The following is a 144,179-nucleotide window of genomic DNA, read 5'->3' as shown; positions in this document are numbered from 1 at the left end:
GGTCTAGTCTTTTAACTGCAATACTAAATATTTTCAAGAAAAGCTAGGTTTTGAAATCCACTGAGTATTAGTCCTGTATTTTCTGTGGCTCTTCTGAAGAATGGATGGAATCAGCCTAGCATCATTTTTCCTCCCCTCCTTCCTTTCAAAATAATTATTTTGTTCAGGTATCCACTCTACTCCCATGACTGTAACCCCATCTTCATCTCCAGAAGTGATCCTTGTCTAGTCTAAACAAACTGTGGTACTCCCGCTTTCCTTGATGATCAATGGATTTCAAGCTTGAGCCAATCTGCTCTGGAAATTCTCCTGGTAATCGTCACTGGTCCGGGGGTGGGCTCGGTAAGTAAGGCACTCTAATAAGACTGAAGAGAAGAGCACATCCTACAGTTAGGGAGATAGATTATCTCTCTCCCACTAGAACAAAGCAGCACCTTGCCCATCTTATGACCATAAAGAGAGCCGAGCTGAGAACACCACTGACAAAGAGGAAGGAGGAGTCCAAGGACAGCGTGGAAACAGCCAAATCCCTCATCACTGAAGCCTGATCACATACCTCTTTCTGGGAGATAACTTTCCTTTCTACTTAGCTCAATTTGAGCCATACTTTCTTTATAGCCAAATGCATCCTGGTAACACAGAGAGCCACTCACTTGGAGTGATTTCAGGGGCAGTGAACGGCGGACCGCACTCATGTACCTCACCCACCTTCTGCTATGGCACCTGAAGTTCCTGTAACTACAGTCACTCCTGGAATGATGCTGATTGTCACCTTTGTCAAAGTAACACCTTATCTGAGGGGGATATTTAAGCGCATCAGGTTCACAGCCTAGTTCATGTTAACCTGGCTCTGCCTGGACCCCACCTCCCTTATTCTCCAACCTCACTGCACCCTTTCTCTCCCTCACCCCTACACCCCTGCCATACTGCTCTCTCTCAGGTCTTCCAATTTATCATGTTGTCTTCTATCTCAAGCCCTTTGCTGCTACCGTTCCCTCCCTACACACACACACACATATGCACACATACACACAGGCACACACATACACACAGGCACACACACACACGCGCACACACACAACCTTGGTTGCTCTCAGGGAAATCTTGGTTTCTTTAGGGGAACCTTCTCTGGTCTCTCTCCTGTAGATTGGGTCTCCCTGCGAACCAATACCTGGGCAACATTGTAGCAGAGACTGTGAGTCGTTTCTCTATGTCTGATCTTGCCTTCCTAAAAGCAGAACTCCAGATTTTTAGCAGAGCACACAGCTGACCAAAATAAAGACGACATATCCTGCCTCCTTTTCACCTAGGGGTGCCCACAGGTTCAAATGTTATAGCAGATGCTGGTGACACCTGGTCCATGTCTCTTCAGTAGTCACTAGTCCAGTCCATTCCAACCTCACCTTACTGTAAGCACTGGATACTCACTGCCTTGAGGGCATGAGTCTGGGGCTGGAAATACTAGGGAGTTACAAAGCCAGGAGCAGCTCTCAGTCAAGAAAAGAGTGGTGCAGGAGTATAAATATCTCAGCTTCCTCACCTGGTGGGTGGTGTAACTCTGAAGTATGTTCTATATCATCTCCTAGAGTCCCCCGTGGGATTAGGCCTCCGTGGTCCACAGTGGTGCCCTGTTGTAGAACATGTTCGTTATTAGCATCCTTCCCTTCTTACTTCTCCACGACCCTGACAACGCTTTCTGGGATCACCTCCCAAATAACCACTCATACTTCCGTCTCGAGGCTTGCGTCTAGAGAAACCCAACCTAAGACACAGTAATCTCTCCCCGACGACGGTTTCCCTGATGTTCCCAAACGAAGTGTGGTCACCTGACTTTTCTGAACCCATTTACACTCATTTTGTATCTGCCTTGTGACATTTTTATTGTTCCGCGTTTTATTGTCTCATCTCCTCAGTGAGAATTTAAATTCTTTGAGTTTCAAATTGAAAGCTCAAGTTCTGGCGTCAGACAAATTTCAAATCCCAGGTCTCACACTACACCTCTCTTGTTTCCTCATCAGTAAAATAAAAATAAGAGTGACACTTAACTTCTAGTCTTTTGGGAAGGATTTAGTTAGGTAGTCCACGTGAAGCGTTTAGCAAAATGCCTGACACAAGTTATGACTCAACAAATGTGGACCACTACCACATGATTCGTAGTATTATTAGCATCTGTACGAATCTTGGCATCTCCCACAGCGCATAGTACACCGTCTATTCAATATATAGTAAATACTAACTTGGTATTTGTTAATTAAATAACAAAATGGTGAAATACAGCAGTGCATTTTGCTTTCAAAATAGGCATTGAGACTTGATTTGACCAACGGATTTTTATAGCACACACCACAGAAGCACTGCTAAGCCGTTCAATCCTTAAGATTTCTCACGGAGGTAAATATAGACTACAAGTGATCTTCCATCTGTTCCATGAGCGATATTCAGTTTGTCATTTTCCTGAGAAGTTCGAAGGCACAAAAAAATGGGTTAGGTATTTGTCTTCTCCTTTGATCTGCTCAGGATCTCTTTCAGGGGACAGAGGAGCTCCACTTTGCATTTCCATACGGAGAGTGGATTGGGAGCAAGGAGGAAGCATCATGCATCCTTCTCCCAGCTGTCCTCTGTGTCATGCCAGAGTGCACCTTATAAACCAAACCTGACCAGGGTACTCCTCTGCTAAGATGTCCTCAATAGCTCCCGTATCCTGCTCTAAAATATGGCTTACAAGGCTGTCCATGCCAACCCCTCCAGCCACGTGATCCCAACAGGCTAACTCTAGCCAGGCTAAACTTCTTGTGATTCCTCCGAAGGCTGCTTCCTACTTATACGCCATTGCCCATGCTGACTGCTCTGCCAGGAATGCCCTTTTCTATCCCTGTATTTTTTCTGGGGGTGGGGGGGTGGGGAGGTAGCTAGTAAATATCCATTTACCTTCCAAGACTCAGCTTAACCTCCACCAAGAAGGCTTTCCTACCTCAAGACCTCCCAATCAAGTAAAACTGACCATTTCTTTTTACGCCTTTCCCTCCAAAGCTCTATCTTAGGACTCATGGTGGTGGATGATATATATGACTCATGTCCCACGATACCCAGCTGGTCCATACCAGGAAGAAAGAATTCTTAGTTCCAGGAAAACTCAAATATACTTGCTATTCAAATGATTCCTCTACTGTTCCCATGGGAATCCTCTTCAGACCAGACAGTGCCCACTTTACATGGGCATCCCCAAGTCACTTCCGGCCCTGTGCCCTTACCCAAGTTTATAGCTCCATCAAACCACCCCCTCACCTTCTGGTTGAGAGAAGCAAGACCTCTGCCTCAGTCACCCAAGGGTGGCAGTGGTCGAGCCTCACGTTTACAGGACAAACTCTCTTTTGAATTACTGAGCAAGTTACTTAACATTTCTGTAACTTAGCTTCCTTAACTACAAATAATGAAAGGTCCTACTCCATGGAGTAGTTATGAGGCTAAACGAGGTAACAAATATCGAGCATTTCGAAGCGTACCTGATGCCTAAGTGCTCAATTAAGGTTAGTTCTTATTTGTTTTAATATTCTATTATTATTAAATATTAGCCATATTAGAAGTAGTAGAAAGACTGATCACCTCTCAAATGATAACTTCCCAGGGTTATTATGCTAAAAGTTCCCCGACCTCCACCACGGAGTAAGGATGGAGAGGAATGGAAAGGCAGAAGGTGGATGATTCTACCTTGGACCACACATTTATTTGTTAATATAGGCATCCTATTCCCCCTCCGTCCATGAATCCTATAAACCGTGAGCATCCTGAAGGAAGGGTCTATGTCTTGCTCCTACTTGTGTCTTTAGCATATTAGGTCCAGGGCAGGCGCTCAGTAAATGCTTGCTTTATTTTAGAGGAACACCTAGACCACAACTGTGTCCACCTAGCATTGGCACTGGCTGACAAACTCCAGGATAAATAGTCCTTGGTCACGTATTGATTAGAGGTTATGGGTCAGGCTCTTTCAGGCTACTGTTTTATTCCTACTGCCCCTTTTCACAGAAACATGGAGAATGTTTAAACAACATGTTAAGAACTTAGCTATTGAATAAGAAAGAGATTTGGTATCTGATTATGAGTCTGCAAAATCCCAACTGAACTCTTCCATGACCATCTTCGCTTTTGATGTTGGCGCCTGGAAGACGACCTGGTACAAAGGTACAAGGTAGGTGCTCAGAATAGACGTTTGTTGAATGGATCCATAGCAGATACTATGAACTCTAAAAGAATTGCAAAAAAAAAGAAAAAAAGAAAAAGAAGTCAGGAAAACAGGAGAAATGGGGCTTCCAAAAATGGGTTATTTACAAAGTGATTACACACACCCCAAACCTAGAGAGAAAGGTTACGAACCAGCTGGGGGCTACAGCTCCAGAGCAAATACACGTATTTCCCACCATGAGCCAGATGCCATGGGCAATTTCTGACTCTTAATTCTTTTCTATAACATGTTAATTTATGTCTGTATATTTACTTTTTCTTTCTTGAAGAAAAACTTTAAAGGCACACATAGGACTCTATGAGAAAAAAACAGAGATAACAAAATTCATCTTCCTCTACAGTTGCAAAAATAATGAAATAACTGCAAAACACTCCCTCCATAAAGTACCTTTATGAGCAAATGCAAGCTAACATTTATTATAGAACAAGGCATTTTAAGAGAGGCGGAGAAGTCTTTAAATCAAGGCCAGCACTCTTGCCTCTGGTTCATCCCCTAACAGACAACGTGATACATGATGGATAAGGAGGCAAAGCAGTACACAGGCTCGTTCAGAAGCCACTGGGAGGCTCTGCAGTCATTTCAGGGACCACTATGTTGATAAAAAAAGGAAAGGATAGTAAGAGTGTGAAACAACCCGAACCAGGTAAAGACACGTGGATTTCTTCTCATCGGGCTGGAGGAATTTGGCTTTATTACCCGAACCAGACACATAACTCTACACCAGATTTTGCCTCTACTTTTTCATTCTCTTGTTTCAACTTTCTGTGGTCTGCGGGTAGGGAGGGGAGTGAGGGCTAAGCAGTAGGGAGATTCGGAAGATGAGGCTGGTGAAAGTAGACTTGGTTCTGAAAACAGTGGTGAATCCTTAAAAGCGTGTTAGCAGAAGGGACAGAAGATTGAAGGAAAGAGATATTGAAAGAGATGGATTTGACAGATATGAAGAAAGAGAAATCGGCAGGAGTTGCTCACTGACTGGTTTGGGTTGGAGAAGGAGGAATTATGGGTTTGTACGTTTGAATGAATGGCAGCAATGACAGAGGTATAGAATTCATTTATAGAACTCCTATCTCAGGCTTTATTGTATGTCACTTTGGTTATTTAATAAGCTAATGGCACAGTAAGAAGTCAACCTGAAAGGCAGAGAACTAGACACATTTCCTTCAAGCAGAAAGTAGAGAGCTGGTAAATGAGAAGATAATTTAACTTATAGAGAGAGAGAAAAGAACTTTTTTATCAAAAGAATAAATTACTTGGCAATAGTGTTTACGTTTCAGTATAATTTTTTTAAAACACATTTAATTCGGTGAACCAAAAACATATATGTAACATCCATTTAAAGCCATCATACAGATTTGTTTGTTTTAAACTGGCAGTTTTAGTGTCAAATAGAAATGCTTTTGCCATTGGGAACATTATCTTGAAGACTGTGGTTAATGTCTATAAATTAAAATTTGTGTATAACCTTGCTACTGTTAGAGAGATACAGCCCCTCAGGACATTACTTTTAAATTAGGATATGATTACAGGTCCATTTATCTCATACAACTCCAATCCATGATCATCTTTCCCCATCTCAAATTTTAGCAGGCGTCTTTTGAGGTACCCACCCAGCCACACCCATGTTTTCTGAAAAGGAATCTCCCTGCCATCAAATAAGTGAACACAGCCATGTGAGCGCCATGTGCTTCTACCTCTTGGTCACAGACGACTGGACCAGAGGTAGTCAGATGACCCCTGTGGAGCCAATCAGGTATTTTCTCCTGGTATCGGGAACTTGGGTGAGGACAGACTGGAACATGTGGCTATACTAGGGGACTTGTAAAAAGATGTGGATTTGATGGCCAAAGGAACCATCTGGGGGATAGCTGTGATGGTCTGTGTGCAGATGAAGAAGAAGCTGCCTTTCTATGTCTGAAAGCAAATGTTGAACATAGAAAAGAGACAGAGAACTGATGGTTCCAGAGGAAGACGAAGAATGAAACTGCTTTGTCTCCTGGTGGTTTTCCTGTGTTGCAAGAGACCAAAGTGCATACACTTTCTACGCTTGAATTCTATGAGAAACCCCTGAATCACGGCCCAAACTTGAAAGTTATCCCCAAGGGATGGAACTTTCCAAATAAACAAAGTTTCTGCAACAATGTACCGTAGTTATGCTGAATTCTGAGCGTCGTGTATGGGGGTGTTCAAGTCTTGATAAGCACCTCTCCTTGACTTCAGAAACCTTCCCCATGAGATTTTCTGATGCTCTGCTCCTCTCAACTCCTACTCTTCAGACCACAAATCACTACGTTTGCATATGTTCCATACAGTTAGTTAATGCTTTTATGCCTACTGGTAAGAAGAGCTTCTGTGTGTTAATTATCTTGAATCTTTTTAATAAGTGCAATGATCTAATGAGAAAGGTGCACCATGGGGTGATGCTTTCCTAGGATAAGCAACCCACATTCTGGTGTAAAAATCACTACTCATCTAGTCTGGTTAGTATATCAGCAATGTGAAAATACGATTTGTATCAATTCCCTCTTTCTACTCACTTCTGTGGCTAACATATCACCCTATGGGTATCATTAAACCAACCATAAAGTATAAAGTATCCTCTACTCTCAACTCTTCACACAAACTGCATCTCTCTGGCAACACCCTTTGCGACTTATAGATCTTTGATGAATCACAAAATTGAGTAATGATTGTGGGAGGCTCTTGTCAAAAGATATTTATTACTTCCATCCCTCTCAACCAAACTGACAAAGTCAATCCTTACAACGGTATGAGGTTTCAATGTATGTTTATATCTGTGATTGTGTATTCTTATTCTCATCTAAAATTCTCCAACCAACACCTTGTCCTCCTTGACATCAGAACGGAGGAAAACGTCCTTGAAAAAGATGCTCCCGTTATTTCTGGTCTCCCGGTTTCGACAGCCTGGTGGCTATATAATCTCTAATATTCTGAGATACATAATGCATTAAGCTCTCTGACTGCCAAAGGGGCACGAGAGACAGATGGGATGTGTGATGAGACTGGGGCGGCTGAGACAGAACTTTCTCAAAGCTGGCCTGGGGGGATGGTGAACGTACATCAGCACGCTGTGAGCTCTTCAAAGAATGCCATGAACCAAGAACTGGGGGATCTGGAGAAGAATCCTTAAGCCTGGTAGAGCTGCCCATCCAAAACATCGGGGCCCTGGCAGGCTGAGGGCCAATGCTGCTGAGCCTGTGTTAAGTAGTCTGGAAGGAGGTCCAGAGCCCTGATGAATTACCTGCCTCTCACATTCTCGGCGCCTTCCCCTGAAATATTAAACATTTCGATCATCTGCTTGCATCACTTTCACCGATTTCAATATAACAAGCCCTGTCCCCGTGCGGAACGTCTGGGTCAGACTGGAGCCTGAGTCGCCTGTTTGAATATGGCAGGCATCCTGGCTACCTGGAATCTCAAAGATGTGCTCTGAAAACCAAAGAAGAAAAGAGGGAATGAGAGAGAAGAGAGTGGGCAGATGTGAAGCAAAAGAGGGAAAGGATGAGCAGGAGAAGAGAGATCAGGGAACAGGGGAGAGGGAAATTGGCAGGGTGAACTTAACATATGAAATGGGGAGGAGGAAAGGGTGCAAGTAGGGAAGAAATAGAGAGCAGAGATAAGGAAGGCAGAGAGATGGCAAGAATACAGGAAGAAGGTAAAGTAACTGTTTAAAAAGCGTAATGAAGAAGGGAGGGAGGAAATAGAAGGAAAAAGAGGGAAAGGAGAGACAGCACAAAGAGACGGAAGAAGTAAAGGATCAGTCTATGTAACGCATCACGTCTAGCGTTCTAGATGCTCTCAAAGCTAACTAGAGGAATAGAGGAGGGGGGACGTACCCAAGTCCTTCTGACCTGCACCTGAAGGCTAATCAAAGAGAGACCCTGTAACCCCAGGTAGTTTTGAAAAAGGCAGGAAAAGCCTATGTAATGATACGGTAGTGGGCAAAGCTGAAAGGCTCATCCGTCCTGGTTTCCCCTAAGCGTGCGCCCGTGTTCTCAACCCGAGAACATTATCATTCAGGCTCTTCTTCAGAATGGCTGTGGCTGATGACAGATGCCCGTTACTTACCCTGCTGCGACCGGGGCTTTAAACGTTCTAGCCGTCGCCTAGGCAAAGTCTGAGGAATGGGGAGGGGTCAATTTGGGTTTGCAGAAGACTTCCACAGAGAACGGAAGTGATCCGTTCACCACAGCAGTACCACCTCAAGAACAAGGATTAGTCTACTTATGGCACTGTTTCTCCCTAATCCTGTCATCCAGTACATGAGCTCATTCTTCAGTTCAATTTCTTCCAGTGTTGTAACAATCCATTTCTCCCCTACTGGAATATTTTATGCCAAGGCTTGATCCGAGAAGGGTGGGATCGGTATTGGATTAACTTTTAACTTACTTAGGAAGGAAAAGGTTAGTAATAATACCAAGAACCAAAATGTTCTTCTGGCCAAGATTGCCTGATCAGTGCAAGGCTGTTATTTTTGCTATTTTATTATAGTTATAGCACTTAATTCAGAAAGCAACTTGTCATTTTTTCTCCTTTCCTCAATTTCCCAGGTGAGGATAGCGGGTGATGTCTGTGCCCTACCCAGATTCCCTTCACTGGGCTCGGGCACCATCCCGCAGCTGCTCTGCGTACTGGGTCTTAGCCGCCCCCTTCTCCAAATCTCTAGAGAACAAGCATTGCCCTTGCCCACTGCAGCCACCTCACTTAGAAGACAGTCCTCCTCTCCCCACGTGCTGTCACTCCCAGGTTGCCTGACACGGACGTACAAAAGGCTGGGCCCCTTGCCTCGAGGTAAGCTAACTCTGCAGCACGATACACAATGCAGAGCTCCCTGTGCGATCCAGCTGAGGCTGCACTTACCCTGAAATCGTATTTTTGTCTCGCTTTTTCCTTCATTTCCCTTCTCTCCTGTGCATTCCCTCAATAAACTACTTGCGCTAGATTCTCTATCTCAGGCTCTGCTTCGTAAACTAAAACAGCAGGACTACCACCGACACAATTGCACTCCTGGGGCAGGGGATTCTGGAAACACTCAAGGTCATCATCCTAACGATGCGGACCTGCCACACGATTCGCATGTCTATGAAATGATATCTTATGAACTACTGCTGCCTCAACAGTATTTGAACCAAAATACTTGAGTTGGGGTCTCTGTGCAGACTCACCGAGTTAGGGTTAATATATCTAGAAGCTCATCTGCATACTGTCAGTGAAAAGGTATTTTCAAAGAATACATTCACGAAGTGTTCTTTTGCTCAGTTCCTCGCTTGCTTGGTTTAGAAAATACTGCACTCACATTGCAATAACATCAATGCATCGCCTCCGGGTTGCGTAGGGAAGCGAAGTATCCCAACTACCGAATATAACCCTTGTGGTGATCACAAAATACTTTCTTCAGCATTTTCCCATTTACTGACTACATTTTGTTTCTGCTTCAATGAGAAGCTGTCAAGTACTCTGAGAATTTCACAAATTCACTTTACCCTACTGCCTGCACTTTGCCATAAATTAATTACTACAAGTACATAATATTTATTTCTGCCTAAGGCAGCCTGCACTGGTATGTCTTATTCGCATTCATTCAGGAATATAAAAATAGAGTATAGTTGGCATGAAGAAAAGCATTAATGCCTTCATTCCTCCAATGACGAGGGTTGAAAATAATTTTCCACTTTATTTCTTTGTTGAATTTGTGTCACGGGCACCCACTTCACATCCTCAAGCTGGTTGTACAAGACAAACGCAACTCGGGGGTAATTCAAGCTGTGCTCCCCATTAAACACCCATAAAGTAAAACACTGCAGATGTTTCGTAAGTTTGAAAGCAGTTTCCAGTTCTTTCTACAAGCCAGCAACTCTAGATCATAATGTCGCTGAGAGCAAGACACATGTCCATTTTTTTAACCTGATTCATTTTCTTCATCCCCAACAAAACATTCCATAGTACCTTGCAAACAGCAAGGTATCAACAGGTGCCTGTTAAACGGATGAATGAACTTGAAGCCAAAAGATACAGAGAAAAAGAACCATCCTTTGGTATCTGGACAATAGATTTGGCTGCTGGTACTATGATATCCTCAAAAAATGGTTGGGACTTAACTGGTCTTCAGTTTCTCTGAAGTACTGGGGGGTCGGAAACCTCCCAATCTAAAGTACTATAATGAAATGACTTCACTGATAAACTGAGGAAATTCAATGGTGGAATCAGGTGTTCCTCAGCGAAGTGGTTCCATTTCAAATTCTTTTGTAAAGCACGTTCCCATGGAAATTAACTTGAATGGACAAAATAAAACTGGGTCTTCGGTACAAAATTATGTAAAGCATGTGGCTACACTTGGCCCATTCAAAGTGTGATTCATGGGCGGTGTCAATGGCATCACCTGGGAGGTTATGAGAAATGCAGAATCTGAGGTCCAGCCCCAGATCTACGGATCCTCCGGATCTACATATTCCTGGGTGATGGAATATATTAAAGATTTGGAGGTGCCCTTGTAGGAGGGTTGTCGGCAAGCTGTGCATGCGCCTAGGTTCCCTTTATCACTTTGGGGTGTTCTCACTCCCAGTGCCAGCATCTGCTCTCAGACTACCCGAATTTGTGTCACCTCTGCACACAGAAGCAAGAAATGCCTAAGAATGTACGTTCCTCAAGGGACAGTCCTTAACCAACGACTGACTGTTAGGTGAGATTACAAATAACCCAGATCCCTAATCCCTGATTAGACAGCTCTGTTTTCAGAGCTTCTCTGTGGGATTCAGTCAAAGGAAAACTCCATGGGACTTTACTTGGTATCACATTCCTGTTTGGTCTTCTTCCCTTTACTGGTGCTATTTTCTGACTCCCCTACTTAGCCCCGCATCTCTGGAATAATCCCAAACAAATTGCTTTCTCACAAATTCTCACTTAAGGGTCTGTTTCTGGTGATCACAACCTAAGATACATATCTATCAGTATCATGCTGGGAGACGTTTAATAACGAGTTCTCTGAGGGAAAAAAAAAAAAAGCTATGCGTTCTAGTTTTTGTCAGTTGCCATGGTGTAAATACTCCCGCCACTACAGATTTCAAGCTATAAATGTGAGGTCATGGTATTAGGAAGAGATGCCCACAGTCTGCTCTCATAAGCCAGGATGAGCTGGTTGCAGAGTAATACCACTGCATATATTCACAGCCCTCCTCGCTTGAAACCAATAATCTTTATCAAGGTTGCTTGAAGAGGAACTGTAGCAGAATTATATTACACGACACAAAACAACACTTTCTAAATATCCATCTAAGTATCCTTCTTACAGTAGTAAGAAACTGGAGAGATGCATTATGTAGGAGACTAAGTTCCAACACATCTTTTTCTTCCCTCAGAATTCCTTCTTAATATTGGTTTCAGCTATTTTCATACGTTTACTTGAATTATTTGCATTTGCCATGTAAATAAACATTATGTCTAAACAGCTTACCACTCTAAAAATAAGTAGATAAACAAATAAATAGACAAAGCAATACATAAATATCCATCTATCTGTCTAAAGAACCATGTGCCACGAAAGAGGCTCCAATGCATTGATCCAACAAACATCTATGGAGCAATCGCTACGTGCCCATCACTGTGGCAGGGGCAGAAATAAAACTGAGTAAGACATACGTGATCCCAATCTATGAGAAGTTACAGTTTTACGAGGGAAACAAATAGACAAAAAAAAAAAAAAATCAAGAGTTTCAAACTGTGATTCGATACTATGCATGAACAAAGAAGGAATCAAGATGGAGTACTGAGTGAATTTGGGAAAACTCACTTGAGACAGATTCACCAATAAAGGTCTCTCTGAAGATCTGCCATTTAAGCTGATGTCGAAAGCAGAAAGAGGAACTGTATTTTTTTCTTAAATTAATTAATTAGTTAATTAACTTATGTCTGCATTGGCTCTTCGTTGCTGCGCACGAGCTTTCTCTAGTTGCAGCGAGCGGGGGCTACTCTTCCTTGCAGTGCGCGGGCTTCTCACTGCGGTGGCTTCTCTTGTTGCGGAGCACGGGCTCTAGACGCGTGGGCTACAGTAGTTGTGGCACGTGGGCTCTAGAGCACAGGCTCAGTAGTTGTTGCGCACAGGCTTAGTTGCTCCGCGGCATGTGGGATCTTCCCGGACCAGGGCTCGAACCCGTGTCCCCTGCACTGGCAGGTGGATTCTTAACCACTGCGCCACCAGGGAAGCCCCAGGAACTAGCTTTGAAAGAGGAAGAAGGAAAGCATCCTAAGCAGAGTTACAGCATGGGAAAATGTCTGGAGAAAGGGAAGCGGCTAAAATACTTGAGAAACTGACAAAAAATTGTTATTGGAGATTTTGGGGGAAGGAGATGGAAAATGAGATTGGATGATTAATGTTCATATTAGTCTGAGTCTTATAGGCCGTGGTTATAAGAAAAGGTTTTATTCTAAATACGAAGAACAGCCATCGGAGAGTTCTGAGCAGCGGGGGTGGGCGGTGACCGATCTGAATGATGTTTCAAGGTGATTCTGAATGCGTTCAAAGTATTGACAGGAGTATTGACAGGAAGCTGGGGGACCAGTTAGGAGGCAAGACACGGCCCAGCAGAAAAATGCCTTTGATTCGGCAGTCACAGTACAGATCCGGAGAAGTGGATGGGGTGACAATATATTTTAGAGATGGAGTCGAGAGCATTTGCTAATGGATTGCAAGTGGACATTGAAGAAAAGGAGTCACAAGTGACTCTGAATTGATTAAATACTTGGGGGCACGCAAGTTTTACCTCTTTTTTGTGTGTCTTTTCCTAAAAGAACCAGTTCATTTGGCTGTCTTTGTTGTACCCCCTTTCTCACCCCACCTACACTTTCCAGAATTTTTCTTTTCAACTAAAGATGGCAATAAGTTCTTTTAAAAGTTATATTACTGGGCTTCCCTGGTGGCGCAGTGGTTGGGAGTCCGCCTGCCGATGCAGGGGATGCGGGTTTGTGCCCCGGTCTGGGAAGATCCCACATGCCACAGAGCGGCTGGGCCCGTGAGCCATGGCTGCTGAGCCTGCGCGTCCAGATCCTGTGCTCCGCAACGGGAGAGGCCGCAGCAGTGAGAGGCCCACATACCGCAAAAAAAAAAAAAGTTACATTACTTTAGATTCTCAGTTTCACCCAATTTCCTCCACACATATACCTATTCACTCAATAAAGTCTCACAAACATAGCTGAGCAAAATAAGTAGATACCTAGGGAAAGAGGGATTAATTTGTAAATACTCCGTGTCACAGTTTTATCCCTGTTCTACTTAAAGAGGGATGGATTTGTCCAGGAAAGGTACACCATGCTTCTCGAACATTCACGTGCATCAGATGGGCAGCTGAGGAATGGGCAGGTACACAGAGAGAACATCAGTGCAAATGGGACCCCCCAGGGATGACAAGGAATGTGTGGTCAGCAGGTAACGCGTTGATTAATAGACCTGGAAACTAGCATCTTCACTATCTAAGATCGTGACAGTAACTATCATATTTCTTAATTGCAAATTTAATGCTTCTTCATCCTCCCCAGTATATATGTATTTGTATGTATTTATAATTTGTTATATGTAATTGACATACAAAAACTGATTGTATAAATTAAAAAAAAAATAAACATCTGTTAGCATCATCTAGAAAGTGTGTTAGAACATAGATCGCTAGGCCCAACTCCAAAGTTTCTGATGTAGTAAGTCGGGGGTAGAGCTCAAGAATTTGTGTTTCTAGCAAGTTCCCCGATGATGGTGATACTGATGGTCCAGTGTACCGACTTTGAGAACCACTGAGATACACTAGCAAAGTTGCATTCAGGAGCGCCCGAAATATACAAAGAGGGGCATGGCACCATCAGTGTATTATTTTTAAGATGGTTTAACTCCCGATGCCATTCTTCCTCTAGGTCTTAGGTAGTGAATTCTTCGCTTAGACCATTGACCTGAGTGCCCACCTGCCACTGTGTATAAAATGAGAATTACAGCCCTTCAGAGAAGCAGAGCACTCTGGGCACAGTGGCAACTTCTCATTACAAGAGATGAAAACAGATGAGTTAATCAGGAAGTCCCTTCATCTCCTCGGAGGCTCATCATTCCTATTTCAGGAGCTCAGACAAGAAGTTAATTGGCGGGAAAGATGGGAAATGAACTGGCTGTAACAATGTATTCATGCCAGAGGGGACCTTACGTTAAAAAAGGATGCTCATGTATTATCAGTGAAGACATCTAGGTTGTTCATTCAAGTATTTATATTTTAATACTGTGTTTAGTGAGCCTGCTGGACTTTCCCTTCTAGGTGAGGAAGAACCACAATAAAATCATCCTATGACTGTTCACTAGCTCACAGTTTGTAAGGCCTTTACTGGAATACACACACACACACACACACACACACACACACACACACACACACACTAACCTTAGAGTAATCTGTTTAGATAGTAGTTATTCTCTCCATTTTGCAGATAAAGTGAAGTTCAAAAAGATGAAAGAGTTTTGAGATGTCACACAGCAAGGCGGGAGCTTAACTGAGACTTAAATTCAGGTCTTTGACTCCTCATATAATGATCTGACTCCACGAGAGATTGGAGACTCCATAATTCCATGCCTCCATGAGTTCATGGAAGTGACTTCCGTCTCATGACTCCAAAAGTTGACAGAGAAAAGCCCCAATCCAGAGAGTTGATGTCTACAGAGCCATTAGACTGAACTCATCCTATGAAATACTTTATTGAAGTCTGTACTATGAAGGGCCATTGGGTCTGATTTTCTGCTCACCAGCCTTCTAGGTACATTTTTTCTAACCGACTAAGCCCATTGAAACTTTCAGCCCATTCGCTTTGACTACTGGGTATTGCTCTCTTTTAACAAAATGTCAAATCATGAATAAAGTCCGCAACAAAATTATTAGGTTGAGACCCACAAAACTGCCAAATTTTGACCATTTTTAACCTACAGTTTCACTGATTCAGCCACAAATAACAGCAATTGTATCTACTTTCCATTAAGAATGATGTTCTGGAGAAGAAAATGGCCTTGGGGTCAGAAGCTCTGCTTCAAGTTACATTCTGCACATAGCACTTAGCATCTCTGAGCTTTAGTCTCTGACCTGATGAGCAAGGAGTGATTACAATAATGCCGAGAACATAGCATCTTTGAGAGAATTGTGTAGGATCGCTCCATTCGGCTAAGATTTATTCAACACCTACCTTGTTCCAGGTGCTGTGTTAAGTGCTCAGGATACAGAAGTGAACGAGACAAGATGGAGTCTATGCCCACAAGGGGCACGGTTTAGGGAAAGAAGCAAACGAATAAATCAGCTGCTGGAAACAGAGAAAAGACGGTAGCCAACTCTGTGATCAGGGTAGAGCTTAGAAGACTCAGAGATGCCAAGCCAGAAGATTATCTAGATCACTAGTATCTAAAATCAGCTGGGAAACTTTAAAAAACACTGATGCCCTGATGCCCCTCCTATAATGTGTTCAGATAGGTGGAGAGTGGTGCCCCAGGTTCACTTGTAGGCAAAAAGGTTTTGTAAATTGAAAGGGGTGCACTATCTTGAGACACTAGTATTTTAAATAAAAAAGAGGCAAGAGGACAGGAAATTATGACTTTGTTTCTACTGAAAGTACTTACAGATGAACGCACTGGCTGAACTTAAGGGTGGAAAAGGAAATAAACTTTGGAAACGGACACACTGCCTCCTTTCTCTGTTCAAGGTCAACAATAAGTACTACTCAACCAAAGATACTCAGTTAACAATCATTTCAACTTTCGGAGTTTGTTCTGGGGAGCAAAGAAAGCTACCAACCGTATCTCCCGGGTGGGCGTCAGACAAGGTTTGGTCTGTTGCATCATCACTAGTATTAACAGTTGGATACTCGTACAGCTCTAAGGGAGAAACTCTCAGGGTAAGGTCACAAGGTACAATGCTCTGAGCTAAGAATGTTGCCTGTACAAGTACTTATAGTTGGGAGAGTATATAGGCATCCAGAGGCCACTAAGCTTTCCTTCCTGGTCACTACCTGGGTCCAGGGCAGCCCTGATACTCCCTCAGATTTGCAGGTAGTGACTGGGCCAGTCACAAGGGCAGACCGGGAACTACTAGGCAGAGATCTAGAAGGACCAGACCAGATCTAGAAGCACCAGGATATAAAAAGATGGGTTCTCTCCCTCTCTTGTTTCTCTTCGTCCTTATAGAAATCCCATTAGCTGGGAATAGTGGATGATCCTTTACATTCATTCACCCTTACTCTGGGGGGAAACATTGATTTTCCTTTGAAGAACTAGCTCTCCATAATCATTTCTTCTAATTTGGGTGGAGCTGAGTCCAGGTCCAGCTACAGGGAGACACCCATGATCCCAGGCAGGCCAGTTATCCAATTTTATCCCCTCTGGCCACAGTACTGGTCAGAGAATATTAAAAAATCCATGGTGGTCCCTCTACCCACAATCCTGGGACTACTGCTGGACTAATCGGGAAGGAGATGCCATTGTTCTATTGGGATAACTGGTCAACTATAAACCTGGGACTCCTGGGTGCCTGAGAGAAAAGCAAGATTCAGAGATACAGATAGGGAGATTACCTCTGACGAAGGAATTTGCCTCTTGAGATCCATCTGTACCTAAGGTCAGTTATCTCCGGACCTTCCAGTTACAAGCCAAAATTCTACTTTTCCACTCTAGATTGTCTGATTTGGATTTCAGTTGTCCGTTCCTGAGAGAGTTCAGACTAGAGCATAAAATACTCTATCTTGAAGGACGGCATCAGTCGACTTAGCAGATTCAAGAAGAGGGGCATTTGCCCAGGACTGGAACCATATAGAACAAAGATCAGCAAACTTTTTCTGTAAAGGGCCACATAGTAAATGTTTTTGGCTTTGTGGGCTACAAGCTCTATGGCAACTACTCAGCTCTTCCTCTGTAGTGTGAAAGCAGCCACTGACGGTATGCAAATGAATGGGTGTGGCTGCATTCAATAAAATTTTATTTACAAAAACAGTGGTGGACCAAATTTGCTGATCCCTGATACAGAGGGCTTAACTTATAGAAGGGTAGCTATAGCACAAGTTTCAGATTGGGTGGTCCAGACGGGAACAGAAGATCCATCCTAGGAGTGCATCTTGGCCTCCTCCCACCCCATGGCAGACATCACCAATCAATCACAGGACTGCACTGGGGATGGGGCAATGTGCTGAGACACTGCATCCTCAGAGCAGTGCTATCACTGTGCTCTCTATATCTTACCCCTTTTGAGCTATTTCTCCTTTTATTTATGAAATTTCCAGCTCTAAGTACCTTATAGAAGTATAATCCAAGGAGCAATTACTCATGGAAGAAGAGACAGCAGAAAGAATTGAAATCTTCAAATGAAAACAGAACAAAACACAAAAACAGACATACAAGCAATAAAACACTTGAGGTAACTGGGAGGACCAGCCAATCCTAAGGGGTTGAGAATTCTCTCTCTCTCTCTCTCTCTCTCTCCCCTCCTCCCACCCCATCTCCCTGTCTGCCTTGATCTGTATCTCTATTTCCTGAAAACCTTCATGGTTAGAAGCAGGGTGATGGGGTATGTAAATGAGGACTGGCATTTCAACACTTTTAACACTTTTGTCAAATTACCATATAGGTGGAAATCTGCAATTAGCTTGAAAGAAAAACTGTACCTTTATTTTGGGAAAAATCACTCTGATGTAGCTTTTAATTGTGCAAAGGTGAAGCAAAGAGTGTCAGAATGAAGAAACAGAAGGCAAAGACAATCTAAACTTCTCTGAAATAGACTATAAAAAATTTTATTTCGTTGTGTCAACATTTTCCAGATTATGCTTTCTCTATGGACACATTAGTCTTCTAATCCATGCAGGGTCCCTAAAAATGAGTGCCTATTATTAGACGATAGGTGTGTTCCTGTTTACACAAAAGTCATAGAAAAGGAGGAATGATAGAGGGACTGTGTCAGCAAATTAGCTGGAGGGACTCTACAAGGAACTGGATTAATAATGCCAAAAATCACCGCAACTGCTGTGCTAATGCTGTGTCCTCTTATATCGTGCTGCTGGTGGTGGGCTCTTGGGAGAGAGCCAGCCAAAGCTTTCATTTATTTTCCTGAAGAAAATGGGCATCCAAACCATGAGCCATCCTAGAACAGAGGAGATGTGGGGCCAGACAGGGAGGAGTTCCAGATCTGATCTGGGCTTCAGATGGACAGGGGTAGCGTAAGGGCGTGCTGGTTTGGAAACGTGAGCTACTTACTGCAATATGATGACAGGCTGGAAACTAGCAAGAGGGGTCTTGAATTAGTTTCCTAGGGATGCTGTAACAAAGTACCACAAACTAGGTGGCTTAAAACAACAGAAATGCATTGTTTCACAGCTCTGGAGGCCACAAGTCCATAATCAAGGTGTTGGCAGAGCCATGCTTCCACTAAAAACTGTAGGGAGAATCCTTCCTTGCCTCTCCCTTGCTTTTGGTGTGGCCCTCAGTCCTTGGCCTTCTCTGGCTTACACCTGCATCACTTTCATCTCTGCTTCGGTCTGCATATGGCCTTCTGCCCTCTATGTCTCTCTCTTATAAAGACATCAGTCATGCTGAATTAAGAAGCCCGTATCACTCCCTTATCACCTCAGTTTAACTGATCATATCTATAAAACCCTATATGCAAATAAGGTCCATTGTGAAGTACCGGGGGTTAGGACTTGAACCTTTCTTTTGGGGGACACAATTCAACTTATAACAGACCCACCCAGTAGGTCTTGCAGAGGCAGCATTAGCCCAGGAGCCCTGAGAGCGGCTGCACCTGACAGGCATTTCCAGTTTTTGGGCCCCAATTGCATTCCACTGTTTCAAAGCCTTCACTGCCCTGTATTAGTTATCTCTACGGTGAGTTAAACGAAGAGGCTGTACCCAGGCCCAGGAAGAGTTACAGAAGGAATCCCAACCCTGAGCGGACCCTCCTAAGACAGTAAGATGCAACCAACAGAAGAGGAGAGCAGTGACCTAGAGCCGACAGCTGGGAGGAGGAACCAGCGGGATGAATTTGTGGAATATTCAGGCGTTGTCTGCAGATATCTAGAGACAGCCAAGGACTCACACCTGCTGAAGACAGAGCTTTCTGCATTCAGACATGATGGGGGCTCGCTTTCTAATTCTGGTGTTAAAAGGAGGAGTTTAACTTCCTTCTTCAGCAGAAGCTGATGGAGTCTGGGGTGCTTGGGCTACACTAACGTTCGTTGCTGTCAAAGCGAGCAAACAAACAAGCAAGTGGGAGCTCACAATCTTTCTCCTTCTTCTCCTTTAACTGACAGCATGTTTCTAAGCAGCACAACAGTTAATAGGAAAAAAGGCCTCGAGAATCCAGCGTAGAAAACTAGCCCAGTGCATTGGGGAAGAAGCCAGAAGGATGACGGCCATTCCCGAGGAAGGTAATATGAGCCAGGGGTAAGTGTCAACAAACCCAGGAGGGAGACTCAATTCAATGGTACTTAATGCCATTTTCTAAATGCCTTAATTACTTGGGGCTTTGGTTATTATTTAATGAGCTGGAAACATGAGATAAGACAATATTAACTCATGAGCAATCTGAATAATTCAGTTAACATAACTAGGAAAGATGTTGCCTGGAACCCTGCTGTGATAAATAAAAACAAATCTCTTTGGTAAACATTCCAAGGAAAACTAAACGGCCTTCTGTCCCTCCAAATTGCACTGAAGTAACTCAAAATGTTTACTTTTTAGTCCTACTCTTCCTCGCCCTGACTATAACCTATGAAATAGGAGAATTCAAAGCACAACAAATGAAATGGGCATGTATCTCTGTCTTTGATCAGCCAGAAGTCTCCTCACTACTACAGACATGCACAGAACCCAGTGAAAAAATGTAGATGTAAAGAGCATTGTAGTATGGTTTTTTTCCCCCAATGATTAAGTTAAATTCAACATCTGAGGTGGCCAGACTCTACTTTAAACGCCTGTTACAAGATGAAGGAGATCCAACCCCTGCCCTCAGGAAGCTCACAGTCCACCAAGGCATATGATTTATTTACCACCAGTGTTCCCTGGGCAAAAATATGTAAGTACATAAAGAGCATAGAGATGGCTAATGAGAGAGAGATGAACTGAGGGCATGGATGGGTGATGCTTGCAAAGATGCTTGTTCTCCAGCAACGTCTGCAGTTTGAACAGGAACAGCTGGACAAAGTGGAACTGAAGAGGGTTCCAGGTGGAAGAGTGTGAATGAACAAAGGCACAGAGTAAAACAGTTACCTGTGCAGCTGGAAAGTCGAGTACAAGATGGAGGGGTTGGAATAGTTTGCAAGCAGTCAACGGGACCAAGGGAAATTTTTAAGCAGGGAAATAATTAGAATAATATTTTTAAAAGTTGTTTAACGTTTTTGAAAAGTAGACTGTTCTCTGTGGCTTGTCAGTCAGTTAGCAGGAAACGTTTATGAAGATGAGGCCATAGGATCAAGTCCTTGCCGACTCGTAGCATCCTCAACTCTGTGACTAGAGATAAGGTTCTTCCCTCTCCTAAGTCATTTCCGTAAGGGGCATCCCCTACAGCAGACACTACTGTTTGCAGGTATGTTAGGAGAAGCAGCTGGGTGTCTGAGGGACTTGCAAATGTAGGGAGCATCGAGATGGCCCAGGGAACCTGGAGGCAGCTTTTTATTATTACCAAAAGCCAAATTTTGCAAGCTGAGGATGGAATGGCCATAAGGAAGAGCCAGGAGGTGTTATCATCTTTGCTTTCTGGCTGGTGCCCTGCTGCTTCTCTGACATTTTTCCTAGTTGCATTCAAACAGATTGGAAAGGAAGAAGGAGTGTTTTGGACCCAAGAATGCCAATACCTACATGTCAGGACTCTGTTTCTGAACCTAGGAGAGCATCACTAATTAACTGTGGGACTCTTTCCACTAATCCTCAAGTATTCTTTGATCTGTCCGGGCTGCCGCCAACAAACCATTAGCATTGGCACAGGAAGCAAAGCCTAGGTGCCATCTCTGTTTTGGAACAATCCAGCAGAATGGCTTGTCAACAGTGGCTTTAGGTGGACAAAATCCCAACGGCATGTTGTTAAAGGTGGTGGCATCCATGTTTGATGACGGGCTTTCAAAAGCTGAGGCTAAAAGCCAGCCCTGGCGGAGTCAAGGCAAAAGTTAAAAGGTAAGCGTAGAGACAATGCAAGAACAGATGTCTAAAAGTCAGAGCTCAGAGTCAAAGGAACATGCTGTTCCTTCTGCATGGAATACTCTTCCAGCTTCTCTTCCTTTGGCAAATCTCTATGAATCCTTCAGGTTCCAGCTTAGAAATTGCTTTATCTGCCCTGAGGAGCGGCTGGGCCCGTGAGCCATGGCCGCTGAGCCTGCGCGTCCGGAGCCTGTGCTCCCCAACGGGATAGGCCACAACAGTGAGAGGTCTGCGTACCGCAAAAAAACCAAAACAAAACACGTTCCCTGACTTGTCCAAGGACATCCAAGGAGTAAGGGGCAGACTCAGATTCAATCCCAGATTGGTCTGATCCTATAGCCCACGTAGTCCACTCTGCCCACCCCTAAGGAATCCAACTGCAAGTAGAGCTCCAGACTGGTCAGTTTATGGAGATTATGGGCGTACAGCTACACCCCCAAACTGTAAATGATTTTCGGCAAATTCTAGAAGAAAATCTTTATTTCCCATCTTCCTTAGAGATATTGGGCAAAAGGTGCAGCGTGGGGCTCCTCACAAAGCTCTTTAAAGAGATCTCACTCAGTGGGGAATCACACCTTTTCTCCTCTCCTTTCCTCCATTATGGTGCCTGGAACATGAACGTGATGACTGGAGCTACAATGGTCATCTCGTGACCATGAGGCAACCCTGAAGATGGAAGTCATACTAAGGATGGAGGAGCAGAAAGAGAATAGGCCTGGGTCGATGATAAATGTGAAGCTACCATACAAGCTCTGAACTGCCAACCATGGTCATTTTTTATGTGAGAGCAGGAAAAGAAGCCTGCTTTCTTAGTTAAGCCACTGCTCGTTGAGTTTCTTTCATATACAGCTGAATTTAATCCTAACTAATACAGGCTTCCACTATATTTTTCATTTTTATATTTCCCAGACTCAGAGATAAAGTAGTATGGAGACTCCAATCGTATTTTAAAATTTATAAAGCATAACTGAATCAGGCAATGTGCCCACAAGAATAGCTAAGGAACACCGAAATGACAGCAGAATCCACTACTGCTTCTGGCTCGGGAAAATTGGAAAAATGAAAGGAGAAACAAATATTCATTATTCTGCTTTGGGGTACTCCAAATATTCATCATTCTGCTCCCAAGAGGAAGACTCTCAAAGATTGAAGCTTCTGCAATAAAACTTCCTATTTATCTCCTCGGAGATCATCATACTAGTTTGTCTAATCTTTTTGGATTCTACCAGAGCACAAGAAACAAAAGTAGTCCATTGATCTTCATGTTCTTGCAAGGATATGATACAAGAAGGTCCCAGTGCCAAAGGTGATAGCGACAATAGCATGGACAGCAATGACCACAGCAGTAGAGGGTTCACACCAAGTACTTCCTCTGTGCCAGGCAGCTTTCTAAGTCCCAAACATCTACTGAATTCTCGAAACAACCCCACCATCACTGATCTCTCTTAAAAATCAGGAAACTGACATGGTAAGTTTCTGAATGAGGTATTCATAGGAAAGAATGATTTCAAAGAAATCATGATAGAGCAATTCAATTGAAACCCATCCAATATTTACAATTGTGGAAACAGAACATTATGAGTGCCATCTTTGAGGGCAAAAGAAGGGAAAATATGAGATCAGAAATATGTTTCTCTTTAATAAAGGAACTGACCTTTATTAAAGGAAGTTGTGAAGCCAGTCTCTAGAATGTTAAAGTACTTTGTTTATTCTGGTTTTAAATCCCTTCCCTGTGCTGACAGAAAAGCCACAAAATCCTAACTTGTAACCTGGTGAACACAAAGAGCTTTGGTTGGCTGACAAAACAGCTAAGGCAGAAAAAGCTCAACAAAGTTTTCCATCCTAAATAAAAGAGGTCGTCAGTGGTATCTGTCTGCCCTTCAACGCACAGATGTAATTACTCCTAAATCATTTTAGAATAGAACCTGTTTAAACGCACCTACATGCACCATGCTGTTTAGACATCAAAGTCTATAAAATACATCTTAGATAACTGTAGCAAATTGTAAAAAGTGGCCAGTTTAGGATAGAATGATAGTATATAAGTTGTATCTTGTGTTAATTACTTCTGATATAAATGAATTTATAGTAAGCTTACATGTAAAAATCATATTTCTTTAACATCTAGAACTAAACTCCCTTTTTCTCGAGTATTATTCAAACTTCAGAACAGTTGCGTGAAGGGGGTCAAAAGGCACAAACTCCCACCTATAAAATAAATAAGTCTTAGAGGTGTAATGTACAGCATGGTGACTAGAGTTAATAATACTCGGTTACATATTTGTTTATAAGTTGCTCAGAGAGTACATCTTGAAGGTTCTCATCCTACACAGACAAAATAATGTATAACTATGTCTGGTGACCTCGCTAACTAGACTGATTGTGACCATTTGACAGCAATATACAGATATCAAATCACTGTGTTATGTACCTAAAACAAATATAATATTTTACGTCAAATATACCTCAATAAAAATTTTAAATGAAATAAATAAATAGAGATCACAATTCAGCTAGCTCTTAGTATTACATAACCTTTGAAGGTGTCTGTCCATCTCACAGTCTGTCCTTTCTTCTCTAAGAATTGTCTCTTCCATCACCACTACCCACCAAGAAGTTCCCAGGGCCAACAATGGCGCCTTTGTATCTCTAATGAGGAAACCTAATTGGACCAGCAGTACACACCTAACCCAAGCTGGGCCAATCAGACTGCGTCCCCAGAGAACTTGAAGTGAAGCACACAGAAGCCAGGATTGGGAGCTAAGTCACAACAATGGAGGTGTTCCAGAGAGACACCTGCCCACCTTGGGGTATTGAGATCCCAGAAGCTGCTCAGAGACCTGCCCTTACTGAGCAGTAATCTGTCCACTGAACTCCACTGCTTACCTAAACCAGTAGATCACAGCTTTCTCTCACTTTCATCCAGTCAATTCTTTAATAAGTATTGAAAGATGAATAAGAGCTACCCAGACAGTGACAAGTTGGAGTCAGAGTTTGAAGATCCTCACATGCCACTAAAGTGGACTTTCTCCTGGAGAGAACAGCAGGCCAAGGAAATGTTGTGTTTCTTTGTGTTTATAGGGTGTTATAGCTCTTAAATGAGCAAACTAGTAAAGGGCTAATGCCAAAGAGGAGCAAGATAAAAAAAAAATCTACAGAAGCAGTCGAAGATTCATAAAAAAGGTCAAAATATTTCCCCCAAACTATTTGGGAGACCAAGCTGCGTGAAGCATGGTCTCCACTGACAGGGCCCATGACGTGTGCACTCTGTCGGGGTGGTTGTGCTGACCACGTGCCTTTCCAGATCCCTCTCCACTGTCTCCCACCATGCTCTGTGCCCCAAGATGTCTTGGTAACCATTCTTTCCCATCTCCCCTTCAGACCTAGCCTACGTCTAGGCTGGAGTAGTACCTAATGTCTCTTGGTTTCCCTACACCCTGGCCAACCCTTTGTAAATAGTCCTGTTCTAAAATTCTCTTCAAGCTACACAATGTGTGTGCCATCTGATTCTTGCAATTACCCTGATCGAAACAGAGTCCCTCTAAAACCTTGGATGTGAAGACCTAGATATGAGAAATAAGCTCGCGTTATAGCTCCCTACTCGGGAAACAGCCCGATGTATAATGTCCTTCTGAAGGGTTATCGGGGGGAGTTCTAGGTTACTACAGTCATAAATACACATGTTAACAGCCACAGGGAATCAACGGTTTCCTCAAGAAAACTCCCCTATGGCAAGCTTTTCCTCCACCAAAAGGAAAAGGGAGAAGCATCACTTGAGTAGTAAGAAACAGCAAAAAGCCACAGGCAAATTCCAAGAAGGAGAAGCAGGCAGACTTGCCCAGCTCACGCCCAGAAGTCAGGGCCAGTCAGCAGATGATCTGAACTCACTTTAAGAACCAGCCACAATTGCTCGGGCAGCCGCTAGGGCAGAGAACGGAAAATAGGGGGAAGCGAACTTGACTCAAACAGACTCTTTCGAACACGGCTTGAGACAGGCTTACCACAAACTCCTCCCAACATTACGCGTTGGAGTTACCCCATTCCATGTACACATTAGAGAATCCTTGATACCTCTGCTAAAATAGGTAGCATCTTCACTGAAGCCTGACTGAGTCTTTAATTTTATTCATTTCTTCATCCATCCATCCATCCACTCAACGAACAGAGCCAGAGCATCTACGAAGTACAGGACATGGGGTTATGAATGGGATATACAAAAAAAAAAAAAAACCCCACAGAAAACAAGAGGCAGTCCCCAATTACAACTGTGTAGGGCACACAGGCAGACAGACAGATAAGTGAACAAGTTAATGATTCCAGGACACTGTGATGAGTGCAGAGATAATGAAATACAGGAGTTGAGGGGAGCACAGAAGAAGCAGACACGACCCAAATTCTGAGGGTCCTTGGGAAGGGTTAGGAAAGCTTCACGGAAGAGGTGACAACTGAGCTGAATTTCAATGCTGAATGTGATTTAAAAGGTAAAAGTCCATCCAAGCATATGGTATGGATCACAGGCATCTTTAAATATAAACTTCCAAAAGAGCACAGAGGTTTTTTTTCTTTTTTTCCTCACATCTTTCGAGGAAACTCAGTGCCTTAAGTAGTACCCGGGGCTAAAGGACCCACATCCTCTTTCCAACAGTAGCTTGGTTGCTAGGCAACCACTGCTGAGCTAAATCCAGCCTTGTTCTCAATTAATTTGGCGGAGATACTATGTGTTTTCAATTCATGCCCTTGGAGCTTCATTTTACAAAGAAGAGGAAATAGCTCTGGGCCTTTCGATGTGGTTGAATTGTGAATGTCCTAACTTCTCTTCAGTCATAGTTCAACCTCAGTACAGATTCAAAGAAGTCACACTGATCACTGTGAGGAAGTACATGTATAAACATTTTGAAACAAACCTTATCGAGATACAGTTGGTAGAAGCTATTACACTTTGTGAACTCTCTTGGGAAATAGAGAGGTGATTACGACAGATTTTGAATATCTTGTAAAAACAAGGAGATCGTGCCAGTATACAAAAATTTGTTTTGTTTTGTTTTTTGTTTTTGTCTCCCGTTGCGGAGCACAGGCTCCGGACGCGCAGGCTCAGCGGCCATGGCTCACGGGCCCAGCAGCTCCGCGGCACGTGGGATCCTCCCGGCCCGGGGCACAAACCCGCGTCCCCTGCATCAGCAGGCGGACTCTCAACCACTGCGCCACCAGGGAAGCCCCCAGAAAGGTATTTTGTAATTATATATATATCCAACTTCAACTGCCTGTGGCTATGTACCCAACACTGTGTCAGGTGTGAAGAGATGAAACAGCAATGTATTTCAGAGGCTTCATCCCTGAGAAATATTAATGATGATAAAAATGACGAAAAATGATTTTCGTCCACAACGAAAAATGATTTTTTTTTTTCAGGTTTGACTCCCAGCAAAATGTGATCTTTCATGAAAGGAGTTTTCAAAGATCCCAATTCAAAATAAGATAAGACAAAAATTATATACCAAGCACTGTCAAGGTATGGAAAACCAGACTTAGTTACATAAATGTATAAATAATAATTAAAATTGATTACATTAGTTAATACAAATAAAAAAATAATTAATAAGTTAATACAAATGATTGCTATCCTAGCTCACTAGTTTATCATGTATGACTTACTGTGTATAGATGTCTACAGAGTACACAGTATAGAATGTAGGTCCAGTGCTGTAGACAAGTTTCATTAAATTTTGGTTAAGAAATCCCTCCACTCTTTATAGAGTCCCCAAACTGGATAACCCCACCTGACTACTAGATGCAAAGTGCTGGCACACACAGAAGGGAGGAAAATAACATTTTAGAATTCATACCCTTGCAGCTTCATTTTACAAAGAAAATGTAGAATGGTTCATACAGGAAAGTGGTTAAATGAAAGATGATACATGCAGACTATGAAATGTGTGCATCATTATGTGGAAAGAGGCAGACTTCTATGTTCCTTCAAAAAAATTTCTTTTACTCTTTATCCAATTTTTAAAGGCTACTTTCTATTTCCATTTATTACAAAGTATTAGCTACATTCTCCATGTTGTATAATACATCCTTGAGCCTCTCTTACACCCAGCAGTTTGTACCTCTCACCCAATCAAATACCGGAACTGAGTGGTCATGCTAAGCCAAGATCATGTCCATTGATTCCAACACTGCAGTGGGGGCGGGGTAGGGAGATTTCAGGTGAGTTTTCCTTGGCCAAACCCCAAGTGTGTCCAGAACATAATTCCCTCCCCAAAGGACCTTGGACCTGAGAGGTTATCACCCAAATTTGTGAGTTAGGTACCTAAACTAGAGGGTCCTGTGGCTTTGCAAACTAGAAAGGGAGTGTTACTATCAGTCTGTTTTCTATAGAGAAAAAAAACTAAGGAGATCCTAATGGTCCTAATGAGGACCAGAATCTTGCCAAGTTTAAAGCCAATGCATGCGTGGAAACCTAATTTCTACTTAATAGCACAAATGATTAAATTAGACCTTTTGACACTGCTTCTTAAGAACAAATGATAGCTGGGTACTTTGTTTTATCAGTCTTCTATTTTATGATTCTAGCCTTGAATGAATGTGATCCAGAGGGATTCTTTGAGCTGTCTTTCAAACCTTGAGAGAACCATAGAAAGTTTTCTTCCTATTCTGGCAATGCTGTGGAGGACATTTACTGCATTTATTTACTTATTATTTTGTGGTTTGCAGGCCTCTCACTGTTGCGGCCTCTCCCGTTGCGGAGCACAGGCTCTGGACGCGCAGGCTCAGCGGCCACGGCTCACGGGCCCAGCCGCTCCACGGCATGTGGGATCTTCCCGGACCGGGGCACGAACCCGCGTCCCCTGCATCAGCAGGCGGACTCTCAACCACTGTGCCACCAGTGAAGCCCTACTGCATTTATTGATAAACTTCTTCTCCAACTGGTGGGGTTATTCTTGGCAATTGCTAAAGGATTACATTAGATTTGCTGCTAGTAATTTCACTATAGTAACTAATACAACTTCTCACTCCTCCCCAAAGAAATATGTTACCTTACCTTTCAGTTCAAGGGAATGTTGGTGAATATCCATCACCATAAATGAGATAAAGAGTAATTTGTCAGATTAAATCCCTGAGCTAAAAATTAAACATTGAGAACACTGTATGTATTTTATATGATTCTCCATCCTGAAATGAATGGAGAGGCACACATTTAGATTCCAAAATGGGAATCAGAGCTGAGGAAAGGAATGGATATGGCTTGACAGGGAGGATATTGAAGGAAGGTGGTGAGGACATCAAACGGGATTTTTCAAAGGAAACTAGAAAATGAGGAGGATTTTTAGAAAGTGGAGTGGCCTTCATAAGATCCGGAGAAAATACAGGGTAGATCCCATCCCCTCTCTGCCCAAGGCTCTTCACTTGGGAGGAGAGGAATGTGCAGGGGAGGCACAAGGCCTCTCACGTCACGTCAAGTAGAAGCTCAGAAGACATGATGATGATGCCAAAGCCCTACTTGATTTGGATGTGCCCTCCCCACCTCTAGTCCCTGTCCCCCTTGCTTACTCCAACAAGCCACTGTGGCCTCCTTGCTCTCTCTTGAACTTTCTGGGCATGCCCCTGCCTCAGCACAGTTGTATCTGCTGTTCCCTCTGCCTGGAATAATTCCTCCACCCCCCAGCTAATAGCCTGGCTGACCTCCCACCTCCTTCCAGCCTTTCCTTCGAGGTCCCTGCCTTGGTGACAGTTCACCAAACCACCCTGTTTATAACAGCAGACCGTGCCCTTCTACCTGGCCACCTGCCTTGCAAGCTCTTTCTCCCCCAGCACTGATTACTTTCTAACACATCACATGTTTTACTCTTTTATTCTGGCTACCCCCCAACGCCTCCTGAATATAAGCTCCACAGAGCGGCGAGTGTTGTGTGTTTGGGTCACTGTTGTGCCCCAAACTGTCACCGGCACATCACTGAATGAATTAAAGAAAGAAAACAAAAGTCCAGGGCTGGCAAAGAAAACAAGGAAAAACAGCACGTTCAAACCCACTATTGAGAATGATGACACAGAGACAAGCAGCAGTGACACATCAGATGATGACGATGTGTGAAGGATTTCCTAACAGCTTTAGAAATTGTAGTGTGATACATCTCTCATACAGTTTGGGGTGAATTGTAAAAATGAAGAACTATAATTTATGTAGTAAAATACCCCATTAGAAGATGATTTTCGGGGGAAATTCAATATGAAGAAAACCAAGAATGTTGTGTTGGGCTGTGTTGAACATTATTTCTTTGTTAAATGAATGTTGTAGAAATGAGGACTTTGTTTGATCCAACATTGACTTTCTTCATCACTGCAGCATTTCTCTGACTGGCAATGTGACGATGTAACAAATGAGATTTTCTCATTTAATAATAAAAAAATTGCGTAATGTTTTGCAAAGCTTCTGTCTTAAAATGTCCAGGTCTTAAGAAAAAAGGCAGCTTACACTGTTTTGCTTGCAGAGTCATATCTTTTTCGTACAGTGGAAATCCTCAAGTCCACTTTGTGCGGCTCCCCCCTCCCGCCCTGCAAAACAGGACAATGTAGCATGTTGGCTAAAACCGGAGCAAAGTGCACTAAAACATTAATTTCCTGAACTTTCCAGTCAAGAAGAGCAACACGCAACTGACAAGAGGTCTTAAAAGAATCTGGAAGAAAAAAAAATTATCATAGAACCTAAGAATATTATCTAAAACCAAAAACAGGAGTTCCTGCAGTGACAGGGCCCACAGAATGCACAGGACCAGGAACGGAAACAGCACCACACCAGACCCCTTGGCATGGCCCTTCAGAACACCAGTGTTGAAGGAGATTTTTAAATAATTGGAGGGGTCAAATGGCTTGGCGGTAGGTAGACACCACATTTCAGGAAAACTAGCCTCACGGTGGCACACTGAGGTTGTCTACTGAGACAGGGATCTCAGTGACCTGGTCCAGCATTCTGGGTGGTGTCGGGGGCGGTGCCAAGGGGTACGTGGGGTGAACTGAGCTGGGTCACTCCTGAGCAGTGGTCCACACAGCCTGCGCTCAAGAGAACAATGCATCCACTGGCTCTCATGTTGACACAGTTGGGCCCCTCACAAGATCCCACGTTTAGTGCCAAGTGTTCTGCACACAAGTGGAGGTTCTGGACTCAAGGTCTGATCATACGTAAGTGACACAAGGAATGAGAAAGCACTCATAATATTTACAAATAAAAACAATCTCACCACAAAATCTAGGTTTCTGGGTAGTACTGACACACATGAAGATCTGACAACATCAAGCTCATCCTCTTGGAACAACTGGCTACAGCTTAACAGTAGATACCTCTTTCAGGTCAAGCACGCAGACTGGCCACACTCTCCATCCTTCCCTATTACCCTCAAACTCTGAGGTCAATTGTCCATTGCCATTTATCATTGAATGGGCTCTTTTTCATTGGAAAATAAACCTTTCCCTTTAAGCTGACTGGCATCACCCACATCCATCACCAGCCTGACTCTTGTAGGCACCTGAGTTGCTAGTCTGCTTTAGGGAGCTGTAGCACGGCATCTCGATACTACCAAGTCAAGCTACCACCTCAATGTTTTATCATGAAGGTGATTTTGTTCAAAGGGAGTCCATGGCATGGGCCAGGGATGGAAACTCCCTCCTTAACTAACCCATCAATTATTCTGGACCTCAGTTTCCTTCTATAAGAAGGATCTTGTGATATTAACTTGCTAAGTAACATAGTAGTACATTGTAGTAAGACTACCCGTCTATTTTCTACTGGGAAAGAAATATGGCTGAGAACAGAATATTTCCATTATTAAAACCAAAGTTCTATTTCATGGCTTTTTCCTCATTTGACCCAACTCAAACATGCAACCCCCATTTCGTGCAACAGTATTTCATTGTATTCCTGGCTTGTCCTTCCTCTATTTTCTCAATTCAGAGAATAAGAAGGGGAAAGAGACAGTAATTTACAGTTCAGTATCTTAGAGAGTTTCAAGATTGTAGACTCAATTCTTCCATCTTAGTAAAGGGACCTTTCACAAACTCAGTAGAGGGTGTCTCTGAAAATTAAGGAGAAAAAGATCAATAACCTGCTGTTATCGGTAACAGCTGCGACAATTTATCAAAAATTTGATTTAGGCATGTTTCACTTGGCCCTGACTAAAAGTGGAGATTCTCTGAAACTCACCTGTAAAATTAGGACATCCCTAATTGTGGGGCGGGGTTTAACTCAGCCCACCTCACGTGCTATTTCAGGCAAAGGGATAAAACCTTCAGGCAGATGCAAAACCTAGAAGAATGAAACTCTATGGCTGCTCAGTGAACTCTGCAAGGTCCAGTCCGCTGGAGAGGATGTGCAGCTAAGGGAGTGAGGTGGTACAGATGAAGAGTTATGGCGGGGATTTTGCAGAACGCTTCGGGGAGATGGTAAATGATATTACACCGGATGTGTTCACAGTCCGGAAATATACTCAGATTTTTTGGACTAAGCCTTTCCTGTCTTGTGACATTCATAAATGTCAGTAACAGCAGCCACCTTTTGCTCAATAGCCAGGACTGCCTCTCGCTGCGTTAGGTGCTTGATATCCACCTTCTCTGATCTTCACAACTACTTGCAAAAGGCATATTCACCCACCACTGACTCAAACTTCCATTCATTCTACATGTTTTTTGAATTCCAGCTTCAAGCCTGGGCCACTGTGCTGAGCCCTGGGGATGCAGTTGTAAACAAAACACTCAAGGTCCCTATGTTCATGAAGCTTATAGTCTGAGGAAGAGTAGACAATGACTAGTTGGACAAAAAATTATGAGAAATCAGTAAGCATTCTAAAGAGAATTAAGACAGGGAGATAGGGAGATATAACAGTGTTGGGTGATTACTATACGAACGTGGTCGTGAACTGTAATTAATCCTATGACAATACAATACGAGGGGACTATAAAGAAATATATAATGAGTCAACTTAATTGAGACTGTGGGGAGAGTGTCAAAAAAGACCAGTGTAAGTAAGTGGCATTCAAGCTGAGACTTGAAGGATCAGTGGGTGAGTTAGGCAGAGTGTAGGTAGGATGGGAGGTGAGAGGTTGGGCTGTAAGCAACAGGAACAGAACAGGCAAATGCCATGAGGGGCAAAGACCTCAGCCTGTTGGAAGCACTAAAATAAGGCCATAGCAGAGACAGTGAGTCAGGGAGTGGGGGGAGGGGAGGTGGAAAGGAAACTTACACAAGGCAAACCCTCATGGAGGCCAGTGCCATGCCCAAGGAAACAGGTTCATAAAGGTTAAAGAACAGAGTCAAGGATCCCAAATGTGGTGATAAAGACTGGATTAGAATTCAGGACTATCAAACTATGGAGTTCATCATGCTTTTTCTGCTATACATGCTATGTCTTTTTGTACTAAGAGACAGGGAGCACGTGCACACGCGCACACACACACACACACACATCTTCCTCCTGAACCAAGACTAGCAGCTTAGAAGCATATCCCTGTGGTTTGGCTGGATGCGTGCATTTTTTGCTAAAGATGACCTGGTATCGTCCAGCCCATTTCGTCCCACATTAGAGGTCATACCAACATCTGCCCGTCTCAGTGGGGACCCAGGACTGACCATCCAAGTCAAAACTGTGCTGGAAGCACTTAATACCTAAACTTTCAAGGCCACTGGCAAGTCAGAGGACAAAGGAATAAACAGAGTCATTATACTTCACTCTTGTAAATCATCTGAGGGCCTTCATCATTTTTGTCGAGTTATTTTAATTGCTCTCATTTGCAGCAGCAAATCAGGTGCAGCACTGTTCTCTGTTCAGATGGGTGCCAGGAAGAAACTAAACGAGCAAAAAATGAAAACCCCTTTCCAAACAAAAGCCCAAACTCTGCAAATGAAGTTGATTTGTAAACCTTGTCAAGGTAGTTTGGAAGGCAAATGTATTCAGGGCATCGTGGGGTTTTTAATCAAGGTCTTGAAAAATTGTTCAATTAACACATGCATCTGACACCAGTAGAAGAATTCCTTGCACAGAACTCTCAAGAGCAGGACCTCACAGCTGTATGGTCTCCGTCTGAAAACTCAGGACAAAAAATGGACGTTTCCTATAGCCAAGCTATTGGAAGTTTGTTCAATTAAGCCTTCTGTAATGCAGGCTAAGTAAAATGATGATTAGGGAAGTAATTTTGGGAACACAGGCAACTGACACACTTCTCTGCCTTTATCTAGGTAATGTGTTTCTGTTTTCTCCCGACCAGTTTGGGTTGTTCTGACTAATTTACTGCTTAATGACCTAACCACAGGAAGGTAAACAGGGAAAGAAAGATTTGATTCAATTCAACAAACTTTTAATGAGTGCTTACTCTGTACCAGCTATAGAGTAAGGCTCTGGAGACAGTCTACAATCAGTGATGGAGAAACAAAGAGCCCAGGAGGCACGGTCGCGCTGAAAACTGTTTCAGACCCCCAAGGTCATTCGCAAGGACTCACACAGGCATTTAGGCAGCTCTGGGGAGCACACATGTTGGATTTCCCAAAGCAGTTCCAATTTCAAGCATTTTGCGCTGTTGTCCGGAGACCATCAAAATATTTCCCAACATTTGAAAATCCAACCTAGACTCTGTCTTACCCGGAGACACCCGGTTAAATTAGTCCTTTATGTGACCATGTGACCTGAGTTTAGATTTTCAAACTACTTTTTGTCAACTATTTTTTGTCGATTTTGTATATGTTGTGTAAATTATCATCTGTGTTGGCCCTTTCACTGAGAATGTTATTTCTGCAAATTAAATGCACCTAGCAATGGAGTAGTGAGTTTACACCCAACTGTCTCAAGCCTTGAGGGTGGAATTTTTCCGATAAAGCAGATCATCGAGGTATGAGACTGGAATGAAGTCAACCTGATAGTAATAATCAAGAAGTCCCGCGTGCTCACAAGAGGCCCACCTAAGAGGGCTAATACCTACAGAGACACTCTCTTAAGTAGACTTAGCACATGTGTCGAGAACAGGCCTAGATTCAGCAGGGTTGAAGGTTAGGAAAGATGGTGAATCGGGAACCAGAATATAGTACAAATCCCCAAACAGCTCTCAGAACTAAGCTTTAACGCAGCCTTCCCAAACTATTTAAGTAGAGCTGTATGGTGTTGCCATTTCTGTAGGGTAAAAGTGGTCAAATGTTGGCAACTTCATGTGGTTCAAATTAATAATGTTTAGGCCAACCCTAGATCTAGGAACTGCCCCTCAATAAATAAAAATGAGAAGGGGTGGTGAGGCAGGAGGAGCTTTTGATCAAACATTTTAGGCAAATCCTTGTAAATTAAGCACCCGCATTAGCACATTAAAGTCCCCGAGAGGCTCTGGAGTAAACAAACCTGTTAACTCCACTTCCCAAATGGCTTGGATTTTGGAACTCTTATTTCCCCCACAGGAAACCCTGGAAACATTTTGGGAAATACTGCCTTCCAGTATCCAAACATGTCATAAATAAGAACAGTCGTAGGTGACACGTCACTAGGGAATGACAGAGTGTTTGTGTGTTGAAAAAGGTGGCTTTGGGGTCCCCAGTTGTTTCAGTACAACACCTGCAGATATAGTTCCCAAGACAATCAGAGGAACTATGCCTGGATTGAAAATGAGTTGTCTTCATGAGCAAGATATTTTGAAAAACATAAAATCCACCCTCATAGATGTGAGATGACAATTTGAGAGCAATAAATCCCCTCATTTTTCAGCTAAAAAATCCCTCAATTCTTATCCACACATATTCCCAAGTAAACAGACTGCAGTGAGTAGGGGTGACAATTTTCTTTCCTCATATTCACAATATTGACTTCCTGAATTATTACTTTTGGGTACCACTGATAGGATTTGCAAATGATTTGGTTCCCTAAAATCTTAATCAAACGGTGTTCAACAAAGTGGAAACTTTAACAGTGTAGAAAGCTTGTGCATCAGGCACTTGGATAAAAAGAAACAAAATGAAATCTGCTATTATTAAAACAATAGCCACTACTTTGGAGAGACTGCACTAGGGGCAGGACAGGAATAAAGACGCAGATGTAGAGAATGGACTTGAGGACACCGGGAGGGGGAAGGGTAAGCTGGGAGTGAGAGAGTCGCACTGACATATACACACTACCAAATGCAAAATAGATAGCTAGTGGGAAGCAGCCGCATAGCACAGGGAGGTCAACTCAGTGCTTCATGACCACCTAGAGGGGTGGGATAGGGAGGGTGGGAGGGAGACGCAAGAGGGAGGGGATATGGGGATATATGTATACATATAGCTGATTCACTTTGTTATACAGCAGAAACTAACACACCATTGTAAAGCAATTACACTCCAATAAAGATGTTAAAAAAAGAAAAAGATTGGTTCAATACACTCCCAAGTAACACAGACTTAATTCTAAAAGGGTTCTGTCGTTCAATAATTGGATATGTTACTGAACTATTGTTAGACTTGATTTTCCTCATCTGTAAAATAAGGAGGGATTTCCTAAATACTTCCAGACTGCTCTACTGAATCCCCGCTGAACTCTTTCTTTCCATCATACTTTTTGCATTCTCTATTTTCTATCCCATTTATTTATATGCCTATATTATCCCTTCTTCTAGGCCTTTAGTACAAAAAGGAGCAAGAACTAACTCTGATTCATCTTGGTTTTCCATATGCCGCCTAATGATGGTTACAGGTGCAGTTCTAGAAACAGACTACCTCAGATGGAGTCTTGATTCTGTCCCCTACTGGCTGTGTGACGCTGGGCAATTGTTTAAACTTTGTACCTGAGTTTCCTCCAACATCATGTTGGGATTATGATCATACCATGATATGTTTTGTTTAATCCATGCTCTGCACTTTGAACAGTGAGTGACACGTGCTCACCCCTCAATAAATGTTAACTCTTGGGACTTCCCTGGTGGCCCAGCAGTTGAGAAGCCGCCTTCCAATGTACGGGACGTGGGTTCGATCCCTGGTCAGGGAACTAAGATCCCACATGTCGCGGGGCTACTGGACCTGCATGCCACAACTAAAGAGCCCGTGTGCCGCAACTAGAGAGAACCCTGCGCACGCCACAAAAAGAGATCCCACGTGCTGCAACTAAGACCCAATGAAGCCAAAAATAATAATAAAATAAAATAAATAAAATAAATGTTAACTCTTTCCTACTCTTGTTAGTTCCTTGGCAACTATCTGTTGATTCAGTGAATGTCTGGGTAATAATAGCGGGCTAATATTCCTTCCTTATCGTGAAAAATTTTTTTCTACTTTTAATAACTCTTTGAATGCCTCCTCAACTCCCTCTGAGTAGCAAAAACGTATTGCTTTAATCTTACCAGCCTCCAAAGGAATGGTGAAATTTCAGTCTATCTTCTTACATCCCAACTTCCTTTGAAATATTGTAGTTTCCTTCCTATCACTTGAGAATAAGACTTCTTCACATTTTGCTGTAAGATCTTTGAGGAAAGATGCAATTTTACGAATATAACCCTGAATCACATTGAGGCTAAAAGTTGGGGAAGTAATTACTGTGAATTAATGGAGCTTGCATTCCCATTATCTGTGTAGTATACTAGCTGGGAGCTTCTGTAGATACAGTGTATGCATGAGAGAAGGTGAGCCCGGCCAAGGTAATCCCGCCCACTGGCTCCATCCCAGGCCGGCCTTGCCTAGATTTTGTACAGCATTTTAACCCCTATAATTCTCTCTTTCATTGACACTTCACAGTGGATTAGAGATAAAACTCAATATTTGTTCTACCGCTCTTAATCCAGTAGCCCCTAATCACATGTAGTTTCTGAGCAGCTGAAGCATGGCTTGTCCAAAACAAAACTAGTTCCAAGTGTAAGATATACACCAGTTTCCTAAGACAAGGCTATAAAAAGCAAAATACCTCATTAATCATTTTTCTACTGACTGTAAGTTGTAATGATAGAATATGTTGGGTGCACTGGGTGAAATACAGTATTAAAATTAATTTCAACTGTGTTTTGCTTTTTTGTAGCCACTAGAAAATTTAAAGCTGTATAAGTAACTCAAGCATATGGCTTGTTTCCTATTTTTATTGGACGGCACTGATCCAGTGCATAACCTAGATCCAGAATACTCCCTGGAATAGTCCCTGTCCTCAATTCCTCCTATGCGTTCTCTCACTCTAGAAAGACGTTCGGTGAGGAATTATTATTCTTATTTTAGATTTAATAAAATTGGGACTTTCTGGAGACTAAAAAAACCCACAAAAAGCGATGAGAACATTGAATTTTACATTTGTCTGACTCCAGATTCAGGTTCTCTTGGTTGCACGAGACTCCAATTTGGTGGCAAACTGCCCCAATAATAAATAACACTAAATCCTTGTCTCTGGTTGGATATTCCAGAGGCAGACGCTGAGATGGAATTTGGGGTATGGTTCGTTTATTAGAATCAGCATCTGAGGAAGAAAGGGGAAGGAAGGGAGACTGAGCAGAGGGACAAGTCAAGCCATGATGAAGACCCAAGAAAGCCCCCAGCAACCTGGCAGGAAGCTCTAGTCTTAATGACACCGGTCACAGTGACCTCTCCTTACACCAAAATAGGCCGCAAACCTCCGACTTGCTCGGCCGCTGCCTGTGCGCTGTTCTGGAAAGGACACGAACTAGGGTTGGGGGGCTTTCTGCCCCGAGACAGACCCTGACAGAGCTAAAAGCTGGTCTGTCTGCTGACCACAATCCCCGCCGCTGTATATCCCATAAAGCTTTGAGGGATCTGGATGGCGCATCCTTTACTGAGAAAGATATTTCGTAATTATCTTTGTTAGTTTTAATTCCTCTTTTCTTCTTCTATACAACTCAAGGAGAAATGCTTCTCCTCCTGACACCCTGCACACACAGAAACAGTGGATTTCGGGCTCAGAGACTTGGCAGGCAATGGAATCTAGTTATAGCTTCATAACATTACTTGTTTTTAATTGCGTTTGTTTTTCATTTGTTTTTATAGTTGTATTCTACTTATAAAAATGTATATTGGTTTTCTGTGTGTGATTATATAAAATTTTTTTTCTAAAAACTTATTTTTAAAAAGAAGCAATTAATTCAAACGTGCCACGTGAGCCTGTTTAATTTAATGCAAATTAGAAGCCTCACTAGCCTGAGACAGAAAAGGACCAAATTTGAACAGACAGAGCTCACTCTTCGTAGGGGAAATCAAGAGGATGGGCAGTCATTCCAGCTCAAGACATGTGCATTACCAGTGAGGTGTGGGAGCAGAGAAAAGCACAGAGCAAACTACTGACACAATTGTTCACAATTTGTTCTGGAATTGGACCATGTCAGAATCAACGTTGCTACTACAAGATTACACATTCGTGTCAGTTTCCTCTCTTAAGTCTTGGGCCTGTTACCAAAGTCTGTTATTTCACACGGCACTGCTGTTATGTGGGGTCCTTGCTCTTCCAGCCTGATGCCCTATGGGCATATCCAAAGAACTTCTCGACTAACTGAGATCAAAACTTAGTAGAACTTACATCCCAATATGAAAAGATTGATAAGACATTTCATTATCGCAGCGCTGGGGATCGGGCCTCTACCTCTTACTCTGACACGTATGAAAAAATACAAAAGAAACTGGTAAAGGTTATGCCTTCTAGGGAGAATGTTGAACCTGGGAGAAACTAGGGGAAGTGGCTGAGAGAAAAAACATATTTCAATACTCCTCTCTTGGGCTTCCCTGGTGGTGCAGTGGTTGAGAGTCTGCCTGCCGATGCAGGGGACGCAGGTTCGTGCCCCGGTCCGGGAGGATCCCACATGCCGCAGAGCAGCTGGGCCCGTGAGCCATGGCCGCTGAGCCTGCACGTCCGTAGCCTGTGCTCCGTGGCGGGAGAGGCCACAACAGTGAGAGGCCCGCGTACCGCAAAAAAAAAATAATAATAATAAATAAATAAATAAAAATAATGTATATATGTATAACTATTATTTTGCTGTACACCTGAAACTAACACAACATTGTAAATCAACTATATTTCAATAAAAATTTAAAAAAAACCTGAGACATGTATTCCCTTTGGTTTCAGCCCAAGCTTAATTACAAAATATAATGGAGGAACCACTACTTCAGAAGCTTTTGTCATTAAAACACATCACCTTAATAAGTATGACTATGAGGTCTTCTTCTCATGTGAGGAGCAAATAAAACTCTCAGATAATGATGATGCAGGTCTGTCCATTCTGCTCTACTAATATGCTTCTACATTCTTCTGAAATAATTACTAAGCATTGCCACAATTATGTTTCATTATCCCCTATTAGCATAATGTAGATGGTCAACTAAAATTCAATGGAGACTAATCATATAAACTGAAAAAAAACAAGTAATTAATATATTATGTTCATTGTAAGGATCAACTTAAGTTCTTCTTCACTGGGACTTTTGTTATTATGGCTGTAGGACAAAAGCATTTCCTTTGGGTGTTCCTCAGAGTTGCCCTCTGACCTTTCTGACCACTTTCGCATTATCTCCTTTACTGGCTTCTCCTCTGCTCATCGCAGTAGATGTGGAGATTCATCATGCTTTCATTCTTAGGGCTCTTCTCACTCACCCACGATTCCACAATCCCATAATGTTATCAACTCATCAGAGAATTATTTCAAACCCTGAACTTGCTTCCTCTCTGACATCGCTGCTAAGATCTAATCCCATACTTCTAATCCTTCCTTCCATCCTCACAGAATTCCTTCAGTGTTTTCAAATTTGATCTGTTCTTTTTCCAAACTCCTTGTTTATATCCTTACCCCCATTCTTCATCCATGTTCTCCATCTCAGGGAAAAACACCAACATTAGACCTGCCTGTTCAGCCCTCAACATCTCTTACCTGGACTGTTAGAGAAGTCCTAGCTCCAAAGTATTAAATATTTCCACCCTACCTTGTATTCACCATGTATTGTACTTCCTGAGAGTGCTCTATGTATCAATACAACGGGGAAACATACAGGTGACGCCCTTTCTAAAAAAAACCCGTAAGCGCCACTGGGCACAAGACCAAAATATTACATTTCTCAGCATGGTACTATCCCCTTGCTTATCCCAACTTCAATCCCCACTATATCAACTCACACACCACTACTTTTCAAGCAAATGAATCTACGTGCTAATACCCAGAAAGCCTTTACAGTTGTTCTCTCTTTCGGGACTGCCCTGTCTACTTTCTCTACCTGGTGAACGATGAAGCTTTCCTTCATTCAAGATCAATATTGAAAATCTCTTCATATGTGACACTTTCTACCACCCCCTGATCACTCACCTGACATACTCTCAGATTCATTTTCTGATAACTCCATGAACGTCTACCATAGAAGTTACCATATTACATTTTAATAACTATTATGCTGGTATCTGCCTTTCATCTATAGAGAATATAAGCACTCCAGAGGCAAGATTCAGATTTTAGTGTTTGTTATAGTTTTGCATTCCTGTCCCAGCAAGTGTGTGCATATACTGGGGGCTCCATGGACTGTTTTGCATAAATTTAAAAAAAGGAATGATACAAAAGAATAACAAATTATATGACTGTGGGTCCCAAAGGAAGTGACGGTAACCACTCAGGAAGCTATCTATAGTACACGTGGAAAACTCCTCAGTCTAAAAATACTGCTTTGGCTATTCCATTGTTCTCTTGACCCCGGACCATCCCACCACACAGGGCTCAGGGACAAAGCATCTTAACTCTTAAGATGGGGATTCTGGACATTAGTAGTCCTTCGCAGTACCTGCTTGAGAAATGTGGGCTTACTCAGCTCCCTCCCACTCCTTTTACAAAGCTTTCTTGGCCGTCAAGTTTATGATACTTTCAGAGCTCAAGTATTAATGTTTAACACTCCTCCCCTGGGCTGGGTAATGAGTGCAGCATAGCAATCTCTCTTTGTTACCTCCTGACATTCCTGAATTAGCCAACAACAAAGAGCAGCCATCCATTCTGCGGCTGACGTTTGACTCTGTATTCTCTGTAATGATTACCATTTATCAATGATCAGCTACTGATTACTCCCATCTGGGTCTCCAACTTGAACGAAGGTAAGCTGGATACACACACTTTCACACAGGCTTGGTGCACAGAGACCCAGCCTGAGCTGGGTAAATGAGGTGCCCAGATACAAAGTGAATAGCACCAATCCAAATTATATTAACTTTTAATGAGGCAAGATTAAAACAGCTCCAGGAACTTAGAGTTCTCAGAGAGGAATGAAATTCCAGGCTGATGACGGGCTTCCCTGGTGGCACAGTGGTTGAGAGTCCGCCTGCCGATGCAGGGGACGCGGGTTCGTGCCCCGGTCCGGGAAGATCCCACGTGCCGCGGAGCGGCTGGGCCCGTGAGCCATGGCCGCTGAGCCTGCGCGTCCGGAGCCTGTGCTCCGCAACGGGAGAGGCCACAACAGTGAGAGGCCTGCGTACCGCAAAAAAAAAAAAAAAAATTCCTGGCTGATGAAATACCATTTTGACTAGCTTTGCAGATGGTGGGATTCCGTTTTCTCATAATTTTGCACACTTCTGTGCAGTTGAAATACCTATTAAAATACATACTTCACAGTGACTGTTTGCATCTCGGCACCTCTTTGATGGAGGCCACAGAGCAATGGGATTTGAATCAGAGGGGAAAAGATGCCTCGGGAAACTTCCTAAATCATTAAACTCAGTACTGAGATCAGCTCAGCGCCACCAAAATGAGGTGCAGATTTGGGGAAGATGGAGAACTAACTTCAGGGTTTTAAAAACTTAACCAATTATCATGTTTTTAATAGGAATTCTGGGAAATTTGAACTTGAATCCCCAGTCTGCTACTGTTAAAAAAATGGGAAAAAATGGAGTAGCCAAAATGGCAGAGTAAGAAGACCCTGACCTCACCTCCTCCCACAGGCACAACAAAATCACAACTATTTACAGAGCAACTATTGATAAGAACAACCTGAAGACTAACAGAAAATTTTCCACAACTAAAGCTATAAAGAAGGAACCACAATGAGACAGGTAGGAGTAGCAGTATAGATAAGACGCATGCCTCAGGGTAGGCAACCCACAAATTAGAAGATAATCACAATTGCAGATGTTTTCCCCAAGAAGTGAGGGGTCTGAGTCTCCCATCAGGCTCCCCAGCCTAGGGGTCCTGCACTGGGATGAAGAGCCCCAAGAATGTCTGGTTTGAAGATAGATGCAAAAATTCTCAATGAACTATTATCAAACTGAACTCAACAATCTATTGAAAGGATCATACACCATGTTTAAGTGGAATCTATCCCAGGGATGCAAGGATGGTTCAATATTTGCAAAGCAATAAATGTGATGCAAAACACGAATAAATTAAAGAATAAAATAATATGATCATATTAATAAATGCAGGAAAAGCATTTGACAAAATTCAACATCTACTTATGATAAAAACTCTCAACAAAGTGGTTACTGAAGGAACATACATCAATGTAATGAAAGCCATATATGACAGACCCATAGCTAACATCATATTCAATGGCAAAAAGCTGACAGCATTTCCTCTAAGATCAGGAAGAAGACAAGGATGCCCACGCTCATCACCTTTATTCAACATAGTATTGAAAGTTCCTAGTCACTGCAATCAGACAAGAAAAAAGAAATGATAGGGATTCAAAATAGAAAGGAAGAAGTAAAACTGCCATTGTTTGCAGATGACATGATACTATGTATAGAAAATCCTAAAGACACCACCAAAAATCTATTAGAATTAATAAATGAATTCAGGAAAGTTGAAGGATAAAAAATTAATCCACAGATCTGTTGCATTTCAATACACTAACAACAAACTGTCAGAAAGAGAAATTAAGAAAACAATCCCATTTACAGTGGCACTGAAAAGAATAAAATACCTAGGAAGAAATCTAACCAAGGAGTTAAAAGACTTACATTTGAAAAACTATAAAACACTGATGAAAGAAGCTGAAGACGACACAAACAAATGGAAAGACATGCCATGCTCATGGGTTGGAAAAAAATAATATTGTTAAAATGACCATAGTACCCACAGCAATCTATAGATTCAATGCAATCCCTATCAAAATACCAAAGGCATTTTTCAGAGAACTAGAAAAAATAATTCTAAAATTTGTGTGGCAAGACAAAAGACCCCAGATAGCAAAACGATCTTGAGAAAGAAGAACAAAGCTGGAGGAATAGTGTTTCCTGATTTCAAACTATACTCAAAGCTACAGTAATCAAAACAGTACAGTATTTGCACAAAAATAGACACATATATCAATGGAACAGAATACAGAACCCAGAAATGAACACACATTTACTTATTGTACAGTTAATCTTTGACAAAAGGAGGTAAGAATGTAGAGTGGAGAAAAGACAGCCTCTTCAATAAACAGTGTTGGGAAAACTGGACAGCTACATGCAAATATAACAAACTGGACTACTTTCTCACACCATATACAAAAACATTAATAAACTCAAAGTGGATTAAACACTCAAATGTAAACCTGAAACCACAAAACTCCTAAAAGAAACCATAGGTAGTATGGTCTTTGACATCGGCCTCAGGAATATTTTTTTGCATATATCTCATTAGGTAAGAGAAACAAAAGCAAAACTAAATGAGACTATATCAAACTAAAAACCTTTTGCACAAGGAAGAGACTATCAACAAAATGAAAAGGGCACCTACTGAATAGGAGAAGATACTTGCAAATGGTATATCTGACAATGGGTTAATATCCAAAATATGCAAAGAACTCATACAACTCAACATCAAAAAAAGGGAACAGGGCTTCCCTGGTGGCGCACTGGTTGAGAGTCCGCCTGCTGATACAGGGGACGCGGGTTCGTGCCCCGGTCCAGGAGGACCCCACATGCCGCGGAGTGGCTGGGCCCGTAAGCCATGGCCGCTGAGCCTGCGCGTCCAGAGCCTGTGCTCCGCAACGGGAGAGGCCACGGCGGTGAGAGGCCCGCGTACCGCAAAAAAAAAAAAAAAAAAGTGAACAACCTGATTTAAAAAAATGGATATTTTTACCAAAGAAGACATACAGAGGTTCAACAGATGTATGACAAGATGCTCAACATTGCTAATCATCAGGGAAACGCAAAGCAAAACCACAGTAAGATATCACCTCACATCTGTCGGAACGGCTATTATCAAAACGACGGCAAATGACAAGTGTTGGCAAGGATATGGAGAAAAACAAACACTTGTACACTGTTGGGGGTGACTATAAATTGGTACAGCCACTATGGAAAACAGTATAGAGGTTTCCCCCAAAATCAAAAATAGAACTATCATAAAATCCAGCAATCTCATTTCTGGGTATTTTTTCGAAGAAAACAAAAATGCTAATTTGAAAAGATATACATACCCCTATGTTCACTGCAGCACTACTCACAATAGCCAAGTTATGAAAGAAACTGAAGAACCTAAGTGTCCATCAATAAATCAATGGATAAAGAAGATGTCACACACAGAGAGAGATGGACCTAGAGAGTAATATGCAAAGTAAAATAAGTCAGCAAGAGAAAGACAAACAGACAAATACCATAGGATTTTACCTATATGTAGAATCTAAGAAATAAAAACAAACAAACAAAATAAAACAAAAAAGAGACTCACAGATACAGTGAACAAACAGGTAGTTGCCAGAGGGAAGGAGGTGGGGTGTGAGTGAAATAGGTGAGAGAAATTAAGTACAAACTTCCAGTTACAAAATAAATGAGTCACAGGGATGAAATGTACAGCACGGGGAACACAGTCCTTGTATGGTGATAGATGGTAAGTAGACTTACGGTAGTGATCATTTTGTAATGTATAGAAATATCAAACCATTATGATGTGCACCTGGAACCAACACAGTATTGTGAGTCAATTATACTGCAATTAAAAATAATAAAATAAAAATTCAAAAACTGAAAATAGAAATAAAATTCGTGACTGATAGCACAAATTTATGTCGCAACAGTCAGAATTTAAACCCCAGCTTCGCCACTTAAAAGTCAATGGGTAACACCTACAGTCAATTACTCTATGACAAAGGAGGCAAGAACAGACAATGGAGAAAAGACAGCCTCTTCCATAAGTGGTGTTGGGAAAGGTGGACTGCTACATGTAAATCAATGACATTAGAACACTCCCTCATACCCTATACAAAAATAAACTCAAGATGGTTTAAAGTCCTAAGTATAAGACATGACGCCAGCAGAGAACATAGGAAAAATATTCTTGGGCATAAACTGTAGAAATCTTTTCTTAAATCAGTCTCCCAAGGCAAAAGAACCAAAAGCACAAATAAACCGATGGGACCTAATCAAACTTAAAAGCGTTTGTACAGCAAAGGATACCATTAACAAAATGAAAAGACACCCTGCAGAATGTGAGAAAATATTCTCAAACAAATGTGACAGACAAGGGGTTAATATCCAAAATATATAAACAGCTCATGCGACTCAATATTGAAAAAACAAACAACACAATCAAAATGGGCGGAAGACCTAAAGAGACATTTCTCCAAAGAAGACATACAGATGGTCAACAGGTACATGAAAAGATGCCCAACATTGCTAATTGTTAGAGAAATGCAAATCAAAACCACAATGAGGTATCACCTCACACCTGTCATAATGGCTATCAAGATTAGTGACAGATAAAATGCCACCTTAGAGCAAAACATAACCCATAATATTCAGTAGTAGATCAATCAAGAGTTTGTTGTTTATTCTCAGAGTAGTGGGTTACTAGCCACAAGGCTCTGAGATCATTTATAGCCTAAGAGAGCAAATTTAACTTTCCAAAATAATTGTATGTCACAGTTTCTAACAACAAATACATCTTCCAATAACAAACATGCTTTTAAAAGTCTGTGTATGTCAGCCTTGTGGAGATCGCACAAAACACTGTAATTAAACAGTGAATATTAAAGAGAAAAACAAAGCATGTATAGATTTAAACTTCAGTACGGCTGTTTCACCTCCTAGACAGCCTGTTTATAGTACTTCTCCTTTCCCTCTTGCCAAAAAGGCAAGTTCAGCAGCACCTGAGTATTTCCTTAGTAAGTTTATTCTCAAGTTGTCCTGACAAATACAATTATAATTCTTTAACAAGTCAGTCAAAGAATTGAAACTCTATAACCGTCAGCTTCCCACAAGTCATAGGATGAACTCATTCACACCAAGGCATAACGATATAACTTCACCCAGGCATATCCATCTTTGAAGTGCAAGGGGGAAACGCCTAATCTCATGTTGGAACTTACCACTGGAGGAATTTCTGAGATCATTTGTGAGATAAGGAAATTAGTGTCCACGGAACCTGCCAAGCTACTTTGGTAAATTCCTCCTTGGACCGTTAAGACAGCTCACTGCAACATTCTGCTTTCACGAATCTGTGGATATTCTTCTAGAATGGGGAAGAATTAAAGAGGAAAATAAAGATATGACCCCTCCAGAGTTGCTAGAAATCAAACTGTGAGATTACTGGATGTAGGATTGTTCCATTCTGATAGAGATACTACGTCACTCTAAAAGGCTCTAATGGCCACCACGGAAGCTATCCAATGAATAAACACTGTCCCTTCCACTGCCATAGAATGTTCTGGAGTGCTGTGTTTCAGCATTGATTACTTTGCTCTGTTAAACTTAAGCCCACTGCTGATGGAAATATACACACAGATGGTATGGTGGCATCGTCAGGGAATGATGGGAAGATGGCAAAGGAAACATTCTCACATCTCTCTATTCCCCACTGTGCTAGTATACCAGCCTCTCAGCCCCTCCTCGCCTTCCTTCCTCCCTTGCCAGTCTGGTCCCCACTAATAGCCACAGCAATAATAATCCTTTGGCGATCTTCCATTCCTTTAGACTCTGCTGCGTGCTTCTCGCCAATCCTCAACCTGAATCCATCCTACATACGTATTTTCTCTGCAAATGCTCCCAGGATGCCCACAAAGTGCTGGAAAAAATCACAATGATGCCCTCTTTGCTACGTAGAGTCTTCTGCTCTGAGTAATTAATGCTTCCAAGTCTTCTCTTCGACCTTTCTTCGCATTCTCACTGTCTACACGGGATGCTCCAAAGTTTACTAATCTAGTCAAGTATCCAGTCTCCACCTCTACCTCCATCCACTCACAAGACAACCTAATCTATTCCACAGAGAAAATTCAGGCCAGGGTGCCACCACCTTCAATTTTAGCTATCCTCCTATGCATTCTTATTTTACTCCTTGCTAACCCAGGGAAGAGGGTCTCCTCTCCAACCAATGAACAATTTCTCCACTTGCAGTTTCCGATCTGCTCTTCTCTAAGCTCTGAAGGCATCTCTCCTCTCTTTTCAATTCCTCTTTCTTGACCAAACCCCTTTCAAAATATTGGAGTATCCCAATCTTTTTAAGTTATTTATCATCCAATTTATGCTGCCCCAAACCTTACATTATTACCTTTGTCTCGTTATCCCTTACTTCCCAATTCCTTGAAGAGTTGTACACACACACTACTGCATTTCCTCACTCCCCCTTTGTTTTTCACCTGTAATCCAGGACGCCCCTCAAACTGCTCTAATTAGACCAACAATGAACCACTAATTGCTTCAATTCTTGGCCTCTTTTCAAGTCTCAGCCTACTTGGCATCTCAGTGGTATTTGATGTTCCATCCTCCCAGAAATGTCCTTTTTCCTTGTCTTCATGAAGCCTGATCTCTCTTTCTGCTCCTAGATCTTCCCTGCTATCTCTTTCATTAGTGTCAGTACCTATTTCTCTGGCATTTCTGAAATGTGAGATTTCCTAAGCCTTTGTCACTGACTCTCTTCATTTTACATTTATTTGTGGGGGTCCTTCCCCACCCCCACGGTGCCAACTACTGTCCAACACCAATGGTTTCCTAATATGTATCTCCAGACAAAAGCCCCTGAATAGGTCTCCCTGCCTCGGAACTCCTCCCCTCTCCAATTCACTGCAGCACCTGAGCAGATGTAACCACTGCCTTAAAAATGCCAGTGGGTCCCTTTGCCTTCAGGTTAAGGTTACTTTCTTTACTAGGTCTGTCAGTCCTTTCCAAGCTTGACCCAGTCTTCTGTTTTCAACTCCATCCCTTCCCATTTCTCAATATCTGTCAGATGAGTTTGGTCTATTAAACGTTACCCAAATATATGGTGGGCTCTCACCTCTTCATGTCTTGGTCACTCAGCCTACAACACCCTTCCCCATCCCCACTCCCACCCATGATCACTCCCATTTATCTCACTCCAAACGTTACTCCCAAGGAAAATAACTAATAATAGTTGATATTTATTCAGTGCTCACTATATGTCACAGACTGTGTTGAGTGCTTCAGATGCATCAGCTCGTCTAATCCTCAAAATGACTTGAGAGATAGACATGACGATTATTATCCCTTTTGTATATAGGAAACCTGAAGCTTACAGGGTTAAGTAACTTCTTCAAGGTCACATAGCTAGTAAAGAAATTTGATCTGACTCCAGAGCCTTCTCTCCCTACTACACGTCCAAAGACCTGTGTTTCCCCTACGCATTTGTTTCTATTCAAATCACATTCCTGCTTGAGGTATTCCTTCATACCTCTGTCCTCTGGTACGATACTGAGAACTCCTGGGGCAAAGGAAGTTGGTTTTCTTCATCTATCCCCTTTCCCACCCCTCCAACATGCCTGACAAATACAGGAGGTTCAACAAATGCTTTTTACATCTGAATCTGAAATGAATGCATTACGCATATTGACTAAGGGGTGGAGAGAAACTTCAAGGCCAAAGATCTAATCAGCGTGACCGAGTGGGTGACCGCCAGCATTCTGAATGATCCACTTTCCACCGAGTCCCAGAAGAGGGCAAACATTTACAGCTCATCCTCTGTCTCTAGCCCTCTAAACCTCTTGAAACAGACTTTCTATGCAGAACTGTCCAAATTAGAGACACTTCACTTGAAAGAACGTTCTGTGTCTAGAAACTATGGTTTTCAATTTTCTACAGCATGAACGCTCGAACTAGTGACTTAGTAGTCCTGTGACACTGAGATGTTAAGGCCAAGTGGCCACCCACCATTCAAAATATTGCAAAGGCAAAATTACAGCTCTCACAGATTACAGGCACGATAACAGTTTCCTATTCTCCCTGGACTCTTCTGCAACATCTTAAGTTCACCTTAGGATGAAAAGCCTGGGTTCTGTAAGGTAAACGGTGAAAGAGGGCAAGGGATGGTTAAGTAAGCAGAGGGCGTAAAATAGAGGTATCACCATGCTCTCATTGTATCCATTTGTCTTTCTCAAATACAGAACGTGTAAGTCTCACGACACCTATCCAACACTTCGTAACAGGATGCTTTATCTTAAGCTGTTTCCTAATGCTAAGGACTAGCTTTCCAAAAATCCACTGATGCTTGACTTCTGAAATTGGTGACATGTAGTTGTATTTTCCTTGGGAAGCAAACAGGTTGATTCCTTCGTCTGGATGTAAAAAGTGACTTATTTTGAAAGCACTGGGAGACATTTCTGAGAAAACCAAGCAATGTGCTGTAACAGCTCACTGATCTGAGCTCTCACTCTGTCTTCTGGAGGTTCGGTCCTCCATCTTCCTGTCCCCTCACTCCCCTCACCCCAACCGAGTGGGAGAACAAGATAATGAAAGGCATCCTATGTCGGCTCAGAGAGTGTCATAGCTGATAGAGAGAATGTGGAAACTACGAGTCCACACTCTTCATTCTACAGGTGGCGAGCATGGAAATCTGACAGGAGACTGACTTTCTCTGGACTCCAACAAATTTGAACGTCCTGTTGGACCTGACAAGAGCCAATTCTGTGCATCTCTTCCCAGCTCTGCATTCAAAGATATCATGTTGGTAGCCTGAAACTGGTCACGGTGGGAGTATTTACACCATGGAACCTGGCAAATGCTACAAATCAGAGTGATTTCTTCCCCAGAGAACTGGTTTACCAGCAACCAGCAACATGATTCTCTGAAAGCTCCTCTCCAAACTCATAAGGAACCCAATTATCTTTCCATATTTGTAACTATGAAACCCAATTATCTTTCCATATTCTCATGAGTTGTGTCTTCTTGCTTTCACTCTCTTTATCTTGCCTGTATGCTTTCATCAGTTCACTCAACAAGTAGTTGTGGACCACTTTTTATATACCAGGCACAGTGCAGGGAGTTGTGGATAAAGTGATGAAGAAAACAACAAAATCCTGCCTTTACTGAACTGAATATAATGGGGGACATAGGCCTTAAGCATATGACAGTTGTGGCTATAAATAAGAGGTTTCGTTATGTGCTATTAGAGTGTATAAAAAGAAGGGCATACTCCAGGCTGGGGAAGTGACATATTTCAAGGAGACCTTCCTATCAAGTTAGCACAAAATGGTCTATGTGATTCCAGAATGCGCTTTTTGCAGCCAGACAGAACTGAGTTTGAATCCCAGCTTTAAATATTCTTGTTGGATGACTTTGGACATCCTCTCAAAGCCTCGGTTTTCTTGCAAGTAAAACAAGGATACTCTTAGCAGCTACTCCATAGGGATGATGTGAGGATTGAAATGATAACATACGGAATGTCTAGCCCCAAGCCTGCCACATAATTGACGTTCAATAAAGAGGGCTTATGTTTCTGATTAGGGTGATTATCTTTTCTTCCCACGGCATGTCTAGAAGGTTTACTCTGTCCGTGCCTTTAAAGGACATCATTTCTGCCTCCAAGTGTAATTTGTCTGAGAATGCGGGGGACTTGCAGAGGCCATCTGGCAATGGTGGACACTAGCCGAACCATCACTAATTGTGTAAGTGCGCTGGCTCTCCTTGGTAATGGCTTTGGCGGCTCTAATTACTGGAGACCACATGGCATCCTGGAGCTCCCGCTGCTGGGGCCTTGAGCCCAAGCCAGCAGCTCCAGGTTCCTCGTGAGCTTTCAGAGAATCACGCTTCACAAAGAGCTGGCAGAGGGGGTCCTGTCTGCTCCCACACCACACCCCGCCCCCATGTGGGAGCCTGCTGTGACTAAAAGGGGTACAGGCGGCTGTGAACAGAGTGACAGATGGAAAGGGCAAACGTTCACTTAGCAGCTTTTAGTGACCTCTGAGGATCGATCTTTAAGCAGCTCCAAGCCTTTGGCCTGGGTTTTGACTTGCAAAGTGAAGGCCAGGCCCCCAGCCTAGGGTAGGAGCACACGCTTGTTCCAGGATTTAACTACCATTTATCCTCACAGCCGCCTCTCTTCGCGTGGCCATAAGTGGTCATACCTCGGTCTCGACAATAGACATCAAGATGCAAGCTGAGCATCACCGTGTCCGGCACACAGCAGGGACTGCACACATGTTAGCTGAATACATGAGCGCTCTGTCATCCCCTTTCACGACGGTCTGCTTTATGATTGTTCCTCGTTCCATCCCCCTCCCCCTTCGCTCATGCCGATAGACAAGATACATGAGGAATGTATGGAAAACACTTAGCGTAGAACCTGGCACACAGCAAATGAACAACCGACTTTACATGCAGGTGCTATTTCCCAAAGACAAGCAAAAAAGACACCATTCCTCTCCTCCCCCCTAGGTTTAGCCGTGGATGCCATGAGCACACACCTGGAGGACATCAGCCCGTTCCCCCACGTTACGGTCTTGGCTGAGTTAGAACAGAAATCCACAGCCTCAGCTTTTCTTTTATTGAAGGTCAGCGAGAAAAATATTAGCATTTGCTGAATCTCAGGCAGCAGGGCACTTAATAGTTTACAAGGCACTTAACAGTTTACAAGGCACCTTCCAAGGCCTCACTCTGCCCTCCCAGAAGCCCCTGGAGTGGGATGCGGGTTATCCACTCTTTTGAACATTTGTAATCAGTGGAGTTTCTAGTCTCAGCAACCTGCCCGAGGTCACAGAGTCCGTCTAAGAGGTGAGAAGAACACAGAGAACAACACGAAATTCTGTAAGCTCTTCCTGCCGCAGCACTCCAGAGTGGCGCTTTCCTTCTTTCAGACAACTCTGAAGTTGCTGATATGTAGGTAAACCAAGGCAGGAGTGAGAGGCGCTCACCAATGCTGCTGGATTTCTATTGTCAGAGCAACCGGCTGAGGACAGCCACGTAAGACTTTTCCACTGGGGCATGAGAAGGATTTTTAGACACAGAAATATAACCAGAGAACAGAGGTCACAGGAACATATGTATATATAATCTGCCTCAAAGGTACGGCACAGAAATAAGTAACCAGGCATACACGTGTCCCCTGGCCTAGCCTATAAGTCCCCGGGGAGGTATGATTAAGTGTCCGGTGGTCCTCCAAGCACCCACCCCGTCAACCCAGCTCAACTGCGCACAAACTGGGGATGACAATTTGTATCCCAGTGACAGTGGGGACCAAGTTGCTTGCATGTTTCCCTTTCACCAAGACTTTACTAAGTTTCCAGAGCGATTTTGTGTAAGGCAAAAAATGTCCCCTTTCCCAAAGACTCCATACTCGCTTCTACCATACATTCTGGCTTTAAAGCAAAGTGGAAAAAACATTCCAAAGCTATTTTAGTAAAGGTCAAGAGTGTGTGGGTTGCGGACAGGTGGCGGGAGTGGAGGGGAAGATGCTTGCAGGGTTATGAGATCCAGTGATGGTAAAGCAATAAACAAACAAATGATAATGTCTCGCCCTGGGGGAGCCGTTGATATTATAACAGGTTTTCCACCGGTGATTTTTTATTCTTGGTTTCAGATATACCCAGCTCCTCTCCTCTGGCAATCATCAGGGTTTGGCATCTCAATTCTCCCCTACTTAATGGCTCAAGTTTAAATCCAGTCTGTAATAAAAGCAACTGACCAAGTAGAATGTAAGAGTTGGGAATGGAGTCTAGAGAGACCGTGAATTTGAAAACTGAATCTCCTACTAAACGAGCTGTGTGTCCTAGGGAGACGGAGTTCACCCCCTCTGAGCCTCAGTTTTCCCAGGTATCTATTGGGTTATTTGGAGGCCTGACAGCACACGCAGAAAGTTCACCCATGCAAATCCTCTCAGCCCCACCTTTTATTTTAGCCATAGCTGAGGCAGACAGGTGCATGTGAGCTGGGGACTGGCTTGAGGAAAGGTGACCTTTCTCACTCCATGAAGCTCATACCATGGCCCTGTAGCTTCCCAGGACTCCCTGACACAGTGGTGTGGGACCCCTGCAGGAAGTGACTCACTCATGTGCACTCTAGAGTTGCGGGGTCACCCTTGACCAGAGGGGATGGCGGTCCTGAGCAATCCTTTAGAGTTCTCCAGGGGGAATGGGTGTTCTTCTGGAAAGGCAGACCCCACATTGTCTAGACCCTGGAGAAACCCCCCTCTAGGTTACCTGATTCTACAGAAGTGATTATATAATAGCTCACACACACACACACACACACACGTTCATTTGTAATGTGATGTCTGAAGAACATGGTGTTCATACGCCTCCCTTAAATCACCTAGCTGGATCTTTCTACATTTAGTCCATAGTGAATCTCTCTTTTAAAGACTTGAGCTATAGGGATATACCTCTTCTTTTCTGAACTCCTTGCAATAAACTTCCTCAAAAGCATATAAACTTTTTTATGTTAGAGAATATAAACGTCCATGATGTTTAAGAACCTGGCCCGTCTATCATGACTCTTATTGATGAAGTGCCCTTGACAGTATCAAAGAGCCCCCTCCCATTATGACAAGGTGGGAATCCAATGTTTTTTAAGTGTTGCCTGTTAATGAATAAAAATAATTACATGGTGTGATCCAGAGCCAGTATGATCTGTAACCGTGTAACAAGAGACACAGTTAACACCAGGTTTAGGAGCTGCTATTGTAATGAGTGTTCGGGATGAAAGTATCATTATTTTGTTTAAAGCACAGGAAGAGAAGACTTACTACGCCAGTTGGTTTCTACGGACAAGCTAAATGGTTTAATTATCTCCATGAGAAATCAGATGTTGAAACTGTGGTACAAACTGTGGAGGACTGAACTTTGTGTGGAGATGGATGTTGTGAGAGAAAGGAGGAAAAGGGGGTAGTTAACAGACATTCTGCCAGGTCCTTTTTTTATTTCATCTCAATGAACCCACCTAAAAACTCCATTTGCAGTTGACAGAGGCAAGGGGTAAAGCGGATTCAGAGGCATTAATGGAAATGCCACGGGGTCCTTAAAAGCAAAGGCTACTCAGGGCTCCCTGAAGCTGTACCTGGTGCTGGGCAGGGGGAGAAGGGGTGCTCTGAGAACCATTTACACCCTCCCCCAAGCCCTGCTGCTCCATGTAGAGCTGTTTTTTCACTCTCACCTCCCACAGCCCACTTTGTAATCTTTGCCACCTTCATGTTATTCCTTGGACTGCTCTCTGCCTTGAACCTCCTGCCCTATCCCTTTTGCCATTTTAAATCCTAACTACACCTCTTGAATCCACACAAGTCATATCTTAACCACAACACTTTCTTGTAGAATTCTAGCCCACTGGGGAGCTCTGCACCATTTCAGTTAATCAAGCCTTGGTACCCAGCACTTAATCGTTCATGGATGGTTTCCTCATGTCAGCTCTGCCTCTTTCATTAAATGCATACAACTTTTGGTATCAAGAACTGATTCAGGGCAAGAGGTAATACATCAGTAAGGATGCAGCTTGGTCAAAATGGTGGTGGCCTACACAGTAAGACCAAGCTGTTTGCTTTTCTTTCCTGTAAACATACACAGTCTAGGGCTAATACAACGGTTCCGTGATTGTCTGAGACCCAGGCTCCTTGTACCTTGCTGCTCTGCCCCCCTCAGTATATGGCTTACAGTGTTAGTTTCAAGACTCCAATTTTTTTTTACCAATTTACCCAAATAAGAACTACCTTTCACAATATAACTTCCATTTTCCAATGTTTTAGCCCCCTCCCCACCCAACTCTTTCCTGCTCAAAGCAGAAACCAAGATGAAAGTGTGCATAAGGGTAATTTACTTGGGAGTGCGATATTAAGGAACCAGGAGTGAGGTGCAAGAGGAAGCGTAACAGGGAAGGGGGAAAAACTAATGCAAATGTGTGTTACACCAAAGGCTACTGGTGTTTAATCCACTGCGACATTCCAGGGAACTCTGAAAAAGTAATTTTACACGTAGGGTAAAATCATGATTCTCAAGCAAATATAAAAATCAACACGTGTTAAATATTTAACACATAATCTATGGGGGAACGAGGTGCTTTTTACCCACCTCAGAACAGAATCCAGAGAACACACACAGTTACAGATCAGGAACACAGAAATGAGGGCACAAACAGAAAAAGACCTTCCTCTTGCCACAGGGGGAAAGAGAGTTTTTGGACAGGGCAGAATTTTTTTTTTCTCTATAGACAATTATTTTGCATTGCTATCAGTCGACTATAATTTAGAGCACCGTCAATAGCTCCCATAGAAATAGATAACCCAGAGCGGGGGTTCTCCAGGGTCTAGACAACAGAGTTCACTACCTGCCTCTCTTATGTAAAGTTAATATTCTTTTACCCTTTCTCTGGTCAAATAGGAGGTCTTTTATTACTTTTATTATTTCCATTTTTCTCACTGAAAACCACGCTCGTACATCTCTGTGTATTTTGGTGAAACACAAAGTAAAACAGAATCACTATGATATGAATTCCACGGAACATCAAGGAAGACGGCTTTAATTATAATACTTAGTTTTGAATAACTCTTTGTTAAACTTTCACATGCTTTATTCCACTCAGCCCTTACCACAGAACAGAGTCATAGAATCACAAAGCCAGTGGGAACCCTTGAGGTCAGTTGCTCTAGCTTTCCATCTTACAGATGAAAAATAAAACGTCAGATCCAAGAATGTTAAAAAAAATAAAATAAAATTTCCTTTCCAGGAAGGACACGTTTTACCCTACAGAGCCCCTCTTGGCGTGCAGGTAAAGTCACAGCAACTTCCTCTGAACAGGGCACTCTTGACGGTTTCGAGTCAAGGACGCTGCTCAGGGTCACACAAGTTCTCCTAGATTTTCAACATCAATTGCTAAAGCAGACATCACAGCTTGAACGCAGTGGGGAAGAGGACAAAGAAGGGCCCTGCTCTCAAGAACCTGTAATGATGCCGAACTCACACAAGAAGGGGAAAAGCGCAAATTAACAGAGAATTCAGGGTGTATTCAAAAACACACGTCAAATAGCGAGGCACAATTCTCACTGGACACAGCATCTGTAATCAGGTTTGAGTACCCTTTTAGGTCCTCCCACAGACCATAGCATGGATGGTTAAAATTCATAGGTGATGGAAAGAAAGGGCTTCGCTCAATTTCTTTCTTTCTTTCTTTCTTTTTTTGCGGTACGCGGGCCTCTCACTGTTGCGGCCTCTCCCGTTGCGGAGCACAGGCTCCGGACACACAGGCTCAGCGGCCATGGCTCACGGGCCCAGCCGCTCCGCGGCATGTGGGATCTTCCCGGACCGGGGCACGAACCCGTGTCCCCTGCATTGGCAGGCGGACTCTCAGCCACTGCGCCACCAGGGAAGCCCTCAATTTCTATTTTGCTTCTGCGTTTTACGTCAGGGCGAGAATGACTGGAGAGAGTAGATAGGAATAGATATTGATCTATCAATTTTTACATCTATATTATCAACCTATCATATATCAAAAGATATAGATATGAGAAAAGTGAAACTCAAACTGAGTGAGGAGTCTTTAAAACATTTTTGTTTAGGTCTCTGATGAACAGCTTTCGAGGACACCTAGAGAACGTGTGGATGAAATATATGAATGGCTAAGAGCCACCTGTGAGGAATGCTGGAGAAAGGATAGCTCAGTCATTCATTTATTCAGTCAACACATTCACTGAGCATCTACTATCTGTCATGACCTATGATAAAAAGGCAAACAAAAAGAAAAGAGGCACGCCCTTACAGATATTACGTTCTAATGAAGGTTAAAGACAATAAACAAGGAAATAAAATAATCTGAGCTTATAAATATTATGAAGGAAATAAGGTCATCTGCGCTGCTAAGCTACAGAGGAAGTAAATTAGTGAGACCTGGCTTTTATACCCTCAGTTTAAGCCTGACAAACTAGAATATAGATCTTGATGATAAAGAACCCGGGAGTCTTGACATTCAAGAAACCACAGAAAGAAATGATGACATGTGGAATAGAAGATTTATAGGTAATGTGACACTTGTCTTTAAATGCTTCAACAACTGTCATCTGGAAAAGAGATTATTAGATATATATGTGTGTGTGTGTGTGTGTGTGTGTGTGTGTGTGTGTAATTTCAAGATAGGTGGACAGAGTTTGCAATGAGGAAAATGTTGGGTCAGTGCATGAGACAAGGCTCTGACAGTTAGAACTGTCTGCCAATGGACCCCTTTGCTTTGGGAGATGGCAAGCTATGGGAGTACTTTGGGAGGAACTCTACCATTGGAGGAAATAAAACTTAAGTGATAGGACTACCCACCTGGAATATAGTGGAGGGGATGTGTGTGAAACCAACAAAAACAGAATAGCACCTACCCTGTACTTTCTTCCCCTCCTAAATGGAGTCTACAAGAAAGCTTAGTCCAAAAACTTACAGTCAAGCCCCCCGGAGTGGTGATGTCACCTTGAGCTGGGTTTATAAAAGCTTGAGATGACTAAATTTCTCTTCATGAGAAAGGGAAAAGAATTTGGTTTTGGTTCTGACTGGGAATGGATCTAGAAGAGAGGAAAGAGGAGAAAATAGAATCGAAGAGGAGAGATAACAAGTGTTGGCGAGGATGTGAATAAAAATGTACACTTCTACACTGTTGGTGGGAAACTGGTCCAGCCACTATGGAAAAAAATATGAAAGTTCTTCAAAAAAATTAAAAATAGATTTACCTTATGATTCAGCAATTCTACTTCTAGGTATGTACCTAAAGGAAATGAAAGCAGGATATCAAAGAGATACATCCATTCCCATGTTTATTGCAGCATTATTCACGATAGCCAAGATGTGGAAAATTAAGCATTCATCAGCAGATGAATGGATAAAGAAGATGTGCTGTGTGCGTGTGTGAAACTAATGCAGCCGTGCGAAAGAAGGAAATCTTGCCATTTGCAACAGCATGGATGGACCATGAGGGTATTATGCTGAGTGAGGTAAGTCACAGAGAGAAACACAAATACTGTATGACATCAGTTATACGTGGAATCTGAAAAACCAAACTCATAATAACAGAGAGTAAAACAGTGGTTACCAGGTGCTGGGAGGGTAGGGGGAGAGAAGAGATATTTATTTAAGGGTACAATCTTGCAACAAGTAGTAAGAAAGTCCTGGAGACCTAATGCACAGTATTGTGAATATAAACAAAAATATTATATTATAATCAAACTTGATAAGCGACCAGATCTGAATTATTCCAACCGTAAGAAAGAAACGATAATTCTATGACGTGATACAGGTGCTGTCACTACAGTGGCAATCATATCACAATATATTAATATACCAAATCAATACATGTTACACTTTAAATTACACAATGTTATATGTCAGATATATTTCAATTTTTAAAAAAAAAAAGAAAAAATGGAAAGAGAAGGACTGCTGTGGAACCTGAGTGTAAGAAATGGTTCACGAACTATTTGAAGTCTATCATTCCATTTTAATTCGTTAGTGGATTTCTGAGAGCACTCTGTGTGTGTGTGTGTGTGTGTGTTCTATGAGACTCAGGTCTGCAGGATTTTAGAGCACATACTTATTGAATAAATATAAATAATGCCATATTTTATCAAATCTTAGATTACTAATTATAACACCATTATTTTATGTAACACTAAAAAATGCTGCCAATTCAACAATTTTAATTGTAAGGTGGATCCCACTTTCAGACATTTTGAAATGTGAAAAACATGTGCATCTTAAAATCTATGAAATCCGACAGTCCGATTCCTTCTGTTCTATGCTTAGAGTAACACATATTAAGTGTAGCTGGTACATTTTAAGACGGAGCTGACAAGCAGAAAGTTTTCCAGAGAACACTGATATTTGGAAAGCATCAAAAACAAGACAAAGTAGAACAAAAGAAAACAAACAGCAACACCAAAATACGGCTAAGAGAAAATTTGGAGCTGCAGACGCCCACAAGAATGCAGGTCCCTAGGTATTCTTAGAAATCTTCTCAAGGGCCTGGGACTCCCTCTAAACTACAGAGCAGTGGTTTCAGCTAAGAGTCAAGATGACTCCAGGAATACGGGGAAGGTATCCCAAAGGAGATCACGTGGACTCGCGCTCCGCTGAATGTTCAAAATGATAAATATTCATTTCCCAAAGAAGCCTGGAAAATACGGAATTACAACAAAACTGAAACAGAATTATTTATTGCAGAATTTTTCAGAAGGTTTAATACATAAATGCATGCTGCGACCAATATACAGAAGAGCAGTTTTCCCAATTTTTTTTGACTTTTTGTGATAATAAGCTAAATATTAACACATTTTGGAACCTTTATTTTTGGGAACACCAAATTGGTAAACACTGACCTAAAGGGTAACTGACTAGCTTTGTTCAAATGGTGTCTTACCCAGACACCCAATGTGTAAATTACAGTGCAGCTGCTCTGATTTAAGGAGAGGGGAAGGGTTACAGGGAGAGAGAGAGGAAGTGGCTTCCTGGTTTCCCTTTAGACCTTCTCCTTGCCCCCAAGGGAGCCTGTCTCAGGGATGGCTAAATTCTATAAAGTTTGGAACAAAGCAGCTTCTAAGGTTCCTTACAATGATGTGGTGCAGTTGCTTCCCATTTATTCTCAATAGCCAACTCTGCCTTGAAGGCACGAGACGGTATCAACTGGTCTTTTACACTCCAATTTAGCTCAGAGCTCTCTACTTCTCATTGTTTTTTGTTTGTTTGTTTTTACATCTTTATTGGAGTATAATTGCTTTACAATGGTGTGTTAGTTTCTGCTTTATAACAAAGTGAATCAGTTATACATATACATATGTTCCCATATCTCCTCCCTCTTTGTGTCTCCCTCCCTCCCACCCTCCCTACCCCACCCCTCTAGGTGGTCACAAAGCACCCAGCTGATCTCCCTGTGCTATGCGGCTGCTTCCCACTAGCTATCTATTTTACGTTTGGCAGTATATATATGTCCACGCCACTCTCTCGCTTTGTCCCAGCTTACCCTTCCCCCCCCATATCCTCAAGTCCATTCTCTAGTAGGTCTGTGTCTTTATTCCTGTCTTACCCCTAGGTTCTTCATGACTTTTTTTTCTTAGATTCCATATATATGTGTTAGCTATGGTATTTCTCTTTCTGACTTACTTCACTCTGTATGACACACTCTAGGTCCATCCACCTCATTACAAATAGCTCAATTTCATTTCTTTTTATGGCTGAGTAATATTCCATTGTATATATGTGCCACATCTTCTTTATCCATTCATCCGATGATGAACACTTAGGTGGTTTCCATCTCCGGGCTATTGTAAATAGAGCTGCAGTGAACATTGTGGTACATGACTCTTTTTGAATTATGGTTTTCTCAGGGTATATGCCCAGTAGTGGGGTTGCTGGGTCATATGGTAGTCCTATTTGTAGTTTTTTAAGGAACCTCCATACTGTTCTCCATAGTGGCTGTACCAATTCACATTCCCACCAGCAGTGTAGGAGGGTTCCCTTTTCTCCACACCCTCTCCAGCATTTATTGTTTGTAGATTTTTTGAGGATGGCCATTCTGACTGGTGTGAGATGGTATCTCATTGTAGTTTTGATTTGCATTTCTCTAATGATTAATGATGTTGAGCATTCTTTCATCTGTTTGTTGGCAGTCTGTATTCTACTTCTCATTGTTAACAGAAGAGAAGATGATGTGGTGTAGGTAGGAAATTCAAGGAGAAAGCAAGTTCCTTTCCTTTTCCTGCAAATCTCAAAACTGTCCTGCTCTACGTCCCACCACTGCCAGTTGCACTCTCACGAGGTATTTATGTGGTTATAAACTGACCAAAAAATGGTACAACTTAAGGTTAGGATGCTTTTATGCGACACTGGAAATAAAAGACAGAAATCAAAGTGTATGTCTTCCTTAGCTCTGTGCATCTTGGATGATAAGTTCTCAGCTGTGATCTTGCACAGGGTATCTATGGCTGTTCACCAATCCATCCAACTGGAAAAATTAAGCATCCCTGAATCACTTTGGTCTTCTGGTACGGCTCAGCTGGGTGGTGGAGAATTAAAATCATGCTTACTGCTTACACTGTATTGTGACACTCAGCAAATCAACCTGACCCAAACTGTAATCTCCACACCCACTCACCTGCAATCATACGGGGAGTATCTTTTTTCTGTCTCTCTACCTTTTCTCCCAAGGGCTAAAACCTTTGGCTCCTCTTTGTCTTAAAACTTACTGATTGCGTCCCGGGGTCCTTTAAGAAAGAATAAAATCCAACGCAACCCCTACAACGGGTGTTTAGAAGAAGGTACCATTTTCTCTCATTCCACACTTTAGAAGGTTTGGCCAACTGGGAATCAAGAAAGCCTGTCATCTTTATTTAATTAAAATGAAAATAAAGAAAACCCAGTTTAACATTTCTAACCAACAGGAGTCTAATGAGTCCTGTTGGTTCCTGGAGTTGAGACACAGTAGGGCATTTTTGGAGCTAATTTGCTTCATTAATATTCAAACGATGTGTAGATCACCAGCATTTTCTAGGAGACTCAAGAACCAAACACATCAAAGGGGAAGCTTTATTTTGTATATGATGTTAAACAGATGTTCCACATCAAACCAACTGTAGCATCCAATATAAAATGCTGTCAGTTAAAATAATTATCTTATTTCCTGCCTCAATCCAAAATCCAATTCAAAATGGATCTGTAACTCTCACCTCTAAGACCTCTCATCTTCTCTAATTTTTAGACTTGACATTGATGCTACTAAGACCACCAGGACTTGCTCTCGACTGGTGGAAATAATTTTAGCTCTGGAGCTTGTCACCTTGGGTTCAAATTCAGGTCTGTTCAAATTCAGATCTATCACCTGCAGGGTGATTTTTTTTTTAAAAAGGAATTACTTTATTTTCATTATCATTTCTTATTTATTTATTTTATTTTATTTTTGGCTGTATTGGGTCTTCGTTTCTGTGCGAGGGCTTTCTCTAGTTGCAGCAAGCGGGGGCCACTCTTTATCGCGGTGTGTGGGCCTCTCGCTGTTGCGGCCTCTCTTGTCGGAGCACAGGCTCCAGACGCGCAGGCTCTGTAGCTGCAGCTCACGGGCCTAGTTGCTCCACGGCATGTAGGATCTTCCCAGACCAGGGCTCGAACCCGTGTCCCCTGCATTGGCAGGCAGATTCTCAACCACTGCGCCACCAGGGAAGCCCCGGGTGATATTTTTAAAAACAATTTAGTTAACTTTTATTTTGTTCAGTATTTAACAAATATTTATTGAGCATCTCAGTGCCAGGTACTGAGCTAGGCACTAGAGAAATTGGAAAACCAAGGCATTCGGAGCCTCTGTTTTCTTATCTGTAAACTGGGGGTCGTAAGTTCTGTTTCACAGGGTTGTGGTGCTGATAACATAAGATACAGAGACACACGGGGCACTTCAGACATTCAAATAAACGGCAGTTTTATCTCCCCCAGCCCAGGATAATCTATAAGCTATAACCATCCTAAGGCATTTAATTGCAAAGCTGCCGTGTAATTTTTTGGCACGTAATTGCAAGGTTGAAATGTGGGGTTTAAAAGGAACATCTGTGGAGCATAATTAAGTGAAAACCCTCTGTGAGACTGTAATCCAGACTTTGTTATCATTTATAATGCAATCTAACAAACAAATTATAATTCAAAATGCTACGTACGAATCCATAGTAATTCTTGAAACAATTACTCATTAGCACAGAGATTTACAGATAGCATGCCTTCGGTGGATGTCTTCATGAATAATAAGAATAAATCAATGAAAGAGTGAACTGTGTCTTTAACCAATAATAGTAACAATATTCTGCCCAAGTCACAAAGCCTTTTCATGTCCATTCGTTTCATTCTTGCATGTGCATGTATATACGTTATGTCCACACACGTACAACAAGATCTACGAGGTTTAGATACAGTTCTACACATGGGAAATACTTCATAAATGAAACAATATCCCTACCTTCATGGAGCTTATTTCTAGTGAAGAAGACAGTAAGCAAAAAGAAACAGAATGTCAGATAGTGACCGGTAAGGGAAGGAAACTAAAGTTTTCAGTTACCTCATATGTTCTCATCCCACAGTTTCTTTTTAAAGAAACTAAAAGAATACGAAGAAAACTAAAATAATATGATACAGGAGAGATGTGCATGACATTTTCTGATGAGATGGTCAGGAAAGAGCTCTGAGAGGTGGTGTCTGAGTGAATTTCTGAATGAGGTCGGTGAGCCAGGCTAAAATCTAGAGTAAGAACATTCCAGGAAGAAGGAACAGCAAATGCTGGGACCCTAACATGGGACTAAGATTTGCGTATCTGACGGAGAGCGAGATCAGTATGGCTGGAGGGAAGAGAAAGAAGAGAGGGTGGAGGTGGTGGGCGATGAGGACTCATCTTAGTAAGCCAGGGCGAAGATTTTCCATTTTATTCTCAATGTGATCAGGTGACAGCTAGTATCCAAGGGTGGCCCCAACAATTCCTCCCCACCTCATTCCTACATTTCACTCCTTGCATTAAGAGGTGGAGCTATTTCCCATTGCCTTGTATCTGGGCTGGCCATGGGAGGGCTTCGGTCAGTAGAATATGGCAAAGTGACATTCAGGGACTTCAAGTCCAGACCTCAAGGAGACTGGTTGGTTTTGTTTCCTCCCTCTTTGAGCACTGGGCACACTCTCTCTCAGAAGCCAGCTGCCACGTCTCATGGAGCGGGCACATGCAGAACCCAGGTCAGCAGCCGGAACAGACCCGCTGACAGCACCAACTGCCAGCCGTGTGCGGGCGCCATCCTGGATGTGCCGCAGACCCCAGATGACCCCAGTAACAGCAAGGGGAGAAGAATCACCCAGTCAAGCCCAGCCAACCCCCAGCATCATGGAAGGTAACAACATGGTGCCATCTTAACTTATGGAGTTATGAGGGCTACTTGTTACGTATCAGTAGATAACCAGAACAAACAAGAGGGAATGGTACATGACCTCTATTAAAATATTTAATTAATTTTCATACTATCCCTAAAAGGTGGGCTTCATTATAGTCCCTATTTTCTAGATAAAGAAACAGACAATAAAGTATAACTTTCCAAAAGTTACACAGCAGCTAAGAGACAGAGCCTGGTCTCAAATGGAGGCCTTCTGCAGAGTTCCTTCCCTTGGGTATAACTGAGCATAGATCCAAGCAAACAGGCCCATCTAAATTTCATGAACACAATGCATAATTTCAGATGCCCCATTGATCACAGTGCTATATACCTGGGCCAGGCCTATTAAAGTATCTAAAATTTAAATTTAAAGCCAGAATTCTCCTACCATCTGTATCAGACTATTTAATCTCCAGGCTAAAAACACTCGGGGGATGCCAAAGTGTGAGATAACTGAGAACTTAATGTCTACCAAATGCTCTGTAGCTGAGAAAGAAAAAATGAACAAATTCATGAATTAGCCTCTGCCTATTCTGAAATTCAAAAGACTCAGCAGCAGTCATCCAGGTTTGGGACTTCCATCTTGATCAGGGATAATCTTATTGGAAAATGTGAGTGAAGTTCTTCCTTGGGGGAGATGCAACACTTGTGAAAATCCAAAGGTGCGAAGAGAAATGACGTTTAGATTGGTAGATTTAGAAATCAACATTCAATTTTTTGCTGGGTGGGTAAACTGAAAATAAATGGATAAGTGTATTTTCTTTCTAGTGTATGAGAAAACATCGAGAAATGTCTACACACGTTCTACCACAGGTATTGTACGGAGGATCTCTGAAGTAGGTTCCTTCTTCTGAATATGGCATGCAGCTGCTGGGGAAGATCATGTTATATGGTAAATGGTCTAGTGCATTGTAGGCCTCAATAAATGTTCATTTATTGAAAAGGTCTCTCTTTCAACACTGAGCTTCATCATCTGTAGAATGAGGATATGCCCCAAGAAAGCAAGCATGTACTATAACCTTCATCTGCACTGGACACTGTCCATCATACTTTCCCACTGATCAGACTCTAACTGAGACCCTTTTCAAAACAGGATCCTGGATATCCTGTCAGTCACTCACAGTGGGTCCTTAAAAAGGATCATTTTAACATTTGGTGGACGAGTATATGCTACCCTCCAAGCTCTGAAATTGATAACTCCATGGCTCCAGATCCATAGAAATCTTTAAAAGAATCCAGATTCCTCTTCAAGTGTTGTCACTATAACAAAAGGAAAATTATTTTAACATCGGCAACTGCACCAAACTACCCACCATGGACTGAGCTGGGTGATTAATTACTTAAGTATTAATTATCACTTCATTCTTCACTGCAGTGTTTATAGCATCTTCATATATTCAGCATGTAGAAAGCACTTTAGATCTTTCGAATGACAGCATGAGCAGAAGCGTCACCCTATTAAAATTGTCTCTATAATTTGTGAGTCGTAACAAGTCATATTTTCATCTAGACTCTTGAGTCATCAAACTAGAAACTTGAAATGTAAGCATTGGCGCCAATAGAGATCAAGAATTGGCTGGCGATGGGGGAGGGGAAAGAAGATTAGTACGCAAATCATTGTGTTAGGCCTTTAGGGAATTCAAACTAGAGTATGACATTCTCAAGGAACCCACTGTTTAGATGGGGAGATGCCCTGGTGTTCTAACAAGATAAATACAAATACCAGGACTCACTGTGCTAAATGTCAGACATCAAGCAGAATATACTGCAAAGACTCAGAAAAGGGAAAGGTCAATGGGGCTGGGGCGTGGACAAGATCTTCGAGACAAATCCCTGGAGGATGCAAGACCCATTTCCGTAACCTGCAGCATCTAGCTAAGTGCCTGGTACGTGGTTGATGCTAAAGAAATGTCTGGAGACTCAGCGGACATCAGGTACACTGAGCTAAGTAAGAAAGAAAATGCCAAAGTTGGGTGGATAGCAAAAACAGAGCAGAGGTGGCAGCTCTTGGTGAGCTCTGGAACACAGGTCCATGAGGTGAAGAAGAGAAGAAAATGGTTCCCTTTCTACACTCTCTCCTTGAGCAACCTCACTCCCACCTATGGTGCAACAGTACCTTCCAGCCAAAGACCCCCATCTGTCACTGGAGCTCCACTCCAACAAACTTCTACACTCTCCCCCATACAACCACTGGGCGTCTTCCTTGGAATATCCCACAGGGGTCCTCAAGGTTAAGTTGTCTAAAGTCCTTCTCCTAAACCCCATCTTGATTTTCCTTCTTCTCATATTGGGAGCACCTTTGTGCCAGACTGGAAACTGTACTGGCACCTTTAACACACTCTTCCTCTTAGATAATCCTGTAGATTCTCTACCAGTTCCTCCATCTGTGGTCGTCGGCACCTTATTCTCAGTGACGGTCCCTAATGGCACCCATGGCTCACACCCCCCTGCGTGTCCTTTCATCGAGTATATGTTATTTCCTTCCCTCCAGCCTGGACCCACTGCAATCCATTCTGCTGTATTCACCTCCCAAGAGAACAACCCGGGTCACTGCATCTTTTATCCACGCACCTGTTACGCTGAGTAGGCATCTTCCACACGTGCATGTGGGCTGTCTGATCACCACTCGCCACACACATCACACAATCTTCTTCCTCTTCCTTGGACCATATTTACCTTATCTCCCCTTAGAAACTTGTGAGCTATTTGGAACCATGGTCATGTTTGTCACAGTATTTCCTGCAGCACCCTAGCACACAGTATACAGCTGGCACTCAATCAATGTATGTAAAAAAAATTAATCCGGGAGCTTGGGACTATATAGCTAGAGGATTCTAAATGCCAGGTTAAGGGACTTGGTGCCCATCCTATAGGTATTTGCGAGCCCCGGAAGGCCCTGGATTCATTAAATGACTTCTGCAAGCCTATGAATTAGGGAGATTGTTCTGGAAGACAGAAAGGGCTAGAGGGAAGAGTCATCTGAACAGAAGGAGCCTTGATTTTCTGAGGAAATGTAACGTATGAAATAAATAAAAAATTAGTTAAGAGGGCTTCCCTGGTGGCGCAGTGGTTGAGAGTCTGCCTGCCGATGCAGGGGACACAGGTTCGTGCTCTGGTCCGGGAAGATCCCACATGCCGCGGAGCGGCTGGGCCCGTGAGCTGCAACTACAGAGCCTGCGCGTCTGGAGCCTGTGCTCCGCAATGGGAGAGGCCACAACAGTGAGAGGCCCACATACCACAAAAAAATTTAAAAAAATAAAATAAACATGTTAATGTTAACATTATGAATAATAGCAACATTATGAATAATGAAAAAAACTACTAATGAAGTACTTACTGCTAAGTCCCAAGTGCTTTTTCATACACTGTCTTATTAATTACCATAAGAACCCGAGAAGGTAGGTATTTTTAAGTCATTCTGCAGGTGAAGGAGCCAGAGGCACAGAACATTCACGAAGCAACAAGGTAAATAGTTAAGCCACACTCAAAGCCTCATCTCTTTCCATCACACAAAGCTCCTAGAATTTAACCAGTCGAGCAGAGAAAGGAAAAGTACTCCAGGAAGGCAGAACAGCAGCAGCAAAGGCGCGGAGCAAAAGAATGCGTGGAAGTGTTTGCAAAATGAATGCGGTCAGTGTGCGCGGAAAGAGGTGCGTGTGGCGGTGTGGCTGGAGAGTAGCCTGGAGAGAGAAGCTAACGTCAGATCCTGAGCAGCCCATGGGGTGGCACTTTACTCATTACTGAGCCAGAGGGCGGCCGGATTGAATCGGCTTCTTAAAATGGTCCCTCCATTGTCACCGCACTGGAGGGGATGTGGAGTTGCAGGGATGGCTTGAGGGGGGCATGGCTTCAGGGTTCCAGAGAAGACAGGCGGGGGCGCTCCCCGGGCGTAGCAACGGTGGTAAAGGAGGTCGCTAAATGAAGCAAAAGTGGGTAGAGAGGTGACTAGTGAGCAAAGCATAGGACAATTCTTATTTTCCACTCCTGAAAAAAGAACTAAAGCTTTGAATATTACTCTCATAAAGGAAAGCTTTCATTTTCAAGGTAGTGGTAAAAGCAAGTGGACAAACAATTTGAGAAGTATCTGTTACATGACTATGCATACACATGAAAAAGGAGACACGTGTGTGTGTGTGTGTCTGTATATTACTGGCACCAATAATATTTATCTAGATCAGTTATCACATAATAGGAAGCACTTCGGCCAAAGATATCAGTAAGTCCAAAATAGCCTTTCTCTAGCCACAAAAAATTCTGCCAATGGCCCAAGAACCTAGCATACTTCAAAAGCAGATGATTTTATTTGACAATTTACTACAAAATGAAATTCATTTTCCCATGATACTTCTAAATCCCATCTACAAGGCTTCATCTATAGACAAGAGTCAGAAGAAATGATTCTGAATAATTTCAACATTCTGGAAAATCAATCTTCCCAGAACTCAAGGAATCAGTCTCACTGCTGCTTTTTAAAAAGAAACAATAAGAACTTGGGGGTTGGATGTAATAAGTTGCTTTGGGATGGGGGTATATGACGTTACTGAGCCTTCAGGTTCTCTCTTCTACAGCCCTGAACTTCTATTCCCATCTTACTGTGCTCTTCTGGAAAGACCCAGGGGATGAAATAAATCAACAAAATTTTTCTAAGGATTGATAATGGCTAGAAAGCAAGTGAGAAGTGGTGGCTAGGGAAAAGCGAAAGTGAGTGACAGAGCACTCTAATGAGACGGCAGCTGGTACGAGGTAGCAGGTAGCTACAAGCTACCTCTCAGAGAAGTATTCATTGTATCCATCCAGCCACTGGTGGACGTTTAAGCTGTGTCCTCCTGTTGGTTATTGTGAATAATGCTATGAACACTGCCGTAGAAGTGTCTGTTCCAGTCCTTGCTTTCAGTTCTTTTGGATATATACCCAGGAGGGGAATTTCTGGATCATATGGTAATCCAATGTTTTTTTGTTGTTGTTTTTTTCTTTTGTCTTTTTTTTTTTTTTTTTTTTAGGAACCACCACACTCTTTTCCATAGTGGCTGCACCGTTCTACATTCCCACCAGCGATGCACGAGTTCAGTGTGCCCACGATCTGCCAGCAGTTGGTTCCTGCTGATTGTGTTTGCTTGTTTGTTCTGGATGAAAGTCACCCTGACGGGTATGAGGTGGGATCTCATCGTGATTCTGACTGGCACTTCCCTAATCATCAGTGATGCTGGGCATATTTTCACGTCCTTATTGATTATTTGTATATCTTCTTTGGAGAAATGTCTATTCAAATCCTTTCCCCAATTTTAATTGGGTTGTTCGTTTCTCTTGTTGTCGAGTTGCAAGAAGCTTTTTACAATGTGGAAAATACTTCTTTATGAACCAACTTCTAAGTCGGGGGTGGCAAACTACGACAATAGGCTTTCTACCTATTGTTGTGACAACAACAGTAGGTAGACAACACATGTGTTGTATCAACAACACATTTGTTGATACACTGGCTGCTTTCATACTACAGAGGCTGAGTTGAATGACTGCCATAGAGATAATATGGTCCACAAAGTCTGACATATTCACTACCTGGCCCTTCACAGAAGAAGTTTGTCAGCCACTCTTCTAAAAATGCCATCTGGTTGGTCGGTTTTTGAAAAAGTACCTGGGGCTAAGAATCGCAATTCTGCTCTTCTTTTTAAGACATCTGGTCTGCTTAAAGTAGTCTATGATCAGCCCTATGGTTTAGGGTTACCAGATAAAACACAGCACACCCAATAGAAATTGGATTTCTCATAAACAACAATGTTTTGGTATAAGTATGTCCTGAATCTTTTATGGAATATACTTATACTATAGCATTATTTATTTGAATATCAAATTTAACTGGATATCCTGTATTTTTACTTACCTATCATAACAGCCCTACTACCATTTCATAAAATCAGGGTCACTAACAAGTCCTAAACTCTTTGGAAAGCAGGCATAGTCGTGACACGCTGGAAAACCTTCCCACAACATCTCCAAGCATTTGTGCTGCTGTTCTTTCAGCTGTAAGACACGGACCAGGTGAAGCTTCACTGGCCACACCCCAGGTGGAGCTGGATGCCCTTTCCCTGCGATATGATGGCACTGTGAAAAATATAATCATTAATAAGGGTAACAAGAGCTAAGCCTGATTTGCTCATTTCTATGTAGGAGGCACTCGAGAACACAGGGCAGGGCCTCAGCGAATAGTTAGCTTTTGAGCCCTCCCAGAAGCCTTCCAACTAGTTGTTCTGTCTGATTCTTGCTACTGAATTGCCCAACCAGCTCTGCTTCCCTCACTGGCCTCCAACGAATAAAGCTGCCCTCCAGGAAAGGGAATGCAGAAAGCCTCCCACATCCCTGGGGACAGGACTAGAGCCAGGGGTCGAGACTGTTCTGTGCTCCCAGGAAATCCTAGCCTTGCTTATACTCACGCTAAATTTTGATGGGATAAGGTAGGAGGTGGAGGTTTAGGGAAGGAGGACAGGGATAGATGTCGCTAACATCTGTTTATCACTTGAATGCCTAGGATTTTGAATTAACCCTTAGATCAGAGCTTTCAGGTGAGTATTAACATCCTCAAAGGCACTGCTACTTTGAAAGGTTGAGCTGAGTTCCCGAGGTCACATAACTAGTGAACCTGGCGCTATGACTGAAACCTACATAGGTCTTTTTCGCTCGGCCTCACTGACAAGAAAGATAATTTCTTTAAAAGGCAAAAACTAGAATTCACAAAAATCAAACCAAGTTGAAAAAAACCAGTCTGCTCAACTCTGTCACGCTTTTGAAATAATTCCTCACGCCTGGGTTTTTTTTTTAACACTAACATATAATTAAGAATTGATGTATTTTCTGCAAAACAAATCAGATTCATCCAGATACAACTTCAGACAATACTTCCACACTCTAAAAGATCATGTTCCAGCCAGAAGTCTTATTCTTTCATCGCATTTGATGATGCTATCAGGTGACATTGGGAGCCACTCGGTCAGCCCGTGAAGCCCTAGCTGACCATGAAATTAGGTACATTTTGAGCTGACCACTGGGGGCAAGTCCATGATGGACATAAAGAGTCACTTAAACTCCATGGGACAGCTGAACTCAGAGGGCCAGCTTAATACCTTAGATATCAAGGTTCTATCAGTTTAGTTCAGCTCGTGTCAATAATTCTTCTAGTGAACTTTGAGATAAGAATAGAAACTTTACCACATTTTAAGGTTCAAGATAATTCTATAATTATTGTAACATTTCACAGCCATTGACTAAGTGAAGACACCCTGTTTTAACATAAAAAACAATGGTAATATCTTAAGTCAAATGTGCAAATGAATACTAAGTGTTAACCACCTAATATATGTCACGTCACATGTATACACAAAAACACAGGGTATTTACTAAAAATAACTAGAGCTGAATGGAGTATTAGAAACACACTAATGTATATCCCTAACTTTACAAGTGAAGAGACTTTGACCAAGGGAAGTCAAGATATATACACAGGATGTATATGTATAGTATGTATGTATACACACAACACACATACATGCATATATATATATATATATGTACATACACACACATATAGAGAGAGGCAGGGAGGATGAATGAATGAGTGAATGTGCATCTGTACATCGATTAAAGTATATGTTGGTGGCGTGGTAGAAGCAATCAGGTAAACAACAGATATGAGAATTCCTGTTGGGGGACTTCCCTGGCAGCCCAGTGGGTATGACTCCATGCTCCCAATGCAGGGGGCCCAGGTTTGATCCCTGGGTGGGGAGCTAGATCCCACACGCATACTGCCACTAAGAAGTCCGTGTGCCATAACTAAGACCCAGCGCAGCCAAAATGAATGAATAAATGAATGAATAAATAATTTAAAAATTCCTGCTGGAAGAGAGACTGTGTTCACATTGCTGAGCCTTTGAGTGAGGCCATGATGAAATGGTTGAAGTGGACCAAACTGCTCTGAAGAGGAAATAAACAGGATACAAGGGTGGGACAAAAAGAGAGGGGAGAGAAGACTGGAGAAAGGAGAGGGGGATGGTAGTGGGCAGCATGACAATCAAAAGAGGTTTTGTTTTGTTTTGTTTTTTGTTTTTTTTTTTGCGTGGTACACGGGCCTCTCACTGTTGTGGCCTTCTCCCATTGCGGAGCACAGGCTCCGGGTGCGCAGGCTCAGCGGCCATGGCTCACGGGCCCAGCTGCTCCACGGCATGTGGGATCTTCCCGGACCGGGGCACGAACCCGTGTCCCCTGCATCGGCAGGCGGACTCCCAAGCACTGCGCCACCAGGAAAGCCCCAGAAGAGTTTTAAAAGCAGAAATTTGTGGTATTTGACTTATTTGCCATATTTAACGCACCTGTAGTCGCTCTGATATAAGGACTCGCCGGAGCCTCTACCTCTCAGCCAGGTCTGCGATGCACACGAGCCTTGTGCGTGGGCTTGGGATGAAATCAGGGTAGAGAGGTTGAGATCCAGGCATAGAAGAGGCCCCAGGAGGTGAGTATGCAGAAAGGGCAAGTGCTCAGTGGGGCAGAATCACCAGCAGCAGGAAGCATGAGGCTGCAAGGTCTGGCAGATGTCTGGAGAACCTGAGAGGAGCACGGACCCGGGCCTGAGCTGCCTGGCGGGCTGTGTACACACATTTCACGGACATCCCACCACGGACGCATTGAGGATCTGGGCGGGTGTGGTCCTTCATTTCTGGGCTGCTGGCAGCAGTCTGAAATGGTGGTAGTGACGTCTGAGAGTTGAAGCTCCTCGGGGGTGGTCAGCTGAGAGGAGAGCCACAGCCCCATGTCCCCCAGAGGCTGGCCGGGAAGACCGAGGAGACTGGACAGCCAGGAAGGGAGTACCAGCCAGGGCAGGAGAGAAGCTCTATCCTGAAGCCATAGAAATTGGCTGAGGATGACGAAGCTATGGAATTACCGCCTTATCATCTCAGTGTCCTTGATTCCCAAACCCTTGGTTAGCCTTCTGGTATGGACGGTTACTAGCTATTGCCTCAGTAAATCAGCAGGATTTGTGTCCTAACAACCCACGTTGAGCTCTGAAAGTCACATGCCACTATCAGCAGGGGAAGGGAGGTAGAGGGAGACACGCATGTTTAAATTGAGCCACTGGCCACTCCAGAGGACTGGCCGGGAGTGGTCACCAGGTGGGGTGGCGGGCTGTAATTGCAAGTCGGAGCTTACTCCAGCATCCTGGAAAAGTATGTTTGCTTCACTGGTTGCCTTCTCAACTCGCAGGCACACATTCTGGCCCTGTTTCTTCCTCTCACATCACTGGGAGGGTCTCAAATATGCCCTTTTTTTTAAAAAAACAAGTAACAGAAACCTAATTCCAACCAGCTTAAGTGAAAAGGAAATGCAAATGAGGAGCGCAGGTGTGACGCCACTTCTAGGCAGGACCAAGATTCAGGTGATGGAGTAGGGCTTGGTCTCTCCCTCCTGCCTAGCACTGTCTCCCTCCATGTATCCTCAGACTGCCTTTCCCAGGAGGGAGATGACTCCCAACACTCCCAACTTTACCTCCCACAAGATTAGCCCCTCCTCTGGGAATCAGGAACTTTCTGTCTCCCGACACCCTTTTACAAATTTAAAACTGGTTTTGCAACTAATATTTGAGATTCTTATCCATGCTGTGAGTACTTACTGAGTTCTCTGAAGTAAAAGGCAAATCTCTTCCTCTTGCGAAGCATCTATTTATGAGACTGTGCTAGTCCCAGGGGCAAGAGGTACTGTGCCTGAAATCATCTGGACCAGATACTCATCCCCACGGGGCCGTGGCGGGAAGAGCGCACTGTGATTGACAGCCCCGCTCAGGCCTCATGGAATGAGGGAGGGGTAGCTTTCCCAATGACACCGACGAGGAGAGCGCACAGAACACCAGATGCACCATACGCCGCCTCACTTCCCATTTTCCCTCTAAATAAATTCCAGAACTGTAACCTCAAGCCCGCCAGCTGTATTTAAGCATTCAGACAGGAAAGGATAGCCAACGCCAATGGTGGCTTTTTTCTGGAACAGCTCTCTCAATCCCTGATAAGGCAACAAACACACAGGTGTAGAGCAGACAGGAGGAATACTGCCCACAATCTCCAAGTCTGCAAACTAGGTAACTGCACTGGCATCTCAGCAGCTGATCTTGTTTGCATTTATAAATTAAGTTTTTAATACCCACACTTGCAGAGGTGAATGTTTTTTGGCATTTGACTTTTGTCTCAGAAGCAAAATGTCATGGTATTTTTTAAAGTGCATAGATTTGAAGCAAATGCAAAGCGAGTGCCTTCTGGCTTGGAAAACAACCAGACTATACTCACCCTAAAATGACATGTAATGAGTGGCCCAGAGAGCACTCATCATTGCTTCCTACAGGGGCCATGCCTTGGCTCGCCCTTTACTGTGAAATTCCAAATACTTTTAGCCTAGTACGTGTGGAAGAATGTTGGAAATGTAATTTACAAGGCCTGGGAGATTCAGGAAATTTGAGATTATACCCAGAAGGGGACAGGCAGGTCTTACAGGTGTCACAAACGTTTGGTGGGAGGCTGCTCAAGAAATAGCTTGTCTGTTTCACTGAATGCCAAAGGAAGTCACGTGGCCAAGAACCTGAGGTAGAAGGATGATAGGAATATTCAGTATATGACAAAGGGGCTGACACCCATCAGCAACCCTGGGCATCGCCCTTTTATATCTGCTTGATCACTTCTCTTTTTCCTACTCTAGGTTATAAATTCTGTGAGGACAGTGGACAAATGATTCTTATTTACCTTCAAAATCCCAAGACCCAGCAAAATGCTTGGAGGGGGAGGGGGAGGGGGAGGGGGAGGGTAATGATTCTCAAACAAGAGGATATAGAAGAATCACCTAGCCTTTGTTGACCATGCAGCTTACCCAGGAGCAACTCCCAGAGGTTCTCATGCAGAGGGTCTGGGCTGAGTCTCAGGGGTGGGGCAGGATAGGAAAATCACCAGCAGTACGATTGCTGAAGGTGTCTCTGAAGTGGGGTACGTGCACTGCCAAGAGGAATGCGGGCAAGAAATGTGTGCCCCACTATTGTCATCTGTCTTTTCCTCTAACAGAGAAACAAGCTTTACTAATGATTAATGCACGTGCTGACAGTAGCACTTGTGCATAATTAATAAACACATATAAATTAAAGCTACATATTAGAAAGGGAAAATTTTTCTAAAGAAAATAAAAGTGTTTGGAGCCACGACCAAAGACAGTGGAACAAAATGCATGTCTCCTTCCCACTCCTGACACCCATTCCTCAAACGCCCCCCTCTGAGTTGACCCATCAGCACCGTTGTCTTCTCTTTCCTTCTTAAGAGAGCCTGTACATATTCAAGCATATCTGAACCTCTTTTTCTCTGGACATAGATGGTATATTATTAAATACATTGGCCAGTATCTTGCTTTCCTTTTTTTTTTTAACTTAAAAATACAAGTTGCTGACTCCTTCTTACCAGCACCTATTGATGTGTCTTATTCTTTTTACGTACAGGGAAGCAACACAATCAAGTGATTTTGAGCACTGACTCTAGGACTAGACTGTGTGAGTTCAAATCTCATCACTGCCAACTCCTAGCTGTGTGACCTTGGGCAAGTGACTTACCCACTATGAACCTTAGTTTCCTCATCTGAAAAGTGAGAGTAATAATAACAGTACCTATCTCATAGGGCTGAGAGAATATTAAATGAATTAATGTATGAGAAGTACTTAGAACAGTGACTTCTACATAGTAAGTGCTTTTTATTTAAAAGGACTGGGTGACTGCGGGGAGTGGGTCAAGGAACATACTATGAGACTTTGCCCTACATTAAGATGGTTTCATCCATTCATTCATTCATCCATTCATTTATGTGTTGAGCATTTACCATGTATCAAATAATGAATGTATAGAAGTGAACAAAAAGAATTCACTCTTGCCTTCATGGAGTTGAAACGCAGTCACAGCACAGATCATGTAAAACTCCTTATCCCTCCATCCACCCAATTAGTCTGGAAACCTGTACTTTTCCTTCTCTGTTTTCTTAACTGTATAATAAGGTATGCTCAGTAAATGCTTTACTACTGAAGTAATGGTAAATTCTACCATACAGACATGATCTCAAATATTTGTTATGCAATAGGGATTTAGCGATTCAGAAAATAAATGAAAATTTCTAAGACCTGGCTCCTGTCTGGCAAACTTGTGAGGCTGGGCCATTCCCTTCTGGCTCGGTCTCTCCCCCTTTCTCTCTTCCGCCACAATTTACTCTAAAGATCAGGGTCTGATACACTATGCCAGCAGAGAATCACTGGCCCTTATTAAAATGTCTCTACCTTTCCCCAAATCAAGATGTCTTAGCTCTTACTCTGCCAGAGGCACCAGTCCCCAAAGTTAACACATCAAATATTGATGATTTATAACTGTCTACTGGATACGTGCCATTCCAGGGAAATGCACTCGTTAAAGACGCAATTCAATCCAAAGAAATGAAGATCTAAGAGTAGAATTTTAGGAAGTATACCATTCACGGAAGGTTTTTACAACACGAAGACTAACATGGTCAGCCTTGATAATAACCTCCCCACCCTTCATGGGTGCTAGTCCCTTAAAATTTACAAAATCCTTCAGCATTTTCTTTATCAAAATATTTATAGGGGCTGATTTCACTATTCCTGCTTTACAGGTTAGGAAACAGGATGACATCAGATGTAAACAACTTATTTTAAATTCAAGGTGCCATAAGAAGCCAGAGCGATTCAAACTCTGATCTTCAGCCTTGATGTTTAGTCACCTTCCCATCTCACCGTAGCCAGCTCGTACTGGGGAGAGAGATGGCTTGAAGAAAGAAGACATATTACCAATACCGTAACCTGCCCGTTGTCTCTGAAAATCACACCCCCGATTCAGTGGTGATCAGTTATGAACCCAGTCAACTGTTTCAGCATCCTGCGTGTGGCTGTGATAAGTGTAATTTACACTGAAGTACAAAAGGGGTGTCTGTGACCTCAACTGGAAATGCAAATCTCCCTGCAGCAAGCTTCCTAATTCACTAGTTTTGGGCCAAAAAACACTTTTCTCTTGTTCCTGTAGCTGCATCGCCCTCTACTGGGCAAAGCTGGCACCACACCCTGCAAAGCTGCGCTGAATGAGGGGATGTCAGTCACAGCCCTTCCTTATGGGGATGTAACAATCCCCAGGCATAAACTCCAATCCGCCTGGGTGTAACTCAGCCGTGTGCATTACTGAAATAATGGGTCATGTCCTCAGAAATAAGAGTGTCCTTAAAACCTCAGCGTGAAGAATTATCTTCATTATAATGAATAACATTATAACACTTCCCCTTTTTATTTTAAATTACAAATATTTCCTGCATTTCAGGGGATAGGGTCCTTATACACACACACACACAAATCATAGAAAGTAACAGGTAAACTTGAAAGTATCTGACCCAGAGATTGCACAAAAATAAGGCGAGACTGAAACTGTGCAAGTGCTTCTGCAGAGTCCACACAGAGCCTTTTGCTTATCTGTTATTTTTCTAAAATGAATGTAAACGCTTTTAGGTGGATTTGCACTTTCCGGCTATCCCCAGGATTTTATCACTTCCTATTTTCTCAGTTCACGTTCCCCAAAGCAGCCCCAAGATTAAGGACTTGGCTACAATTGGTACATTAGGGAGAGGACCTAGGAGAGTAGGGAGACAGAGGGAAGGAAAGAAATGCCAAGAAAGGGTGTGCTATGGGATGGATTGCGTCCCCCCAAAAGTTACATGTTGGGGTCCTAACCCTAGTACCTCAGAAGGTGTCTGTAATTAGCAGTAGGGTTTTTTAGGAGGTAATGAAGGAAAAATGAGGTCATATGGGTGGGCCCTGATCCAATATGACTCGTGTCCTTATAAGAAGAGGAAATCTGGACACAGACACACACAGAGAAATTCACATAAAGACACAGGGAGAAGACCGCCACCTACAAACCAAGGAGAAGCCTCAGAAGGAACCCTGCTGACACCTTGGTCTTGGACTTCAGCCTCCAGAACTACTCAGGACGATACACTTGCGCTGTTTAAGCCTCCAAGTCCATGGTCCTTTTTTATGGCAGCCCCAGAAAACTAACACCAGGTGTGTGAAGGAGGGGGTCACCACTGTGGGCAACCAGAGCTCAGCCCTCCTGGGGATTCTCTGAGAAACCGCAGGGAACGCACATCAAAATTGTGCCGCCAGAGAGCAGGGAGGCCGGGCGCTTCTCTTGGGAAGGTTCCCTCTTGGCTGAAGGCTGTTCCCGTGAGCATATCCAGTTTCCCATGGAAAGACGGAGCAGGTTCTCCTGGCGATGGAGAACAACACTCACAGGCAGAGAAGGAGACAGAGCGGGAGATGGAGGTGAGACGCTCTTAGCAGGTTAAGGGAAACTGTCCACCTTCCCTGCAGGCAACTCAGAAGTGGGTCAAGGGGCCATAGGGCAAGCAGCAGCAATAAATCTCTATTACCTGTGTTAATGTCTCTGAATATACTGCGCTGCTATCTCACCACTGACTGCTTTGCACAGTTACGGCAATGACGTGACTCCTCAAGTGACCTGGCACTTTTGCACTACCTGTCCCTTGCCCTTAAGCACCCCTCCCCCAGACTGCACCATATCTTCCTCCCACCAGCTCACGGGTCTCCTCCAGAGAGCCCTCCTCTGACCACACCAGCTGGTGCTGCTGGAGAGACTCGTCCAGCTTAGGATCCCCGCCACTCCCTCCATCACGCAACTGTGCACGTGATGCTAACCGCCGCTGGGCCTTTGCACGTGAGGCCTTCTATATGAAGACTCACGTCTACTGTGTGATGTTTCTGAACCTTAATGAGAGGACAGTGCTTGGCACTGCTGGACAAAACAGGGTGAATGGCAGCCATCACTTCACTGTTTCCGCTTGTCCGTTTGTCACATCCCCTTCCCACGACACGCCTTGTTCCTTTAGTATCTGGGCGGAGCTAATGATGAGGCCCCGCATCAAGTGGTGCTTCTCAGCTACAAGTCACTTCCAGACGCAGAGTCTCAGGAGCCCCCGAACCGACGGCTGAGATGTGACAGAGGGGCCACACCACCTCACATCCTACAGACTTGCAGACCAGAGGCCGGCGCTGCTGTGTGAGGTGCCCCAAGGCCACCCTACAAGGTTGTGACAGAGCCACGCTGAGAACCCAGGCCTCTGGATTCCCGCCGTGAAGTCCTTCAATTTCCAGAGGCTGGTCAGAAACACGAACCCTCATTTCCCATGCAACACAGGAGGACTCTGAATAAAAGCACGGCAGCGAGTCTTGGCTTCCAAGGAAATTCCCCATGAGAATGGACTCTTTCCTTGGCAGGACCTTCTTCTCTCTTAATTGAAATTGTTTTGTTATTTGGTTAACAATGGTCTTCAGCTGCCACTGTGCAATTAAGCTCCTTTCTGGTTGAGAAAGAAATTACATGATAGAATACTGGAGGGGTTTATTCCTTCCCCCGGGGAAGAACCCATCAGCCTATTTTTCTAAAGTCTGTTTTCTATCAAAATAATGTCACAGATTAATAACCAACTATTACACTTGTAATCATGCCAAAGGCATCTCAGCTTCTATCTCTGCACTTTCTCCCACCCCACACAGCAGGCAGAGCGATCCTTTGAAAGCGTATGACAGATTGTGACACTGCTTGGGCCAAAAGATCCCAGTGGCTTCATATCGCAATGAGGGTAAAAAGCGCAATCATCACAAGGCCCTACATGCCCTGCTCCCCGCCCGCTCCACACCTCTCAGACCTCATCTGCTGGCCCCTCCTCATTCATCCTGCTCTGGTTTGCCTCTTTGGCCTTCCTTCTACTTTTTAAACACATCAAATGTGTGTATGTTTCTTGTGTGTGTGTGTGCGTGCATGTGTGCATGCGTGTCTGTGTGTGTGCGCGCACGCGTGCACGCAGGGCCTTTGCACTTACTGTTTCCTTTGCTGGAAATTTCTCCCAGCTTTGTGCACGTCTAGCCTGATGCAACCTTCAGGACTTTGTTTAAATATCACCTCTTTACTGTGTTCTTCTACACAGGAAAGGATTTGCTTGTGTGAACTGAGAAGCTCAAAAGGTCTGGCAACTGAAAACCCTTCCCTCTCAAAACTTCTCTATCTGCGATGTACTTAAAAAGTCTGCTTTAAAACTCAAAAGGCAAGACTTGACTTCTGTGTTACCTGAGATGTGCCCAAACTGCCGCATCCTGAAACAGTGGATGCTTTAACTTGCCTGGCAGGACGATGGATTTAAAAAAGTATTTACTGGGAATAAAAACACACCAGCTAACGTATCAAATGATTATCCTGCTACACAATGTAACAGATAACATTTCAGAGCTAAAACACTAACGCAAGGGCTAAATAGCTTTTTTTAAAATAAATTAATTTATTTATTTGTTTATGTTTGGCTGCACTGGGTCTTCGTTGCTGCATGTGAGCTTTCTCTAGTTGCGGTGAGTGGGGGCTACTCTTCGTTGTGGTGCATGGGCTGCTCATTGCGGCAGCTTCTCTTGTTGCGGAGCAAAGGCTCTAGGCACCCGGGCTTCACTAGTTGTGGCTCGCGGGCTCTAGAGCGCAGGCTCAGTAGTTGTGGCGCACAGGCTTAGTTACTCCACGACATGTGGGATCTTCCCGGACCAGGGCTCGAACCCGTGTCCCCTGCATTGTCAGGCAGATTCTTAACCACTGTGCCATGAGGGAAGCCCTAATTATCTTTTATTGTGATGCGGTGAATCATTTCAGACAAAATAAAAATTAAAAATAGATAAGCACCAAGGAACTGCAAAGGACAGCATTTTGGTAAAGAATCTTTAACCATCTTTCCTAAAGCAATCAATCTCTCATTCTCTTGCTCTCTCTAAGGCTGTGTTCTGACTTAAAATACTAAATCTTTTATCCCCCTTTTTCAGTGATTTGACCACCATGTCAGATTTGTTACACAAAAGACATGATAAAATTTGCTATGATTTTGTCAGAGGCAGTATTATCTAGAAATCAATGATAGTATAGTTAAAACTATTTTGATAGGCATCTACTGTTGAGATACATATTACACTTCTCCTCTCTCCCAGTAAACTATTATTCCCAAGACCTGCAAACTACACCATAGCATATTTTTAGAGCCAAACTAATAACTGCTTGGTGGTAATATTAACTAGCATCAATTAATATTTTTAAATGTTAGTTACTCTTTCTCTGACACAGACTTGGAAAGGACTTCAATTTCTCTTGGCGTTATCTTGTCTGAAAAATAAACTCTGAAAAGGTGTTTATTTGTATATGCAAAGACTTTCTTTTATTCTCTTTTATATGAAATATCATAGGCTTTCCTGCAGAAGACATTGCAACCGTTTGTCTTTGGTCAGGCAGTTTTGCAATGGCCTGTGCCCAAAGCAGTAACATTCTGACATTTAGATGGTATCAAACGTCTCAAATGGGTTGTTTCATGTTTGGTTTTTGGTCTAAAGGATGCAAGGTGATCCAGAAGCTTCGGTGCTCAGAAGGGAACGGCAAAGCAAGGTCAGCCACAAAACAAAGATTTCAACTGAAAAAAGTACATCAGGAGAGGAAGTCTGACCAGAAAGTGGACAAGGATGAAGAGGACAAAGCGTGGTACCAGGCGACCTGTTCATGACATTGTTCAAGTCTGGGAACCGCCCTGCGCCTTGTTTTTCTCATCGTAAATCTGGGGAAAAGAATAACCCCCCCCAGTGCAACTATTTGGGGGGAAAGTTGGCAGATGAAAACACCATGCAAACAAATATATATGCCAGCTGCCATTATTAACAAAGCACTGCTTTGTATTGAAAACCACACACGAGACAATGCATCTCTTTGCTGTGTCTTTAGATCGTCTCTGTATTAGGCTGGGATCCCTAAAAGCAGAGTCTGAAACTAGAATCCTTAATCAGGGAGGAAGATGGAATGGGGCGAGGGGAGAAGCCCAGCTACCCAGCTACCCAGGTACCCAGGAGAAGCCCAGCTACCCAGCTACCCAGGTAGCCCAGCTACCCAGGACCATGGTTTCGGCTATGGTGCAGCCTCAGCCTGGTTCCACAGGGAGCTCCGAAGTGTGAGTGACACCACCGAGTCACCTTCACTTGCGGCAAAGGGAACTCTGGGATCCCTCCATGTTTCATGGGCTGCGGGGGACGTGGGAGTGACATAATGTCCCAGGCATTTCCAGATGAGACAGCCCTGTTTGTCAAGGGCAGCTGTCCAATGAAGGGTACAGCTGTAAGCTGTCAGCAGCCAGCTCCCTCTGCTGGGGGAAGGATGCCCCAGCTGGGCAAAGGATATCTGGACCGAGCACCAAGAACCTCTCCTACGATCCCCCTTCCGACCCACAAACATAACATCACCCAGATCTTCCTCACACTGACCCCCTGTGCAGAATCAAACTCTCTGCTCGTCTACTCAAAGCCTTCAACTACAAAACCAGCAGCAACTTCAGGAAGAGAAACTGGAAGTCAGTTCAAAAGTCACTAGCTATGTACTGGTTAACAACACCATTCACAGGCAAAAGCGAGATCTAAAAAGAAAGGTTTGCCTCTGTTTATAGGGCCAGCTGACACCTAATGAATTCCCACTGTGTGCCTCTGCTAGTTACTGCCACGTGGGAGGTCACGCTATCCTTATAACCGCCCTATGAAATCACCAGATGTTATCTTCCCTCCACCCAATTTTTAATTTTATGATTCAGGAGAACTGAGGTTCACCTGGGAGACAGAACGTAAGATGTTAGTACTCCAAATCACCAGGACCGAGAAGCTCTTTGAGACCTCCTAGTTCATAATTAGAGGATGCTGAAAGTCACTGTTGGTACCTACCAACACTAAGTACAATAAGTAAACGTTTGGTAGCCTCTGTGTGCGCCAAGTTGCACGCAGGGGCAGTGAAGAACAGAGCAGTCAGGCCTGGTCCCTGCCTTCTAAGAGTTTACAAAAGGGTCGGGGCGGGGATGTTGGTGACACGCATGATTCCTCATTGAACGTGGTATCTCCAAAGAGAGCCAAAGCATTAGTTCAGATGCCTTTACTGAACACCTACTATGTGCCAGACCTAGAACCAGGGGTAAAGGAAAGTACAGAAAGGGATAAATGACAGTCTCTGCTGCAAAAACGTGTACGATCTAATGATCTGATTTGCTCTTAATGTTTCACTTTCTGGCTCTTAAGTCTTTATCTTTAAACCTTATCTCCACCTCAGTGTTGTGTTTCAGATTCCAGAATGGACATGGTGGCAGCGGCACCACGGGCTACATCATTCCACAAACTCATTCACATGCAATGTGTCAAGCCCTTAACGGAGAATAAAGACTGACATTTGTCCTACCGGGACCACATCAGGCAAAATAAGAACTAAATTAGATATTCTTTACTTTGGTAAAACAGAAAAAGCACCTTCCTGGAGAATGAGTTGAATGCCAGCCATAATCTAGAATAATCTGAGTTGCAAGAGCTGCCGTTTCAAATAGATACGTTTAATTTATTGGAATAAGAACATTGGTTATGCCAAGCATTTCAAGTATCCCAAAATGCACACACTAATTTAATTTAATTACTCCCCCTTTTCCACCAGATTTCATCCTGATGCCACCTGGGAAACCGGAAGTCATTTCTCTTTCTGAAATGAGTGGGGGGTTCATCTATCTCTGACTAATGGCACTGGTCCATTTCTGCCTCACATTAGAGATATTTTTGTACGTATCTTGCTTCTTTCCCCTAAAAATCCCCTTTTAGAGTTTCAGCCCTTTGAAGTCAAAATACTTGTTCGGATTACTCTTTGCCACCTTCATGGCACTCAGAAGGCGTTCAATCAATGCTGACTGAATGGCTGGCTAGACTGGTGCAAGGATGGCTGAGTCAAGGAATGAAGAACACTGCATTCCCGGCTAATATTCTCGGGGGTCTGACGAAGACTACAGGGCATGATCTGATTCATCCAGGACAAAGAATGAAGGGAGACGGACTTAGGGATAGAGCAGTTGCCAGTGGTAGGAACCACTGACAGAGGACATAAGCCTTGCACACAGTACATGCTCAGGACTTCTCTCTGCATCGTGTCTGAACTGCATAGATGCAGACTGGCTTAGGGATTTCCTGAACACATAAATTAGGAGTCACCATGCTTGCCAAGGAAACCTAGCCACTCAAGCATGGAGCAGGGTCCACTATCTCCTGGGCTACGTTAGTGACTACTGCCCACTATACCCTGTCCCACGCCTGCTCCCAGACATCTAAAACACTTTCAAGAAATGGCATTTAGAGATAAATAGTGGTATCTAGTTTTCCTGGATGGTGGTACCGGAGGTTGACTGTTTGGCATCTCAACATCTATTATTCCTTCTGCAGGGGACAGTATCAACTTCCTTTTGAAGATCCACTTCTCCCCAACTTGAGCCCATCTGGACTCACAGTGTGGCACGTGATGTAGGTCTAAGACAACTGATGCATCACATCCCCTGAGCCATAACGGGTGGTTCAAAGGTGGGGCTGTGACGTGGAGGAGTCCAGTAAGAATGACGTTTAGAACTTTGCTACGCATTCTAACTAAACAAAATGTTCCCTCTTCCACTGGATTTGAACCTAGAAGGATACAAAAACAGGTGTTGCTAGCAGCCACTTAGACCATGAAGAAAGCCTTTCCGAAAATAAAGCTACCACACAGAGGAAATGGGAGACAATGGGATACAGGAGCCCCTGCATCAGGTAGCACCTAAAACAGACGTCCCTGTGGACTTTGCTTCTACATGATCCAGAAAATTCCTCTTGGACTTAGAGCCAATTCGCGTTCAGTTTTCTGTCACTTACAACCAAGCGCCCTGAGAGACCAAATGCCTTGAAAGAAGGGTTGCCAAACAATTAAAATTCACACTAAACAATGGCTACAGCCGATGCAGTGGGTGCCCACCCCCGTCCCTCTGTCCACCCAGGCAGAGGTGAAAACCACAGCTTCAGTGCAGAGAAATCACACATGCTCATGGCTTCCTTTCTCAATTGCCCAGATTTCTGTCTGAGGACTTTCTCTGACCACAGGAGCATGATTGCCAGCCCATTCGTATGGCAAAATGGGAAGTTAATGCCCCCAAAAGCAAATGTCAACCACTGACGGATAGGAGTTGGCTACCCCTTCGTGGGACCGTTCTGAGGTGGGTTTTACAAAGCACATCTGGTGGAACTGAGCTCTGGTTGCTCACAGTGGTAACTCACTCACTGAAGCACTCTTTACTGATTCTCCCTTCCTGTCTTGTTTCCTCATTCCCTCACCGTGCTACCTGGGATCATCTCCCAAATAAACAATTTGCACTCACAACTTGTGTCAGGGTCTGTTTGGTGGGGGACTCAAACTTAGAAAATGATTAATAGAAAAGTGTTTCTGGACAGCATGAGGAGGGAGAAGAGGGAATACCGAGTGGACCCAGACAGAACACAAGTCAGAGAGAGAAGACACCACCACTCAGAAGCCATTCTGAAGCCCACAGCACAACTGTTAGGACAGTGAGTTCATCTCAGTGACCCAAAGCCTTCCCTTCTCAGTCATAATGAAAGTAACGTGAGATTCGGAACCCTGAGATCTTACATCTCTACCACTTCCTGTTAGTGTTAATTTTCAGGAAGTGACCCAACATCTTTAAATCTTGTTTTTCCTCATCAGGGGATAATGATACCTTCGGTAAAGAGTGGTTTTAGGATAAAGAACAAAAGATGGGGAAATGATTTCTAAACAATAAAGCACTAGGCAAAAGCAACGATTTCTGATTCTTGAGTAGAGAAAAGGCAACATTTCCAGACTAAAGCCACATGTGAGCATAAAGGAGAAAATCACACTGAAAACGCAAAGTGAAAACATTCTCCCCCAGGAGAATACTGCAACTTGGAAAACGGTAAGAACGTGACGCAAAAGTGTTACGTTCGTATTAGATGGTACCACCTCAGGAGTTACCAGTTTACTCTCATCCTTCAGATGAGAAGTAGAGGATTAATACAAATCCATCCCCTACAGACACTGCAGAAATAAGACTGGTTGAAAAGAGGATGGGATACGCTATTCTTTGAAGGTCCCAGCTGGGTATTTTCGAAAAGGAAGGCAGCAGTAAAAGTGTTTTATAGCCTTAGGACCTTAACTAATTTAGAATCAGGAGTTTACTGCTTCACCAATATTTATGGGATGACAAATTTATCTAAAACTTTGTTTCTGTCCCACACACCCAAGGTTATTAATGGGCCAGCTGCTGGTTATTAATCTTCATTTCCTAAAACAAAACTAGCTCCATGTTTCTTGCAGACTGTACATCACACACACGAACCGTATCCTGGAAGCCAAATTAAGTCTGAGTCAATAGCCCATTAGAGCCAAGAGCTGTGGGCAAAAGCTGTGGGGAATCCCATGTCTACAGCTGTGGTGATCAAACCACACTGAAATGCAGGAAGGTTCTGGAAACACTGTATTTTCTCATTTAGCAAATAGCATGTGGCTTTACACCTTGTTTTTCTGGGGTTTTTTTTCATTCCACTCTATTTTTCATTCCGCTCTATTTTTCATTCCGCTCTAGTTTTCATTCCGCTCTATTTTTCATTCCGCTCTACTTTTCATTCCGCTCTATTTTTCATTCCGCTCTACTTTTCATTCCGCTCTATTTTTCATTCCGCTCTATTTTTCATTCCACTCTATTTTTGTATAAATGTTTTCTCTCTTAAAAACTGGGCTACAGGGCTTCCCTGGTGGCGCAGTGGTTGAGTGTCCGCCTGCCGATGCAGGGGACACGGGTTCGTGACCCAGTCCGGGAAGATCCCACATGCCGCGGAGCAGCTGGGCCTGTGAGCCATGGCCACTGAGCCTGCGCATCCGGAGCCTGTGCTCCGCAACGGGAGAGGCCACAACAGTGAGAGGCCCGCGTACCACAAAAAAACCCAAAAAACAAAAAAACTGGGCTACAAAGACAAAGTGAAAAGAAGGGCTGAGCCAACATCCATCTAATGACTGGCCAGAAGCAAGGAAAAAAATTCTTATGAAGCGGAATACTAATAACATGAATATGGATTGTGAGTTTAGCATGTTTCAAGAGGTGCTAAGTGTTTAGTTACCATTTTATGTCCATATCAAACGGAGAAACTGAGATTCAGAGAACTTCAGTGATATGCCCAATATCATACAGATTATTTGTAGTACATCTCAGATCTGAACACAGTTTGTTCCAGAGCTCTGCTCTTAACAACTACTCCATCTATACTACCCACAAGAAACAAGCGATTTGACTTTAATAACCCTTATTAAACATAAGGAATGAAAGAATGCACTAGAAAATTGCTCAGACTTTCACTACTCTTTGCCAGAGTAGGTGGTCTTTTACAGAAACGTTCAAACTCAATTTGAAACTGACATACTGCAGCCTGCCACCTGCCACTGGGTGGTGGTTGGTCTTAGACTGTTTGTCACTAATGGTCTACCAGATGCCCAGAGTGAGAAGCAGCTTGGATTGCTTGGAATGAGGCTGGGAAAGGTTAGAACAAAGGAAGTTTCAGATATAAGTCCAAGTTTTACCTTTTGTCATGCCAGATAAGAAGTTATTCTATGTGTGTGTGCCAGTTTGGAACACCAGTTGCTGGAGTTGACAAGAGATCCAATACTGAGCATCAGAGGGGCTTCCTCCCTCTGCTAGGTGCTACAGGAATCCCAAAGAGGTTAATTCAACGTAAGAAATTTGAGGGACTTCGCTGGCGGTCCAGTGGTAAAGAATCCGCCTTCCAATGTAGGGGACCTGGATTCGATCCCTGGGTCAGAGAACTAAGATCCCACATGCCACGGGGCAACTAAGCCTGCAGGCCACAACTACTGAGCTCCCGTGCCTCAACAAGAGAGCTCACGTGCCCCGAGCTACGGAGCCCATGCGCTCTAGAACCCGTGTGCCTCAACTACCAGAGCCCATCCATCTTGGAGCCCGTGCACCACAACTAGAGAAGAAAAAACTGCACTCCACAACTAGAGAGAAGCCTGCACGGCGCAACGAAAGATCCCGCATGCCTCAGTGGAAATCCTGCATGCTGCAACTAAGGCCCGACTCAGCCAAAAATAAATCAATCAATCTTAAACACACACACAGACACACACACACACACAGACACACACACACACATAAGAAATCTGATGAAGGGCTTTTCGATCTACACTAAAGTATTCACTGATCAAGGTCATTTAGTTCGTTCAAAGTTGTAGGTCCCAAATTCCCCAGGATTCAGACCTTTCATGTTCAGATTAGCCACTGGATTTTGACACGGAGTTTATGATCGGTCCCCACCTTAGAGGACCTGCACTGTCCGTGGGTGCTGCATGGGAGTGAAACACTGGGCTACAGCAGTCTCAGAACGGGTCACCTTTACTCTCCTGCCCTAGTCTTAGAAACTCAAAATCTCTCCTTAAAATGAGGCTGAACTTCTTCCAGCTCTCCCTTTCTCACACAAAGAAACACTTAAATTAACTTTCTCGTGGGAAGCCCCTGGGAAGAAGCAAGGAAATATGGCTCTCATTCTTTCATGATAAGAGTACAAAAATTAAAGCATACTTAATTTCTCAGTTCTCTTCCCTTGCCACGTCTATTGATACCACACTTCATGGACTTTTCTTGCCTTGTGATACGGATGCAGTAAGGATGAATAAGCATTCTCTGCTCAACTCGTCTTACCTCTGATGCCCACTCCCCAGAGGAAACCACTCCTCCCAACTTCTAAGATTTCCCTCCACATTTCTATATAACATTTATCTGCTCTATGTTAATATTATAGTTGTTCTAGCATTTGTTAACTTAGTATTTTTTAAAAATGAAAATTCGACTTTTACCTTACCCCACAAAACAAACACCTCCGCCCCCCCCACTTCTTGGATAGTAAACCAATATTCAGTGGTGTGGCTTTGTGAATACTGTTCACAGTTAATCCTGTAGCAGTCTGTGATTTCACTGCCTTCTCTATGTAACTTTTTGCTTTCCCTGGAATTAATCATTGCCTCACTTTTTATTTATCCATCTAGCTTGCGATCTTCCTGTTAACAAGCCACTGCTTGATCTTGCAGCATAACCATAAATCTCCTCTCAATATACTTTTATCATATCAAGTAGCCTATCAGGCTTCTTTTATTCTTGGAAAAATTCTGGATCCTTCCTTCTGTCCTCCCTAACCCTGGACTGGCTGCTCTCCAGGCTATTCCATACCCTTTGCTCTAACACTTCACCTTACCATTATCTTGGGAAGGTCCTTCTTACTTCTTCCTGCTGAGACATGGAGAGGATGGGGATGCAGCTGCTCTGCTACCACCACGAGGCAACAGCATGAGCACAAATGCCAAGGAGGGCAAAGCAAAAAGAAAGAGCGCGCTTGGGTCTCCAATCGCGTGGTTAACCTACCCTTTCAACTCTAGTCTATCTTCCCCAGATGCCTTGTTGTTTGAGAGGAATCATCTTTTTTTTTTATTTTTGAGCCACTGTAGTTTTCTGTTACTTGTATTAATAGCAGAATGCATTCCAATCTAAAACAGACACTGTGAGATTAAGTGACTTGCCCTCGTTCACACAACCTGCAAGTCAAAGGCAAAAATGGAATGTGATCTACATAGGTCACACAAGATACTGTGACTATTACTATCTATTGTGTGGTGAGCAACATGCTAAAAATTTTTATATTGTCCTACCCTGTGAGGTAGAAATTATCTCCATTTTTCAGATAGATATTGAATATCTTGCCCAAATTCTTATAAACTGGGGCACTGCAGAGTTAGAATTTGAACTCCAGCCTGTCATCTAGTAGGTCTATGTATTTAAACACCATGATATATCATCTTCCTCTACGTGGTTCACTGTTGCTGCTTTGCATCTGGGGAGTCACCATAGATTCAAAACAATTTTAGATTTTTTTTTTTTTTTTTTACAATTTTAGATTTTTGTTCTTGGCATTTGTGGCAGGCAATCTCTAAGCTGGCCCTCAATGAGCCCTGGATCCTGGTACTCATGCCCGTGGGAAACCCCTTCCCTTTGTGTGTAAGTGGACCTGGTACTTGTTTCTAACAAAGAGAATATGGCAAAAGCGATGGGATGTCACTGCCAAGATTAGGTAACAAACGGCTGTCTTCCATCTTGCTATCTTGCTTCTTCACTCTGACGATGCAGGCTACCATGTTGCAAGCTATCCTATGGAGAGGCCCACGTGACAGAGAACGAAAGGAAGCCTCTGACCAAAAGCCAGTAAGGAACTGAAGCCTTTAGTCCAGCAGCCCAGGAGGAAGGGAATCCTGACAACAATCACTTCAGTAAGCTTGGAAGTGGATCCACCGTCAGCCATGACCTAGGATGAGACAGCAGTCTCAGGAAATACCTTGATTAAAGCCTCGTTAGGAACACACAGGACTCGGCTAAGTCATGCCCAAAGTTCTGAGCCACGAAGCTGTGAGATTAAAAAATGTGGCTTTGTTTAAGTCACTAATTTGGGGGTGGATTTGCTAAACACCAGCAGATAACTAATACAGCAATGTTCCTACATGTGCACATCTGCAGAGCTTAGGAAATCCACATGGAAAACACCAACACAACTGTGGAGGTTATGGTTTTGAAGAAAGGCTTTCCACAAGAGAGGGGTAGGCAGTCAAAATTTTTTGCAGCAACCCATTTTTGAAACATGAAATTTATACACTTTTTTTGGTTAGATGACACATTTGGCTGAAGTTCTTGCCACAAACAAGGTTTTCCACCATTCTAGGAAAGTCTTTTTAAGTAATTAGAGGCAGAAGTAGACTTTCACATTCAGTTATGCCTTAGGACGGTCCTACAGATTCAATCGTTAAGCTTTTATCCATAATAAAGCAATGAGCATGGAGCAGTGATATTCTTAACGAAGTTGGGTTTCCAGAATGTGTATGATTTCTTACCTGTTGATGCAATGCATCTTTGTCTCCTCCTGATCTCTTTTCATGGGACATTTGGAAAGGCAACACTTCCTAATCAAGGAATATAGAGAGGCCAATGACAGGTAAATGGCTTTACTAAATGCTTTCAAGCTTTTCCAAAGATCTTAGCCTGCAGAGAAGATGAGTCAGGGTTGGTTCCTAAACAACAGCTTACTTTACACCACTGGTTTTTATTCCAACTTAATGAATCTAGAGAGACGCACGAAGCAATAATTGCTTACCATCCTCCACAAATCCTAATGATTAGGTCTGAGCATTTTATTACTCTGTTTTCTTGTACTTGCTTCCATCTTTTAAGAGGGCTTTCTAACTTATGTTCAAGGTCTTGCTAGAAAAGTGAGTGGTGAGAAATTCACTTTGAACAGTGTGAGGGCTGAATTGTTTCAGTGGCAGCAGTTTATATCAGAAAGGCAAGGACCTGAACTGTTGAGTATTTAATTTACATCAAAACAGAGAAGGTGGGAGGGGCTCGGACTTAGAATTCACTAGCACAACTCCAAGGCAGCAGTCGAGACCCAGTGTCCCAGGTGAAGGCATCCTCGCATTCCATTCTAGAAAAGACTGGGTCAGGTGTTGAAACGGCTCAGCCTCAGTGGTCTGCTAGCTAAGTAACTAGACCCATGCTGACTCTTTGATCTTGCATTGGGTCTGAAAGGTTTACTGTTCCCTCCGTGGGTTTGCAGAAAGCATGTATTTTAATCCTATCAGAACATTTCTTCAGAAACTCTACATCTATCACCAGAGATGGTACTTGAGCTATGAGGCATCAGCTATCTATGATGCTGATGGCTCAGCTTCAGAAGCCCTCCTCACCAGGGAGACTAGGAAAGGGAATTCTGAGGTTGGTGCTTTAATGAGACCACACACAGAGCTATGGCTCCAAGCCCTATGGTCCAGCTGCTTCTTTGTTTGGGTCACATTTACAGTTTCTGCAGAACTGCAAGGCTGTCACTCAAAATGATGCATGACCATTAATTCGTTGGTCAGTCCGAGCATGGAGGTTTGGCTGGGACAAGGCTATGCAGGAAGGCGGGTGAAAATTCATGGGGCTGAAAAGATCGAGGAACTTGAAGACAAATCAAATTGAAAGTGTACCCGACTATCAGGGTCAAAATTGTTACTGTGCATTTCCTGTTACATCAAACCCTTTTGATGTAATATCTCATTTAAACCTCACGGGGCCCCTGTAAGATGATGACTGCTTGCTGTTTCTCTCTATGGCGTCTATTTATAGTTGAGGAAACTTAGGATCAGAAAGGCAAGGTGACTTGGTCAAGGTCAGGGTTCTTAGGTAGAAGAGCCGGGATTTGAGCCTGGATTTGCCAGCATCTAAAGCTACACTGGGCTGCCTTCTAGAACTTGGCTCAGAGGGTGAGGGGGAGATGCTGAGACAGCAGGACCCTAACCAGGAAAGGAGACGCAGGGAAGGAAGCACAGTCCAGTGAGAAGTCCTGAGCCAGTAACATGGTGACAGTGGCTTTATCTGTAGCATCAGGGTCCGAGTCCAGATGGGGCCTCAAACTCCACTCAGCAAACAGGGATTCTGTGCAGGGCCACTGTGTCCCCAGGAAAGGACAGATCCGGGTGTTAGTTCATTCAATCCGCCATCCATTCATTCAACAAATATTTATTAAGCACCTACTGTGTGCCAGGTACTAGATACATAGTGATAAGAGGAGTGGTAAAGTTTCCTGCTCTAACAAGGGTACGTTCTACCATAGGAGATATGTAGGGAGGTTTGTAGATAGATAGACGATTTCAAATAGCAGTAAAAGCTTTAAAGAGAATGAAAAAAGTCATAACATAGATTAATATAGACTTCTTAGGGTATTATTGAAATGGCGGTAAGAGAAGGTTTCTTTGAGCTGAAAGATCATAGAAAGAGCCAGCTAGACTAGGGTACCAGGTAAGGGATGCGCATTCTAAGCAGGAGTGGGATGTGCAAAGGCCCTGAGGTAGGGACAGGCTTGGCATATTTGAGGAGCAAAAGAAAGTCAGTCTGCTTGGAGCACAATAATTAACAGGGAGGAAGAAAGAGAGAAGATACAATAAAAACGACCTTGTCATCTAATGGTAAGTGTGATAAGAAGCCACCGGAAGGTTCGAAGTAGGAGACTAGCAGGATTTCAACGGGGCCTGGAGGCTGGGAGGAATGAAGGGCTGCTGCCCTTAATTCCAACCAGAGCACTGGCGGTGCTGAGATGTAGGTCACAGGAAGCTGGCGTCAGAGTGTGAGGTCAGAGCTTGGTGGGAACAACATTGCGGTGGGCGTGGGGGGCAGAAGGCTCAGTGGCCACGTGGGCGAAACCCAGGGGATCCCAGGGTCAGGCTCTGGAACCTATAACCAAATGCCGTGCCTTCCTGGTCACTGATTCAGCATCCATGTTGACACTCGGTCTGGGTGCAGGGATTCAGTGCACTGAGAGAGTTGCTTTTCTAGTTGGAGAGAGAAATTAAACAACTAAATGAAATAATTACACTTTAGACTAAGTGCTCTGAGATAGAGCGGCTGGACGCTGAGCTGCTTTAGATCAGAGAAGGTCCCAGTGAAGAGGTGACTCCTGAAAGAACCAACTCGCAAAGGAGAGGTGAGAGCACTCGAGGCAGAGAGAAGACTGTGGACAAAAGCCCAGAACCAGGGAAAACGATGGCCTGTTTGAGGCAAAGGACGTCAGCCAAGGGCCTCGGAGCTCTGCCAGCAGAGCGGAGATGCCTAGTAAATAAAGCTGAGGCTGGTCGGGGCAACTCATGTTGCCAAGATCAGAGCGTGGAATTTATCCTAAAGCATATAAGGGTTTTCTTGAGAGGAAAAGCACAAGTCACTCTTTTATATTTTTAAAAAGTAATAATAGTTAAATGTTAACTGAGGACTTGATCTTGAGCAAATATGTCTCTGTTGTTTTTATTAGGTGCCATTAACTGTTGTAAGCACTTCACTTATGTTAAAGCTTTTCCTCCTCAAAGCAGCTCTTTGAGCTAGCTAATCCTTTCCTCATTTTGCATATCAGAAAATTAAAGAACAGAGAGGTCCAGCAAGTTGCCAAAGGTCACACAGCTCATAAATAGCTTACCCAGAATTTGAACCTGCCTTTGACTCCCAAGTCAAAGACAACCAAGGGCAGGAAGTCACAGGGAGACGTGAAGAGAAAAAACATGGGCGGGGTTAGCATCTAGGTTTATCCTGAACAAAGCAAGTAGAGCTTTTTTTCCACTTTATCCCTCTCCTATGGATTCATTCAAAAAGTATTTATTGAGCATCTACTATGTTCCAGACCCCATGTTAGATGTTACAGATCTAAATCAGACAAGAGAGCAAAATCAGACAGACAGAGATTCCCCTTTGTGGAGTTTCTGTCTGTTGCGGGTGGTGGAACACATATATTTAAAAAGTACAGAAATAATATGAAATTAAAACAGCAGTAAGTATTGTAGGGGAGAGGCAGGTGATGTTTCAAGAGCAGATGACAGGCAAGGCCACTATGAAATAGTAAAATTGGAGAAGGATTATCTACTTGGGAGATGAACCCTTGTTGCGGAGGTGCTTCTTGCTCTGGATTGCTGAGTGGGGCTGGAGACGAGGGCTGGGCAAGGAAGGGATGGTTAGCATGCGGACACGCCAGGTGGCTCAAGGTGACTCTGGGCTCTAGATTTACAGGTGAGAAATAAACTTTATCTCTAATCACCATTCCTGACTTTTCCAGGTCAGCCCAGTCCAGCAGACAGGAAGGCCAGATTCAGAAGAATTGGACCAGGATTAAATCTGGCATTTGGCTGCAGTGCCCTGTGGACCCTGGCTCTGGTGAATCTCTTCTTCCCCAGCGGGACAGACTAGGAGGCCCCTTGGGAGAAGGAGGTCAGCTCTCCCAGAGCTGTCACCCATCATTGAGATGTTGGCATCTCAGCAGTGAACGAGGAAGAGGAAGGCAACGAATGAGCTCTAGGAAGCAGGGTGGTGGGTGGAAAAAAGCAAGCAGAGCTCTGGACTCTGACCAACCTGGCTTAGTTTGGGTCCCCCCAGAAGCAGAGTTCGAGGCAAGACTTCAGTGCGAGTAATATATCTGGGAGGTGATGGCAGGAAACACAGGTAGAAGCATGAGGATTCAACAAAGGGCAGGTAGACAACAAAGGGAAGGTTTCAATTCCGTTACCACTGAGGGGAACCGAATCCTGTGAGCTGAATCCTGCTGGAGAATCAGTGTGAACATGCAATGCAGGATTATTTCATACGGTGGGTGAAGCAGATAGGGTATTTATCTACTAACTCCCATCCGTCATTGGATGACCACATCTCCCAGGGAATGCTAATTCCCCAGACCCTCCTACCTGCCCTGCTGATGAAGAAAGCTCAGGTGGGCAGAGAGAGCTACAGATAGAATCACAGGTACGGACAGATGTAAATCACACCACACGCACAGACCAGGTAAATGCTAAGGGGGTGTGGGCATGGTATCAACAGCAGCTTCTATATTGTTTCTCGGGGCCTCAGTTTTCACATCCACAGAAGGAACACAATTCCACCCAAATCTCTAAGGACTGAAGAGTCCGGTTGAAAGGCTGCTTTGTAAGAAAGGCTGCTATTTCCCTAACGTTTCAGCATACAAAGGTGCCCGTGAACATCTGCTGGACGGATGAACCCATGCAGTTGTATGCTGGGGCCAGCTTGTCCGGGATCACAAGAGCAGACTGGTAAATACTCAGGAATTTTGCAAGGCAGTTGTTAAACTGTTGGTAGCTCGAAACCAGCCATGCTGGGTGTCTTTACACACGACAAAGTCAGCGAACACTGCAGATGGGCTTTTGGTTTTCCTTTTTTGCCTTGGAAAGCCAGTTTTTCAGCACAGCACTGAACGGATGTGAAATGGCAGAATGTTAATCATGTAAGAGGTGCTCGAAAAATGTGTATTTTTTTCTTCCATTGAATTTGAAGTTGGCGTTCAAAAAGCTACCCTTTTCGCTGTTTTACTTTTCATTTCTGGTTACCAACATGTGTTCCTCAAAGTGGGCCACAACTCTATCTGTAAACCTGTATGCATTTCAAGAAATTAAAAGGGGGAGTTAAAATAAGTACAATGAAATGTGAAATCTCGGTGATGAATCCATGGGAGTTTATTATCCCCTGCAATTTTCTGAATGTTTAAAATGTCATCAAACAAAAGGAAGAGGAAAAATTGAAGATGCTTCTCAACTCCCGGTCTGATGCCCGGGGGCCCCTGGGAGTGGACGGAATGAGAGTTTCAACAGCAACACACCGAGAGACACCTGAACAGCACAAGTGCCGTCCATGAACTGTGGGGCCGAGGCAAGGCTCCAATTAAGCCTTCACCTGCCTGCAGAGTTGAGCACAGAGAATTACAAGAGCTCCCCAGACTCAGATGGGGCCTTCCTAACATCTATAATCAAAGGTAAAGGGGTAGAAATGATAATTAACACATGTCACATACACTCTGTAAATGTCACCAAAAATCATACCTGAAAAATTCAAAATTATTCGTTGCTTTCATCATAGAAAACTTTTTTCACTGCACGGTTATTAATCATTACAAATTGGTTAAACCAATGAAACCCTGCATCCTTGACTTGGCTCCTCTTCATGGTAGAATGATCAGTAAACATAGGCAGGATATAGGCAAGCAACTGCAGAAGGTATTTCTTTTCCTCTCATGGACCATATCCCATAGAACGTTTCAAAATAATTAGTAATATCAAGAAGTTTACACTAAGTTTTTTTTTTTTAATTCACTTCCCTGTATCTCTACCAAAGAGTCATGAAGAAGACCTTAGGCAGTATGAAATTCAACGCTCGTCACGAGCACACATCCCTGTTTGAGTGTCTGGCAGAGGGACGTACCCAAACTCTGTTAGAATCCTTCTAACTTCAAAGGCCTGATTTGTGATCAGCTGCCTGGACGGACCTCTTACATCTCCCACCCAAGCATCAGCGCATCCCTGTCGTGCGGTCTCTTCAAAAGCTTCCCAAGTGAGAAATTTTCTGGGTACTCCACTCCTCTGGCCTCTGTCCCCCAGACGTTCTAAGTCATCATGCCTTCTGGAGAAGCCAGCATCCGTCCTGAGTAGAGCAGATGCAATGCGACCACTCAGGGGACCCAGGACTATTCTTTTGTCTTCATGCCATCTTTCAGCAAGCCCTTAACTAACCCTGTGTGGACAATGTTAAGTCTCCAGATATGTTTAAAAAGTGACTGTAACGAAAGCAATATATCTAACTTGCATCACTCTGGTAGTCTGAGTCTCTGTGGAGCCTAGAGGCGGCTTTTATGCTCGCTGATGTAGTGGACCTGTGTGGATTTTGCCTGCCCAGCGCTTCTTCCCTCTGTTTTGGAGAATTGCTCTCCCCCTCCCAGCTGAGTATGGTATTGGTGGGACTGTTCCTCGAGGCGGTCACCTTGGGGATGGGTGTCAAGACCTCTCTCCTGGGAATGTGAGCCTTGAGCACAGAGACAGTGGCTGGGAGGGGCTGAGACAGCCCAGTAGAGGGACCAGGGCTGGCTTTCTATTCATGCCTTCACTCTTGGTCCTTGGAGCTACTGTCTCCCGCCGTTCTTAGCACTCATGTCCTCCCAGCTGATAAATCTCTGCAGCTAGTCTCAGTTTCTGTTTCTTAAAAAGTAAAGAACCCAAGACAATACGATTGCCAAATAAGCCACAGACTACATTGCTACGAAGAGGCCAAAAATGGCAAAAAGCTATGGCACTCTTCCCTTCTTTACTCACCGAGTTACTCATTCATTCAACCATTCACCCGAACACCCGTCAGAAGGTCCCCACTAAGTACCAGAAACCAGAGACCCCTTCCAAGCCAGAAACATTTCTCGGGAAGAGCTGTTCAAATAGCTTCGGATGCACTGAATGCTAGCAGCATCTGATACGTAGGTACCATTTTATGCAGACAGTTATCAACAGAAACTGTCACAGATGTTCCTTCAAGTCCAATGTCCTTTGAAAGCAAAGTACTCCCCCACCTCCCAAAAAAGAAAAGAAAAACTCACGTAACATTTGCTTTAACTTCAGCTTTTATATGTACTTATATTTATAAAATATAAATTTAAACCAAACACATATTCCCTTTTACAAACACTGTCTGAAATAAATACTATAACAGACATGGTTAGGTTTCCAGTTTCTACTTAGGTTATGTGTGACTGAAAGCACCTTCGTCCGGAGTATTTCTCAGCAAACAAACTGTTCCTACTCTCCTCACTTAGCCCCGTGACTAACATGCATCCAGTCGGTCTACGCTGCTTGTGCTCTGTGAGAGCCTTTTCTGAAAGCGCTCTACCTCATTTAGATACACCTATGTTTCCACCGCCTGGGATTAAATTCCTTCTAGCTCCATATTTTTTCTGATGGGAGTAAATTGATTTCTCTTTTTAACTGTGGCTGCTTTAACCCAGCCCTCATGCATTATATGTAATAATTTTGTTTAACTTAAAATGTCCCCTGAAACAGAGAGACTGGAGCGGGCAAGGAGGTGGGAGTTCCAGATCTTGCAGCATGAAGATCTAGTTCCTGGACCTGCCTCCGTCTGGAATTTCCCTTTGACCTTGGGTAAGTAACTTAACCTCTCCGGGTCAAGTTTCTTCATTCGTAATGTGCACTAGACCCCAAACCAGGCATAGTTTTTGAAAGTTTCTATATTTTACCCCTGATCTACTGAAGCAAAAATTCTGGGGTTGGGGAATCAGGAAAGTATATTTTCCAAAGCCTCTCCTAATGGTTCTGAACAAATGGATCCATGGAGGTGTGTTCAGGAAACATGAAAAACCTAACAAGAATGGCTAACACGTGTGGAGCAGTTGCTGCGGCCTTGACATCACGACTCTACGATTCGCAGACTGTGGTTACCTTGCTTTCACAGCTAAGGAAACTGAGGCCCAGAAATGTTAGGAAACTTGCCTGAGGGCACACAGCCAGTCAGAAGGGAGCTGGGGTCCCAGCGTAGCTAGTCCATCCTCGGAGGTCCAGTTCCGCATCAGCACACTCGACTATACCTGGGGGCCACTGTGTTAGGTGATGGAAATGATCTTTTCCGAATTTATTACCAGCTTTGATTTTACTCAAAGCTTTCATTTTACTCGAAGTTGTACAGCTTTTGAACTGACTCCCGAAGGCTCTACTTTGTTTGTGACGTCTTAAACATATTTTAAAACAACTTACAGGGAGAATTCTTTTACCATTAAGAAAGGTTCTCTGCAAATGTTGTTCCTCTGCCTGGAATACCTCCTTCCCTGTTCTTAACCATGATCGCTTTCGTCCTCCAAGGCCCCACGTAGATGCCATTCCATCCGGGGAGTCTTAATAACTTAATAAGTTATTAAGTCTTAATAACTTAATAACTTAATAACAGAGTTATTAAGCCGGAGTCTTAAGGTGGGGAATATGACGTTACCTTCAATGACAGTGCACATGTCCCCAGCCTTTCAGTGTCTGGGCTAAAAATCACGGACCCTGATCGGCCTCTCTTTTGGCTCCTTGTGCAGGAGACGCAGCCAAAGGAGCCAGGGAATGAATGGATCAGGCCATCTTGGAGGTCAGTGTGATCCTCACAGCCGTGTGCTCTGCACCAAATCTTCAGAACCTGGTCCTCAACTTCCGCTCGCTTCTCCTAGAAGGCTTCCTCAGCGTCTAGAGTGTGGGCCTGGGCTCCTCTATCTTTTGCCCACAAGGTGTATGTTCTGGGGTATCATCAGCAACTAAGACACACACACATACAAACAGGCACACACTCTAGTAGGCATCATCTAATTAGGCAAGAGCCTTTCCATTAGTCCCCTCTCTTCAAAGAATATCGCACAATATCTTCAAAATCCAAACTTCAAACTCAAAACCCACGATGACCGCCTTTCCAAACTGATTCCAGCCCTAGTATGTACCCAGAGGTCCTAGTCAACACCGAGGCAGCCTCCTGCACGCCTCTCTCACGTCCAATCTATTCCTATTCCAATCTAGGCCACCGTCATCTCTTACCTCCTGAAGATCTCACTGCCTGGAAGCCTGCTCCACCCCAATGCATTCTAAAAAGAGTGATCGTTGCCAGGAGCCTCCCGCTGTCCCAAGAATACAGTCCAGTTTGAGTCCTGTTTCCCTCAAAACAACTCACTCTCCAATTTTACTGAACCACTATGTACTTTCTATATATTCCCTAGCAGGGATTCCTTTTCACACACCTTCCCCATATTTCGCTCTTTTGTCAGCCTCTTTCTATTTCCCCTTCATTGTCCAACCTCGGTGTCATTTCACCCAGGAAGCCTTTGCTGACACTTTCAACTCTCGCCACGAGAACATGAGGCACCTTTTCTATGGCCCCCGTGCTTCCCACTGCCACTCATCACACTTTGTTGTGACCACTGGCCGATTTTACTCTCCACACAAGCTCTTTGAGGAAAGGAACTATGCTTTCTGTGATCCTGCTTGTATGGTTCAAGAACTGGCAGATGTTGGGCACTCATGAAATCTTTACTGAACCGTTTGCCTTTAATCAGCCAAAGGTCTTTGGTATATTCAATATCCAAGATGGCAGCCTGGTTAGAACATTACATGAAAAATAAATGATCGTGAAAGGATAGACACAATTTAGTCTCGTGCTTCCTGGAAAGGTCTGAAGCTCTGAAGCCACTAACCCCATCCATTTAGATAAATACCGTAAGGTGTAAGTAGGCTTCTGTCTTTAAAATAGAGACCTTCTTTCTTTCCCCTGGATAAGGCACAATGAAATCCATTTCTCATTCTGAAAATAAGAAAAAGAACAAACTTCTCTCCAAGTTAATACCCAAGAATTTTCCGTCAAGTTTAGCAGCCATAATTTGACCCAGAGTATATACGAATCCTTGTGATAATATGTAACATTAGAACAGGTCTGTACTTTCAGAGTAATGTGGGACTCAGCTAAGTTTATAATAGGGCCACAAAACGATATAGATTTCAAAGACTATTTCTTGGGTATGGATTTCAAAGACCACAGACAAAGTATGGGCTTTTTTTTTTTTTCCTATTTCTGTTTACCTTTTCAAACAAGTTATGAAGAATTTATCTAAGACACGATCATCCCTACCATCTCAGGGACTATTGAGAGAAAGGATACTGTAACACAGTTCAGACTGGAGGCCCGTATTAAAGGACAAGGCTATTTACACAGGACTAACTCCAATCGCTTAAGAGGAAAATTTCTTCGGCGTCTGAGTCAGATAGCTTAGCTGCACAGTTCTCTCCCCAGTCACCTGAAGGACCAGTTTGAATCTTGGTTCGTCTAGCCGCATGGGGACCTCATTAAATGCTGTATACTCAAAAGGGCAACAACTCCTCACACTGACAAAAAAAAGAAAAAAGAGAAACCCCTCCAGCCAAACAGCTGAATAGCACTGTAAATGTTAGCAAATGAGAAAACGCAGAGAAGTCCCTGCTGGAGGAAGACACACGGCAAAACAACAAAAGCACAAAGGGAAATTCTGTCATCCACCCTGGGCCCAAAGCAGGTCTTCTGGTCAACCAATGTGTTAATTAAAAATTTACCACCTATTCAGATGTCTAGCTTTCCAAAAGACACAACAAAATTAGATATACTTAAACTCATTTACTTCCTCTGGGGCTTCAGGACATGGCAAGAACTCAGAGAAATCCAACAAGAGAGATTATCCATCCATTCTTACCATTCCTTCCCGCTAAGATCAAGCTTCCACAAGAGTTCTGCCACCAGGAACCTCAGGAAGCTAACTACACTGGGCCTCCCTGCTGCCATTTAAAAAATGACAGTGATGGGGGGTTGGTGTCTCTCCCAGTTTTAACTCAATAAATAATATATTCTCTTGGCTAGAAAGTTATACTGATACAGGAAGAACCCAGTTATTGGTTTCTGCAACCACAGTTACTTTTTTCTATGTAAATACTGCTAAGGTCTTTTACTGTTGCTAAATTTCTTCATGGAGTTGTTAGAAAATCAGATTCAGAAGACAATTTGTAAAGTTGTTAGATCAATTAATTCACAGAAAGTCGGTTGGTGCTTTTAAGGGTGTTCAATATTTTAGGTATTTTCTCAAATACAGTTCCTTTATCACATCTTTGCGGTTGTCTTTAAAATTAATATTCCGATGCTAAAAAATCCATAGTGGATAAAATGGGCAAAAGATATTCCATAAAGTGAAACAAATACGGTGTCTGAGTAAACAACTGCTAAGTTACTTTTATTTTTTCCCTAAGAGAAGGCTGTAAGACCCGTCACACACTATCTCAAGCAGGGCAGCTCATTTATAACTAGCCACGGAATCCAACCCTTTTCTCAGATTTTCCTTATTAATGACAGTTCCTAGGGATTACTCCCATTTAGGAGGTTAGGAATCATGCTTTATTATCTTCCATGTCAACAAATATTATTAGAGACATGTGAATTAAAGATTCAAGGCACTTAATGCATTTATTTACAAACCCCAGAAATGAATTTATTCATGTTGCCCCCTCTAGAGTCATGCTTCATCGAGCATTAAGAAGCCTCTACCACAGGCCTTTCACACTCTGACAAATCTGCGAGCCTGGCTCTAGGCATGAGAATCAACAGGTATATCTGTAAAGACACAAGGTGAGCTAAAATAAAACCCTAGTCGTTTTCAAATGACTGCGCTAATCATTCCAATTGTGCTTTTGCTGAAACATCTTCTCCTTAAAGAACTCCAGGATCTCATGTCCACTCTGTCCAGAATAACAACAAATTCTCCTTCCACATCAAGTTCAAATTACCCATAAGTTTGCCATTCACTCTGTCTCTTCTTTTCAAACCCGTGGATGATTTCTTTAAAACGAGCCACTCAAAAGAGGGCCAAAAAATAAGGACAGTCATTTTTCAAAGCAGGTATCTAAATCACTGAGACATTGTTGCCTTGTAGAAAGGTTGACATACAATGTCGATTCATTTTTATTTCTAAATTTGATTTGTTCAGTGGGCTGGAACCCTGTAAGGCAAAAATTCCCTTAGGCACCTGAGATGTTTTCAAAACAGCGTATCAGGGCCAGATTGCATCAAATATAGAAGAACACTGAACCATCACTGTCTCTAACGGAATTTCTGCGGAACCCTCTGAACAAGGTAGGCCACTTGACTGCCCTAGTAAGTGGAGACTAAAGATGACTTTTTTTTTTTGCGGTACGCGGGCCTCTCACTGCTGTGGCCCCTCCCGTTGCGGAGCACAGGTTCCAGACACGCAGGCTCAGTGGCCATGGCTCACGGGCCCAGCCGCTCCGCGGCATGTGGGATCCTCCCGGACCGGGGCACGAACCCGTGTCCCCTGCATCGGCAGGCGGACTCTCCACCACTGCGCCACCAGGGAAGCCTAAAGATGACTTTTTAAAAACAGCTGAGATTTTGTCAACGGTGGACATCACAGACTACTGCAAGGATGATCCGCATTTTCACGTTAAAAAGATTCTCAGAGAAGAGGAAAAATCAGAATGAAGACTGTTTACCTGCCAATGGAGATGAGAAGCTTTGGGAAGTATTTAAGAGGTGCACTAAGATTTATTAGATAAAAGTTGACCAGAAGGACTATGAGAAAAACCTGAAAATATTCAGGCAAAAAAGGCAGGAAAATGTGGAGAATCAATGAGAGAATTCCGGAAGACCAGTTTTTCAGTACTTCTTTTCTAAATATACTGTCAGGAATGCTAGTGATTATTCTCTCAAACCGTGCTTACGAATGACCCACTTTCATGTCCTAATGTCCTATTTCCTCACGACACCTCTAGTAGATGAATTTCTGAAAAGCTTCCTTACAGATCGAACATATAGCAAACACGTGACAACAAAAGACAGATCTGGAGGGAAATCAGACCTACAGCCATGGCAACCAGAGTAGTCAAGCAGCACATTTCCTGAGCTGGGAACAAGGAAGATGCCAAACATTGCAAGGGCACGGTTGGGGTAGGGGGTGGAATTCTTTCCTAGCTCACTATGGGGTGAGCGATGATGGAAAACATTAAGTCTGGATGAACTTGTGTTGGATAGGGGAGTCAAAAGCAGTGCGACAAAGCTAATGTAGGACGTCAGTATGTTAGGCAGCCCACGCTCACCCACCCACGGAAGGCACAGAGTCACATGGGCTGTGTTCCTTCAAACAAGAGGAGGATGTTCAAACTGTAAAGCCTTAAGAAGAATGAGAGAAAGGTAATGCTTGGCAAAGGGGATGCTCTATTGAAACCAGAGAGAAGGTGAGCGCTAGTACTCTTGTACCCGGTCTTTCACCCAACGTATACACCTTAGGCACCTGCATCACCGGGACAATCCATCCAATCAGGATGACGGCTGCCTAAATGGGAGAATGACTAGGAGGTGACCAGCAAACCAAAGAGATCCATCTGCAGAGAACAGGAGTCCTCTAAGTACGTCAAAGCATACAACTGTCCTCTGGCATCTTCTTCCAGCTCATCAGAGCACGCTCTCCTCCTCTCCATCATCAACTTCCTCTGCAACATGGGACCCTACACGTATGAGACGCTCTCACAGCCAAGAGCTGTGGTTTTTAAACATTAGCATGCCTAAGAATGACCTGGGAAGTCTGTTATATATTTAGATCCTTGAGTCTCAACCCCAGTGGTTCTAATTTACTAGGTCTGAGGTAGAACCCAAGAACCTACATTTTTAACTGCAGAGAATCCTTGGACCTCAGTTTGGCAAACACTGGCATAAGGAAACCATTCTTCCTTCTTGGAAAGATGCACCCTTGGAAAATCCAGATAGTATCAGACAGAATCTACTTCTTCCAGACTTTGTAGAGGGAACAAAGGAGAAAGAGGAACCTGTGCTTTCGTTAATAAAAGGTAGTTACTACATGGCATAAGGGTTAAATTTTAAGTCCTGCTATTATGAACACTTCTAGCTTATCCTAGAAAAACTGACCACCTCCTATAATTAGTTATGGTAACTGTCCGTGAGAGGTCTTGATCTGATAAAATGGCGGTGGACATGAATGGAACTTCAGGAATCATGCTTGATCTTAAGAAACCCCTCCTGGGTAAGCAAACCGTTCCTAGTAGAAAGGGTTTACATACACAGTGGCCAAGGAGACTCTCTTCCTTTGTGTACCAAGAAATCATCCACTGGGATGGGTCTGAATTCCAAACTAGCGCATCCTGTTATGATCATGGCATGGCTAGTAGGAACAAGGGGAATACCTTAATGCTGGAAAGACAAGAGATGCAACAATAGGTTTCACTCTGTTATCAATCATAGGGAATTGTCTTTGCACAACTATTTGACTTCTACTTTAATTGCTTTAAGGAAACCTGTGGATATCTGATATGTTTCAAGTAGAAAAAAAAAGGAACTTTTACACCATTAAAACAGAGAAAGCTATGCAGCTATCAAATTGCAGAAAGTCAGTAAGATTTTAATTCACATGTTCCTGTTTCTAACTGCTCCAGGAGAGCTGTGATTGGGCTGATTTTTTCTGCAAAATGTGAGTATCCAGCCCTGACCTGCTTTGTTCAGTCTGCCTTTGCATATAACAGAGCTTAACTCTCTGACTTCTGAAGCACCGAGAAGAAACAGAGAAATGTGTTAAGGACACTTTTTAAAACTGAGAGCTTTTTATACACAGGGATTATCCCTCTCTCTCTTTGGTAGATTCATTATTGTTGCCCTACGCTCCGGGCAGTGTTATTCTGACAGTCTTAGATTCTGAACCCCTAGAGAATTGAAATTACACCGTAGCCTTGTATTTTGTCTTAAAAGGGTCGTAAGAAATTTGCACTAAGGATCAAAATACCCCAGACCGATTTCCTTTCTACAGCCCGTGACCTAGACAAGTAAGCTTACCCTATACCAGGGGATTGGAGGAGAAACAAAACAAGTATCCACTTCAACTGTCAGTGGAATACCTCATTTAGCTGCCTTCTGTTGCCTCCTAGGTTCACTTCAAGACAGCTGACCTTGCTAGTACAGCTAGAAAACAAGTTTACTAGCTATAGAGGAGACTAGCGGATACTTTCCAAAGTGCACTTATACTTTTTCTTCCCCACTTACGCTAAAGCACTATTCTAAGGGAGCTAGAACAGAAAATACTATTCAAACTGGAAACAGGGAGCTTAGAGTAAAGGAAATGACATGTTTTGTGTAAACTAGTGATGGTAGAAGTGGATCTAGAACTCTGATCTCTGGATCCCCAACAAGCCCTGGCCAAGTCTGTTATTTTTCCACTTCTCTTGTCGAAGTTCCTCGCCCCAAAGATCTATCACTAAACATGTATTGAGCATTGACGGTGCGGCAAACACTTAGTTCAGCTGTACACGTCAAGATCTCTTCTTGTCTTTGACTTACCCCATCCGAGAAGGCCACCATATCCCTCATCTGTGCAAATGGAGGGACGGACTACATTTTCTCTCAGGTTTCTTTCTAGCTGGGACCAACCCTGTAGTTTGTCTTCAAAACAGAGCAAAAAGGAGGAAGAGACAAGTTACTCAGATCATCATCAAGAAGTTTGCCTAATCAATTCCCATTTGTCTTTGCAGAGAAGTTGAAAGACCTGGCATCCTCACCTATTTCTGGTGGGTTAACAACTTCTACATCATGTGAAACACTGGGTTGCTTAATGCTATATCATAATAAAGGGTTGTAACAGCCAGAGTGCGTGCTGGTTCTCACTATCTGTCACGCTGCTGGCTTGAAATCATTTATTTCTCTTAGTCACCACGTTAATGCCCAGGTTTGTACCTGTCCTGTTACATAAATCAGTAGTTTAAATGGAAACGAGATCAGATCCTTATTGACTGCGATCAGCCTTTGAGACACCCTCCCCCCCCCACACACACACACAAACCAGACATAGTCTAGTCTCTATCTGGTCTTCATCTCAATCATTTCAGAAGAAATTGCTCTGAACTAGTACAATTCTGATATCACATCCATTTGTATGTAACAAGAGAAGTTAAAATATTTTTCCAATAAATGCTTAAGAATGAAAGCTTGTCTCTTATGTATTTGCTGTCGTGGAAGATCTGGCTTCAGAAGGTCTAGCTTGTACCTCTGAGAAGGTTGATTGCCTACCCTGTCAAGTATTCTTTACTTTTCAAAATGTTCTCATGCTTTTGATCTCAACAGACCCTCACCACAACGCAAGGAGGTAAGTGGAACGCTTGCAAACCAGGAAAATGCAATATTTAGAGAGGACACGTAGGGTCCATAGGGAACAGTGTGTATGTAGCCTTAAGTCAGACTGTCAATGCTAGAGACAGAAGTCAGACTGAGCACTGCTAACTATCTTCAACAGGGCCACGATTTTACCCAAAATAGGGTGGGTGTTACACGGGGCACAGGAGCTAAGTTTCCGGGCTCTGACTCGGTCCTCTCCATCAGCCGATCACCCCTACCTTTTCTCTTCCCTGGCATCACCCCATCAGCCATCTGAGTCACACTCTGGAGCTGGGCCCTTGGCCAGATCTCAGGAGGATGTTTAGGGTCTGAGGCGATGCCAAGGTTCCTGTACACACTTCAACCCACCCCAGTGACAATCCAAATACTAAACCAGAAAAGGAGAGTGAGAACGTCCAAGGTGCTTCTTGGTTTTCCTACAATGGCTACTTGGATACTTTCTTTCACATATTGCAACTTTTCCAAGAATACTTTGGAGGGGTGCCCCTGCTTTGTGGATACCCTACGCATGAGCCCACGGGGGCATCAAAATCAGCCACTTGGAAGTGAATGGCAAAGAATACATGTACACACTCCTCCTCACCTACGGATAACCAGTGCCCCTGGCAGGGCCTCTGCCACACCAGTGCCACCTCAGGCCCAGATCCCTGCAGGGGTCCGCTGTCTGCTCTCTGACGAAACCTTCCATGAAGAGGCACAATAAACAGTGAGCTTCCCTGAGGTACCATGCTGTCGCTTCCCGTTCCTTCCACCAGGGCCAGAAGCCCAGGTGCTCTTCTAACTGAGTCAGAATCAGTCAGCTCGTGAATAATCCTGTCACAACTAGTGACATGCTCCACAGAATCACTCACAGTTAATACAAGTCTAAGTTTAAGAACCTGATGGAATCCAAACACAGCTCCCTCGCTGGGGACGGCAGCAGTGGCCAAGAGAGGAACAGTCACGGGCCCAGTAACTTCGTAATAAATTCGCTCCTCAAACTGCCAGTGGGAGGGTGAAACTGCCATTGTATCCATCAAAACTCAGGGACTGTTCCTTCCATTTGCGAGTGAGTTTTAAAAGGAACAATTTGCATGTCCAACCACGGTGTCTGGAGCCACAGACAAGATTTAATTCCACACCAAACTTCACGCGGGCAACTGTGTATTATCCTGTCCTCACTCTGTGATTAGACACTTAGTTATGAATCGATTTCCCTGGCAGTAGTTAGCAGCGTGCGGTGGAGGAAAGGCAAGGTACTGCCGTGTAGCCCCCCTCGTTTGCAGCTCTGAGTTGCTTGTCCAGACATGCAAATCATATGTGTGTTTGCGGCGGCAGCCGAATGGTCCAGTTATGTTTAAATTCCGAGCATAAACTTTAACAAAAGTTATTCATGGTTTACTATGGAAGAAAGCCAGGGTGACAGTTAGCCACTTTCTTTGTAAATAAGCAAGATAATGACCGGGGCAGCAAATGCAGACGATAGCCACTGCATATTTTAAGCAGCTACGGTGTCACTGCTAAAACAATACGTTAAATTATGTTTCATCTGAGACCAATATATGGGGACTGGGTCATTAGCCTCAGCTCCCCTTGAAAAGAGCTGATTGTCTGATATGTATCCTAAAGACCTACCTGTAGTTAAAGCCAAGAGCTGCTCTCTGAAGCCATCAGGTTGCTCACCTTGCCCAAAAGAACGGTCCCCACAGACCTGGTGTCAGGTGTCTCCAAGGAGGGGGCACCCACTGAAAAGCAAGGTTTGCACATTTAGGAACAGGAAATGAGCCCACTGTAACCTCATCGTATACTGGTTGAGGGCAGGGTCTTATGAGCTTGAGAAAGAAGGGAGGGGTGGTTTGATGCTGCCTGATCGCCCCTGTGCACATCTGTCTCCACCCGTGAATCAGCCTCACCTCTTGCAGCTCCTTCTCACTCAGCCCTCTTCCCCCAATACAGACACTTCTGCATGAATCCTGATTTGAGGATAAAAAGAGGAAGCGGTCGGCCCCAACCTTATCCTCTGAAACGCAGCACCTTCCCCCATTCTCGCCCTACTCTCTTTCACTGCTGGTCTGAATGGTGAACTGATACCATCATGAGATGGAAAGAGCCTGAACTCCTGAAAAGCCAAATGAAGAAGAATTTCCATGTACTTGCACTGAAACTTACCTGAGCAAAAAGCAAACCTGTCCTGGGATAATTCACTGAGAAGGGGGATCTATTAGTTGCTAACAAGTGATAAAAGAGAACACCCCTCGTTCCCTGGACCCCCACCAAGCACCGTCACTTAGCCAGCGTGCAGATATGCTGTCATTCCAAATGCCAATCCTACCCTTTAAAATCTACCTCAATCGTTAGTCTTCGTTTTACTCCTGGCAGGTCGCCACCGCCCATTGAAACGTTGGCCGTCCCTCCACTGTGTGACGGGGGTCAGTAAGAAATGAAATGAATCAAAGCTTCTGGCTGCGCCCCAGCAAGTCGGCTGCAAGTACAGCCAGTCTTAATTGATGGAGCAACTTACTGAGTCTCTAAATTAAAATATTCGATTTGAGCCACATGACAGCCCCAGGATCCGCCTGACCTCTCTCTGGAGCTCAGAGGTGGTGACATCAGAACACAGCAAGCAGCGGTAAGTGCATCTGCTCTGTAATTAAGGTACTTCCCCACCCTCCGGCAAACGGTGCCAAAGCTTTGACTTGAGACATAGGGCAGATAACATGTTAATTGCAACCGTGTAGGAGGAGGTATAGGGTAGGAGTTGCACTTCTCAGCTGGATCAGTCACATTGCAAGAAGGCAGCATCTCAGGTTTGATCACTCTATTAGCATTCTCACTGTGCCTTCAAAGCGTGTAATGCTTGCAAAAATCTCTCCTTCAAATACTCGGTTAAGGAAGAGAAAAAGGTGCCTGCTAGGTAACAGCAACGGGGCTTACAAATAGTGATAACTTATAGGATTGGGGGTGTTATACAGGCAGGGTCACTACTGTTATGCTTCCGACCTTAAGCCTGGAGGGGCTGGATGATGGTTACCTAATTCTATCGTACACAGAACATCAAAAAACATATGCTCCCTTAAGTAAGTTCCCTGAGAAAATATCCACAGGAAGGTATTTTCTTAATAATTGGTAAGCATTCTGTCCCTTAGTATATCTGTCAGTACTGACGGATCGGCAGGTGCATTCTGAAAAGGCTACCGCTGCTAGCCCCTGCACCCTCAGGGGAGGATCAAGCCAGGTCTTCCGACAGCAGCCTGCTGGCTTTCCCCATCCCCTTCCGTGGTCCCACTGTGGTCACACCCTTCCTATCCATGAACTAAGGATGTCGAATGTATGGCACTGGAGCAGCTGCCCTAGCTTCACTACATCCGATCTAGCGAATCAAACTCAGCACCGTTTCTCGACCAAGTTCTTCAGATGGCTACTACTAACTGGCCAAGGTTAATAAAAGAGATAAAACCAGTTCTTCATTCAGATACTAGATACTGTGTTTCTTTTTCTTCTAATAACTGCTTGAAGCTAGCCCACTAGCCTCCATCTCTCTCCCCACCTGCAGGATCTCCCCCTAGTCTGCACACAGGAAGTCAATCCACCCTCATTATTCACTCAATTCAACTCAGTTCTGACACTATGTACACAGAGGTAGCATCAGATTGCACAGGGTAAAGGTTCAGTCCTACAATACTGCTCCCCCGCCCCTGATGTCAGCAACCAGTTGCAAGCCTAGGCTGTTAGCTGCGTGTCTGGCCCTCACCAACTGGCTCTAAATCAGAGGTTCCCGCGACCTCCTCCCTGAGATCAATTAACTTGCTAGAGAAGCTCACAGAACTCAGAGAAGCATCTTACTTACTAGATTACTGGTTTATTATAAAAGGATATAACTCAGGAACAGCCAGATGGAAGAGGTATATAGGACAAGGTATATGGGAAGGCATGAGGAGCTTCCTTCTCTGGGCACATCACTCTCTCTGTGTGTTCACCAACCAGGAAGCTCTCCGAACCCTGTCCTTTGGGGTTTTGTGGCGGCTTCCATACACAGACACATCCATCCACTACTCAGTCGTGGTTGATTAAATCACTGTCAATTGGCAATTGATTCAACCTCCAGCCTCTCTTCCTCCCTGGAGGTCAGGGGGTGGGACTGAAAATTCCAACCCTCTAATCACATGGTTGGCTCCTCTGGTGAGCAGCCTCCATCCTTAGGTGCTTTCTCCATTAGCATAACAGATCATTATTGCTATGATCACTTAGGAAATTCCAAGGGCTTTAAGGATCTCTGTGCCAAAAGGGGGGAGGAAGACCAAACATGTATTTGTTATAAATCAAAAGAGCCCAGTTCCCAACAACGTTGGCCAAGGAAGGTGGTAGAAGCCAAAGGGTCTCACACATCGCTAAAATGATGTTAAAAGTTTCTGCATTTTCTCCATCGAAGTTAAGAGACTAAGAGAGATGCAGGTTAGAATCTGTGGCACGCCTTGACTTACATAAGCTATGCTGGGAAAAACCCGAGAAAAGAAGAAGATGAGTCTCTTGTTTTCCTAGAACAACAACTGGAATTCAGAGCCCGCAGAACTCTGCCTGGAGCATTGTTGACGCTTTGAAAGGAGAAGAGAAGCAGGAAGCCCGCAGGACTGGCTCTCCATGGGCTACAGCACGGCAAGACTGAAATCCTTGGACGACAGATGATGCCAGCAGTTTTCAACCAATGAAAATCCTCCAGCACTACAGAGGAGACCAATGACTTTGGAGCAAGCCAGGTAGATCAAGACGTGAGAGACCTGTTGCCATCAGATAGGCACTTTAGGGAAGGAGCTCTGGAGGCCAATTTACGACCTCCCATAGTCTTTAAGATGAAGTCCGCACTTCTACGCGTGACCTACAAGGTCACGATCCCTTCACTTTCTGGAGTGTTCTCTCTTACGACTCTCAGCCTCTTACGGCAGCTCCGCACTGCTTGTAACTCCGCGCATGCCATGGTGCTCCTCTTCCCTGGGCCTCTGCTCATGCTGTGCCCTCTAACTGGAACTCCTTCCCTCCCCCTTTTCCAACAGCCTCCAATCTTCCTGCTTGATCCCCTGTCTTTTAAAACACAGTAACGTCAGGGAGCCTCCCAGAAGCTGTGCTCCAGGCTCTTCCCAAGCGCCTTATAATTTATTGAGCATAAGCTCTGTCACTGCACTTGCCGTCCTGTTTTCTGACTATCCATTTGTGAATCTGTCTTCCAGTCTAGACTATAATCAACTGGAGGACACGGACCGCTCCTGTGCCCTTCAGTGTTGTAGCTCTTATGCCTAGCACTGTGCTTGGTGCAGAGAGGGTAGAAATGGGTTACTGGGTGGATGGATAAACGAATGAGGAATGACTGAATAATGTATGTGTGCCTCAGACATGGGAAGCGGGAAAGGAAGGACAACCATAACCTACAGACCAACTAATACCCACCCCAACCAGCCCCACCCAGAGAAAGGAAAGGACCCAGGTGACTACAGACAGTAAACCCATAAGACTAGGGTTTTCTGGGGTTATTGCAACAGCCCTCCTATTACACACAGGGGCACCTGCCCTATCTGGGCTAGAGTACATTCCAGTTTATTTTATTTCCTGGTCTTCAAGTTACATTTCTTTTTTTAATCTCTTTCGATATGGAAAATTCCCCAGTGCTCAAACACAAATCACGATTGTTTGTCACTTCAGTCAACACCAGCGGTGAAGCTATGCCCACGCCAGCCCCAGCTCCACATCAAACCTGACAACACTGCACTGATAAGAAGAGACATGAGACATGGCTAGCAGACACATGCCACCAACTCTGGGCAACGCGTGAGATTTAGCTGAAAAGCATTACAGGAGCAGAGGAGAGGAGGGTTCTTTCCCCGGATTTATGGCTGGAATGGGAAGGGTAGGTGCAAACTGCACTCCAGACAACAGTGTGATACAAACGTTTTTAAGTCATGTCGTATTCTTCTTCAGTCACTGAACCCATCACTCTTTCCTCCCTGACATGATAACCGCATGTCACAAACGCGCAGTTCACATTACGACCTTGCTTTCCAGAGACTAGTTGATCCCTTACTGACACCACCCAGCAGTCAAAATGGGGGCTACAGGAAACTGAAAAACGTCTATTCTATGGCTCCTCAAAAGCTTGTCACTTCAGCCTATTTGCCATAAGGCCTACTTTTTTGTTGTTAATATATTTAACAGATATTTGCTGTGTCCATCCTTGCAAAACACGGTGGAGGCACTGGGGGCACCGTGGAGTCAATAGGTAAAGGGGAAGACAGGACTGGGAGGGTGACCTGACATCTAAAACAGAAGCCAACAGGATCCTTAGATAAACTCTTCTTTGGCAGTTCTTTAGGAGTGTTCCCTTGAACTTTGTGGCTGCAAACTGGGCTTGCCACATTTCGGACAGAATGCGCCAAGTTCATGTTCTGTCTTTCCTGAGAGGCAGGTAGGAGCAGCTCCTGGTTACAAGCAGAGATCTTTACCCAAGATGCAACAATTGGTTCATTCATTAATGAAAGATACAGCATCCACAGTAGCACTGATCTAGACTAGTAAGAAAAGTAGGAGAAATGGAAAGGTTACGAAGGAACTTTAGGAGCTTCAGAGATTTCACAGTAACGAGAGAAGTTGGAAAGGTACGTGAATAATTAATGTGTGATAAAATTAATAGTGATCAATAGCAAAGTGACATTTCATCCTTACACCTGGGACTAGATGTCATGCTGCGGAGAGAATTAAAATTGTTGGACAAATGCTTTCTAAGGACTTGAGTGGGTGATGCAACCCTAAGGATGTAGGACCAGGATGCCTGAGAAGGGCAAAAGAAACAGGAAGGAGCTCATGTTTCTCCCAAGGGCAGAAAAGATGAGTGAGAAGAACAGAAAATGGGGAAGGGAGAGGTGAGATCGGGCAAGAGCTGGTGGGCCCCAAGAGCCACCTGGCAGAAAGCTGGCTCCAAAGAATCTGAGGAGAGAGAAATTCTAATATTCAATATTAAAGTTGTTTCATGTGAAAGCGCGAACGCAAATCTCTCCACCGTCCCTCTAGAAGACTTTACACTGCTGGAGTTTTCGTGGAATTCAAGGAGTTTTATATCCGATTACACAGAGAAGCACAGAAAAAATAGATGTGAGAATGGAATCCCTGGAGGCAAACAAGGGCAAGGAGATATAATCCTTGCAGAGAACTAGCTGGAATCTTGAGAACCCCCATAGACTCTTTAGCCGAGTACGACATGACTTAAAACAAGCCAGTTTTACCTAGATCTTGAGGGGCTGCTGACTTCTAGGTTACTTTCTGCTTTGTTTCATGTGGCAATCCCTGCCTTTGGCGGTTAGGTGAAAGGCAAGTTGAGACTATTTCTCAGATCTTTATGGCCACTGGCATTTGGCTGCAGGGGCACCACTGTTGTGCATATATCTGCAGTGTTACGATTGTGTCAACTGGCCTTCCAACAGTCAAAACCTGCAATGGCATCTTTCTGTCTCTGCCGAAAAATAAAAGTTTCTAGTCGAAAACAAAACTCTGCAATTAAAAGTACCATTAAATCTTAACCAGTGGGAATGGTCAAGTAATTGCTGCATTTTTTTCCCTAGTGTGCCACTGTGTGCAAATAGATGATGAAGACAAATTGATTTACATATGCCCATTTAATCTAACCACAACGTTCAAAGGGAACTTGAAATCAGCAAGTGAAATAAGCCTGTTTTCTCATCTACAAAATGAAGTTACCCATGGTGAGATTTGAATTCGATTTGTAGTCTAGTTAATAGCCTTGTATCACTGTCACTTTCCTGGTTTTGATATTGGACTATAGTTATGTAAGATGCCACGAAAAGCTGGGTGAAAGGTACGTGGGACCTTCTCTGTACTAGTTTTACAACTTCTCGTGAGTCTATAATTATTTGAAAATTAAAAGTTTAAAAGCAATAAGAAGAAAACTGTAATTCAAAAAGATGCATGCACCCCGATGTTCACTGCAGCACTATTTACAGTAGCCATCACATGGAAGCAACCTAAATGTCCAACATCAGATGAATGGATAAAGAAGTGGTATATATACATATGGTGGGGTGTGTGTGTGTGTGTGTATATATATATATATATATATATGGGGTGTGTGTGTGTGTATATATATATATATACATACATTGTATGTATACACACAATGGAATACTACTCAGCCATAAAAAAAGAATGAAATAATGCCATTTGCAGCAACATGGATGGACCTAGAGATTATCATACTAAGTGAAGTAAGCCAGATAGAGAAAGACCAATATCATATGATATCGCTTATCTGTGGAATCTAACGAAAATGATAGAAATGAACTTCTTTACAAAATACAAATAGACTCACAGAAAACAAACATATGGTTACCAAAGGGGAAGGGGTGGGGGGCAGGATAAATTAGGAGCTTGGTGTTAACGTATACACACTACTATTAGAAAACAGATAACCAACAAGAACCTACTGCATAGCGCAAGGAACTGTACTCAATATTTTGTAAAAACCTATAAGGGAAAAGAATCTGAAAAAGAATATTTATTTATTTGTTTGTTTGTTTGTTTGTTTGAAAATGCTGTATCCATCCTCAGCTGTCCTTCCTCTCACCCTACCCCTGGGAGACCTCCCACTCTCCAGAGAGACCCTCATTACCAAACTGGTTGTTTGGATTTGTCAGTGCATAATTAAAGAACAGGCAGAAAGACGTAAGGCTGAGAGGGAGGAAGAGGTAGGACGGTCCTTTATAAGAAAGACTAAGTCCAACTACAGAATTAAAAGCTGGCAGAGAAAGAAGAGATAAGAGAGAAAAATGTATGCAAACTGAAAGCTGAAAATGGGGGGGGGGCTTAGAAAATGAGATACTCCAGAGAACAGGGGACAAGGAGAACGAGGAAGGAGAATATAAAATATATGAGGAATCTCATTTGAGAGTTCCGACGGAGAGATTAGTGTTGCAGATTAGAATTCTTTAGGACAATAATTACTCTTGGCTATTTGAAGATCATACCATACAGATACTATCGGGGTCTTACATGAATTTTTCCCCTAAATAATGTATACTCTGTATTTTAACCTCTTCGAGAAAAATACCTTAACTCACTGTAAATAAGAGCTCTTAAATCTGTGGAAACTATAAGTGAACTTGTGTGTGAATAAACTTTTATTGAAAAGTATTCCATAACTTTCCTAAGATTCTGAAAAGATCATTTGATTCCGAAAATATCACGGGAGGGGTACCATGACTATGGAAAGATCATCAGAGAAGTCCCACATTCCTCTGGAGAAGACAACCAGAGGGTTATTTTTATAGTAAAGGACTCAGACAATCACAGGCATACAGATCCCTGAAGACTTATCACCAGCTTCACAGTCACATGCGACACGACATACCTAGCCGATAATGTCATAAAAATGTATCCAATCTCTGATGATTAAAAAAGCTGGCCTTAACAGACATTCTATTGTCCTTTTTAAAAAATTATTTTTATTTTTAACATCTTTATTGGAGTATAGTTGCTTTACAGTGTTGTGTTAGTTTCTGCTATATGACAAAGTGAATCAGCTATACATATGCATATATCCCCATATCTCTTCCCTCTTGCGTCTCCCTCCCACCCTCCCTATCCCACCCCTCTAGGTGGTCACAAAGCACAGAGCTGATCTCCCTGTGCTATGCAGCTGCTTCCCACTAGCTATCTATTTTACGTTTGGTAGTGTATATATGTCCATGCCACTCTCTCACTTTGTCCCAGCTCACCCTTCCCCCTCCCTGTGTCCTCAAGTCCATTCGTTCGTTACTTCTGCATCTTTATTCCTGTCCTGCCCCTAGGTTCTTCAGAAACACTTTTTTTAATTCCATATATATGTGTTAGCATACGGTATTTGTTTTTCTCTTTCTAACTTAATTCACTCTGTATGACAGATTCTAGGTCCATCCACCTCACTACAAATAACTCAGTTTCGTTTCTTTTTATGGCTGAGTAATATTCCATTGTATATATGTGCCACATCTTCTTTATCCACTCATCTGTCGATGGACACTTAGGTTACTTCCATGTCCTGGCTATTGTAAATACTGCTGCAATGAACCCTTAATGATAGTTCATGGTAGCCTCCAAGATGGCAACCAATGATGCTTGCTTTCTGGTTTTCACACCCTTTTGTACTCTCCTTCCACACCAAATGAGGGATGGCCTGCGGGACCAACAGAACACAGTAGAAGCTACTGAGGCTAGGTCCTAAAAGGCACTGTGGATGGCTCACTCTGAAAAAGCTAGCCACCGTGGCAAGAGGGCACTCGGGTTGCCCTGCAGAAAGTCCACGTGGAGAGGAACAGAGGCCTCCCATCAAGAGCCAGCATTGACTCGTTAGTCACGCGAATGAGCCAAACTGGAACCAAACCCTCCAGCCCCAGGTGAACCTTCGGGTGACGGCAATCCTGGCTGACATCTGACTGCAACCTCATGAGGTACGCAAGCCAGAACTGCACAGGCACGCTGCTCCAGGACACCTGGCCCACATACCTCGTAAGACATAATAAATTATTATTCTTTAAGCCACTGAATTTTGGAGTAACTTGTTATCCAGTATTTAGCTAGTTAACACATAGGCCAATGTGCAGAGTTGGTGCTCAACTATCAATTACTAACACTGATATCTGCTGGGCTGCACCCCGCAGGCCTACAAGGCCTACACTTGCCCAGTTTCAAGACCGAAGAAAGAGCCCACAGTCAGCAACAGAGACATCAGTGGTTTAATGGATGGGGGGGATCTTACATGTCTGAAGCAAGGTCCTGGAGCAATACCCCACCACGTGTGGCAGACTGTGGGCAGGACATGGCAGCACTCTTCCCCCCCAAGGGGAAGGGGAGATTGCCAGTTATAAGGGAAACTGACATCAAGTTGGCTCATCGGTTACCAGGGAAACTAGCAGAGAGGCACGCCCCTCACTAACCCTTTGATAAGAACCATCACTAGCTGGGACCTGGGGCAAGTATGTAGGAAGGTCAGGCAAGTGAGTTGGGTGTAAGTGAAGCAGGCACTGGTTGAGCAAGGGATGTACAGAGAGCAAGAGAATAGCTTTCTTGAGTGGCCTGAGTATACAATATTCAATCCAATGTAAACAAAAGGTAACATCTAATCTAGTAAAAAAAGAAAAAGTGGGGTGAGTCTGCTAATACTGGATAATAATGGTGCCTTAAGTTACAGACACAGAGCAGCACGCTTTTACCACGTGCTGATCATCATGTTTACTCTCTTCTGGTTACTGTGGGAAATTGCAATGCTTACATTTTCTCTTGATATATTGATCTAAGCATACGTAGGTCCCTCTAACTCCTACTACCTCCTTAAAAAAATCCATATCCTTTGCACATTACTTGTCTTTGTAATAACAAAGGGAAGAGCTTATGACAATCCTCAGCTGGATTTAAAAGCAGAACTGAAACTTGGCAGCATCTTTAGTGACATAATAAGGAAAATCGTCTAATTGTTATTAATACTTGATAGAATGTGTTTAAGTAATAAACTGAAATGAATTCACTGCACACCTTGCTTAACGTGATATTCACTACAATCAAAAATTAATAGGCATGAAACCTACAATGTATTTATTCTGAAAAGAATAAGTATTATGGTCTCATAATACTGAATGATCTCAATAGTTACCCCCCTCAAACCTACAGCAATTAAAGATGAGGAAGAAATATAAATAATTTAAAATTATATACTCTGGGGCTTCCCTGGTGGCGCAATGGTTGAGAGTCCGCCTGCCGATGCAGGGGACACAGGTTCGCGCCCCGGTCCGGGAAGATCCCACGTGCCGCGGAGCGGCTAGGCCGTGAGCCATGGCCACTGAGCCTGCGCGTCCGAAACCTGTGCTCCTCAACGGGAGAGGCTACAACAGTGAGAGGCCCACATACCGCAAAAAAAAAAAAAAAATTATATACACTGAAGAGAAACTCACAAATAATGGACTGTGTAAACTAGATCAATGATGACTGGTCATTTCCAAGGTCTTGCTTGCTAAACAGATAAAATATTACTTATAATATGAGGAATTATAGTCCTTCACTGTTGCAGTACTCTGCTAATGACAAACTGTGTCATTTGGGATATTTCTAGAAGGCAAACTACATATGTCTAGAAGTAAACTAGATCTGGATTTCAATGAGAAGTTCAAGAAAAAAAAGCTAAGGTGATTGATGAGCTATTATTAATAATCTTTTCAAAAGTCTAATAGCATGGACGCTTATGCCTACAGCAAGGGACAGAAAGTAAGTTAAACTTGTTTAGGCAATAATAATAGCAGCAACACATAGTAAGATTTATTAAACACTCACTGCAGTCGATGGAAAAAGTGGCCATAATTATCCACGGCTCTCCCTCCATTTAGACTCTGCAATGGGACTGAAGCTCTCCCCATGAAGGGGCGGAGTCCTACATTCCCCGCTTCCTGGATCTAGGCTGGCTTCCTGACTTGCTCTGCTCAATAGAACACAGCAGAAGAGAGAATGTGCCAGTTCTGGAGGCCCCGCGTGCTCCCATGCTTCCTCTCGGCGCTCTGTTCAGCCACCATGGGAAGAAGGGTGTGAGCAAGGCTGCTGGACCCTACTGGACCACTTGCAGGCAAACGCAGCCACCCTACAGACTGACCACAGATAACACGACTGAGCAGAGCTGAGGTCAGAGTCACCACCCGGCAGGCCCCAGCCCAAACGGCCAACCCACAGAATTGTGAGCTCAGTTAACAGTTGCTTTAAGTCACTAACTTCGGGGTAGTTTGTTATGCACCAAGAATTAACAGATAAGCACCAGGTTTAAGTATCTTACACACATTACTGAATGTCATCCTTGCTACACGCCATGAGGTAGGTAGCAGTATTATTCCCGCTTCAGAGGCGAGAACCTGAGGCACAGGACAACAAAGCGAATCCACTGCTTAATGTAACTGGAGTATCCCAAGGGGCTGATCTTGCTGAATTCAGGTATGACTGCTCTAGAACTGTAGGCAGTCACCACCAGGGCTCTGCTTTCATTATTCTCCACTTTTCTGGCTCCACTTGTCCCTGCATGGATTTGTGCTCATACGGCTTCTCTCCGTGCGGACACGGGCTGGCTCTCTGCAGCCCCAAGTTTACTTGATCCTCATTGCTCATAATCCACAGGGAAAAAAAGCTCACACGAAGCCTAGGGAGCCTCTGATTGGCTCGACCTAATCATGTGCCCTATTCAGGGACCAGGGGGCGGGTGCAGCCTTGTGATTGACAGTCCCATCAGAGGCACCTGGTGGGAATAGGCCATCAGTCCTGGGGTGGGCAGGGGACTCTACTGGGCAGACAGGGGCAGTATGTCCTCCACCAGGGCTCACAGATCCAGAGAGTGGATTTCAGGACTCCTTAGCGGTGAAGTGCCTTGGAGACGTCGGAACTGTAACACCAAGTCCGTCTGGAAGCTGGTGCGCCCTCTAGCGAGCAAAGCCAAGGACCCTGCTCTGCTGGTCCCCTGGCTGCTTTCTTCTTCTACATCTCACCAGGCCACCTCCCCAGAGCTCCTCCCCCTGAATATGAAGAACATTCTCTGGGGCTTTTTTTTTTTTTTTTTTGCGCGGTACGCGGGCCTCTCACTGCTGCGGCCTCTGCCGTTGCGGAGCACAGGCTCCGGACGCGCAGGCTCAGCGGCCATGGCTCACGGGCCCAGCCGCTCCATAGCATGTGGGATCCTCCCAGACCAGGGCACGAACCCGTATCCCCTGCATCGGCAGTCGGACTCTCAACCACTGCGCCACCAGGGAAGCCCTTTGGGGCTTTATAGTTTTATAGATTTACCGGATGTTTGATGAAAAGCATTTTCTCCACAGTTAAACTGGAGAGTGGATGATTTGCTTTACAAAAGGATTCTCAGCTTTACAAAGGATTTCCTAGAACAGGACTCTAAACAGCAAGCTCCCCTTAGTGCGTTCACGCTGTCATTCCGTTTGCGAGCTGCTGCTTCTGAACACCTCAAATTCAGTTTTACTTGACGGGTTGGGCTAGGCAGTTTCTAGGAGCCTTTCCAACTTAAAAATTACAGGAGTCTATGGCACATATGGAAAAAGAAAAAAAAAAAGACCAGGATACTGGAACGGAGTGACACGGGTTCTACCCCTGGCACTGTCGGTGACTTACCAGCAGTGTGATAACTTTTATTAAGTCACTGAACCCGTCTGAGCCTCGGTGCCCTCACCTGTAAAAGGTGTATAAGAACGTCCCCCACCTCAAAGGTTTGCTGTGAGGGTTAAACGACTGAAGACATATGAAATGCGCAGCACACTGCTAGGAACGCATTAAGGATTCTGCCTGCATCTGCTGTGACGCGTTTCAATCCATTTGTCCTCTGCAGCAGAGGGATCCACTCAAAATGGAAATTCTATCTTGTCAAACCATTCCACTCGAAATCTCAATGGTTTCCCACTGCTGTAATAAGAGCCCAATTCCTGAGAATGTCCTACTAGGACCAAATGCCTGGCCTCCCCTCTGGCTGCCCAGTATTATTACTCACCATGCTCATTCCCATCTTCACACAAACCTCCTGCTATTTCCTATTTTCCCCAAATTACAAAAATTTTTTTTTCTTCTCTTGATCCTGCTTCCCCTGTGAGCCTCAGCCCCGTTTCTCTGCTCTCCTTTGCAATAAACCTTCTTGAAAGCTTTGCCCATGTTCTCTGTCCTCAATTCCTCTCTCCCACTGCCTACTGGCATCTCCACTCGGATATAAAATATAACCCTCATCTCAGGAACCCTCCTGGCCTCCTCCTTCCCCAGCCGGCTCCCCCGGGACTCTTTCTCACATCAGGTAACGGCAACTCCAACCTTCTGATGGCTCAGGATGGAAATCTCACAGGAATGTCTGACTGTTCTCACCCTCCCTCCAAATCCACCAGCTAATCGGGCTGCCTCGCCTCTGGAGTAAAACTGAAAGATAACCGTGCCTCACTGCCGGCGCCGCCTCCAAACGGCCCAGGCCATGACTCTTTCATTGAAATCACGGCAACCGTCTCCTACGACTTTGGCTTCTACCCTTGCCGTCTACCCCTTTATTTCCCGTGTGGTAGTAAGAGAAATCCTTTCAAAACACAGTTCAGATCATATCCTGACTCTGCTCAAAACTCTGCTCAAGTGAGCAGATGCCCACTCATGGAGAGCAGAAGCCAAAGCCCAACAAAAGCTCTAAGACCTTCCATGATCTCCCCAGCAGGCCTTTCTGGCCTTGTTTCCTGCGACTCTCCCCTTGTTCACTCTGCTTCAGCCACAATGGCCTCCTCTCTTTCCTGAACCTGTCACGCACACTCCCACCTTCCTTCGGAACTGGATCTTCCCTCTGCCCGAAACACAGTTCAGCCAGGTGCCTGCAGAGCTCACTCCCTCACCTTCAGGCCATCACTCCGCCATCACCTTCTTCACCTTGGTAACGAGGCCCACCTTGATCATTCTGTTCAAATGTGTGAGTTGCCCCCAACCTGGAGACACTGTTGATTCTCTTTGCTCTCCACTCTTTCCCATGTCACACGTCGCCTTCTAATGTACTATATAACTTAATGATTATGTTTATTCCTCATTGACGACTGCCACCCCCTCCCCGCTTTTCAAATATATAAGCTCTTCAAGGACTGGCATCTTTGTCAGTTTTACTCGTGTATCCTAATCAACCAGAAAAATGCATGGCAGGTAACAGATGCCCATTAAGTAGTGAACTAAGTATACGGTCTTGCCAGGCTGGTCTTCTACCATCCTCTCACAACCTGAGGTCGTAGCTCCTATGTCACTTCCTCCGAGAAGCCTTCCCTGATCTCGCTAACCAACTTCCTCAATTATAGACCCAGTGTCTCTCTCCTTCACAGAACCTGCAAGAGATTCCATTTTATATTTGCCCTGTGACTACCCAAGCTCTAGCAAAACCCAGAAAACTCTGCTTTTACTTACCACCTTATCACTAACACCCGAGAGTATCTGCATAGAGTAGGCATTCAATAAATAATTATTGCATAAATGAATATTAGATAGTGATTTATATTACTGTAAGGAGTTAACATTCTGTCACCTACCCATGGCCCCAGAGCACATACACAATTAGCATGATTAAAATCAACTCCTTTATTTGCCACTTGAATAACTGTTACTTGCCCCCAAATAGACCAGGGTTATCTGCAAGGCTCTCGGAGATACTCTGCTTTCTACATTATGGTACCAAAGGATTGTACCAAGTGACCTACCTACCTTTTACTCGATGTTACCTCAGTGTTATTTGTTCGCATCTGAAGCAGGCCCTTTGATTTTCATCTTAAAGACATGCAAACATTCTTATTTTATGTGACTGACAAACTGAAATTTGCAGATGACACCCCCCAAAATCCGTTTTTTAACCTTTCCAATAAGAAGTGTTTTGTTCCTAATCTACTTTATGAGAGATCAATCCAAGATAAAGCACTGTTAGAAAGATTAATATAATAAGTCCATTACGAAGATGATGGTGTATTTCTGATCTTCCAATAACTATGTAACTCTCATAATTCCATGCACATAGAATTATGACTAACTGATTCAGGGCTAACATCATCTATCCCGGCTTAGTTGGTTGCATCAGTTATTTAACACAGAAAAGCATTCGTATAATACGCTGCTTACTAAATCTAAATAGAGCTTCCTTCTTCATACACAACAGCCATTTTTGTCTGGGCCTTCAGAACGTTCAGAATGAAGAGACGTGGGTTAACTACTTATATATTCCTAGCTTTCTGCTCAGAACATTTACATAGCGTGTCCCTGTTGGGCTGTTCGAGATTGACTGCTGAGCCCTAAATAGACTGGGTCCAGCCGCAGGAATAGATTAGTACACAGTGACCTGATGGAATTTTCCTCTGACGAAGGGCTCCACCTCTCCTTCCCACCCCACTCTTAGCAGACGCTATAACTCGTGTGTGTGTCTGAGGCCTTGGTAAGTAAAGCAGCGGTAGGGGGAGAGGGCTGGACACCTTACCTTGGCCAGTGACTCTTGAGGGAAAAAGGAGACGCTTTAACAATTTTACTACCAAATATTTTAAGCATATAAAAATGTATGCAAAATAAAATGAACACACTGGCACCCGCCACCAAACTTCGTCAAATCTCACTATATTTCACCTTATGTCAAATCCACTAGAAATAGGAAGGAAACATGAGAATGTGGTTGAAGCCCCCTGAGGACCCCATCTATACCATTCATGACCAGCCTTCTTTCTCAGAGGCGTTTAGTCTCTGGACCATGTGGTCTACATGGACGGAACGCTTTTATTCTTGTCACTCATAAAATCATGTTTTAGTTTTTAAAAAATTTCCATAGTGTTATATCCTGTGCCTCCTTCTGCAAGTTGTGCATGTGCGCGCACGCTCTCTCTCTCTCTCCCTCTCTCTCTCTCTCTCTCTCTGGCTCGCGATTTCTGAGATGTATCCGTGCTAAAACATGAAACAATAACATTCTATTTCATTCACTTTAAGCTGCTGAATTGCAATACAGCCTTTAAATCCACAGTTGACGTACTCATTCTTATGGTCGTGGGTGTTTACGATGTTTCCTTTTTCCTGGTGGGGCAGGGGTGCTGGTGGCGGGAGTGAGGGGAGGGTAAAGAGCTGCTTTTTCCTCCTGGCAGTTCAACTCTGTCCCCTGCACGAGGCTCTGGTTAACTGTACGTCAACCTGGCTAAACCATGATGCCTAGATATTTGGTCTGACACTGTTGTGGATGTTTCTGTGAGGGTGCTTTCTGGATGAGATGCTTATTTAAATTGGTGGAATGTGAGTAAATCAGACTGCCCTTCATAACGTGAGTGGGCCTCATTCAATCAGTTGAAGGCCTTAAAGGAAAAAAGACTCAGGTCTCCTGAGAAAGAAGGAATTCTGTCAGCTGACCACCTTTGGACACGGAATGCAAGTCTTTTCTGATTCTGCAGACAGCCAGCCTATGCTATAGATGTCTGGCTTACCAATCCTCCACAAACCCATGAGTCAATTCCTTAAAATAAATCTCTCTCCTATATATGTACACTCTCTCGCGCGCGCGCACACACGCACACACACACACGCACACACACACACACACACACACACACACACTGTTGTTTCTGTTTCCCTGGAAAACCCTGACTAATACAATGTCAAAATACAACTTGCATTGGTTTTCATTTGTGGCCCTTTGGTCTTTGGAGATAAAGAAACTTACGGCAAAAGACAAGAGTTTCAAACAGGCAGGGAGCAAAAATGAAGGAGACGTGTTGCTTAGAGTAGTCTTTTCTAATTCACCAAAACTGGTACCTTCTACCCTGAGCCATGCCTTATCTTCTTTACCTACTGTCTGTACTTTATCAGAAGCTTTGAGGTTAATCTCTCTACCCTCAATACACACTCAACTGATGTCTGTTGAATCATTAGGTGGAGAAATGAGTGGTAATTTCCGAGAGGCAAACACAAACCCCTTTAACCAACAAATCCATCAATAAAAGCATATCTTTGGGGGATAATCATATATGTAACACTGTGCTGAGAACTGACAGGTAATGGAGGTTTACAGAAACTTGGAAAAATAATTGCAACGCTGGCATTTAAGGTCAAAAGAAATAAATGCAATCAGAAAATGCTGGATCCAAAGGAGCAATGATGAAAACAGATATAAAACCTGTCATAAGAAAGTAATGATGAAAAGTAAATACGATGGGAGTAAGTATGAGAAGAATGAGCAGTAGCACGATAGAATATGAAGAATGCTGGATTGGAGAACTCGAAGTCTGCATTCAAATCATAATACCATCCCTCACTCTCCCATACAACCCTTGGCCAGACAATTAGCTCTCCATCCTCGGGTAATTCTTGCACAGAATGGCTTTATACCATCCCTCATTGTGTTCCCCCTCTTGATTACCCGTGTATTATCTAGTGATAGGTTAGTTATTATACTAACATCAGGTACTAATTGGTTGATTTTTCTCCTTACCCACTGTTCCCCCCAAAACAAAAGCTTGTCAGTAATGCAGACGTCATAGCATTCAGTACTCAAGGATGCCATCTTAAAAGGAATTATCGATCTCTGTCAACATCCAGTGACATGACCAAATGTAGGGTGAACCACCACATCACCTCCCGCATGATTTCACATTTCACATCCTGTTCTGGAAACTCTGAAATCCTGTGACACATCAGATAATTGGAACATGGGTCAAGTAAGTGCCAACGGGTTGCTCAAATCAGCAATCCCGTAACAAGACGGGCAGTCAGATGAAATTATCAAAAGCACAGACGGCACTCAATTGCATTTATCGCAGGAGAAGTCCTGCTCAAAACACAGAGGTTGGGTTCTCCTTTATGCTGCCCCCTTGGTGGAAGTGTTTTATGTTTAATCAACCTCACTCTGCCCACATGCCTGAGAAATGCAATTCCCTTTTCACCAGGGAAAATTGGCCCCTGACTGATTTCCATTATATTTATACATACTTACCCTTGCTGAGCATGCATCAGCTGGGTCTCTGCAACGACAAGTGATGGATGAGGCTCTCCAGGGTGGAAAGGAGATGGATTCCTACAGGACAAGCTTCTTCTCTCATCTATCTGCTCGGAAGGTATACCATCTCACAGCTGGCGGTCACAGAAACACAACACAGAGATCCTGAGACACAACAAAATGCTTTCAGAAAGAGAACTGCAAAATGCGAAGTACAGTAAAAGGGGTCAGAGTATTGCATTATAGTCCCAGCTCTGCCACTAGCTCAAGAGGCAACCTTGGGTAAATCACATTAACACTGGTAAAATGGGATTCTTTCTCTCTCACCTATCACAGGGAACAAGCAAATGGTGAAAATGATATTAGGAATGCAGCTTTTTGATAAATATTATCATACACAGTCCTTGAGGGATAAAAACTCAAGATGCTCCCTGGGGCGCCCCCAGTGGGCCCACAGTAGTAGAGCTTTTTTTTTTTGCGGTACTCGGGCCTCTCACTGTTGTGGCCTCTCCCGTTGCAGAGCACAGGCTCTGGACGCGCAGGCTCAGCGGCCATGGCTCACGGGCCCAACCGCTCCGCGGCATGTGGGATTTTCCCGGACCGGGGCACGAACCCGTGTCCCCTGCATCGGCAGGCGGACTCTCAACAGCTGCGCCACCAGGGAAGCCCAGTAGTAGAGCTTTGAGGTCACACACAGGAAGGGTGTTGGAAGCGACCAGCTGGGCTTAAATCTCCCCTCCAACTCTGGCTGTATGTGTTACAGTAACAAGTTACAGTAACTTGTACAGCAAGTTACTGTAACTCAGCTTTAAACTTCTTTCCCTTACCTACAAAATAATGAACTCACAAAGTTACTGTCAGGTCAGTTCCACAGATGGCAGCATTAACACAGCTGGGTTGGTTCTGGTTCTGGACATTCTGTTAATTCTGGACATGCTGATTCCATGTGGTACAGTGTTTGTTTAAAAGATTCAAAAGAAGTCAACTCATGGAATGTTAACACGATAAAGAAAGGAGGCAAAGTTCCTTTCTGCACCCCTGGGCCCGCATTCACTGCCAGACCCGCCTTCTTCCTCCTACCATCCCTTCAGTGAGCTCAAAGTGTCGTGCGTTTATACAAGCAGCATCTTCCCTCACACTGACCAACAGAGGAATAAAACTTAGATGCAGGACGCTGTCTTTCAGCACGTGCATCTCACGGGGCCAAGAAGAGGACACCAGGAAGTCGAGGGGGAAAATTCTGCTGTGTACATAAATACACTCAAGATGAAAAAAGTCAGCGATGAGGAAGCAAGAGAAACAGCCGGCTGGAGTAGTGATCACTGCGGCTCTTAGAAATAATCACAGCTGGGACTTCCCTGGTGGCCCAGGGGTTAAGAACCTGCCTGCCAGTGCAAGGGACACGCGTTCGAGCCCTGGTCCGGGAAGATCCCACATGCCGCGGAGCAACTAAGCCCGTGCGCCACAACTACCGAGCCCACGTGCCGCAACTACTGAAGCCCACGCGCTCTAGGGCCCGCGTGCCACTAGTGAGCCCACGTGCTGCGACTACTGAAGCCTGTGTGCCTAGAGCCCAACCTCTGTGACAAGAGAAGCCACTGCAATGAGAAGCCCGCGCACCGCAACAGAGAGCAGCCCCCCGCTCGCCGCAACTAGAGAAAGCCCACGCACAGCAATGAAAACCCAACGCAGCCAAAAATAAATAAAATAAAATAAAATAAAATAAAATAAACACTGGGACGCGGGGCCTGATTCTCAACCAAGTGAATCAAGACTCAACGCGGCCAAAAAAACAAAATCACAGCTATGCTTATTGGATCTGTATTGTTCAACATACTTTAATATCTATAATCTCATTCAGCCCTCATAAAGCTCCTTCAGGGTGAATATTATTGTTTTCCCCTTTACAGAGGAGAAAAAGGCTCAAAGTGATGCCTCCTGGCTGAAGTCCCACAGAAGTAAGTTATGGATGGAGAATGAGTCTGTAATAGGCTGTGCTCCCCTCTCCCACTCTCAGTATTTTAAAAGTTCACTTGCGGGGGTCACAAAAAAACCACTCACCCCAAAGTGGCCAGAGCAGCGTCTAGATTGTGCACTGATGTTCTCCTGCCTTCACTGACCCACTGGAAGCTTCAGTTCCCGAAATCTCTAGATAGAGTGGTTCCGAGGGCTCTCTGGGCCAAAAAGGGAGAAAGAAATAATAAGTAGAAAAGATCTCAATGACACACAAAAAAACTGATGGTAGAAAAGAACACTAAAAATGGGAACCAAAATTTCCTAGAAAATGGGTTAAGAAAAGGTTTGGGACTTTATCCTGAAACAATAAAACTAAAATATAGTAAAATAAGTTAATTTTATATTTAATAGAAGCATAGACTATACTACAATTATTTGACGATTATTAAAATTAACAAAGAATTTTTTAGATCACTTTCCAAAGAAATTACGTAATGGTATGATATGATACCCTTCAATGCACAGCTATAAAGAGACTCACTTTTGCCAAAAAAAAAAAAAAAGTTGAAGTTTCATCCGTTTCCCAAAGGCCTCCCTACATCTTTTGATATTCAAATACATCAAAGTATTCTCTTTTGAAGCCTATCGTGTCATCATCCTTGTCAACTGTGCTCTTCTTCCATTATTAACTGGTCTAACTCTGTCAGACCCTCGTTTGTCAATTATTTTGCAGGTGATTAGAGAAGTTCTCTATCATCCCTTTCAACTTTACAAAATCCTGCATCTTTTTCCAAGAGTCGCAGTTTCCTTTTGCCACCAGGTCGCAAGACACTTGTGCTGTGTTGTCAGGGAAGGTACTGATGTGGACAGAGAGAGAGTGTGTTAAGTGAAGATGGATACTCCAATGGAAACTAATTTTAATGAGTGGACAGTTCATTAGCACGTGCTGTCATGCAACGATGCCTTTCAGCCTGCTCTCCTACACAACTGCAACTTTGGAGATGATGATAAGTCGTGCTGGGATAAGAGGACTCTCTGTAGTAGAAAGAATAATAACTCCTAAGTCCCCGATAGCTCTTCACAGAGGGCATGCTACCCTCACATCCATCACCTGGTGTGATCCTAACAGCATCCCACAGAGACAGGTGGGGCAAGGATTTCATATGCGTTTCAGAGGTGAGGAAACTGAGACTCAACAAGGTGGACATTTTTTTCGACTTCCTTTCTAACTCAGCGTCTTCCCAGCAGTAACTTTCATTCATTGTTCTCTTGTTTGATATTGAGTAGTATGCTAAGTACATATATCACAACCTGTTTATTCCTGATAACTGGACTACCAGGGGATTATAACTAAGCACTCTTCACTGCATTTTTTGAAGGACAAAACTGAAGGTAATTAAAGTGAAGGAACTTGCTGTGTTAAGTCATTTATTGCCACAATAATGCTGCATAACAAACTACCCCAAACTCTCAATGCCTTCCAACAGCCAACATTTACTTCTCACTCAAAGGATCCGTTGGAGGGCTGAGTTGACTCTGGTTCAGATTGTGGGTCACGTTCCGGTCTGCTCCCAACCTGCAGGTGCAGTACTTATTACCTGGGCAAGATCTCCTCGTGACTAATGGCAATAGTGCCCAAGGCTACACTCATGTCATATCCACTAAGCTGTCACTGTCTAAAATGAGTCATTGGATAAACACAGCATCAATGGTATAAAGATGTAGAATCTGTCTACTCTGCTGGGAGGCACAGGAAAGTTACGTGACCCAAAGTAGGGACGGAAATTTTTATAACAGGCGTAGGGAGCCAGCGAGGGTGACAGTTAAGAACCTTCAGCAACAGCCCTATCTGTTCCACTGGCTCAAATGCCCACAGCCAAGTGCTGGCTCCAGAGACCATGCTGTTACCGACCCCACTGTACTTCCGCGAAACTGCCCCTAATACTCAAATGTGAGTTCTCATGCTCATGTTGGTATTACATCACTCCATCCTCTGACCAAAGTTGCTTGGCACCTGCTGGCCGAACCCTCTTGATCCTGTTCTATATGTTTGGCTTCACGTAGCTCTGGGACCAACCAGAACCTGGATGATGACTTTCTATATCTTTAAGCCAGCAGCTAAGCAAGAAGAAACGACTTCCTCCTGGCCCTGCTCTGACCTTATAAAAAGTACATTTGAATAGCAATTTTCAGTTCACAAAACATTTTTATACATCTTTTCTCAACAGAACCCTGTCACCCAAATTCCACGGAGTAGACATTATTAAAGCTAGTTTACAGATTTAGAAGTTCAGGCTTAGCAAGATGAAATGCCTCGCTAAATACACAGCTCACGAGCTTCAGAGTCCTGATGTGACCTGCAACCTTCTGTGTGATGTACTTCTACTGTTCACCGAGCATTTCCTCTGGGCCAGGCAACTTGCAGGGACTGCTACAGATGAAACCTGATTTAATTTTCACATCAGTGCGGAGGGGGACATGTTCTTATCCCTTTTTGTACATGAGAAGTTAAAACAGCTTTCCCAGCTTGTAAGTTACGACGTGGCAGAGCCAGAGTCCAACCCAGCCCTGTCTCACTGCAATGCCTACGCCCCTAAACCCTGCACTAGGCTGTTTCTTTTCTTTCATTCTTGTCCACCTCCTTCGTAGTCAGTTGTCAAGAGCTGGCTGATCTCTGGCCTTGAACCCTGTGATGCTGCCCAACCATGCTTCCTCTTCTCCCGGCTCTGGCCTGGGCTCCACGCCTGAATCTCACTTTTGCTTTCTCTTCTGGGATCCTAGTACCCCACCCTGTCATTGTATCCACCTGGGAATAGTTGTTTTCTGACCCTCAGGCCCACTGGCAAAGTCCCAATGTCTGTTACCTCTCATCCCGCCACACAGAAATCCCCCTTCTTATCTGCTGTCCCTTGCCAAGGCTGCCACTTTTGCAGAATGTCCTATTTTCAGGCATTTCTGCATTTACAACTCTTTTTTTTCAGTTTGGATTGAAGCTGTTCCAAGTTCAACTTTGGGAAAATAGGCTGTCAATATCTACAAGCATAAATCTATCACTGAAGCGTTTATCTGCAATATGTCTCACATATTTAAATTAACATATTGTAAAATGTACAGTTTTGGGATGTACAGTTCTATGAGTTTTAACACATGTATAGATTTGTGTAACTATTAGTATAATCACTGCACAGAATCATCCCATCTCCCCGCCCAAAACTCCCTCCTGCTATCCCTGTGCAGTCACACCTTCCTGCTATCCCTGTGCAGTCACACCTTCCTCCATCCCTGTTTAGTCACACCTTCCTCCATCCCTGTTTAGTCACACCTTCCTCCATCCCTGTGTAGTCACACCTTCCTCCATCCCTAATAATTGATGACCACTGATCAGTTCCCCATCACTACAGTTGTGTGCTTTCAAGAATGTCGTATAGGGGGCTTCCCTGGTGGCGCAGTGGTTGAGAGTCTGCCTGCCAGTGCAGGGGACACGGGTTCGAGCCCTGGTCTGGGAAGATCCCACATGCTGCGGAGCAACGGGCCCGTGAGCCACAACTACTGAGCCTGTGCGTCTGGAGCCTGTGCTCCGCAACGAGAGGTCGCGACAGTGAGAGGCCCGCGCACCACAATGAAGAGCGGCCCCCGCTCGCCGCAACTAGAGAAAGCCCTCGCACAGAAACGAAGACCCAACACAGCCAATAAATAAATTAATTAATTAAATTTAGAAAAAGAATGTGGTATAAATGGAATCATACAGTATGTAACCTTTTGAGAATGGCTTCTTTCACTCAGCACAATGCCTTTGAGATGCATCCGAGTTGCTATAGCATCAATAGTTGACTCCCTCTTATGGCTGAGTGGTACTCCATTGCATGGATGTACCAGAGTTTGTTTATCCATTCACCTGTTGAAGGGTATCTGGCTTCTTTCCAGTTCGGCATTATTTGGAGTAGAGCTGCTATAAACATTCCCACACAGATTGTTGTATGAACATAAGCTCTTCTTACTCTAGGATAAATATCAAAGAGCGGATTGCTGGGTGATATAAGCGTATGCTTAACTTTCTGAGAAAGCACCACACTGTTTCCAGCGTTGTAGCCAGTTTCCATATCTACCAGCACGCCATTGTATAGAGTACGCAGACTCGATCACAGTCCGCATGGCGGCTCTTTGCTCCTCCAATTCCACCCTTGGCCCTTCTCTACTCTTCTCCAGGCTTCAGAAGACTGACATCCATGGGCTGTACCAGCAGGTTCCCTTGTCCTCTTGCTTCCAGTTGGGTTTGGCGTGTGGGAGGGGCTGTCAAGAGAAAAAGGACATCTGAGGACTGACTTGCTGCCCCCTCCCTGCAGGGTGCACAGTGGCCGCATCCCTCCAGCACGTCAACTCCTCGTGTCCAGCCACATGCTTTCACTCCCTTCACCCCCGAGGGGCTGCCCTTGGTCCCCATGGGTCACTGCACTGTCTCCATTTAGTCATACATTTGGTATCTTACTTAAAATCTTTCCAAAATCACTATGAAACAAGAAGACAGATGAAGAAACTGAGGCACGAGTATAACTTGTCCCAGGTCACATAGCAGGGAAATAACAAAGCCAAGACTAGAACCCAAGTCTTCTGACACTTAAGCCCATGCTCTTCCCAGTTAAGTCTGATTTCACCCCATTTGTCTCAATGCTCTTATTACATAGTTCTATAAGTAATTCATTGCACATGCTGGAAAACTTAAATTATGACCCAGTTCTTCTGAGCAGGCTGTCTGGATTAGCATAGTTTCCCTTATTCCTGCTTATTTGATTTTGTTCCTTAATTCTTAATAGTCATGATATCTTTCATATCAATTCTAAGTTTCATAAAAATGATCAACATTCCTAAATAAAACACGGAAAGGCTAAAAACACATTTTTATTCTTAAGTAAACACTGCATAATGCTAATATGCTCTGTATTCATTATTTGAATGAATTATTAATTAGATTTATTAATAATTTCTTTTAAACTTTAAATATTTTAAAATAATCTTCTACTGACATAATTACCATTGGTGAAACTCAAAGCAACTGATTTTGTTTAAAAAAAAAAACCACCAATGCCTATATTGGGCTAGCCTTTCCACCTTAGGGAGGAGCATGAATACAGTTGCCATGGACAACTGTACATGAACATACATCTATTTTTCTTTGCAAAGAATTCTTGACTTCACTTAAACCCTTTCCCGAAGGTCTCACTGCTAGTCAATAGAGGAGCTAGTTCTCTTGATTTTCAGGTCAAGAGTCTGCTTGCTAAGTGATTATAATTTTTTTCTTTTCTTTTTTTTTTTTTTTGTGGTACACGGGCCTCTCACTGTTGTGGCCTCTCCCACTGTGGAGCACAGGCTCCGGACGCGCAGGCTCAGCGGCCATGGATCACAGGCCCAGCTGCTCCACGGCATGTGGGATCTTCCCGGACTGGGGCACGAACCTGTGTCCCCTGCATCGGCAGGTGGACCCTCAACCACTGCGCCACTAGGGAAGCCCCCTGAGTATAATTTTAATTGGGGCCTGCAGATCACCAGGGGTCCCGAGATGCATTCTTAGGGGTCTGCTAGGTTGCTCTAATTTGGGGTGACTAATTTGTCCAAGAAAGAGGTTTTCCAAGCTGTAGGAGTTTCAATGCTAAAACTGGGAAAGTCCTGGGCAAACTAGGATGAACTGGTCACTCTAACTAGATAGCATGTGTCTGAATTCAATTATAAGAAGGTCACCCTTCTTATAATTGAACCCAGTATATGCATTAACATATAGATAATATATGCACACACATATATATTCATATTATTATTGGAATTCAAGCAAACAAAATCGTTTACAGCTTCAACTGACTTCCTTACTGCCGTCCTTCCCCCTCACCCGCAACTCTACAGGAGTCAGAAGTAGCTGACTGAGTTGGGGAAAGCATGAAGAGAACGAAACATCCTTCTCCATCTGCCCTTCCTCATCTGCCCAATCAGGCTATCTACCACCTACCCTTGAATTCTGAATCTTTATTATATTTGGACTTACTTATGTTGGGCTTATGTTGGGCTTACTTATGCTGGGCTTATGTTGCCCCTCTCCAAACTATCAGCTCCTTAAATATGAATGTTGGTTTGTCTATATTTTGTTTACCCCACAAGACCTAGGATGTGGATCAATTCACAATTGGTGTCAGTAAGTACACCGTGGCTCTTAGCGGGCTCATGAGTCCTACCGGGGGAGTTACCACTATCTCTATCATCCTTGCCACCTCCACCCAGGGGGCCATTTAGCTCTAAACTCGATGCCAACTAGTTCTCTAATTAAAAAAAAAAATTACTCAGATTTTCTGACAAGGCCTCCCCAAGCACATGGAGCTATAGAGTCCTTGGTCCAATGCTTCTCAAACCGTGTACCTGAGAGCCCCAGGGTTCACTGCAGTATCTCGAGAGCTGAGCAGACATGAAAGTTCAGTGGGGGGCCCAAAGGGAGATTCTAAGCTTCCTCACCTTTCCTTTAAGCCACGCAGCTCTTCTCTGTTTTGTTTATTGAGGTTTCAGGTCAAGACTTCACTGGGTGAAAACAACTGCTCTAGCCCAATCTTATCATTGTACATACGAGAGAACTAAGACAGGGGAGGGGACTGGCTGCTGGAAACTCACAGTGGAATTCTACACGAGAAGAATAAAACAATCATCTCCTCCAGCTGGAATAGTTTCCAAGTTTCTATGTGACCTAAACCTCACTTTCTATGAAACCCACAGCCCCCAAGGTCCTCTGCGTATCACAGAGTCTCCAGTTAGGCTCATTTGGCAGCATTATTAATAACATGACTTCACAAGTGTAATTTAATAGTCATCAACAGTGACTTGCCGAGAAACTCAGTGTGTGGGCCCATGTCACTCTCTTCACGGGAGTGGGCTTAGGTGTCTCTTCCTTACAAGTAATCATCCTGTCATTAAGTCTGTGTATAGCCACACTTGTCAGCAGTAATCACTGCAACATTTATAACCGGCATGACGCAGAAGAGATATTTTGGGGAAAATGGACACATTCAAGACTTCACGAAAATAGAACCATCTCTAGCATTTGCATTTGTCATTTTTGTGCATGTGGTTTCTATTTTCATCGACGTTGCTTGCTTTCTCATTTATTCTTTTTGGCTTTTCCACTGCATACAAATTTATAATACTGTTTTTCCATTTCACAGTCCTACATGGGGATTCACTGAAAACATAAAATTAAACCAGCAGAAGAGAAGGAGATTACTTGGGGAGCTATAAGGCAGGGAATATAGAAAATCTTTCGGCACAGTGGACTTTTTCTTGAGAAAAACTGCTATTAATCTAACCATGAAAACCTATCTTCCAGACCTAAATACTTATAATGGAAAGACACAAACAGACAAAGAAACAGAGAGAGACACACACTGAGAAAGAGATCACAAGGGGAAAAGTTCAGAAATAATGGAGAAAAGTTGGTTAGCAAAAGGCCTCTCTGAGTCTTAGAGTTTATTAAAATGGGGGAAAAAAAAAAGCTCTTACGTGAGTCATTCTCAAACTCTTTTGGTCTCAATACATCTTTACTTATATTACATAAATACATCTTAAAAATTATCAAAGACCCCCAAACCAAACGTTTATCAGCTCTATCTTTCACTATTTACCATATTTGAAATCAAAATTGAGACATTAAAGGATATTTACTAATTTATTTAAAAAAAAACAAAAAGACCTCATTACATGTTAGCATTCATAGCATATTTCTATGAACAGAAAAGCTGTATGTATTGGAAAGTTGTCAAGCTCAGGTTGGCGGACATGTTTCCCGAAATTCTAGAAGTGTTTGCACGGACGCTCCAATTTGTCATTAGCAACAAATGCTGTCAGTTCTTTTTCTCCAAGTGACAAGCTCACTTCGTTCATGTTAGAGAAAATGTCTGCCAGATGCCCACGACTCAAAAGCCATTGTGTCTCTGTCAGTTGTTCTTTCAAGTAAAGGTGGCGTTCGGGGAAAAAAGCAGTTAATTCTGCTCACAGCTCGAAGGGCAGTTAGTTTGCAACAGAAATATTTCACGTGTGTTTCTTTCTCTTCACACAGAATAATATTCAAGGGCCAAAATTCCATGAAATTAATGATTTTACTGCTTCATCAAGAACGTTCCTAAGTGAAACTGGCTTTTTTTTTTAATACTGTAAATGCGTGGGTGAGGAATACAATGGCAGCTCAAACAATCTGATGCTGCTGTCTTGATTCGTTCTAAAGCAGCAGTAGTTTCACTCCCATTATTTTTGCATCGTCAATGCAAATGTCAGTGGAAAAGGCATATCCCATCTTAGTATTACCGTGAAAATACTTTTGACCTCTCAGAAGCCCTGAAAGGATCTCAGGGACCTCCAGGGGGCTGCTAACCACATTTTGATGACCGCTGTCTCAAATCATTTCCTTCTCCCCTCTGACTGTGAACAAAGCAGGTGGAGGCTTGAAGCCAAATACGAACGGGCAAAACCATGGATAAATACAAGCCTCCTCTCCCCACAGACCCCAGCTGCTTCCCTGGTGGCCTCATCTCTCAGTGGTACCCCCTCGTTCCTCCCTGCCCCTCCTAGATGACTTGACTCTGTCATTTGCAAACAAAAATTTCCCATCAAGCAGAGCATTCAGGAAGCCAGACCTGGAGCCCTGGGTCTGATTCCATGTTTAGACCTTATGAATTTTCCGCTGCCTGCTTAATCTGTTATCTAGACCTGTCATCTATTAGCATTAATTAACTGATTAGTATTCAAACACTCATTCTCATTATCTCCTTCTTTTTCTTATAAGTATTCTGCAATGTGTTCATATATTTCTTAGATTGAACCCATTTCATACTGCCATTCATGGTGGGTCAAAAATGGCCGAATACCATCAATGTCACGCAGTTCGACCTAAGAATGGTCCAACTGTTTTCTTTTCCATTACTAGAAAGGAAGAACCAAAATACATCAACTGAACGAAAATGGACTGATTCCAAGCAGTTGGTGGACATTTACTCAAATAAGACGGAAAGCCAGTGTGGTCAAGATCACATGACCTAAAATGTGTCTCATTTAAAACCAATAAAGCAATTCGGATCATACTAGCTTTGTTCAAATATTGACCTGCTGTGTGATTCCACGACTCAGTGTTATTGAGGGGAACTTGGGTCCACTCACGGCTGGCTGTGGTGAAGGAAAGTACAGCATTTATTGCAGGAGCCAAACAAGGAGTACTGGCAGCGTTCAGCTCAAAAGACCCGAACTCAATTCTCTGACTCACTGCTGGTGAGGTAACAGCGTGGTGTCACGGGAATTAACATCATCAGTCCTCAGGCTCCAGCTGGTCTGTGGGCTACACGCTCAGAGTCATCATACAGTTCAGCTAGCTTCTTCCATTTGGTGAGGGTTTAAGTATCTACAAAACAACACAGGAATGTGCACCATCTATATCCTTCAGGGTGGAACTAAAGACTCCGCCCTATGGCTGATCACTGTTAAAATTGTTACCAGTTTTCCTGGCCCAACTTCTATGTTTTGTCACTGCACGGTCACATCCTTTAAATCATTCATTTTGAGCCAGGCTTTTGCGACTCAGGGGAGGCCTGGGAGATGAAAACTTTTCTACGGTAAGAGGCAGGCAGAGGACGTGGAGGGAGGGGGTCTGTGCTGTGACGGCCCCATAGGTCCTGCTCGGTTATAATTTCCCTCTGCTGATGTCTTTCCATGTGACTATCCAGCCTCTCTCCACACATCACCCCACTTGCTCCTTCTGTGAAAACTCTGAGCAACAGGGCATGTGTGGCCTGGCCTCTACCTTCCTTTTCTCCTAAAATGACATTTCTGGTCTCCTCCTGTGTGTTATACAGGGGCAGGCTCCTAGGGAGAAGGGGTGTGGGCTGTCTTGTACAGCACTGTCTTCAGGTAGAAACGTTCACAGTATTCTGGGGTTCAGAGTAAAGATTCCATACATCTAACAGTGCTTTCTGACTCCTCAATGGCCTGTTCCCCACTTGGCAGGAAAAAGTAGATTATTTTTTCAGTTCTTTAGACACCAACATGGTGTTGTTCACAGTTGTTTACCCAGTCCATAGCATACTGCCTAGCACACAGAGCCTTTCAGTAAGTATTTGTTGAATAAGTGAATGTTTGCAAATATAGAGCTTCTTAAGAACTAGACCCTGGCTTATCTATGCATGAAGGCCATGCAAAGAAGTTTACATTTTATGTTAAGGGAGTGGGAAACTATCGGAGGTGTCAGGCAGGATGGCGCAGGATCAGATTCCTGTTTAAAATGTTAATTAACTAATCATGAAGGCAAATGGGAGTTTGTTTCTAGTGGAGATCCAGACAAGGAGAGGTGGTGAGAGGAGGAGAGAGGGTGTCATATGGGTCTGTTTCCACCTCCTTACTTTCATGGTCTTTTTTGCAGAGGTGAAATGGGGAGGTTTGCATCCTGCTTGATCTCTGTGGGTGGGTATTGCTACTTCCGCGACATACTTCACAGCATCTGGCTATCTGTCCTTGGTACAACCAGGCCTCTCTGGGGCTTCTGATGACGATGTCCATATTTTTCCCAGTGTGAAAATAAAATTGGCCATGAAATTTTCTTGATGAGTTTAGGCTATCTGCTTCTCAGAGATAAAAAGCCTTCCACATATTATACGACTGGCAATTCAGACACTCTTTCATAGCCCTTGTAGTCTAGTGATAGTGGTGTCAACTGGGGACACACCATCGATTTGTCTTTGCTTCTGTCTCTGAACTGCTCTGTAAGTTCAGACACATGGAACATCCTAGAAATGGCAAGGGGCCCACAGGACCTTTGCTAAGGTTTTAAGGATAACTTTACTGCTTGCCCACTAGAGAATGGGTCTCTTTTCTTTGAAAGGTCACCATCTTTACTAAAAGCCACAGCATCTACAGCAGAGGAGGAGACAGAGGATGCCAGCCTAGTCGACTATCTCAGCTGAATTAATCTCGACCATTTGTAGGGTAACAGATATCAGAGGAAGCCCTTCTTCACGGACAAACTGCAAGGGAAACTGGAAGTTGGAATTAAAGCCAATAGGGACCATGAGTAAATGAAAATAGGTTTGACATTTTCACAAAGTCATGAGGCTGTGTGTTATAAAGTAAAAGGTGAACAGGAAACAAAACAGATTTTGACACTGTTTTTTCCCCAAAGTCCCCAACACTTTGCCCTTGGATTCCTGCTGGGCATTGGCAGTGTTCTGATCATCCCCACCAGAGAACGCCCTGAACTAACTGAGGCCACCCCGGCCTTCCAATCTCCGGCACAGCAGGGCTGAGTCCTCTCCTTTACTGTGGCCGTATTCTCCCAAGAAATGTCAGCTTACAGCTTCAGCTGTGTGGCTTTTTGCATGGATAAGCCATGGAATCTGATTCTTAAGAAGCTAAATGTTTGCAAACATTCATTCACTCGACAAACATTTACTGCATAGCTGCTGTGTGCCAAACACTATGCTATGGACTAGGTAAACAAATATGTACGAAATAGAAACAGCCTGTGACGAAGGCACAAGTTTACGGAGGGGTCTCTTCTAACCCAGCGTTCAAGGAACCCAACAAGGCCATAATCAGATAAACCAGGGGCTGGTTACCAACCTTTACATTTTCAATGAACAATGTAGACACGCTGGGGTTGCAAGCCTCCGGAGGGGTTTGGATCTTTGAGCACAACATTAGAAATCACTAGTGAGTGCATTTTATCCCTTCCTTGGCCAAGGGTAACTACCTTGGTTCTAGGCATGGTTCCAGGTACCCCCAAGACACACAGATCAGCAGCAAATTATCCCTACACGATGGCATTTCTGGAATTACTATTATTTTCCTTATACAAAGAGATTGATTCAGCTGGTATATTCCCGTTCCTTTCCCCTTTTTTTCTTCCTGGGATGCAAACACAATGTCTGGAGTAAAACAGCCATTCTAGGATCCTGAAGATGGAGTCCACATTAAAAAAGGCTGAAGAGAAAGACATAATGAGTCTAGGTTCCCATGACATCTCTGAGACTCTTCCCAGATTTGTTAAATAAGAAAAATGGATCCTCTTTCTTGAGATGCTGTTCCTGCAGATGAAAACAATCCTCAAGGAAACAAAGAGATGAGTCAACATTTATTAACATTTCTTCTTTGCTATATGGGCATGACAACTCTTCTCCTTCCCAGCACCCTATGATGTCAAGAGTGTATATGTCCACTTAATAGACGTAGAAATAGAAGTTCCAAAAGATAAATAAGTTACTCTCACGCCTGGTAAATGGCAAAGCCAGAGTTAACTCTCTCTAAAGCCTTGAGACATACTTTTACACTGGGGTAAAGTAGGGACAGATGCAAGTTTTAACAAGTCTGAAAGTTATACAATTTCAAGGCCCCTCTTGAAGACAAATTAGAGGATATTATGATTAGAATACTGTTAAGATCCTCCCAGGGCCTTGGGAGGGGGTCTGAGAAAATGAAGGGCACTTATCTTTACAGGAAATCAGCCTCTATTTTAATGTCTATTGACAAGAATAATCATTTTCTAGTGTCTGTATCCCTCCTACATGAAAAATTAATATAGCAAAGTACCAGAGAACAAGATTTCAGGCATGTTCTGGGAATCTCAAAGCTATTTTTATTTTCTCCTGGCTTTTCAGGCAAACAAATGGAAGAGGATGCTAAAGAAGAGGCTGGCTCTTTGGCCAAGGTTTTTTAAACCCATCTCAGAAGTGAAGAGTGAGACACATGTGCCAACTGCCATAGAAACAACAGAGAGGGAAAAAATGACAGATGAAAGCTAGGGACAGCCAGTTCTGAAAATGCTATTTTGCACGGTGAAAATATGGTCAGAGAGACCATGTGTTCAGGAAGCCGCCAAGCTGGAGCGACAGGAAAAAGAGGGCAGTGGTGTTCTTAAAAGAGATGTTGAGAAAGGATGTTCACAGCCTTGCACCTCAGGTCTTCCATCTGCTTCAGCAGGAAGAAGGTCTGCACCCTGGGTTACCATGCAGAGGTTTGGGGTTTCCCGAGCAGTCATGGGATCTAGCCTGGCTTCACTTGACAAATGCCTCACCGGTCTCCCGCCTCCTGAGTTCTGATGACCCGTTTACCTGCATCTTGTTTGATAAAGGTTCACAATGCCTTAGAGTTTGTAACTCATTTATGGTGGAACTTAACCTTATTACATTTGGCAGCAAAGCCTGATGTGAGCGGAGTTAAAACTATTCACAGTCTTTACATTTTTCTTATTTGGTGTGAACAGTTAAACACTTCACTGCAGAGAAATTAACACACTTGATTACGAAGTCCTGCCCAGACATGCTGGGGGATCTTACATATTCAGTGGACTGTGCATTACGTTACCTCTCAAAAATAAGAAAAGTTCTCAAGTCTGAAACACGGCTGGTCCCAGAAGTTTTTAATATATTATCGTGGAACTGATCTTTGCTTTGCCTGTGCATCCCTTCCCAGATCTCCAAGTACATTCCACTGGACACTTTTTCAACAAACCCAGATACTCTTGAGTTCCCCAGCAACTGGGGAATGGATGCCACCAGCCCTCGGCTGAATCATACCTTGAACTCAGCATTAAGCCTTGTTCATGAAGTCCGTTCTCACTGACTTGAAAGTCAGGAGAGGAAGTCTCAGTGTCCTGACTCTACTGCTTACTTTGGGAAAATCAACGTAATAGTTTAAGCCTCCAATATCTCTCCTTACACTGCAACCCATTCCATCTCTTTAAACTGAACAGGAAGAAATCAAGGCTCAGAAAAGTTAATCAAGTTCTTATACTACAGTCCCAACGTGATTCTAAGACACAATGTCGTAAGCAACCTGAGGCAAGAAACGGACTCCAGCACCTTCTATTCAAAACAAGTGGCATAGTTTGCAGGGACCCATGTAAGTAAGGTTCACAGCCCCTTGTCCAAAATGTACTAAGAATTTCAACATGGCAACATCAGAGCATTAAACCAAACACAGGATCATTTAAGTGTGAGGTCCTGCTGGACTGCACAAGGCACAGGCCCATGAAGCCGGCACGGCGTCTCTATTTTCCACAGCACCTAGTACAGCATGACTTCAAGTATGGCTTTAACTGAATGCCATCAACAACGATGAATGGGAGGTAATGCCACGCAGTAGCATCCACAAAACGTGAGCGAGCTGACTTCACAATATTCCTCCCCACTTTAGTGCTATCCATTAAACAGTCTGCTTCGCTTGCTCTTTTAGGCCTTGAAGCAACACTTCTGTAGCAGGCATATTGCCCAGGAGATGGCAACACGGCTAAAAACCTGTGTGTGCTAAAGCAATTGATTATCCTCAAAGCTCTTCCCCTCCTTCTACGCACCAAGTTGTAACCTCTTTCAGAATCCATCACCCATCCCTTTCTCAAAACGCTTTCTTTCGGTCGCGCTGCAGATGGGATGCGTGTCCATTTGTCATGGTGAGTTTACAGATATCCAACTTCACTTTCAGTGAATATTCAACTGATTCCAGCACGGCTAACTCATGACCTGAAGAGCAAGCGAAGCAGCCAGTAAGGCCAGAGTCTACACAATCATGTCCAATCAGTAGATAAGGTTGGTCTCCTTATGGCTGAGCCAGCGACGTTCAAATATCTGTACAAATGAAAACGAAGTATGTGGAATATGAAACAATACACAATTCAAAAATCTCCTTTGTAACTGTGGGGTGGCTGTGGGTTTTCCCCCCCCAATGTTCTCATCAACTATGATTTGTGTTTATGTGGGAAGGATCCCATGTACACAAAGTAAAGATGCATGGAGCTGAGTCAGAGACTTGTCTGCTGTCCCTTATTTTGTCACCTGGTAAAACTCGAAGGACAAAAATATCTGGGGGAACCTTCATGATAAACTGTTCCAGCTTCCTCATGTCAGCGAGGGAGAATCTGAAGCTCAGAGAGGCTTCTTCCTGCAGTTCTATCCGCACCAGAAATGGAATCAGATTCCCGTCTCTCCCCGCCCTCCTGAAACTCACAAAGTGGCCAAGGGCTTGGCTTCTACCATACTGGTCTAGAGTCCATGTCAAAGTTGGGCTGACATGTCAAGGAAGCTGTTGAAAGCACATCAGGCACCATAATATTTTGACTCCTGCACTGTCCACAAAGTAAGTTTCTAAGGAGGGTAAATGGTAACTGTCATAAGCTCAAGCCAGTTACCGAGTCAGTA

This window comes from Aethalodelphis obliquidens, unplaced genomic scaffold, assembly GCF_003676395.1.
Source record: "Aethalodelphis obliquidens isolate GAN/ISIS:26980383/991018 unplaced genomic scaffold, ASM367639v1 scaffold86, whole genome shotgun sequence".
NCBI classification, from domain to species: Eukaryota; Metazoa; Chordata; class Mammalia; order Artiodactyla; family Delphinidae; genus Aethalodelphis; species Aethalodelphis obliquidens.
The sequence above is the reverse complement of the archived record's forward strand: the minus strand, read 5'-3'. Positions refer to the sequence as shown.